Source organism: Cetorhinus maximus, chromosome 11, assembly GCF_964194155.1.
Source record: "Cetorhinus maximus chromosome 11, sCetMax3.hap1.1, whole genome shotgun sequence".
Lineage (NCBI taxonomy): Eukaryota > Metazoa > Chordata > Chondrichthyes > Lamniformes > Cetorhinidae > Cetorhinus > Cetorhinus maximus.
Window position 1 is genome coordinate 121,560,120 of NC_135889.1, and position 144,179 is coordinate 121,704,298.

General features: G+C 46.2%; 2 protein-coding genes across 3 annotated transcripts; both read left to right on the forward strand.

Moving 5' to 3' along the window:
* Nucleotides 1–2,210: 2,210 nt before the first annotated feature.
* tmem198ab (transmembrane protein 198ab) lies at nucleotides 2,211–80,682 on the forward strand. Its single transcript, XM_078551403.1, has 6 exons — nucleotides 2,211–2,364; nucleotides 30,962–31,044; nucleotides 63,982–64,217; nucleotides 65,198–65,773; nucleotides 69,920–70,077; nucleotides 80,392–80,682. Exons 3-6 carry the CDS (start codon nucleotides 64,055–64,057, stop codon nucleotides 80,539–80,541), a joined length of 1,047 nt encoding a protein of 348 aa, XP_078407529.1. The 5' UTR covers nucleotides 2,211–2,364; nucleotides 30,962–31,044; nucleotides 63,982–64,054; the 3' UTR covers nucleotides 80,542–80,682.
* A 30,796-nt stretch (nucleotides 80,683–111,478) lies between these two features.
* On the forward strand, nucleotides 111,479–140,994 carry pnkd (PNKD metallo-beta-lactamase domain containing). Of its 2 annotated transcripts, XM_078552669.1 has the most exons (10): nucleotides 111,479–111,653; nucleotides 118,655–118,770; nucleotides 121,420–121,532; nucleotides 122,678–122,736; nucleotides 124,873–124,965; nucleotides 129,858–130,021; nucleotides 135,813–135,899; nucleotides 138,286–138,401; nucleotides 139,360–139,497; nucleotides 140,120–140,994. In XM_078552669.1, the coding sequence occupies exons 1-10, from the start codon at nucleotides 111,499–111,501 to the stop codon at nucleotides 140,180–140,182; spliced, it is 1,104 nt and encodes a 367-aa protein (XP_078408795.1). In that variant the 5' UTR covers nucleotides 111,479–111,498; the 3' UTR covers nucleotides 140,183–140,994. The 2 variants fall into 2 exon arrangements, with proteins under 2 accessions (XP_078408795.1, XP_078408797.1); XM_078552671.1 differs by lacking the exon at nucleotides 140,120–140,994 and having other exon boundaries at nucleotides 139,360–139,682.
* The last annotated feature ends 3,185 nt before the right edge of the window (nucleotides 140,995–144,179 follow it).

The window sequence follows — 144,179 nt, forward strand, 5'->3', positions numbered from 1 at the left end:
CTTTCTTCCTCAACTTCAATCCTTTATCTAGTCTTCCCTTAAAAGTCATAATGGTCTCTGCCTCAACCACTCTCCGTGATGATGCATTCCATTCTCCCAACCACTCTCTGTGTAAAGAAATCCCTCTTAACCCATCTCCTCATTCTGTTCGTCATCATTTTAGATCGTTTGCCCCTTTGTGACCTAACCAAAGGCAATAGTAGGGGGAGATGCTGGTGTAGTGGTAATGTTACTGGGCTAGTAACTTAATGGCCTGGGGGTAGGGGTTCAAATCCCACCACCACAGCAGCTGGTGAAATTTAAATTCAATTAATAAATCTGGAATATAAAGCTTGTCTCAGTAATGGTGACCATGAAACTAATATTGATCATTGTAAAAATCCATCTGGCTCACTAACGTCCTTTAGGGAAGGAAATCTGCTCTCCTTACCCGGTCTGGCCTACATGTGACTCCAGATCCACAGCAATGTGGTTGCTTCTGAAATGGCCTAGCAAGCCACTCAGTTCAAGGGCAATTGGGGATGGGCAATAAATGCTGAGCCCTGCCTGTAACACACACATATCCTGTGAAAGAATAAAAAATTCCCTATTTTTGCTGTCAAAACACTTCATGATTTTTGTTTTTAAATCTATTAAACCTCCTCTTGGCCTCTCCCTGCTCCAGTGAAAACAGTCCGACTATTTCAAGTATCTCCTCATAATTATAGCTTCCTAAACCTGGCAACATGCTGGTGAATCTGCACTCTACGCTCCCTAAAGGTTTAATGTTCTTTCTATATTGCGGCACTAATAACTGAAATCAATGGAGATGGAGAAATGAAGCCAGTGCATTAATTTCAGTTTAAAAGAACGAGAGAGAGAGGGAGTTGAGACACTGGGACTGTGAGAAATTGTGCCACTTGGGTGAAAGGAGCAATGAGGTTTGGAAGGGCAGTTACAATATGCCAACACCAGCTCAAATCAGTCAAAATAGAATCATAGAATGGTTATGCACAGAAGGAGGCCTTTCAGCCCATCATGTTTGTGCTGGCTCTCTGAGTCACTCACCTAGCGCTACTTCCCCTGCCTTCTCCTCATAACCCTGCACATTTTTCCTCCTTGGATAATGATCCAACTCCCTCTTGAATGCCTCGAGTGAATCTTCCTCCACCGCACTCTTGGGGCAGTGTATTCCAGGCCCTAACCGCTCGCTGGGTGAAAAAGCTTTTCCTCATGTCACCTCTGCTTCATAAATCTGTACTCGCTTCTCGATCCTTCCACCCCTGGGATAGGGTTTCTCCCTATCTATTCTGTCCAGGCCCCTCGTGATTTTGAAAGCGTCTATCAGATCTCCTCTCAACCTTCTCTTCTCCAAGGAGAACAGCCCCAGCTTCTCCAACCTATCTTCGTAACCAAGAAACCAGTTTAAAATACCATGATCGACACTCTTCAGTTGTTTCCACAGGTATTCTCATCGGTCTCCTTCATTCTGCCCTTGTTTCACAAGACAATAGGACTGTAAACTGGAATGGTGGCAGTGATGGGGGTTCATGTGGGGAGGGTTAGAGGAGCTAGGGTTGTTCTCCTTAGAACAGCAAACGTTAAGTGGGAGATTCAAGAGAGGCGTTCAAAAATCATGAGGGGTTTTGATCAAGTTAAAAGGGGGAAACTGCTACCAGCAGGAGGGCCGGCAACCATAGGACATACATTTAAGATAATTGGCAAAAGAAACAGAGGGGGAGGTGAAGAGAATTTATTATTTTTTTCCCAGTGAGTTGTGATCTGGAATGCGCTGCCTGAAAGGGCGGTGGAAGCAGATTCAATAGAAACCTTCAAAAGGGAACTGTTTAAAAACTTGGAAAGGAAAAATGTACAGGGCTATGGGGGAAAGAGCAGGGGAGTGGAACTAACTGAATAGCTCTTTCTAAGAAGCCGGCACAGACACGATGGGCTGAATGGCCTCCTCCTGTGTAGTATCAGCCGATTCGTTATCATTCGCATCACGCTGTTGCGCAAGGTCAAATTGTCCCCAGGTGCCGCTTCATATTGGTGTAGCGGCCTGGTCATTGCTGCCTAGTAGGTAAATACTGATCAATATTGGTCCTGATCATTCACTGTCGTCTGGGCTGAGCGATGGTCTTAGGCACACTTAGTAAGGACAAATCTACAGCATGCGCATGATGAGAAAGAGAAATATCCATTCATTATGTTTTGTTTTGCAGAAGTTTAACAGATAAAACAAGCATTATGGATGTCTGTAGCCAGCATGCATCGCCCTGAAGACCTGTGCAGACTTGCGATTGGTCCAAGCCAGCGATAAGCCTTCTGACGTCGACCCACCACCCCCACCCCCAGATCGCCAACACTGGCCAATGGCTATTCTCAGTAAGTTCAAAACACTTAAACCTTCAAACAAAGGGTGTCATGGTCTTGGAGCGGGTGCAGAGGAGATTTACAAGAATGAGATGAGGGGCTTACGTGGGGAGACTGGAGAAGCTGGGATTGTTCTCCTTGGAGCAGAGAAGGTTAAGGGGGAGATTTAATAGAGGCGTTCAAAATCATGAAGAGTTTGGATAGAGTAAATAGGGAGAAATTGTTTCCACTGAGTCAGTAACCAATAAACTCAGATTTAAGGTTCTTGGCAAAAGTGTCAGAGGGGCAGATGAGGAGCATTTTATTTTAATTCAACGAGTTGCTCTGATCTGGAACGCGCTGCCTGAAAGGGCAGTGGAAGCAGATTCAATGGTAAGTCTCAAAAAAATGAACTGGATGAATACTTGAAATGGAACATCTTGCTAATTGGATAGCTCTTTCAAAGAGCTAGCACAGGGAGGTTGGGCTGACTGGCCTCTTTCTGTGCAGTGAGATCCTGTGATTAACTTCTCGGTGACATATTATGAGCTGTGGTGACCTTTCTGGTGAATTAACACAGCAGTGAATGATCAGGCAAATTGCCTGACCACGCTTTTCGATTTTCCTGGAACATGTTCCTTATAGGAATACACCAGGTGCCCAGGACGTACCCTGGAACTACCGATCAATATAATGACTCCTAAACACGGCTCCATTTCCTGCTGTTTATCAGTGCTTTTGACAGCCAGGCTGATGACAGGGTCTGGTCACAGCTTGTGGAATGAATTTTCCAGTGTAGTTCCTGTCATCTGACTCGCATAAACAGTGTGAGGAGATTTATCCTCTAACTCTCACCATCAGCTGCCTATTTCCCTCCTCACCATCTAGAACAACCAGGGCAGCAAGGGATTGGTTCTCTTCCAAGTCACACACACCATCCCAACTTGGAAATATATCGCCTGCTTCTTCGCTGTTGCTGGGTCGAATCCTGGAACTCCCTAGTGGGGTGTGCCCACACTAGGTAGACCCCCACACTGGGCCAGATGGTGACATTGTGGTAATGATACTGAGCTAGCAATCCAGAGGCCCAGGCTAATGTCCAGTGGACATGGGTTCAAATCTTCACCAAGGCAGCTGGTGGAATTTAAATTCAGTTAATAAAATCTAGAGTATAAAGCTAGTCTCAGTAATGGTGACCGTCAAACTATCATCAATCGTCATAAAAACCCATTTGGTTCACTAATGTCCTTTAGGGAAGGAAACCTGCTGTCCTTACCTGGTCTGGCCTACATGTGACTCCAGACCCCAGCAATGTGGTTGATTCTTAACTGCCCTCTGAAATGGCCTAGCAAGCCACTCAGTTCAAGGGCAATTAGGGATGGGCACCAAGTGCTGGCCTTGCCAGTGATGCCTACATCCCATGAAGAATAAAAAAAACCTGCAGCGATTCAAGAAGGCAACTCACCACCACCTTCTCAAGGAGCAACTCTGATTGGGCAATAAATAATTCCCTTGCCAGTGACACCCAATTATTGTTGAGCCTATCTTAGCAAATTGTAGTTTTTTCAAAGTAGAACTGGTGCGAGTGTAAAATGTGAATCCAAAAGTATAAGCCAAAGGCTTGAAAAAATATTAATTTCTAACAAATCCTTGGCACTTTTCTGTTCAGGTGCAGTATAGAGAGAACTAGCGCATGAGAAAATCTCCTCCGGTGTAGTCTGGTTGATGAATTACCTTGGGACCATCAACATAACCAATAAATCCAATAAGGAATTTGAGAGAAACTTCTTTATCCATGGAGTGGCTGCTATGTGGAACTTGTTACCAGAGGAATGGCTGAGGCAATAGTGTACATGACAGTATGAACATCTTAAAGTGCTTTACAGCAATGAAGTGCTTTTGAAGGGATAAATATTGACCAGGGCACAGGGGATAATCCCCCTGCTCCTCTTTGAAATAGTGCCATGGGGTATTTTACATCTATCTATCTAAGCAGGCAGCTGGGGCCTCAGTTTAGTTTCTCGTCTGAAAAAATGGCACCTCCAACCGTGCAGCACTCCCTCAGTACTGCACTGGAGTGTAAACCTAGGTTTTTGCACTCCAGTCCTGGAGTGGGACTTGAACCCAGAACCCTCTGACTCAGAGGAAAGGGCTGTCAGGCCAAAAAGCAAGAATTTCTTTTTACTCTCTCCCCACACCCCACAACTCTCCTTTAGCATCTGTAACATATCTAATCTTTGGGTAATTTGAGCCAATGCAGAGTTGTCCTTGAATAGTCCCATCATTGTGACATAAAAGCAAAATACTGCGGATGCTGGAAATCTAGAACAAAAACAAAAATACCTGGAAAAACTCAGCAGGTCTGACAGCATCTGGAGAGGAACACAGTTAACGTTTCGAGTCCGAATGACTCTTCATCAGAACTAGGGCAATCTGTCCCTTGCTCGTCCTGCTTTCCACCCTTAATGTCACCTATTAGCACATTTCTTAGCTAATATCACCACTGTCAACACCTCTTTGTTCTTTTGTCTATGACATCTTTTGGCAATCTCCACCTATCACTGGCCCTCTATCCCCCCCTTTAAACCAGCTAATATTTCACCTCTCTTCTATTTTTCCTTAGTTCTGATGAAGAGTCATACGGACTCGAAACGTTAACTGTATTCCTCTCCGCAGATGCTGTCAGACCTGCTGAGTTTTTCCAGGTATTTTTGTTTTTGTTCCCATCGTTGTAACACCTCATCTATCCTTTAGTTAACAATTTGAAAAATCCTCTCTAAATACTTGCAAATTCCAAATGAACTCATTGCTGATATCAGCATGTGCATTCAGGTTAAGAGCCACTCTCTGAATTATACCCTGGATACTGAGTAAATCAGGTCTCACTCACACAGTAACCTTTTTTCTCATGGGATGTGGGCATCTCTGGTAAGGCCATCATTTGTTGACTATCCCTAATTGCCCTTGTACTGAGAGGCTTGCTAAGCCATTTCAGAGGGCACATAAGAGCAATGTGGGGTCTGGAATCACCATTACTGAGACTTGTTTTCAATTCAGGTTTATGAATTGAATTTAAATCCACCAGCTGTCGTGGTGGGATTTGAACCCATGTCCCCAGAGCATTATCCTGGGTCATTTAGATTACTAGTCTGGTGACCATGCCACAATCACCCCCTAGCTGTACCCCTGTTTGCCACAATTACCAAAATTATTAGGTTTCAAACTGTTGTAACCGATAGACAGAGAAAAATGTGCAGTGTTTTTTCACACGACACTAGATGAAGCAGATCATGACCAGCTGGGAGAACTAATGTATATTAGGAGTGGTTCATTCTAATTCTGATCATTTGATTGTCAGGGTGTTTTGCTTTACATCAAATCTATTAGCTGAGCAATGACTTTAACAGAAAGTTCATTGATCTGTGATGAGGGGATGGGGTGTGGGGAGAGAGGGGAGGGGACTGGAGGATTGTGGGTGGGTGAGGTGAACTGGTCAAAAAGTTTAGAATCACAGAATGGTTAAAACACAGAGGGAGGCCATTTGGACCCTTGTGTTTGTGCTGGTCCTCCAAAGGACTAATTTACCTAGTCCCACTCTCCTGCCTTTTCCTCGCAGCCCTGCAAAATTTTTCCTTTTCAGATAATGATCCAATTTCCTTTCAAAGCCTCAATTGAACCTGCCTCCACCTCACTCTCAGGCAGCGCATTCCCGATCCTAAACACTTGCTGCATGAAATTTCCTCATATCTCCATTACTTCTGTTCCCAATTACCTTAAATCTGTCTCCTCTGGTTCTCAATCCATTCACCAGTGGGACCAGTTTCTCCCTCTCTACTCTGTCCAGAGCCCTCATGATTTTGAACGCCTCTACCAAATCTCCTCTCAACCTTCTCTTCTCCAAGATAAACAGTCCCAACTACTCCAATCTATCTATTTAACTGAAGTTCCTCATCCATGAAATAATTCTCATGAATCTTTTCTGCACTCACTCCAATGCCTTTACATCTTTCTTACAATGTGGTGTCCAGACCTGGACACAATACTCCAGTTGAGGCTGGACCAGTGTTTTATACAAATTTAGCGTAACCTCCTTGCTCTTGTACTCTATACCGCTATTAATAAAGCTTAGGATACTGTATGCTTTATTAACTGCTCTCTCAACCTGTCCTGCCACCTTCTATCATTTATGCACCTATACACCCAGGTCTCTCTGCACCTGCACCCACTTTTGACTCGACAGGGTGGACAGGTTTCAACAAGAAACAGCTAAACTTTATTAGAGAGAGCTTTTCAGTTGCAACACGCTGGGTCAGGACTCTTGTCAGGAAGCCCTATCCCCCAGATTGCCCGTGTTTAGGACTCAATGGTCGCAGACTTAACAGAACAACAGGTGATCCCTGATAGACAGTAGGAGGGGCTATACCCTCAGTTACCACAGGATTGTAGCCTTTATATTGTCTCCGCATTCTTCCTACCAAAATGAATCATTTCAAACTTGCATTAAGTTTCATCTACCACTTGTCCGCCCATTCCACCAACTTGTCTATGTCCTTTTGAAATTCTACGCTATCTTTCTCATGGTTCACAATGTGTACCAGTTTTGCATCATCTGTAAATTTTAAAATTGTTCCCTGTACACCAAGGTCTAGGTCATTAATATGCATCAGTAAGATCAGGGGTCCTAACATCGATCTACAAAGCTTCCTCCAGTCCAAAAAACATCCATTAACCACTATTCTCTGTTCCCTGTCACTCAGCCAATTTCATATTTTTTTAAATCCATTCACGGGATGTGAGCTTTGCTGGCTGGGCCAGCATTTATTACCCATCCCTAGTTGTCCTTGAGAAGGTGGTGGTGAGCTGCCTTCTTGAACCGCTGCAGTCCAAGTGGTGTAGGTACACCCACAGTGCTGTTAGGAAGGGAGTTCCAAGATTTTGACCCAGCGACAGTGAAGGAATGGCAATATATTTCCAAGTCAGGATGGTGAGTGACTTGGTGCGGAACTTCCAGGTGGTGGTGTTCCCATCTATCTGCTGCCCTTGTCCTTCTAGATGTTGGTGGTTGTGGGTTTGGAAGGTGCTGTCTAAGAAGCCTTGGTGAGTTCTTGCAGTGTATCACGTGGATGGTACACACTGCTGTAACTGTGCATCGGTGGTGGAGGGAGAGAATGTTTGTGGATGGGGTGCCAATCAAGTGGGCTGCTTTGTTCTGGATGGTGTCGAGCTTCTTGAGTGTTGTGGGAGCTGCACTCATCCAGGCAAGTGAGAACTATTCCATCACACTCCTGGCTTGTGCCTTGTAGATGGTGGACAGACTTTGGGAAGTTAGGAGGTGAGTTACTCGTTGGAGGATTCCTAGCCTCTGATCTGCTTTTGTAGCCACAGTATTTATATTGCTCGTCCAGTTCAGTTTCCGGTCAATGGTAACCCCCAGGATGTTGATAGTGGGGGATTCAGTGATGGTAATGCCATTGAACATCAAGGGGCGATGGTTAGATTCTCTCTTGTTGGAGATGGTCATTGCCTGGCACTTGTGTGGTGTGAATGTTACTTGCCACTTATCAGCCCAAGCCTGGATATTGTTCTGGTCTTGCTGCATTTGGACATGGACTGTTTCAGTATCTGAGGAGTTGCAAATGGTGCCGAACATTGTGCAATCATCAGTGAACATCCTCACTTCTGACCTTATGATGGAAGGAAGGTCATTGATAAAGCAGCTGAAGATGGTTGGGCCGATTTCTTATCCATGTTGCTACTGTCCCATTTATTCCATGAGCTATAACTTTGCTAACAAGTCTGTTGTGCGGCATTGTATCAAGTGCCTTTTGGAAGTCCATATACATCACATCAATTGCATTACCCCCATCAACGCTCCCTGTTATCTCATCAAAAACTCAAGCGTGTTAGTTAAACATGATTTGTTCTTAACAAATCCATGCTGGCTTTCTTTAATTAACTTGCATTTGCCCATGTGACTATTAATTTTGTATGAATTTTGGTTTCTAGAAACTTCCCCACCACCGAGGTTAAACTGACTGGCCTGTAGTTGCTGGGCTTATCCTTACACCATTTTTTAACAAGTATGTAACATTTGCAATTCTCCAGTCCTCTGCCAACACCCCTGAATCTAAGGAAGACTGAAAAATTATAGCTAGTGCCTCTGTAATGTCCACTCTCACTTGTCACAGTATTCTTGGATGCATCTCATCCAGTTCTGCTGCCTTATCGACTATAAGTAACCTATCCAATACCCCCTCCTTATCAATTTTAAACCCTTCAATTGTCTGAGTTACCTCCTCTTTAACCATGTACTGCACAGCATCTGCTTCCTTGGGAAAGACACAAAGTATTCATATAATATCTCATAATATTCATATTCAAAGTATTCATATTCAAAGTATTCATATAATATTCATATAATATCTCAGCCAGGCCCCCTTCCTCCATGTGTAAATCCCCTTTTGGGTCCCTAATCATCCATATTCCTCCATTTACCACCCTTTTGCTATTTATACGCTTATAGAAGGCTTTGGGATTCCCTTTTATGTTAGCTGCCAGTCTCTTTTCATACTCCTTCTTTGCTTCTCTTAGTTGCTTTTTCACCTCCCCTCTGAGCCCTCTATATTCAGCCTGGTTCTCCATTGTATTATCCATTTGACATCTGTCATAAGCACACTTTTTTCTTCTTTATCCTAATCTCTTTCGTTATCCAGGGAGCTCTGGATTTGTTTGTCCTACCTTTCCCTTTGCGGGAATATACCTTTACCTCGAACTTTCTCCTCTTGTTCAAGCCTATTGTTCAGTTACAGTTTTGCCTGACAAAACTACGATCCCAATTTATTTGGGTCGGATCTATTTTTACCCTAATGAAGTTGCCCTTCCCCAAGTTAATTATTCTTACTCTGGATTGCTGTATGTTATTTTCCAATAGCCAACCTAAAGCTTAAAATCCAATGATCACTGTATCGTAGGTGTTGCCCTATTGACACTTGATTCAACCTGGCCCACCTCATTCACAAGAGCCCAGGTATAGCAGTGCCTCCTTTCGCATTGGACGGGAACATGCTGCTGTAGAGAATTCTGCTGAACACACCACAGGGACTTTAAATTACCCACGTGTAGCTAGGCGAAAACTAACACCAAGCCCCATTACTTCACTGATTTAAGCAAATGTCGATGTCATGAGGAGGCCATCCCAGGCCTCTCCTCACTTGATAGAATCGTTTTGTTCCCAGACAAAGCCCTCCTCACAAACCAAGTCCCATCACAAGAGTCTCATCAATGGGCTCTTTATGAGATCATTAGATGCTACTCTCACCAAAGAGTTTTCAAGCCAATTGAGCACATTTTGGGTTAGAATGAATATATATCATTCTGATCCATCATAAACCCTGGCCTTGCGGCTTGTATTGAGTAGAATGGCTGTTTAACGGTTGCCATAGCAAGGGAGCATCATGCATCTGTCAAGGCTGAGGGCTTGGTCCTGAAATAGGGTGCTTAACTTTGATCGGGAGAATGAGATTGACTGCTGTGCCATGTAACTGCTCCGCTGTGCCAAGGTACAGCAAACAATTGGGTTCAGTTCATTTTTTCCTCAATGGGCCACCGTCCCATTGTAATTCGAGGTTAAATGACTTGGCTGCTTCCCGGCCCAGGGTCATGGGAATTGCTGAGGGGTTTGTCAACGTTAACCCTTTGAGGGGAGTTACTGGATGATGAACAGCCAGTGCAGAAAGCCAACACGTCTATTCGCTGTCTTACGCTTGCCTTTTCATTCCTCCTGTATCCCTCCTGTGCTCGAACCCGCTCTCACTGCCATGTTTTTATTCTTGCACGGGGATGTAAGTCATGTTGCAATGCTTCTTTACTTTCCACTACTTTACTTTCCCACAGTGTCTGCCCCGGCTCAGTGGTGGCGCTCACACCCCAGAGTCAGGAGGTCATGGCTTTGAAGTCGCACTTGATGTGAGAACAAACTCTAAGCTGACGCTCCCAGTGCAGTACAGCGCTGTTTTTCACGTGAAAGAAAGTACTTGCGGCTTTCACAATGTCAGAGCATCCCAACCCAATGAAGTCCGGGCAGCCACGGTTGTAATGTAGGGAAATGCAAACTGGCAAAAGAAGCAAAAAGCGATGTGAGAGAGAGCTTTTTTCACACAGCGTGTGGCTAGGACCTGGAATGCACCGGCGGAGAGTGTGGCAGAGGCAGGCTCAAGCGAAGCATTTAAAAGGGAAGTAAACTGTTATCTGAAAAGGAAGAAAGCGCAGGGATACGGGGAGAAGGCAGGAGATTGGCACTAAGAGAATTGCTCGTTCGGAGAGCCGGTGCAGACACAATGGGCTGAATGGCCTCCTCCTGTGCTGTAACGGTTCTGTGGTTCTGAACACCACAGCCAATTAGTTAATGGCCCTTTAAACTGAGGCCCCACCTGCCATCTCAGGTTTGTAGATCCCCGTGCATTATTTTGAAGAAGGGCAGGGGAGTTCTCCCAGCATCCTGCTCAGTTCTTACCCCTCAACCACCACCACTAAATAGGAATACCTGGTCATTCTCACATGACTGTTTGTGGGATCTTGCTGTGTGCAAATTGTCTGCTGCATTTCCTACATTACAACAGTGACTACACTTCAAAATCCTTCATTGGCGCTTTGGGACGTCCTGAGGTCATGAAGGGTGCTATAGGAATGCAAGCCTTTCTTTTCAATACTAATTCGACTCTGCTTACCCAAATAAAAATCAAGTTGGGGTACCGCAGTGGAACTCGAGTGCGCTGGGTTAAAAATGATGCCTCTTTTTCCACCCATCCCACTCTTATTTGATCCTGGTAGGGAGCGATGGTAATTGCTTTAACCCACTGGGGCCAACAGAGCCCCAGATCTAAACCTCTCCCCCATAAGCAGAGATCACTGGGTGGAAAACAGGAACACGATTCTTGACATTCAGGCCTGGATTTTCACAGCGTCGGAAGGACTCTAGAGCCATTTAAGAATCGCTGGTGGGACCCGATTCCGGGATTCCAGCCTTCGTTCCCAGTGCCCCACTCCACCAGCCCCCACCCCCCCCCCACCCCCCCACCCACCAGTTTTCGCCAGCGTGGGTAAGGGTACAGGAAGCCCTCACCCTGCACTCCCAACCTGGCCGGCTCCATTGCGGGAGTAGGCATCTCCTAGCGCCCCCCCACAATTTTCATGTAGTCGGGCCAGTTTCTCCATGGGGCTGAATATTCCCGCCGTCGGTGGGGGAGGGGGTAGTTGATGGGTGGGCGCGCATGGGCGCATTTCTGATCGGCGCCCCCAATTGGAGGCGCAGCGCCATTTTATGTGGGTGGGCCTTAATTGGCCCGCCCAGCGTGACGTCCGCAGGGAAGAGCTATGCGCACCCTGTGCGGGTGGGGGGGAATCCTAAAATCGAGAGTGCGCTCTTTCGCGCATGCGCACAAAAGAGCGCACTCATCTCCCTGAGGCTAAGTGCAGCCTCAGGGAGATCGGCTCTACATGTGAAAAAGATTAAAGTAGAAAAATAAAATTTCCATGACAATGTCACATGAGTTGGGACATGTCCATAATTTTTACACAATCTTTATTAAAACTTTTTAAACCCTACATGAAACCCCATCCCGCCCGTGGATGAGGTTTCATGTTTTTTCTAGTTCCCACCAGGGCTCCTGGCCTGCCCGCCAACCTTAAGGCTGGACGGGCAGGTCCTTTAATTGCTTAATTGATCCTGTCAATGGCCTCAATTGGCCATTGACAGGTGGGCGGGCATGCAGCTGATTTTGCTGAGCTCCCACCTTCCTGAAAATTTAAATGGGGGCACGGTAACATTGGGAGTTCCCCCCGACGTCACCGCGCGTCATTTTATGCGTTGGCGAGCGGGCCCCATTCAGCCATGACTCATGGTTCGCGGCCCTTCAGAGGAGTCATGAACCATAGTCTGGATTCAGGAACCTATTGAGAGGTAAGTTCTTTACTCAGTTGTAAATGGGTCTTACCCATGCCCCTCCCACATGCCCCCATGGCCAGCTATGCTCTGCAAGCCCAACTCTATCCCACACACCTCCCCCCGCCAGAGCAAAGGTCTCAACACTCAGGGCCTTTCATACGAACATACAAACATACGAATTAGGAGCAGGAGCAGACCACTCGGCCCCTCGAGCCTGCTCCACCATTCAATAAGATCATGGCTGACCTGAGTGTAACCTCCTGCTTACCAGTGATAACCTTTCACCCACTTGTTTATCAAAAATCTATCTGCCTCTGCCCCTAAAATATTGAAAACCTCTGTATTTGAGGAAGATAGTCCCAAAGACTCACGACCCTTTGAGAGAAAAAAAATTTCCTCATCCCTGTCTTACATGGATGACCCCTTATTTTTAAACAGTGACCCCTGGTTCTAGATTCTCCCACAAGAGGAAACATCCTCTCCATATCCACCCTGTCAACACCCCTCAGGATCTTAAAGGTTTCAATCAAGTCACCTCTTACTCTTCTAAACACCACCAGATACAAGTCTAACCTTTCCAATCTTTCCTCACAAGACAACCCATCCAATAGTTTAGTAAGCCTTCTCTGAACCGCTTCCAAATCATTTATGTCTTTCCTTAAATAAGGAGACCAACACTGTACAGAGTACTCCAGATGTGGTCTCACCAGTGTCCTGCACAACCGAAGTATAACCTCCCTACTTTTGTATTCAATTCCCCTTGCAATAAATGATAACATTCTATTAGCTTTCCTAATTACTTGCTGTACCTGCATACTGGTCTTTTGCGATTCATGCACTAGGAGACCCAGATCCCTCCGAATCTCAGAGCTCTGCAATCTCTCGCCATTTAGATAATATGCTTCTTTTTTATTCTTCCTGCCAAAATGGACAATTTCACATTTGCCCACATTATACTCCATTTGCCAGGTTTGTGCCCACTCACCTAACCTATCTCTGTCCTTTTGTAACTTCCTTATGTCCTTTTCACAACTTACCTTCCCATCTATCTTTGTGTCATCAGCAAATTTGGCAACCATACCATTGGTCCCTTCATCCAAGTCAATTATATAAATTGTAAAAAGTTGAGGCCCCAGCACTGAAGCCTGTGGCACACCACTCATTACATCCTGCCAACCAGAAAAAGACCCATTTATGCCTACTCTCTGTTTCCTGTAAACTAACCAATCTTCTATCCACACCAATATGTTACCCCCTACACCATGAGCTTTTATTTTCTGCAACAACCTTTGATGTGGCACTTTATCAAATGCCTTCTGGAAATCCAAGTACATCCACCGGTTCCCCTTTATCCGCAGCACATGTGACTCCTTCAAAACACTCAAATAAAAAACATTTCCCTTTCACAAAACCATGTTGACTCTGCCTGGTTGCCTTGAATTTTTCTAAGTGCCCTGCTATAATATCTGTAATAATTGCTTCTAATATTTTCCCTATGACAGATGTTAGCCTAACTGGCCTGCAGGTTCCTGCTCTCTGTCTCCCTCCCTTTTTGAATAAAGGAGTTATATTTGCTATTTTCCAAACCAATGGAACCTTCTCCAAATCCAGGGAATTTTGGAAAATCTCACTATCTCACTAGCCATTTCTTTTAAGACCTTTGGGTGAAGTCCATCAGGACCTGGGGATTTGTCAGCCCGCAGCCCCAACAATTTGCTCAGTGCTACTTCCCTGGTGGTTGTAATTTTCCTGAGTTCCTCCCTCCCTTCCATTTCCTGATTTAGAGCTATTTCTGGGATGTGACTTGTATCCTCTACAGTGAAGACCAATATAAAATATCTGTTCAGTTCATTTGCCATCTCCTTATTTTCCATTATTAATTCCCCAGACCCACTTTCTATAGGAACAACACTCACTTTGTTAACTCTTTTCGTATTTAAATATCTATAGAAACTGTTACTATCTGTTTTTATATTTCTAGCTAGCTTCCTCTCATACTCTTTAGTAATCTTTTTACTATCTTTGACTTTTTTCGTTAACCACGGGTGATGAATCCGTCCCTCGGAATTTTTCTTTCTCATTGGAAAGTATATATTCTGTATATCCTGAAATATCCCTTTAAGTGTCTGCCACTGAACTTCTATTGACCTATCTCTCAACCTCATTTGCCAGTTCACTTTAGCTAGTTCTGCTGTCATGCCCTCATAATTGCCCCATTTAAGTTTAAAATACTAGTCTTAGACCCACTCTTCTCTTCAGCAAACTGAGTGTAAAATTCAATCATATTATGATCTCTGCCTTCACTGTGAGGTGGGTCCAGCAAGGTCTGGAAGTTTCCTGACGTGGACTGTCCGCCTCCGGGAAAGTCCAACCCTCAACATAGCGCCGAGGAAGTGTTGTCTTTTAAAGTGAAAACACATTTGTAATACAGGAACTGCAGCAAGCAATTTACACACAGCAACCGCCCATGGGCAGCAATGAGGTAAATGACTGGATCACCTGTTGTTTTAGTGATGTTGGTTGAGGGATTAATATTGGCCCAGGACACAGAGGAGAACTTCCCCACCTTGCTCTTCTTTGAAATAGGGGCAGCAGTGCGATTTGTCACCGACCGCCTCAGAGGGGAGGCAGGGGCCTCATTTTAACAACTCCACGTCGGACAGACTGCACTTCCAACAGTGCAGCACCCCACCACGCACCCCTCCCCCCCCCGCCTTCCCCCACCCCATTATCCCACCGGAAACGTCGACCATGGTTATGTGCTCAAGTCTCTGGAAAGAGACTTTGTGGGCAAGTCAGTCAGTCCGCGATCCAAGAAAATTGGAACTCAGGGGATAGATAGTAACGCTGCCCTAAGATGTGCTGACGAGCCCTATTATGACGAATGAAGCTATTCTTGCTCCAGAACACTTGGCAGCAGCAAGCAGAACCAGCTGTAAATATAGACATCAGTGCTTTCATACTGGAGATGATGCTTTCAAATATAGCCCTTTACAAGAACCACATCTGAGGGAGGTGAGTACTTTAATTAAAAGGCGTCTGATCCTGTAATTATTTCTAATCTCTTATGGAGGCTCTCCCCTTCTGTAAAACAGCAGCAAAGAAAATATAATTGTCGCCGATAGTTTCCCTCTTACTCCCTATGGTAATGATCTTGAGCACTGACTCTCCAACTGCATTGCGTAGTTTCCTCTCCTTCGAATCATAGATTGAGACAGCACAGAAGAGGCCACTCAGCCCATCGCGCCTGTGTCAGCTCTTTGAAAAAGCTATCCGGTGCTTTCCCCAGTGCCCCCTCACCTTATAGATTTCTCCTTTTCAAGGATTTATCCAACTCTCTTTTGAGAGTTCATCTTGAATCTGCTCCCACCGCCCGTTCGGGCAGCAAGTTCCAGGTGAGGACATTTTAAGTGGACGTTGTGATGAAGTTTGGATCAGCAGTTATCCCCTAGATGGTCAAAACTAAACGCTGCGGCCTGGGAATAACGTATGGAGTGATGATGCAATGGGCTGAGTGCAGGGATTGTGAGTGTGGAGTGTTCTCTACATTACAGCATTGACCACACTTCCAGAGGTCCATTGGCTGGAAAAGAATTTGGGACATCCTGGGGCCATGAAAGACGCGATATAAATGCAAGTCTCTCCTTTTCCTTTTCTGTTCCATGAATCCAATTGATGCGAAACCTATGTTGAGGGACCCAGACTTAGCATTGCCAACCCTCCAGGATTGGCCTGGAGTCTCCAGGGAATTGAAGATCAATCTCCAGGACACTGCTGGGTGCAATCATCGGGGCATTCAAAAGATTTTTTTGTCTTATCATTTTCTTTGAAGATTTCTCTTTACCAAATGTAAAATATTGAAAATGGTGGTGGGGGGGAAGAAAGGGCTTTTTGGCTGACAGTCAAGCGTCATTCAATTGGGTATTGAGTCTTTTTGCTTTCCAATTGGTGTAGGAAGGCAGAATGTCACAAGGATGGTTGTGTTGGCCGACTATTGGCTGGAGCATGGAGGACGGGTCATGTGATGAAACCTCCAGGAATACATTTAATCACAGTTGGCGACCCTACCTGGACTGTACTGAGGAACACCTCAAGAGTTTAATTATACAGCTTCAAGTTAGGGGTGTTGCCATTTCAGGTTCTGGCTTGGTGGGTCATGAGCACTAACAATCCCTAGGCTGACACCCCCACTGTGGTGCTGAGGGAGTGCTGCACTGTCGGAGGTGCTGTCTTTCGGCTGAGACATTACAGACCCTGCAGAGCAATTCCAAAGAAGGAAAGTTCTTCCCAATGTCTTGGCCAGAGTTTATCTCTCAACTAACATCATAGGAAAAACGGATTATCTGGCTATTATCACATTGCTGTTCATGGGAACTTGTTGTTCATGAACTGGTTGCTGTGTTACAATATTAACTGCACTTACAAGAGATGTTTCATTGGGTGTTAAGCCCTTTGGGATGCCTTGAGGATGTGAAAGGACCGACACAAAATGCTGCAAATTCAATGGCAGGATAGGCGCAAGTCAACATCTCCAGTATCGAGGCGCTGGTTATGGCTAATTGGCTACGTTGGGCGGACCACATCGTCCACATGCCTGACACAAGATTGCCAAAACAAGCCCTCTACTCCGACCTTCGTCGCGATAAGCAGTTACCAGGTAGGGCAGGGGAAACGATTCAGGGACGTCCTCGAAGCCTCCCTGAAAAAAAAAATGCAACATCCCCAACGATTGGTGGGAACGTCCTGCCCGAGACACCCAACCTGGAGAAGAAGCGTCCGCGAAGGTGCCAACCGTCCCCGACAGGCCCAGGCGGAGGCCAGGCGGAAGGAGCGGAGCAAAACCCGAGCATCCCACCCACCCGCCTCATCGAACACCACCTGCCCCGGAGCGTGGCAGAGTGCAGGGATCCGGCATCGGACTTTTCAGTCACCTCAGGGCCCACAGACCCCGGAGTGGGAGGAAGTCACCCTCAGTCCTGAGGGACTGCCTGAGAAGAAAAAGGTACAAAGGAAGGTCTTTCTTTCTATCTTGGAGGTTTTATCATATGACTCTAACTTCCTGAATTCCAGGAGATTCCAGGACCATCCCGGAGCGGTTGGCAACTCTCACACCAAGTCCGTCCTCCCTTGAGAGGGCCAGCAATCCACCAGAGAGATTGGTTTAATTTAAATTTAGTTTCCTATCGGTGTTTACTATTCAATAGGGGTTACCCGTAAATCCAGCTAGCTGCTAAGTACTGTTTAATAATTAGCTTTGATGACACCTATAATTCCTCTCCGGCAGTTTCTAATTTGACTTGATGGGACCTTTCCGCAGGCGCTTAGTGGCTGGAGGGACATGATTTGTGACTGCACCTTTTGCCTTTGGGTGATGTCACATGATCTCAGGTTCCCCCCGCACGTTTGTTGTTCAAATGACAGGATAGGTTCAGGTGAAGATGGTTAGAATCTTTCAGAAGAGAAGGAGGCCATTCAGCCCATCGTGCCTGTGCCAGCTCTTGGAAAGAAGCTATCTAATTAGTCCCACTCACGCTGCTCTGTCCCCATAGCCTTGTAAACTTCTCCATTTCAATTGTTTATCCAGTTTCCTTTTGAAAGTAGTTACTATTGAATCTGCTTCCACCAGCCTTTGAGACAGCGCTTTTCAGATTATAACAAATTTGCCACATAAATTATTTCCCCCTCATCCTCTCACTGGTCCTTTTGCCAATTATCTTAAACCCGTGTCACCGATGAGGATGACGAGCTCTGGGTGGGGTGTACAAGTAGGACTTTGCCATTGTGGGCTGTTGGCGAGACAGCTGTCTTTTATTTCATTCTTTCGTTTCTAGGCTGGGGCAGAGTGCCGGAGCACCGAGGCAGGCTTTACACCCAGCCCACCTCTGCACCGGGCAGCCCCTCTGGCTGACTACGAGCTCTTTCCGGAGCTCCCTAAGAACTCGCCCCCAACCCCACCCCCAACCTCCAGAACGAAAATCCCAACTTCCGGAGCGCAGTTTCAGGAATCAGGTTCGCGAGCCAGGAATTCTCCCGATCCACGAGCGGAAATTCAGGGGACCCTGTCCCAGGGAAGCCTGACCCCAGACATGGGACAAAGAGTCGAATTACCGACCCTCCTCCTGGTGGAAACAGTTTCTCCTTATTCAACCTATCAAACTCCGAATAATTTTGAATACCTCTGTTGAATCTTCCTTTAACCTTCTCTGCCACTAAGGAGAACAATCCCAGCTTCTCCAGTCTCTCCACATTAACTGAAGTACCCCATCCCTGGCTAGTGACCATTTTTTGATCCCATTTTCCTAGACTCCCAACCATTTCCATGTTATATCTGCCCTGGGAGTGTTTGATGGGGATAGTGTAGAGGGAGTTTTACTCTGTATCTAACCCTGTGCTGTACCTGTCCTGGGAGTGTTTGATGGGGACAGTGTAGAGGGAGCTTTACTCTGTATCTAACCCCGTGCTGTACCTGTCCTGGGAGTGTTTGATGGGGACAGTGTAGAGGGAGCTTTACTCTGTATCTAACCCCGTGCTGTACCTGTCCTGGGAGTGTTTGATGGGGACAGTGTAGAGGGAGCTTTACCCTGTATCTAACCCCGTGCTGTACCTGTCCTGGGAGTGTTTGATGGGGACAGTGTAGAGGGAGCTTTACTCTGTATCTAACCCTGTGCTGTACCTGTCCTGGGAGTGTTTGATGGGGACAGTGTAGAGGGAGCTTTACTCTGTATCTAACCCCGTGCTGTACCTGTCCTGGGAGTGTTTGATGGGGACAGTGTAGAGGGAGCTTTACTCTGTATCTAGCCCCAATCTGTACCTGTCCTGGGAGTGTTTGATGGGGACAGTGTAGAGGGAGCTTTACTCTGTATCTAACCCTGTGCTGTACCTGTCCTGGGAGTGTTTGATGGGGACAGCGTAGAGGGAGCTTTACTCTGTATCTAGCCCCATGCTGTACCTGTCCTGGGAGTGTTTGATGGGGACAGTGTAGAGGGAGCTTTACTCTGTATCTAACCTTGTGCTGTACCTGTCCTAGGAGTGTTTGATGGGGATAGTGTAGAGGGAGTACCCCGTGCTGTACCTGTCCTGGGAGTGTTTGACGGTGACAGTGTAGAGGGAGCTTTACTCTGTATCTAACCCTGTGCATTACCTGTCCTGGGAGTGTTTGATGGGGACAGTGTAGAGGGAGCTTTACTCTGTATCTAGCCCCATGCTGTACCTGTCCTGGGAGTGTTTGATGGGGACAGTGTAGAGGGAGTTTTACTCTGTATCTAACCCCGTGCTGTACCTGTCCTGGGAGTGTTTGATGGGGACAGTGTAGAGGGAGCTTTACTCTGTATCTAACCCCGTGCTGTACCTGTCCTGGGAGTGTTTGATGGGGACAGTATAGAGGGAGCTTTACTCTGTATCTAACCCCGTGCTGTACCTGTCCTGGGAGTGTTTGATGGGGACAGTGTAGAGGGAGCTTTACTCTGTATCTAACCCCGTGCTGTACCTGTCCTGGGAGTGTTTGATGGGGACAGTGTAGAGGGAGCTTTACTCTGTATCTAGCCCCATGCTGTACCTGTCCTGGGAGTGTTTGATGGGGACAGTGTAGAGGGAGCTTTAATCTGTATCTAACCCTGTGCTGTACCTGTCCTGGGAGTGTTTGATGGGGACAGCGTAGAGGGAGCTTTACTCTGTATCTAGCCCCATGCTGTACCTGTCCTGGGAGTGTTTGATGGGGACAGTGTAGAGGGAGCTTTACTCTGTATCTAACCTTGTGCTGTACCTGTCCTGGGAGTGTTTGACGGTGACAGTGTAGAGGGAGCTTTACTCTGTATCTAACCCCGTTCTGTACCTGTCCTGGGAGTGTTTGATGGGGACAGTGTAGAGGGAGCTTTACTCTGTATCTAACCCCGTGCTGTACCTGTCCTGGGAGTGTTTGATGGGGACCGTGTAGAGGGAGATTTACTCTGTATCTAACCCCGTGCTGTACCTGTCCTGGGAGTGTTTGATGGGGACAGCGTAGAGGGAGCTTTACTCTGTATCTAACCCCGTGCTGTAGCTGCCCTGGGAGTGTTTGATGGGGACAGTGTAGAGGGAGCTTTACTCTGTATCTAGCCCCATGCTGTACCTGTCCTGGGAGTGTTTGATGGGGACAGTGTAGAGGGAGCTTTAATCTGTATCTAACCCTGTGCTGTACCTGTCCTGGGAGTGTTTGATGGGGACAGCGTAGAGGGAGCTTTACTCTGTATCTAGCCCCGTGCTGTACCTGTCCTGGGAGTGTTTGATGGGGACCGTGTAGAGGGAGATTTACTCTGTATCTAACCCCGTGCTGTACCTGTCCTGGGAGTGTTTGATGGGGACAGCGTAGAGGGAGCTTTACTCTGTATCTAACCCCGTGCTGTAGCTGCCCTGGGAGTGTTTGATGGGGACAGTGTAGAGGGAGCTTTACTCTGTATCTAACCCCATGCTGTACCCGTCCTGGGAGTATTTAATGGGGACAGTGTAGAGGGAGCTTTACTCTGTGTCTAACCCCGTGCTGTACCCGTCCTGGGAGTGTTTAATGGGGACAGTGTAGAGGGAGCTTTACTCTGTGTCTAACCCTGTGCTGTAGCTGTGTGTAATTGTAAATTGTTATTTCGGTGTGGCACTGAGGGAGTGCTGCTCCGTCTTTTGGGTGACATTTGAAACCAATTCAGGTGAACATAAAACATCTGCCTGAGGAAGAACGGGGACGTTTTCCAAGTATCCTGACCAACATTCTTCCCTCCTGCAGCGCATCATTCAAATCATATTTCCCTGTTAGCAGCAGCTGTTTCCAATGCAAAAACAGCTACAGTAATTCGCTCGGTATGAAACGCCCTTGAGATGTGATGAGCTGTATGAATGTTTACAGTCTGTCGCGCTAGTTTCTATTAAATCAATCCGTATCAGAGGCAACAGCAGATGTGGCATGTTTTGGACTGGGGGGTGTCAGAGTATTTGGTTCAAGGGCACAGTCTCTTGCCATCGACTGTTTACTTTCATTAGTGTCACTGCATTAATGCCATCATGTGATCCCTGTATTTCACCGCTGAGGTACTAGGAGGTGAATAAATCCACACAAGATGCATTCAGTCTGCCGGATTGAAATGTACCAGGGCAGGTTATCAATTTCCAGTGGGATTTGGGTCACTGCGTGCAGTGTCCTCATATTAGAAATTGACAGTTTTTATGTCAATGTCACTCAGTCAGGTTAAAGATGCAATGGTTTTGCTAAGCAGCTGTGGGACTCACCATCTACTATAATTGGATATTTAATGTAGATTCTGGTTTTCCAACTTTTCATAACATTTTTTTTTATTATCTATTCTCTCCCGGGGTGTGGGTGTCGATGGCAAGACCCACGTTTGCTGCCCATGAACTGAGTGGCTTGCTAGGCATTTCAGAGGGCGGTTAAAAGTCAGCCTCATTGCTGTGGACCTGGAGTCATGTGTAGGCTAAACCAGGTAAAGACGGCAGGTTCTCTTCCCTGAAGGCCGTTAGTGAACCAGATGGGTTTTTATGACAATTGATGATAGTTTCAGGTGCCCACTGTAAACTTCAGTTCATCCAAAACTCTGCTGCTTATTCTATTCAAGAGAGCCAGTTGGTGAAAGGTGGAACTTTAAGCTTTGCTCCGTCTAACATTTATTTACTCAGCGAAACATTACAAGCATACACCTCCAAACTCAACTACCGCCCAGTTTCAGTAAGGCATCTCTTTATATGAGCTCAAGTGAAATCCCGATTAATATCCTTCACCTGCATATAATTAAGCACAATTAATATACAATTAACAATTGCGCCACATCTGTTCACCCATCACTCCCTGTGAGGTGTCAGCTGTGGCTCAGTTCATAGTACCCTTGCCTTTGAATCAGAGGGTTGTGGGTTCATGTCCCACTCCTGGAAACCAAGAACTGTGATTGTACTCAAAAGAGTTGCAATCTGTGACTGTTGATAACTCGAAAGAGTATCACTCCCTGTGCTCCTGGTCCGGCAAGTGGGAATAATTAGACATTTCTTTCAGACGCACGGACACGGATAAGTGGTCTCCTTATGTGCTGTATCATTCTTTGATTTTATTTTAATCTTTCTTTCCCAGATCTCAACTGCCTGCCAGACTTTGTCCCAGAAAGTTAGGGATTTCTCCCTTCCCTTAGATCCCTGTTCCTCTCCCAACATCTCTTTCAACTGTAGAGCGAATGTATGGACCCCAGTCCTTCTTTTCTGAGGAATACATGGCACATTTCGCAGGCCAGACCCACTCACGTTTGGTGACAGATGGCTTCAGCCGGGTGATTGCCGGGGGGTGGGGATAGGATGTGAGTGGGGAGCATACAGCTGAGGGAGGCGGTGAAATTTCTGTCCTGCTTAACGATGGACATTCAACTCCAGGTCGAAACAAACTATTTCTCAGCTTCGAAGTGTAGTGACTGTTGTAATGTAGGAAGCGCCGCAGCTGATTTGCGCACAGCAAGATCCCACAAAACCGCTCTGCGATAATGACCAGGTGATGTGTTCTTTCTGATGTCGATTGCGGGATAAATGTCGGCCCAGGGACTCTTGAGACAGTGGCCGTGGGGTCTTTCCTGTCCACCCAAGAGGGCAAACGGGTCCGGGCGATGACAAAAGACCAGGTAGCCGTCCACACAAACCACCAAGACCATTTGTTTCCAAGACAGCGTCTCAACAATCTTTCTCGGCAGGAACAATCACATGGACTGCAGCGGCTCGGTGAGGCAGCTCACCACCACCTCCTCAAGGGCAACTGGGGATGGGCAATAAACGCTGGCCCAGCCAGCGAAGCCCCACATCCTGTGAAAGAATAAAAAAAAATGTTGGCGGAGTAGGAGCGTTCGTCTGTAATGCCAACACAACTAAAGCAGGGATTTAACTTCCCATCTGAAAGGCGGCAGCTTTAAAAGTTTTTGATGTCCCTGTGGTTTTCCTCCTGTGTGTGTGTGATTTTTGTTGCGCACAGCCAGAGTTCCGGTAGACGCATCGTGAACTCCCAGAGGCTCCAGGGCAACCCCGGAGGGGTTGGCGACCCAGCCGCTCGCCCAGTCTCCGCTTGGCGGGCAGGTTAAAATCAGGTTAAAGTCGGAGCGCAATTTACAAAGAAAGGGGCTGGATAAATACCTGGCTTGGAAGGGGATTGTGGATGAGAGGGATAATGTTCGAGGTAATGAGATTGATGGTTTCTTAGCTGCTGGGACCTGACAGTATCAGGTCAAGTTAGACAGCTGGCTGGGGATGAATAATGTACAACGCAAGGTTCCATAAACTGGATAGCGTTATCCTTGAACTGCTTCCCTCTGGGGATTAATTTAGTCGGGTAGAGTCCATGATGGGACAGATTGCATAGGCTCAGTGAGCTGAATGTTGTCTTTGTGATTGACATCTCTTCCTTTATCATTAGGCTTTTGCACCAAACCCAGCAGTGGCTCAGTGAGTAGCACTCTTGACTTGGGAGTTGGAGAGTTAGATATTTGCTCTGTTCCTATTTGCACAGTCCCACAGCCCTGACATGTCCAACTCTCACAGCCCAGACCGGCCTCACCTCCTCACTCTCACAGCAGCACCCCCCCCGACCCCTGCTCTCACAACCCTGGCAGCACCCCTCACCGCCACCCTCATAGACCTGGCACCCCCTGCTCTCACAGCCCAAGCCTCAGCAACGCCCCCCCACCTGCCCCTCCACCCAGCTCCCACAGCCCTGGCTCCCCCAACTCTCACAGCTCAGGTGTCACCCCCCACCGCCCACCCCCCCTCTAGTCTCACAGCCCTGCCCCTCCCACCCTGCCCACAGCCCTGGCACCATCTGCTCTCACAGCCCAGGCCTCATACCACCCCACCCCCCGCCGTCCTCTTCCTCCACTCTCACAGTCCTGGCAGCATCCCCCACCCCTGCTCTTACAGCCCCGGCAAGCCCCACCCTACTGTAACGGGCTCCCAAGCCACAATGTCTCTTAATCTTCTCCACTTGAGTTGGCCACCCAGGCTTGAGCACAAAATCCAGGCTGATACCCGCAATCCAACACTGTGGGAGTGCTGCACTGTCAGAGGCGCTGCCTTTCAGGTGACATGTTAAAACATGGCCCTGTCTGCCCACTTGGGGGAGTGTTCCCACAGCAACTATTTTGATGGAGAGCTGGAGAATGATCTCCGGTGTTGCAGCCAATGTTTGTCCCTCACTCAGCATGACAAAGAAACAGGTTATCTGTCATCATTATGTTGCTGTTTGTAGGAATAGCAGAAATTGGCTAAGCTGTGCCTCCTACATTGTGACACTTCAGAAGTACTTCATTGGCTGTAAAGCACTTTGGAACATCTTGGGGTTGTGAAAAGTGCCATATAAATGTATATCTAATGTAGGTCTTCCTTTTGTTAAATGGGGGAGGGGATGTGTGCAACAGATGGGAGTCTGCTTCCTTGCAATTACTTCACGTGTGAGTGGCCCATTGTGGTTCGTGTGTGTTATACAAGAACACCAGCATTGACCGTGTTCACATGATATTGTACTTTGCACACCAGCTTAAAAGATTGTTCCATTTAGCTAAGTCTCTGTACGTTGAAACCACACAGTGCCACTGCCAAGGTACAAATAGATTAACATCTGCAGTGTCAGTGGACTCTTCAAGGTCTCTTAGTAATGTTAATGTATCTGATGCCCTGTTAAGTAGAGCAGTAATTGAAACCCTCGAGTGTCATTTACAGAGGCTCTGATGACAGGACTCGCTCTGGGTGTTTCAGGGACTCCAGCTCTGTCTGCTTTCATTTAATCTCATATTTAACAATTGGTAACAGACTCTTTCTGACACGACATCGGAAATTCTTCAGTCTGTGACATTTCAATTCCCGGGGGAGGTGATGGCGTCGTGGTATTGTTGCTGGACTAGTAATCCAGAGACCCAGGGTAATACTCTGGGGAACCTGGTTCCAATCCTGCCACAGCAGATGGTGGAATATGAATTCAATCAATAAAAAACTGGGTATGTCCTGTCCCACCAGCAGGACAGACCCAACAGAGATGGGTTACAAACAAAAAACTACTGCGGATGCTGGAAATCCAAAACAAAAACAGAATTACCTGGAAAAACTCAACAGGTCTGGCAGCATCGGCAGAGAAGAAAAGAGTTGACATTTCGAGTCCTCATGACCCTTCTGCTGATGGGTCATGAGGACTCAAAACATCAACTCTTTTCTTCTCCGCCGATGCTGCCAGACCTGCTGAGTTTTTCCAGGTAATTCTGTTTTTGTTTTAGAGATGGGTTACAGTTGGGAGGGAGTTGCCCTGGGAGTCCTCAACATTGACACTGGATCCCCAGAAAGTCTCATGGCATTGGCCCAAACATGGGCAAGAAAACCTCTTGCTGGTTACCATGCAATGCTCCCACATTCCCCACTGGCCTTTGACCACTTGAGGAAGTATTGAGGATGGCAAGGGCAGCGAATGTACTCTGGGTGGGGGACTTTAATGTCCAACACCAAGAGTGGCTCAGTAGCATCACTGCTGGCTGAGTCCCATAGCTGCTAGACTGGGTCTGCGTGCAGGTGGTGAGGGAACCAACTTGACCTCATCCTTACCAACTCACCTGCTGCTGGTGCATCTGTCCATGACAGTATTGGTAGGCGTGACCACTGCACAGTCCTTGTAGAGACGAAGTCCCGTCCTCACTTTGAGGATGCTCTCCATCGTGTTGTGTGTCACTACCACTGTGCTAAATGAGATAGATTTCGAACAGATGTAGCAACTCAAGACTGGGCATCCATGAGGCGCTGTGGGGCAACAGCAGAGTTGTACACAAACTGTAACTTCATTGCCTAGCATATCTCCCATCAAGCCAGGGGATCGACCCTGGTTCAATGAAGAGTGCAGGAGGGCATGGCAGGAACAGAACCAGGCATACCTAAAAATGAGGTGTCAACCCGGTGAAGCTACAACACTGGACTACTTGTGTGCCAAGCAGCATAAGCAGCAAGTGATAGACAGAGCTAAGCGATTCCACAACCAATGCACAGATCTAAGCTCTGCAGTCCTGCCACATCCAGTCATTGGGTGGTGGTGGTGGACAATTAAACAACTCACTGGAGGAGGAGGATTTACTACCATCTAGAAGGACAAAAGGGCAGCAGACACATGGGGGGGCGGATTTTCACCTCATCGGCCGGGAGTGGCTGCGCGATGGTCCGCTGCCCGTGATAGGGCCCCAGCCGTGAATCTGTGCTGAAACGCTCAGCGCTGCCTGGGTGGTGGGAACGAGGGCGCGTGCGGAAGTCAGTGCATGTGTGCGGGTGTGCTCACTGAAGGCACAGAGCTGAAGATTTCTTACATTAAAAATAAAGGTTTTAAAATTAAGGTAAACATGTCCCCTTATGTGACTCTGTCACGTGAGGAGGGACAGGTTAAAAAGGAGATATAAAAATTTTTATTTTATTTTTAATTAACGTCGGGACCCTCATCCTGTCCGTGGATGAGGTTTCCTGAAAAATCCAAAGGCCGCTTGGCCTATTCGTCCACCCGCCCACCGTAGGGAAAAATTCACTTTCATTAATTCACTAATGGGCTTAACAGCCTCTTAATTGTCGGTGGGCGTGATGCCGACTCCCGTGCACATCTGGTGGCTGGAATATCGCACGGGCATGCGGTGACGTTGGGACGCTCGCCCGATGTCTTTGCGCACTATTTCACACTCGTGCCTGTCGGGCGTGCAGCCTGCAAGCTGAGCTGAAAATCCAGCCCATGGCAACACTACCCACCCGGACGTTCCCCTCCGAGTCACTCACCAATCTGACACCGTTCCTTCACTGTCGCTGGGTCACAATCCTGGAACTCCCTCCCTAACAGCACTGTGGGTGTACCTACACCACATGGACTGCAGCGGTTCAAGCAGGCAGCTCACCACCACCTTCTCAAGGGCAACTAGGGATGGGCAACAAATGCTGGCCCAGCCAGTGAAGCCCACATCCCATGGATGAATTCAAAAAATCTTCAAATTTATATACATATAAAAATATATATTTATATACATTAATGAAAAAGATCTTGGTGTACAGGCCACAATTTCAAAGTTTACAGATGATACAAAACTTGGAGGCATTGTGAACTGTGAGGAGGGTAGTGTAGGGCTTCAAAAGGACATAGACAGGTTGCTGGAATGGGCGGACAGGCGGCAGATGAAGTTCAATGCAAAGAAGTGTGAAGTGATTCATTTTAGTAGGAAGAACATGGAGAGACAATATAAACTAAAGGATACAACTCCAAAAGGGGGCGCAGGAGCAGAGGAACCTGGGTGTATATGTGCATAAATCATTGAAGGTGGCAGGACAGGTTGATAGATCGATTAATAAAGCATACAGTACCCTCGGCATTATTAATAGGGGCATAGAGTACAAGAGTAAGGGGTTCATGTTTATATGGCTAGTCCAGTTCAGTTTCTGGTCAATGTTAACCCCTGGGATGTTGACAGTGGGGGATACAATGATGGTAATGCCATTGAATGTCATGGGGAGATGGTTAGATTCTCTCTTGTTGGAGGTGGTCATTGCCTGACACTTGTGTGACACGAACGTTACTTTCTACTTAGCAGCCCAAGCCTGGATATTGACCAGGTCTTGCTGCACATGGTGTCATGAAACTAACATATTTTTTTCATTAAGTTTTTCTGGCTTATTTTGGAGTAGGTTTATGGGGGTAAGTATAGTTGGGTCTGTGTGTGATTTAATTACATTTTGTAGTCAAGTAGACTGCAAGCTTGAAATCATCAAAAGAAGCTAGGTGCTTGACATGCTAATGAGTAAATATGGATGCTGGATTAGCATGTAAGGTGTGGGAGGTTTGCATCTTTAGATAAATGAAGGGAGATTCAGATTTCAAAGGGATCTCAGTCTGTATACAATTAGCCAGATGAGCAAGGCTAAGGAATGTGTTTATTTTTCCCATATGTTACTGACAATATATATTGGCAACATGAATATTTTTATATTATGAGGAAGACACAGATCCAAAGACATGTGGAACAATAGAATTTACATATTAAAAAGAGAGAAACATATATGAAGGAGAATGAAAGGCTATGGTGTCAGAAGGTCATGTAAGATCCAACGGGAGTGTCTGAAATAGCCTTAAGGAAGCCTCCAGCACTTGTGAATAAGTCAGCTGTCTAACAAATCTGAAGTTGGAGAAAGGCCATTTGGAATTCCACTGTCCAGGGTATTGAGTTAACTAGCTGAGTTTGTTTTAAATCAAAAATCTATTTTGGACCATTGCCTTAAAGGGAATATAACTAGGGGTCAGGTTAATTAGGAATTTTAGGAGTTATTACAGTAGTAGCTAAAAGAGGTGCAGATAGTGGCAAAGGTGAGAGATCAGAATGTGATCACAGCAGAACAAGGGTGAGAACAAGAGTAATTTCAGTAATGGCTATTATCACATTCTGCTTTCTCACCTTTGCCACTATCTGCACCTCCTTTAGCCCTTACCACTACCATTAACACTCCCTTTGTCCTTTTGTTCATGACATCTTTGTCAATCTCTCCTTTGCCCCTGCCTATCGCTGACCCTCTATCCAGCTTCACCTGCTCCGCCACCCCTTAAACAGTATATATTTCATCACATTTCTACTTCTCTTTAGCTCTGAAGAAGTCATATGGACTCGAAACGTTAACTCTGTTTCTCTCTCCACAGATGCTGTCAGACCTGCTGAGTTTTTCCAGCATTTTCTATTTTTGTTTCAGATTTCCAGCATCTGCAGTATTTTGCTTTTACCTAAGTATATGGCTTCTTGACTTCCCCGATTACATCTGGAGCTGCTGCATGGGAATGAGCAGAGTTTTGTGAGTAATTCATTGGATTAAAATTCTCCTGATCATTTGAATCATAGCGGACAGATATTGCAAAGGTTAGACTCAGACTCAGGTCAAAGCACAACGCTGTGGTTGCTGGAAATCTGAAATAAAGACAGGAAGTTTTGGAAATACTCAGCAGGTCTGGCAGCATCTGAGGAGAGAGAGGGAGGCAGAGTTAACCAGGTGCAGGCTATTAGGCCCTTCAAGATTTTCTCTGTCTTTTTTCTTCAATGGGATGTGGGTGTCACTGGCAAGTCCAGCATTGGTTGCCCATCCTTAATTGCCCCTGAACTGACCTTGCTAGGCCATTTCACGGGGCAGTTAAGAGTTGCTGTGGGTCTGGAGTCACGTGTAGGCCAGACTGGGTAAGGACGGCAGATTTCCTTCCCTTAAGGGCATTAGTGAATCGGATGGGTTTTTACAACAATCAATGATGTTTCATGGTCACCATTACTGAGACTAGCTTTATATTCCAGAGCTATTAATTGAATTTAAATTCCACCAGCTGCCGGGGTGGGATTTGAGCCCGTGTCCCCAGGGCATTAGCCTGGGCCGCCGTGTTACTGGTCCAGTGACATCACCCCTATGCCACCATCCCCCACCCTGCTCCACCATTCAATGAGATCATGGCTGATCGACGACCTGAACTCCACTCTCTCGCTCTATCCCCATGTCCCTTGTTTCAGACCCAAGCCATTAACCTTTCATTAGAACTGGCAAAGGTTGGAGATGTTTTAAGGTTAGGGGTTTGAAGCAAGTACTGTGGGCGGGGCAGGCAGGACCAAAAGAAAGAAACAACCCTATTTCTGTAGTGCCTTTGACAACCTCAGGATGGCCCAAAGCACTTTACAGGAAGGATGTGATTGCACTGGAGGGGGTGCAGAGGAGATTCGCCAGGATGTTGCCTGGGATGAAACATTTAAGTTATGAAGAGAGCTTGGATAGACTTGGGTTGTTTTCGTTGGAGCAGAGAAGACTGAGGGGCGACTTAATCGAGGTGTACAAGATTATGAGGGGCATGGACAGGGTGGATAAGGAGCAGCTGTTCCCCTTAGTTGAAGGGTCAGTCATGAGGGGACATAAGTTCAAGGTGATGGGCAGGAGGTTTAGGGGGGGATGTGAGGAAAAACCTTTTTACCCAGAGGGTGGTGACAGTCTGGAATGCGCTGCCTGGGAGGGTGGTGGAGGTGGGTTGCCTCACATCCTTTAAAAAGTACCTGGATGAGCACTTGGCACATCATAACATTCAAGGCTATGGGCCAAGTGCTGGTAAATGGGATTAGGTAGGTAGGTCAGGTGGTTCTCACGTGTCGGTGCAGACTCGATGGGCCGAAGAGCCTCTTATGCACTGTGATTCTGTGAAGTACTTTTTTAATCAAGTGTAGTCACTGTTGTAATGTAGAAAACACAGCAGAGAATTTATGCACAGCAAGATCCCACAAACAGCAATGTGACAATGAGCGGCTTTTGATCCTGCCGATGGAGGGATAAGTATTGGCCCAGCACACCAGGGAGGCCTTCTCTGCTCTTCTTCAAAACAGTGGCTGTAGGATCTTTTATATCTACCTAAGACGGCAGGCAGGACATCTCCATCCAAGAGATAGCACCTGTGGCAGTGCAGCACTCCCTCAGTACCGGCACTGAGAATGTCAGTCCACATTTTTTGGGCTCACATCTCTGGAGTGGAACTTGAACTCACAACCTTCCACCTCAGAGCAAGGAGTGCGACCCACTGAGCCACAGCTGACACAACCTAGCGAGCGGCAAGTTTAGGACTGAGCTGGGCGACGTGCAGGGTGACGTTGTGTTTTTACTGTTCGACCCTCTTCTCTTCAACAGGAACGGTTTCCTACGCCAGGCACCAATGGGAGATAGAGCCTTGGAGGCTGACGATCTAAGTGGAGACAGAAGACAAGTTGTCGGTGAGTTGTTCCTTTGTTTTCTGCCAGAGTCCCAGTGCCGGAATTTTAGAACCGGGCTGCGTGTCCTCGAATCACCTCAGGGATTGGGCCGTCTGACGGGGGAATAAGGGAAAGGAGGAAAAACTGCTGAGTGAGCTTAGCCCTGGCGGGCGGCCGCGCGCCAGGGAATGGGAGGCAGAGCTGGTCGTCTTTGCTGCCGGGTCATTCTTTCGCGGCAACGCGTTTAGATAGTCGCCGGGTTTCCCAAAGAGAGCGTGTGCCGAAATCCCAGGTGATGGGGTGGCCCGGGTGAACAACGTTCAAACCGGCTCACACGCTTTGCCGAACGCTCCGGAAGATCCTCGGCAGATCTAGATCGAGCCGCTCAGCAAAAAGGGGCCCGATGGTTTTTTTTTTGTACAATACGTGACAAAGAATCATAGGGCAGAATTTGACGTCCCGTGGGTGGGTGGGTGGGCCTCGCCCCCCGAACCGATCGGGCGTAAAATAGCGCGCGATGATGTCGGGCGAGCGTCCCGGCGCCGTCGCACACTCACGCGATATTTCGGTCGGCGGGCTAGCGCCAGAGTCGGCAGCGCTCCCGCCAACAATGAGGAGGCCATATTAAGGCCCGTTAAAGCGTTAACTGAGAGAGATTTTTCGCTGCCCGTCCAACCTTACGGTTGGCGGGCGGGCGAATCGGTCGGGCGGCCTTTGCGTTTTTGAGGAAACCTCATCCACGGGGCATCTCTCGGCCTTCAGGAAGCTTCCATCGCACGGCTCCCCCACCGCGGGCCAAGCTGACTTCAGAGCTCGCCCTCCTCCACCCAACCCCGCCCCCCCTCCCCACCACTCCCCCCCCCACCCCTCCCCAACCACCCCGACAGCGCTGGGCCTTTCAGCGCGCGTTTCACGCTGGGTGGCCGTTAATTGGCCAGCCAGCCAGCATGAGATCCCGGTCAAGGGGGGCCGATCCCTGGCAGGCGATGGACCCTTTCCCAGCCTCTCCCGGGCCCGCCCACCGTGCCCACCCGATGCCCCGAAAATCCTGCCCATAGAATCTTCGCAGAAAAGGACCATTCGGCCCTTTGTGCTTTTGCCGGCCCTCTTGAAAAAGCCCCGACCTCTCTCCCCATCGCTGTGCAAATTTTTCTCCTTCAAGCATTTATCCAATTCCCTTCTGAGAATTACTAATGAACCTCATTCCACCATCCTTTCAGGCAACGCGTTCCAGATCATTATAGCTGACATCCAAAATTAATTTATGACTCGCCAATAAACCGTTCTCTCAGCTTGAATTATTACTTCAGGGAGGCGTTTTGCATAATCATATTTGTTTTACTGATTTATTTGCCGTCCAGATGTGAGAGACGCTGGCAAGAGCAGCATTTGTTGCCCTGCCCTAGTCGTCTTGAGGGCATTAGGGGGTCACCGTGTGGTAAGAGACTTGTGTCCCGCAGGTAGAGATGGCAGGTTTCTCTCTCCCTGAAGGACTGTGATGAAACAGTTGGGATTTTAGCACAATTGTTAACGTAGAAACAATGGTGGAGAGCTAAAAGATCCAACCATTCTATCCCACACCTGCACTGTGATGGCTTGCGTTTTTTTTATACTCTTTACACGGGATGTGGGCGTTGCTGGCTAGCATTTATTGCCCATCCCTAATTGCCCCTTGAGAAGGTGGTGGTGAGCTGCCTTCTTGAACCGCTGCAGTCTATGTGGTGTAGGTACACCCAGAGTGCTGTTAGGGAGGGGGATTCCAGGATTTTGACCCAGCGACAGTGAAGGAACGGCGATATATTTCCAAGTCAGGATGGTAAGTGACTTGGAGGGGAACTTGCAGGTGGTGGTGTTCCCATCTATCTGCTGCCCTTGTCCTTATAGATGGTAGTGGTCATGGGTTTGGAAGGTGCTGTCGAAGGAGCTTTGATGAGTGCTGCAGTGTACCTTTAGATGGTACACACTGTTGCTACTGTGCATCGGTAGCGGAGGGAGTGAATGTTTGTGGGTGTGGTGCCAATCAAGTGGGGCTGCTTTGTCCTGGATGGTGTCGAGCTTCTTGAGTGTTGTGGGAGCTGCACTCACGCAGGCAAGTGGAGAGTATTCCACCACACTCCTGACTTGTGCCTTGTAGATGGTGGATAGGTTGTGTGTCACAATATATACATGGTCTCCACTCAACCTAGGACCATGTGTACTCCTGAGAGAGATGAAAAGACTTATTAAAAGCCCAGGCCAATTTTGAGGAACAGAAGAGCTGGGAAGCTCCTCTCTGACTCCTCCCATCCCTCAGGTGATCAAGGCCACTCTGGAGTTGCTTCTACGCTCAGTACTTACTATGTTACTCGCCCACAACTCTCCAATTAATCCATTTTCCCAATTTGTTATGAACTCAATTCCTCTATGTTACAAGACTTTGTACCATGGCTATTAGGTTACTATATCCAAGTTCAAAGAAGGGGAGAGGGAGGGTGAGGAATATGTGGTCTCTAAGCTCTGGAAATCCCCCCCTAAACCTCTCCATCTTTCTTGCCTCCTAAGATTTTCCTTAAAACATCCTTCTTTGACCAACCTTTAGTCATCTGTCCTCCCTCAGTACTGCACTGGCACTAGTCTTGACCTTTGTCCTCAAGTCTCTGGGGCGAGGATTTGAAACCACAACCTTCTGGCTGGGAGATGAGAGAGCTACGCAATGCAAGTTTGTTCTCTGTCTATAGATAAAAGCAAAATACTGCGGATGCTGGAAATTAAAACAAAAATACCTGGAAAAACTCAGCAGGTCTGACAGCATCTGCGGAGAGGAATACAGTTAATGTTTCGATGCGAATGACTCTTCATCAGAACTAAGGAAAAATAGAAAAGAGGTGAAATATAAGCTGGTTTAAGGGGGGTGGGACAGGTATAGCTGGATAGAGGACCAGTGATAGGCGGAGATTGCCAAAAGATGTCACAGGCAAAAGGACAAAGAGGTGGTGACGGTGGTGATATTAGCTAAGGAATGTGCTAATGGGGACATTAAGGGTAGAAAGCAGGATGAGCAAGGTACAGATAGCCCTAGTGGGGGTGGGGTGGAGGGGAATTGAAATAGGCTAAAAGGTAGAGACAAAACAATGGATGGAAATACATTTAAAAATAATGGAAATAGGTGGGAAAAGAAAAATCTATATAAATTATTGGAAAAAGGAGGATCGGAAAAGGGGGTGGGGATGGAGGAGAGAGTTCATGATGTAAAGTTGTTGAAATCAATAGTCAGTCCAGAAGGCTCATCTTCTGACTAGGTACTTTACAGCCTTCAGAACTGAATATTGAGTTCAACAACTTTAGATCATGAACTCTTTCACCCCACCCCCACTAGGGCTATCTGTACCTTGCTCGTCCTGCTTTCTACCCTTAATGTCACCATTAGCACATTCCTTAGCTAATATCACCACCGTCAACACCTCTTTGGCCTTTTGTCTATGACATCTTTTGGCAATCTCCACCTATCCCTGGCCCTCTATCCAGCTCTACCTGTCCCATCCTCCCTTAAACCAGTTTACATTTCACCTCTTTTCCATTTTTCCTTAGTTCTGATGAAGAGTCATTCGGACTCGAAACGTTAACTGTGTTCCTCTCCGCAGACGCTGTCAGACCCGTTGAGTTTTTCCAGGTATTTTTGTTTTTGTTTCTGTCTTTCTGTGTTTCTGTCTTTCTTGCAATTGCAACTCTGCAGAATGAGAGTAAATGCGGACATACAGTGAACTGGGGAGATGGTGGTATAGCGGTCATGTCACTGGACTAGCGATTCAGGTTAATGCTCTGGGGACATGGGTTCATAATCCCACTGCAGCTGGTGGAACTTAAATTCAATAAATCTGAAATTTGTAAACAAACTCGTCTGGGAGGAAAATCTTACATCCTGATGTGATCCCAGACCAGCAATGTGACTCTTAATAGCCTAGCAAGTCACTTAGTTCAAGGGCAATTAGGGGTAAGCAAAAAATGTTGGCCTTGCCAGCAACACCCAACATCCCATCTTGAACAAAAACAGAATTACCTGGAAAAACTCAGCAAGTCTGGCAGCATCGGTGGAGAAGAAATCAGGTAATTCTGTTTTTGTTTTGGATTTCCAGCATCCGCAGTAGCTTTTAGCTTTTTGTTTTTATCCCATCTTAAAAATGTCTGTGGGTTTACCTACAATTGTTTCAACACTTATTTTCCTGGTCGGATGTCCTACCCGGCCCATACATGTAACAGAGTCAGGGCAGTGTTGCTTTAAGTGGCTCTGAGGCTGTTTAAAAATGAATTAGCGCATGATTTCAGGGTAGGTATTTGAGTGTTGAGGGGCTCCCAATCTCACCACATCTGCAAAACAAAACATTAATTACACTGAGACTATTGAAGTGCTAATTGTAACCTACTGTGTTTTGAGCTGGAAGAGGAAAGACATTCTGACAGTCGTGTGGGAGGTGTTGTGAGGGGATTTGTGTGATCGGGGCTGTGTGTGTTGTAGGGTGTGATGAGTTTTACGAGTTCTGTGTGAATCCAGCTCAGGAAGAGGAGACTAATTCACCAGTGTTCTGGCCAGTTATTGGCAGGATAACTCATTTTTCAGGGAGAACAGACCGTGGCACTGGCCACACACCTACTCTGGCACTTTGTCCCTCTCGCCCATCGCCTGCTGTACTTGGTGACCTACACTGACTCCTGATCCCTGAATATCTCTTATTTTAAAATTCCCTTGTTAAAAAATCCCTCCATGGCCTTGCTGTTCCCTATCTCTGTAAACTCCTACAAAATTCCAAAATCTCTGTGCTCCTCAAATTCTGAGCTATTGCAGATCCCCGATTTTCATCGCATCATCATTAGTGGCTGTGCCTTCAGCTGTCTGGGTCCTAAGCGTTGGAATTCCCTCCCTAAATCTCTCTGCCTCTCTCTCTCTCTCTCTCGCTCTCACTCCTCCTTTTAAGACAGTCCTTAAAAACCTACCTGTTTGACCAAACGATTGGTCACCTAGTCCTAATGTCCTCATCTTGGGAAGGTCTCTTGCAAATCTCTACCGCATCCTCCAACTCAAAGGCAAGAGAGGTCCACTCATAAATCATTATAAATTCTTACTCTTTCCTTACCCAGTCAAAGAGCTTTTGCAACACAAGGAGGTATAATCACCTCACGGGAGCACCAACGCATGATAACTGGAGCCTTTTAAGGGGAAGGTTCACTTCTATAGGGGTGGGTAAAGAATGCAGACTTGCAAGGATAGCTCACATCCCAAAAACAAAGATGTACAATAAACCCTCAAAGAGTCATTAGCACAATTACAAAAATAACTTCAATTAAAAAATGTAGTGACTCAGTACAAAGAAGAAAGACTTGCATTTCTATAGCACCTTTCACACTCTCAGGACATCCCAAAGCATTTTACAGCCAATGCGAACATACAGAAATGTGAAAAGGAGCAAAAGTAGGCCATTCGGCCCCTCGAGCCTGCTCCGACATTCAATAAGATCATGGCTGATCTGTTTGTGTTTCAATTTCCACGTTTCCGTATACCCACAATAACCTTTGATTCCCTTGCCTAACAAGAATCCATCCACCTCTGCCTTCAAAATATTCAATGACCCCACCTCCACCGCCTTCTGAGGCAGAGAGTTCCAAAGTCACACAACCCTCTGAGAGAAAAAATTTCTCCTCATCTCTGTCTTATAAGGGCGACCCCTAATTTTAAAACAGTGCCCCCTAGTTCAGGACTCACCTTTCCACATCCACCTTGTCAAGGCCATTCTGGATCTTGTATACTTCAATCAAATCACCCCTCACTCTTCTAAACTCCAGTGGAAACAAGCCCAGTCTGTCCAACCTTTCCTCATAAGACAACCCGCTCATTCCAGGTATCAACCTAGTAAACCTCCTCTGAACCGCCTCCAAAGCATTTACATCCTTCCTTAAATAAGGCGACCAAAACTGCACACAGTATTCAAGAACAAAAACAAAAATACCTGGAAAAACTCAGCAGGTCTGACAGCATCTGCAGAGAGGAACACAGTTGGCATTTCGAGTCCGTATGACTCTTCATCAGAACTAAGGAAGAGTCATACGGACCCGAAACGTCAACTGTGTTCCTCTCCGCAGATGCTGTCAGACCTGCTGAGCTTTTCCAGGTATTTTTGTTTTTGTTTCAGATTTCCAGCACCCGCAGTATTTTGCTTTTATCACAGCATTCAAGATGTGGTCTCACCGATGCCCTGTACAACTGAAGCATAACATCCCTACTTTTATGTTCAGTCCCTCTCATAATAAAGGATAGCGTTCAATTAGCCTTCTTAATTATTTGCTGTACCTGCACACTAACTGAATTATTTTTTTGAAATGCAGTCACTGTTGTAATGTAGGGAATACAGCAGCCAATTTGTGCACAGCAAGCTCCCACAGACAGCAATGTGTTAATGACCAGATAACCAGTTTTAGTGATGTGTGTTGAGGGATTGGCCAAGACACTGGGGCGAACTCCCCTGCTGTTCTTCAGAATGGTGGCATGGGGTCTTTTATGTCCATCTGGAGGCAGTTGGAGACTTGGTTCAAAATTTCATCTGAAAGACAGCACCTCCGACAGTGCAGCACTCCCCCAATACCACACTGGGAGTGCCAGCCCAGGTTTCTGTGCTCAACTCTCCGGAATGGGACAAGAGCCTGAAAGACTGATATTTTTACACAGGGAGCTGTTGTGACCTAGAATGCACTGCCTGAAAGGGCATTGGAAGCAGATTCAACAGGAACTTTCAAAAGGGAATTGGGAAATATACTTGAAAAATAAATATTTGCAGGGTTATGGGAAAAGAGTGGGGGTGAGAGAGAGGCTAATTGCAAAGCTCTTTCAGGGATTGTAATAACCTCCATCTGCTCAGAAGTCTCTATGAACGGGATTTCATGTACAAGCTCATCTTGGCTGAGAGTCAGGTGTAAAACAGGAACATACGGAGACTGCACAGAAATCCTACAGTTCCCACTCCTGGGCACTTGTAAGGGAGGTTCATGGGAGGCACACAGTGCAATGCAATTAGTTACATCAGCCTAACTACACTTTTAACTCAAGAAATGTCTCGAGCTGTCATTCACTTTATACCTAATCATAGTTGTCACTGTTAATGTGTCATCCTTAAGATTTAAGCCAGCAGCAATGTCCCTATCCATTGTGACTGTCTCATTCACTGAATGCAATGACTCTTCATTCACAGGGTGACAACCCCTTAACGCACAGCTGCTCCAAGAGGGTTATGTCAAATTTATAGCACAGAAACAGGCCATTCAGCCCTGCATGCTGGTGTTAATGCTCCACATGAGCCTCCCCCCCACCCCTCTTCATCTCCTCCTATCAGCATACCCTTCAATTCCCTTCTCCCTCATGGACACATCTATCTCCCCCTTAAATGTGTTGATGCCGTTCGCCACAACCATTCCCTGCGGTAGCGAGTCCCCCATGTCACACAGCTCTCTGGGTGAAGAAGTTTCTCCTGAATTCCCTAATGAGTTTATAAGTGACTATTTTATTTTTATTATCTCTGGTTTCAGTCTCCCCCAGAAGTGGAGAGCACATTCTCTGCATCTGTTCCATCAAACTGCTTTTAAGAGTTTTAAAGAACTTATCAGGTCACCCCCTCAGTCTTCTCTTGGGGCATTTATAGAATCATGGAGTTATACAGCACAGAAACAGGACCTTCGGCCCATCGTGTCTGTGCCGGCCATCAAGCACCTATCTATTCTAATCCCATTTTCCAGCACTTGGCCCGAGGCCCTGTATGCTAAGGCATTTCAAACGCTCATCTAAATACTTGTGAGAGGGTTCCTGCCTCTACCACCCCCTCAGGCAGTGTGTTCCAGATTCTGACCACCCTCTGGGTGAAAAGATTTTTTTCTCAAATCCTCTCTAAACCTCCTGCCCCTTTCCTTAAATGCCCCCTGGTTATTGACCCCCTCCGCTAAGGGGAAAGGATTCTTCCTATCTACCCCATCTATGCCCCTTGTAATTTTGGAAACCTCTGTCAGGTCCCCCTTCAGCCTTCTCTGCTATAAGGAAAACGACCCCAGCCTATCCATTCAGTGCTAAGAGAGAAATAACTTGTATTTCCACAGCACCGTTCACACTCTCAGGATGTCCAAAAGCATTTTACAGCCAGTGAAGTACTTTTTGAAGTTGTAGCGTGCCTGTCAACTTGTGCACAGCAAGATCCCACAAACAGCAATGCGATAATGCCCAGATGATCAGTTTTTTTCATGATGCTGATTGAGAGATAAATGTTGATCCACACACACACAGTGGGGAGAACTCCTGTTCTCTTTCAAAATATTGGCCATCAGATCTTTTACATTCACCTGCGACAGCACATGAGACCCTGGTTTAGCATCTCACCTGAAAAGCAGCACCTCTGGCAGTGTAACACTCCCTCAATACTGCACTGGGAGCACCAGTCTGGGTTGTGCGCTCAGGTCTCTGGAGTTGGAATTAAACACACAGCCTTCCTGACTCAAAGGCAAGAGTGAAACCCACTGAGCTAAGGAGGAGCGACTGGTTCAAGCTGTCTCTCGGATAAGGTGTTAAACCCCGAGACCCCGTCTCCTCTCTCTCGAGCGGACGTAAAAGGTTCCCAATGCCACAATTCAAAGAATAGCAGGGGAGTTGTCTCCAGTGTTTTGTGCAATGTTTATTAGGTCATTCCCATTTGTGGGAGATTGCTTTTGGGCTTCAGCCAGCACTTATCGTCCATCCCTGATTACCCTTGAGCTGAGTGGCTTACTAGACCATTTCAGAGGGCAGTTAGGAGTCAATTACATTGTTGTGTAGGGATGGCAGATTTCCTTTTAGTGAACCAACAATCAGTGATAGCTTCCTAGTCACCATTACTGATGGGTAGCTTTACATTCCAGATTTTATTAATTGAATTTAAATCCTACCTGTTGCTATGGTGGTGGGATTGAAGCCATGTCCCTAGGGTATTAGCCTAGAACTCTGGATTACTAGCCCAGTGACATTACCATTGCACTACCGTGTCCCCTAATTTGCTACAGACTAATTGGCTGCTGTGTTTTCCAACATAACAGTAGCAACATTTCAAAAGTATTTCAGTGGCTGTGACACACTTTGCCCAAGTCCTGAAGCTGCTGTATAATTACAAGCTAAGAGCTGCCGGATGTGAAACAGAACATCTGCAAATTCTGTGCCTGCGGAACTTTGTCTCTTAATTTGCAAGGACAGACTGGCTTGCAATGTTCAAATACACTTCAGCGTCTTAATGAACACAGCCCATTCTGACCAAGAGTTTGAAGGTGGGGTATTGTGTGTCCACAGTCATGGGTCAATCAGAAGTAGCCCTGAAAGGATTCTGGGGCTAAAAGGTTTAAACTCTGAAGGCAGCTTGTGTAAACGAGGCTGGCGCTCCCTTGAGTTTAGGGTTGAAGATAATTGGCAAAAGAACTGGAGGCTACACGATGAAAAACAATCCAGGCAGCTCGCGGCTGGCGTCCTGGAAACACTGCGTGAACTTTCAGGAGGAAACGGGACAAATAGTTGGAAAGGAAAAACTTGCTGCACCTTGTGGAAAGAGCAGGGAGGCGGAGTGAGAATAATTGGACCTCATTACCAAAGGCAGGTCAGGCCTGGGTCTCCCTCCCTGCTATATGGCTCTGTGCCTGTAGGAGATTGGGGGGGCGATATCATCGAGGTGTTTAAGATGATTCATCGGGTAGATCCAGGTCGAGTATCCTTTACCCGTAATTCCGAAAGGCGTACTTTTTTTTTGAACCTCATCGACATTTATCGTGGGAGGTCTAGATGTTTATCTGCCCCGTTGACGTTGCAATTTTTGTGATGATGGTGTCAAAAAGGAACTTATTACAGGTACCTCTGTATTTACTATTCAGTGATACATCTTACTTTTCTAGTCAATTTATTTACTTTAGACTATAGTTAGCCTAGGCTCAGGCTATTGTAATGTAAGTTTATATGCGGTATCTGAAAGCCAAATTGGAATCCAAAGTGCAATTGATCCCGAGGGTTTCGAATAAAGGATACTCTACCTTCTGCTGGGGGGGTGGCGGGGGGCAGAATATCCAGAATCTTAAAATTCGAGGCAGGCCATTCAGAGGTGACGTCAGGAAGCACTTCTTCACACAAAAAGGGGAACGGGAACCTGGAACTCACTCCCCCAAAAAGCTGCTGATGCTGAAAATCTCAACCTGAGATTGAGCGATTTTTGTTGGATAAGGGTATAAAGGGTTGCGGAACCAAGTTGGGTAGACGCAGTTATGATGCAGATCAGCCATGATCTCACTGAGGGTCAAAAGAGGCTCGAGAGGCCTAATGGCCTCTTCCTGCTCCTATGTTCTCTCCCTGGTCTCCATGTTGTTCAATGCATTCAGCTTCCTCATAAGCACAGCCCATTCAGGTGAAGGGGTTTGAAGGTGGGAGATTCAGGCAAGGGCAGGCACAAACTGGAAAGCAGCTGAGGATCTCACTGCCTTTATCCCCGTCCGGTACAATGGGAGCTGTCACGTTATTATAATGATACAATACCTCACCACAGGGACTGCAGCGGTTCAGGAAGGCAGCTCACCACCAGCTTCTCAAGGACAATTAGGGATGTGCAATAAATGCTGGCCTAGCCAGCGACACCCACATCCCATGAATGAATATAAAAAAATACCTTGGGCTTATTTACTCTATAAGACACAAGGTACCAATCACTCATAGGGGATTGGGGTAAACGCGTTGTGGGTTCCTTTATTAAGGCTAGGTACGCAAGAATGGTTTTACACTAGTAGAAAGCTTGAAGGCATCAGAGCTGTGTGTGTGTGCTCTTCTCAAAGCAAAAGTGAAACTAAGACAGGACCACGTGACACATTTCCCTTCTAGTGATGTCGTGCTGATACCCCTTAAAGGCATATTACAACAGGAGCGTAGCCAAAATTCCACCCAGTGTGTTAATCATAGAATCATCAAATGGTTATAGCACAGAAGGAGGCCATTCAGCCCATTGTGTCCATGCTGAGTCTCTGCAACAGCAACTCAGCTAATGCCACTCCCCCACCTTTTCGGTAGTAGCCCTGCAATGTTTTGCTTTTTAGATAATGATCCAATTCCCTTTTGAAAGCCTCAGTTGAACCTGCCTCCACCACACTCTCAGGCAGTGCATACCTGACCCTAAGCACTCGCTGCACAAATAAAAATTCCCCATGTTGCCATTGTTTCTTTTGCCAATCACCTTAACCAGTCTGCATTGAGACTGCAATGTTCTCTGGACAATGTTCTTAATGCCTTTCAACTTGTGCTCCATGACAGAACACAAAGATGGCCGTTTAGCAACAATAGCGACTACAGAGGCTCCCACTACCTTCTTTCAGGGTGAGATGCTAAACTGAAGCCCCAACACTCATGGGATGTGAGCATCAATGGCAAGGCCAACATTTGTTGTTCATCCCTAATTACCCTTGAGAAGGTGGATGTAAAAGATTCCATAGCAGGATTTTAAAGTGCAAGGGAGCTATCCCCGTGTCCCGGTCAATATTTCGCTCTCAGCCAACGCTAACGGATTGTCATAGAGTCGTTATGGCATAGAGGAGGCCATTCAGCCCATCGGTTCCATGCCAGCTCTCTGTAGAGCAATCCAGTCAGTCCCATTGCCCCGCTCTGTCCCTGTAAGTTTATTTCCCTCATGTGCCCATCCAATTCCCTTTTGAAATCATGAATGGTCTCCACTTCCACCACCCTCATTGGCACCCCATTCCAGGCCCAACCCTAATTTCCTTCACTCCGCCTTTGGCAGTTGTGCCTTCAGCCGTCTAGGCCATGAATTCTGGAATTCCCCCTCTAAACCTCCCCTCCTTTAAAATTCTCCTTAAAGAATGTCTCCAAATCAAAAGCCTTCTGCGACTGAGCATCAGGGAACGTCTCCAAATCAATACCCCTCTGTGACTGAGCATCAGGGAACGTCTCCAAATCAATACTGCTGAAGGGCCATGAGGGCTCGAAGCGTTGACTGATTTCTTCTCCGCCGATGCTGCCAGACTTGCTGAGTTTTTCCAGGTAATTCTGTTTTTATTTTGTCTCCAAATCAATACCTCACTGTGACTGAGCATCAGGGAACATCACCAAATCAATACCCCACTGCAACTGAGCATCAGGGAATGTCTCTAAATAATACGCCATGTGCCTGAGCATCAGGAAACATCTCCAAATCAATACCCCACTGTAACTGAGCATCAGGGAACATCTCCAAATCAATACCCCACTGTAACTGAGCATCAGGGAACATCTCCAAATCAATACCCCACTGTAACTGAGCATCAGGGAACATCTCCAAATCGTTAACCCTATTGCTAACTGAGGGAAAGTTTATTTGACGAAGCACCACCTAGCCCTGGCATTGTCTGGTCCCTTATCACATTTCTGTTTCTGGGAGCTTGCTGTGCGCTGACTAACTGCTAAATTTCTTATGTTATAACAGTGACTACCCTTCCCAGAGACATCCCTGTGAATACCGACAGACTTTCAGAGAGTCCCGGCATGTACAGAAACACTCTCAGGGACTTCTCCAGAACTTTTGACAGGATTTCATGGGGAAACGTGGCAAATACCACTGAGTGTTTATCACGCCAGAATGAGGATCTGTTATTGTTAGAACATTTGTTGAGAGGAAAGCTCATTACTAATTAATTGTTTCATTACCATCTGCATAAATTTGGTTGCAAATGTTTAATTAAACATGAATCAGACACTGAGCAGTAACAGTTTAAGCAGCTGTTAGAACTTTAGATTTGCCACAAAATCTGCTATTTCCAGGGTTTTTAATCTTCATAGCACAGAATAAATACCCCATTGTGACTGAGCATCAGGGAATGTCTCCAAATCAATACCCTATTGTGACTGAGCATTAGGGAATGTCTCCAAATCAATACCCTATTGGGACTGAGCATCAGGGAATGTCTCCAAACCAATACCCTATTGGGACTGAGCATCAGGGAGTGTCTCCAAATCGTTAACCTTGCTGCTAACTGAGGGAAAGTCTCTAAATTAGCAAACCACCTTGTAACTGAGATCTAGGGAATATCTCTCAATCAATACTCTGCCCTATAACTGAGCTCCAGGGACCATCTCCTAATAAATATTGCACTTTCCACTCCAATTTCTCCGACTCCTTGTCTCTTTCCGTCCCCTCTTCTAGGCTCCCTGCACCTTTTAATTGACCTAGATAAGAAAACTGAAAATACATTTTAAAATGGCATCAGTAAAAGTGACGATGAAGCGGCCAGACTGTTGTTAAAATCCCAACTCGCTCACCAGTGTCCTTCAGGGAGGGAATTAGCTCCTTACTGTGTTTACTGTCTATCGCTAATTGCCCTCGAGAAGGTGGTGGTGAGCCGCCTCTTGAATAGCTAGGTCATTTCAGTGCACAGTCAACCTGTGGGTCTGGAGCCACATAGAGGGCAGAACAGGGAAGGAGGGCAGATTTCCTTCCCTAAAGAGCATTGGTGATTTTGGGGTTTTTACGACAATCCAGTAGTTTCATGGTCACCATTATTGATAGTAACTTTTTTTTATTCCAGATTCATTTAATTAATGGGATTTAAAATCTTCAGAGGCTGTGATGGGCTTTGAACTCATGTCTCTGGATCATTAGTCCAGACGTCTGGTTTAACTAGTCCAATAACATAGCCGTTGTGCTACAGTTAAATGGCAGCGCCACACTGGCAACGTTCACTCTGCACTCTCCTCTGAAGTGGCCAATCGAGCCTGTTAGTCAGCGGAAGGAGCAGTGACTGCCCAGTGATACCAATATCCCGCGAATAAATAAAACAAGAAATAGGGATGTGGGGAGAAAATCAGGGGTTTAAGGTCAAAGGATGTGCATTTATATAGCACCTTTCACAATCTCAATGTCCCAAAGCAGTTTTGAAGTGCTGACTTAGCCCCTAACTGTTGCACTGCAGGAAACACAGCAGCCAATTTGCACATAGCAAGATCCCACAAACATCAATGTAATAATGACCAGATCCTCTGTCCTTGATGGAGGGATAAATATTGGTCCAGGACACCGGGGAGAGCTCCCCATGCGCCTCTTCGAAATAGCGTCACGGGATCTTTTACATCCACTTGAGAGGGCGAAAACTGGCACCTCCGACAAATAGCACTCCCTCGGTACTGCACAAGGCAGTATCGGCATCGATAATGTTTTTTTTTGAAAAATATACTTTATTCATAAAATATCTGGCAGAATTTTCCAAACCATTTCAAAATCACCATCACAAAAGTACAATCAGACTCAACTTTTACACATGGATCACGAGGGGCATCAATACAATCAAATGAATATTACAATCATTTCAATATGGTCAATGCAGACAGTCAGACAAAGGTATTGGAGTTATCGACATACATCATGTTGCACTCTGAGGTGTTTCAATACATTTATAATACACAGTATCGGCATCGATAACATGCTCGACCTCCTGGAGTGGGTTTTGAACACGAAACCTTCTGATTCAGAAGCGAGGGTGCTACCCATGGGGTTGACACTGGAGAGTCAGCCTAGCCCAACTCAAACTGCTGTTCCTACAATGTCCCACGTCTCCCTGATCACATACGCAGCTGCAGGGAGGTGGTTGTTCAGCACTCAGACATTTAAACAAGCTAAGGTAATCCATCTGGCTTGGCAACTCAAACCCGATCGCTGGAAGCTAATGGTTCATTTGAGCTTCCTGTTTGGATTGGTTAAGAAGCTGTTGCTAGGGGGATGGTCACAGCCTTCTGATTGGCGAAATGAGCACCCAGAAACTCAACACTTTGCATTAGACTCAGCGGCATTCCCAGAGTGAGGCTACTTTTCCAGGCTGAGGCAATGCTCTCAGACCGAGATAGAATTCCCAGACTGACACAGCATTCCCAGAGTGAATCAGAATTCCTGTACTGAGACAGAATTCCACGACTTAATCAGCATTCCCAGACTGAGACAGAATTCCCAGACTTTTTAAAAATTCATTCACGGGATGTGGGCTTCGCTGGCTGGGTCAGCATTTGTTGCCCATCCCCAGTTGCCCTTGAGAAGGTGGTGGTGAGCTGCCTTCTTGAACCGCTGCAGTCCATGTGGTGTAGGTACACTCACAGTGCTGTTAGGGAGGGAGTTCCAGGATCTTGACCCAGCAACAGTGAAGGAACAGTGATATATTTCCAAGTCAGGATGGTAAGTGACTTGGAGGGGAACTTCCAGGTGGTGGTATTCCCATGTGTCTGCTGCCCTTGTCCTTCTAGATGGTAGTGGTCGTGGGTTTGCAAGGTGCTGTCTAAGGAGGCTTGGTGAGTTCCTGCAGTGCATCTTGTAGATGGTATGCACTGCTGCTACTGTGTGTCGGTGGTGGAGGGAATGGATGTTTGTGGATGTGGTGCCAATCAAGCAGGCCTGCTTTGTCCTGGACTTTGTCAAGCTTCTTGAGTGTTGTTGGAGCTGCACTCATCCAGGCAAGTGGGGAGTATTCCATCACACTCCGGACTTGTGCCTTGTAGATGGTGGACAGGCTTTGGGAAGTCAGGAGGTGAGTTACTCATCGCACGATTTCTAGCCCCTGACCTGCTCTTGTAGCCACAGTATTTATATGGCTAGTCCAGTTCAGTTTCTGGTCAATGGTAACCCCCAGGATGTTGATAATGGGGGTTTCAGAGATGGTAATGCCATTGAACATCAAGGGGCGATTGTTAGATTCTCTCGTGTTGGAGATGGTCATTGCCTGGCACTTGTGTGGTGCGAATGTTTCTTGCCACTTGTCAGCCCAAGCCTGGGTGTTGTCCAGGTCTTGCTGCATTTGGACATGGACTGCTTCAGTATCTGAGGAGTCGCGAATGGTGCTGAACATTGTGCAATCATCAGCGAACATTCCCACTTCTGACCTTATGATAGAAGCAGCACAGCATTCCCAGACTGAGACCGAATTCCCAGACTGAGACTGAGTTGCCAGGTGCAGACAGAATTCCTTGACTGACACAGAATCCCACAACTTCATCAGCATTTCCAGACTGAGACTTCCCAAACTGAGACAGAGTCCCCAAACTGAGATAGCATTCCCAGACTTAACCAGAGTTTCCAGAATGAGCCAACATTCCCAGACTGAGACAGAATTTCCAGATTGAGGGAGCATTCCCAGACCTAACCAGAGTTTCCAGAACGAACCAGCGTTCCCAGACTGAGACAGAATTCCCAGATTGAGGGAGCATTCCCAGACTTAACCAGAGTTTCCAGAATGAACCAGCATTCCCAGACTGAGACAGAATTCCCAGATTGAGGGAGCATTCCCAGACTTAACCAGAGTTTCCAGAATGAGCCAGCGTTCCCAGACTGAGACAGAATTCCCAGATTGAGGGAGCATTCCCAGACTGAGGTATCATTCCCAAACTTAACCAGAGTTTCCAGAATGAACCAGTGTTCCCAGACTGAGACAGAATTCCCAGATTGAGGGAGCATTCCCAGACTTAACCAGAGTTTCCAGAATGAACCAGCGTTGCCAGACTGAGACAGGTCCCAGGGGCAGACAGGAATCATTCAGTCCCTTTCCGTACTACACAGGTCAGACCCACCTCAGGTCTTTCAAGCACAGATCGGATGGGCAGAGTGGTGGTACGATTCTATGAATGTGGGGACATATAAATGCTTCCTTACTGTCGCAGGTGTTTCTTACCATTCTTCACCATGTTTACACAGTGCCAAGTGAAAAGGGCTCCTAACTGAATGAGGTTTTGTCCTGTGTTTGGAATATAAACCATTTGTAGAGAGGAATAACTGGTTTGAAAATCTGTCTCCCACAACTCATTCAACCTCTCATACACAGTACAATCCAGACTAGAACTGCAATTGATGAGTAATGATTCCATTGACTGAACAGTGATTAGAGTTGGCAGATATATACTCGTTTCTCCGCAAAATCAAATTGAATCAGAAACATTCCCAACTACAGGAGCAATGCCTGAGCTGTAAGGAACGGGACACCAAAGTGTAGGAATATCCAGCTCCATTCAAAACCCACTGCTCAACATTATTTTTCAACTATTGGAATATCATTGGGATACTTCATCTGAGTATCAGCATTTAATTATAATGCTTCAACCAGAGATCCGAATGGAAGTGAATGGGAAGGGGTTTGAATCCATTGGGATTTTGTACACTGGGAGTGAATATGGGGAGGGGTTTGGGTCTATTGGAATGCTGTACAAAGGGTGCGAATGGGAGAGGTTTGGGTCCACTGGGATTGTGTACAGTGGGAGTTAATGGGAAGGGGGTTGGGTCCATTGGGATTGTGTACAGTGGGAGTGAATGGGAAGGGGTTTGGGTCTATTTGGATTGTGTACAGTGGGAGTGAATGGGAAGGGGTTTGGGTCTATTGGGATTGTGTACAGTGGGAGTGAATGGGGAGGGGTTTGGGTCCATTGGGATTGTGTACAGTGGGAGTGAATGGGGAGGGGTTTGGGTCTATTGGGATTGTGTACAAAGGGGGTGAATGGGAAGGGGGTTGGGTCCATTGGGATTGTGTACAGTGGGAGTGAATGGGAAGGGGTTTGGGTCTATTGGGATTGTGTACAGTGGGAGTGAATGGGAAGGGGGTTGGGTCCATTGGGATTGTGTACAGTGGGAGTGAATGGGAAGGGGTTTGGGTCTATTGGGATTGTGTACAGTGGGAGTGAATGGGGAGGGGTTTGGGTCCATTGGGATTGTGTACAGTGGGAGTGAATGGGGAGGGGTTTGGGTCTATTGGGATTGTGTACAGTGGGAGTGAATGGGGAGGGGTTTGGGTCCATTGGGATTGTGTACAGTGGGAGTGAATGGGAAGGGGTTTGGGTCTGTTGGGATTGTGTACAGTGGGAGTGAATGGGGAGGGGTTTGGGTCCATTGGGATTGTGTACAGTGGGAGTGAATGGGAAGGGGTTTGGGTCTATTGGGATTGTGTACAGTGGGAGTGAATGGGGAGGGGTTTGGGTCCATTGGGATTGTGTACAGTGGGAGTGAATGGGGAGGGGTTTGGGTCCATTAGGATTGTGTACAGTGGGAGTGAATGGGGAGGGGTTTGGGTCCATTGGGATTGTGTACAGTGGGAGTGAATGGGGAGGGGTTTGGGTCCATTGGGATTGTGTACAGTGGGAGTGAATGGGGAGGGGTTTGGGTCTATTGGAATTCTGTACAAAGGGGGTGAATGGGGAGGGGTTTGGGTCCATTGGGATTGTGTACAGTGGGAGTGAATGGGGAGGGGTTTGGGTCCATTGGGATTGTGTACAGTGGGAGTGAATGGGGAGGGGTTTGGGTCCATTGGGATTGTGTACAGTGGGAGTGAATGGGGAGGGGTTTGGGTCTATTGGAATTCTGTACAAAGGGGGTGAATGGGAAGGGGGTTGGGTCTATTGGGATTGTGTACAGTGGGAGTGAATGGGAAGGGGTTTGGGTCTATTGGGATTGTGTACAGTGGGAGTGAATGGGGAGGGGTTTGGGTCTATTGGAATTCTGTACAAAGGGGGTGAATGGGCAGGGGTTTTACAGATTTTTTTTGTCACAGGAAATTCTAATTTTAGATACGTTTAATTCTGTTTGTGTGAAGGTTATATTTGTGTATGTCTCCGTTACATTACAAACTCTCCTTCCATTTGTGAATCCTCGTCTAGGGGAAGAAAGTAAAAGAGGATGTTCAAGAGTATTTAGTATTTTGCCTTTGTCTTTGAGGGCTCTAGGGGAGAGTAGTGGGGGAAGTAGGATTAATTAGTTATAGTTGGTACAGGCACAATGGGCTGAATTACCTCCTTCTGTGCTGTATCATTCTATGATATAGTGTCCTTCACAACCTCAGGAGCTCCCAAAGCACTTTCCTGCCAATTAAGTATATGTTGAAGTATGGTCACTGTCGTAATGTTGGAGAGATAGGTCGACAATGATTAAATCACGATGCACTTTCAACTATGACATTTTGAGGGGTGATATTTTGAGCCGCGATTAAATTATTTTGTTAGAATAACAGTAACTGTTGATAAAACACCCTTAGGTTGAACAGATGTATTTACTTCTCCTGTGGTTTCCGTGCAATTGTGACACTCCCCTAGCACACAGCTCATGGAGGAATGGGGGAGGGGAACCTCTCACACCCTAGGCACTCACACGGACATCTTAACAAATGGAGCATCACCTATAAATGTCAGCTCCCTTTCAAAGTGCTTTATTGCTTCAGTGAAAACGCCTGTCTCCTAACACGGAAAGCGAGAGGGAGACTGGATGTGTTTTGACTGGTGTAAAAAATCAATGGCACACACACACAAAAAAAGATCCGATCTGTCCCCCAGGGCCTGTCAAGCTTTCTGTAAAAACTTTAGCTGTGAGAAGGAAGGCCATTGACTAACAGTTGATCCAACAGCGAGGATCAGGCCAGTTGACACGGTCACTACATTCATTAGAGTTCACCTGAGTTCCCACTGGTGAGTTGGACCAGGACATTTACACTCCAGATTATCATTAGTAATAATTAATTGCATTCGAAAGCAGCACGCTCCAAGTGTATTTAAAGCCCTTATAATTCAGTAATTACCGTAACCTCATTAAAATCCGTTCTTTGAATCAAAATTCAGGCATGTAAGTCACAAGATATAATATTGATACGGGTGAAGGAGGTGGTTTGGCTCATCAGAGCCTAGGCATCCATGGAGGAATAGTAATTCTCCTTCTCTTGGAATGACACAACACAGAAGGAGGCCAGAAGGTGGTGGTGAGCTGCCTTCTTGAACCGCTGCTGTCCCTGTGGTGTAGGTACACCCACAGTGCTGTTAGGGAGGGAGTTCCAGGATTTTGACCCAGCGACAGTGAAGGCGATATATTTCCAAATCAGGATGGTCTGAGACAAGGCGCTGAAGGTTATGAGGGGTTTGGAGAGTAAATTGAAAGAAACTGAGGCTCGGTAACCAGAGAAGACAAATTTGAGGTAACTGGCAAACAAATCAGAGGGGGAGAGGAGGGGAGCACTTTGTTTACGCAGTGAGTTGTTCTGGCTGGAATGCATTGCTTGAAAGGGTGGCGGAGGTCGATTTGACAACGAATTCCAAAAGGGAATTTGTATAAATGGCTTGTAGTGGGGAAATGGCAGGGCTCTGGGGAAGGAGCAGTGGAATTGGGCTAACTGAGGAGCTCAAAGAGCTGGCACAGGCACAAAGGACCGAATGGCCTCCTTCTGTGTTGTCATTCCAAGAGAAGGAAAATTACTATTCCTCCATGGATGCCTAGACTATGTTGAGCCAAACTACCTCCTTCACCCGTATCAGTATTGTACCTTGTGACTTACGTGCCAGAATTTTGATTCAAAGAACGGATTTTAATGAGGTTACGGTAATTACTGAATTATAAGAGCTTTAAATACACTTGGAGCGTGCTGCTTTCGAATGCAATTAATTATTACTAATGATAATCTGGAGTGTAAATGTCCTGGTCCAACTCACCAGTGGGAACTCAGGTGAACTCTAATGAATGAAGCGATCATGTCAACTGGCCTGGTTCTCACCCTCCCCCTCGCTGTTGGATCAACTGTTAGCCAACGGCCTTCCTTCTCACAGCTAAAGGTAACTTCTCCAAACACTAAGGCCCTGTTTGCCCTCTCAGCTGCAAAATCCCATGCTGAACAGCACAGTGGGTTACCCCTTCCCCTGTGTCCTGTATAATATTTATCCCTTGGCCAACATCACCAGGACGGATTATCCATCACATTGCCGTTGTTGGGAATCCTGCCCTATGATAATTAGCTGCTGTGTTACAGCGACTACACCTCAAACAGTGCTTCTTTAGTTGTTAGCACGTTGGGACTGCTGAGGTTATGAAACTCATAAGATGCCACATTCTGTCCAGGTTCCTGGATGCCTCAGAAACGTGGACAGTCGGTAAAGACAGGTTGAAGAAAAGAGATCAGGCCTTTGAAATCTGGATGCTGAGAGGCACGCTAAAAATTCCATATACAGACTATAAGAGAAACGAAGAGGTGTGTGAAATTGCAAAGGCAAAAAGAGCTCTAAAGAGTAACATCCAGAAAAGGCGTAAGGACATATGAATTAGGAGCAGGAGAAGGCCATTCGGCCCCTCGAGCCTGCTCCACCATTCAATAAGATCATGGCTGGTCTGATTGTGGCCTCAGCTCCAACTTCCTGCCTTCTCCCATAACCCTTCACTCCCTTGTCAATCAATAATCTGACTGACTCGGCCTTGGATATATTCAATGACCCAGCCTCCGATGCTCTCTGTGGAAGAGAATTCCAAATACTAACAACCCTCAGGGAAGAAATTCCTCCTCACCTCCATCTAAACGGGAGGCCCCTTATTTTGAAGCGGTGCCCACTAGCTCTAGATGCCCCCACGAGGGGAAACGTTCTCTCAGCATCTACCCTTCAAGCCCCCTCAGGATCTTATATGATTCAATAAGATCACCTGTCATTCTCCTAAGCTCCAATAAGTACAGGCCCAGCCTGTTCACCTCATAACACTGGCAGTATTTCACCCCATATGATCGGAGCTGAAAAGCTGCAGAGGTCTCTGCCCGAGGGCAAAGCGGAGGGGCAGCAGAAAGAGGGGTTGACCTCCCCATTGTTGGATGACAGATGTCACAGAGCAGTTGCAGACGAGCTACAGTGGATGTGGAAGGATGGCACAAGACACTCAGCTGTATCAAACTGCTGCAAAGTCTAAGGCAGCTCACCACCACCTTCCCCAGGGCAATTAGGGATGGGCAATAAGAATGCTGGCCTACAGCCAGTGATGCCCACGTCCAGTGAAAGACTTTTTAAAAAGGGGGGAGTAGCTACAAGCAGCGGCAGCAATGGTTGTGAAAAGCGGTCCTAACAGCAAGGGAGACCTCCCTCGTGTCTTCTCATCTTTGAAATGATGCCACAGGGATCTTGTAAATCAACCTGAGACTTCAGTTTAAAATCTCATGTGAACGATGGGGTCTCCAACAGTGTAGCACATCCTCAGTACTACACCGGCAGTGTTAGCCAGAAGTCAAAATGGAGGGATCATCAGTCTGAAACGTTAAGTCTGTTTCTTTGCACAGACAGTGCCTGACCGGCTGAGTGTTTCCAGCACTTCCTGTTTTGATTTCAAATTTCCAGCATCTGCAGTATTTTGGCTTTTGGTTGAGCGCTCAGGTCTCCCGAGTGGGGTTCGAACCTGCAACCTGTTTGACACAACGATGAGAATGCCACCCACCAAACTACAGCTGACCGCTAAATGTTCACCGACTTAAAAAAAAAGAGATAATTTGGATTTGTAAAGGATTTTTATGTGGCCTTGCTGGTTTAACAAACAATCACCAGCCTCTGCACTGCAGGAAACTACTACCGACAAATATTTATTTCTAATTAAAGCTGCAACATAAATGGTACAAAACTTGCACTAATTACCGGACCGTCAATTAAAAAAACATAATTTAGTTGAAAGCTCGTTCTATATCTGGGCAACCCTTTCAGTTCAGAACCTCGTGGCTGCTTTGTTGAGTCTAATTGCTTCTTGATTCAGGGTTCTCCAGTCTCCCTGTTTCTTAGACAAAGAGCAGGGGGGAGTGGGAGCAATTCAAAGAGCACATTCAAAGAGCTGGCACAGGCACAATGGGCCAAATGACCTACTTTGGCGCTGTATCATTTTATGATTCTATTTTTTTGGAATCTCCCTTTAACTCTAAAGGTTCTTCCTCCGTGCTTCCCTCTTCTGTGATGTGGGTTTGGATTTTTTTCCACGTGATGGGGTTTCTGTTTTACCAACCTGATATGTAATATACCTTTAAGACAAGTGTTGTAACGTAAGATCACATGATCTTAATACCTAATAGCAGAGTAATGAGGGCTACCTCTGTGAGAGAGTCTTGAGTTAGACTGAAGAATGAAGACTGAGCACAAGTGGTAGCTGCTGAGTTTAGTTTGTAAATAAACAGCGTGTGTTTATTTTAACAACGGTCTCCGGATGTTCTCTGTCTATGCACTAACTCAGTCACCCCAAATCAAGCGTGCAACCCAGGTCCTTTAGGTTCAACAAACCAAAGGGCACTGGATCCCACAAACTGGCGACAAGAGTAAAAGCATGAAAAGCCATGGAAGAAACAAGGTAAAAAAGCGAGGAACAATGAAGGAAATCAGAAGAACTGAAAGTACCTCACACAGTAATTTTAAGTACAAGAAAAATTCCTCCTTGATTGTCGAGGTAATCCCCTCAGAGCATGGCGCAATTTGGAAGAGTGGAGCTTTTTGACCCAACCTCGGACGACTGGTCTCACTAAGCGGAACACCTTGCGTTCTTCTTCCAGGCGAACGACATTGTGGGGGAGGAGAAGAGGCATGCGATCCTTCTGTCCACGTGTGGGAGTAAGACATACTGACTAATTTGAAATCTGTTGGCGCCCAGTGCCCCAGACTCCAAAAGTTTTGATGGCTCAGTGAACCTCGTAAAGAATCATTACCAGCCCAAGCCATTGGTGATGATGCAACTGTTTAAATTTAACTCAAGAAACAGAGCTGCGGGGGAGACCGTTGCTTGTTATGTGGCAAGTCTGAAGCAGTTAACTGAATATTGCGAGTTTGGCACATCTATCAATGATATGCATTTGGTGTGCGGTATAAGTGAAAACGTGAATCAGCAGAGGTTACTGTCTGAAACAAATTTAGATTTTCAGAAGACATTGGAAATCGCTCTGGCAATGGAAGGTGCAGCGCGAGACTCAGACGCCATACGAGGGGCGCAAAATGGCGCCGTCCTCCATGTTGGGCAGGGAGCCTCAACTAAAAAGAGCACGAAAGTGCAGAGCGTTACTCAGAAGTGGGAAGCGGTCACCGCTAGCAGACAAATTAAAAGGGATAACTTAGCAGCAAAAACATGGCATAATAGTAACAGGGATGGAAGCAGACAACCTTGTAATGAATCACAGTTTAAAAAGATCGAATGTTTCTTCTGCTATTGATATAGACACCTCATGAGACATTGTAAAGATGGAATCAGGCAGACTGTCAGACAAGAGCAAAAACCCAATGAGATAAACGGTGTTAAAAAGCCTGTGGTAATAGATCCTGATATCCATTTATTATATGGTTTAAAGGTAGGAAGAACAGAGCCTATCTATGTAACCATGACAGTGAACGAGAAGCCTATCAGAATGGAGGTGGGTACTGGTGCAGCCACCACGGTGATCGGAGAGCATACTTTTCAATACCTGAATCATGGAGAACGTAAACTGAATTTAGAGGAAACTGATGACAAATTGAAAACTTACACAGGGAAGACATATAAGTTAAGGGCATATGTAAAGTCACAGTAAACTATGAAGGTCAAACAGTGAAATTACCCTCGATGGTAGTCACAAGTGAGGGACCTAGTTTCCGCGGACAAAACTGGCTGAAAGAAATTAAATTTGGATGGACTGAAATCTTCCACCAGAGAACTAATGGGTTATCACAGCTACTACAAAACTATGCCTCAGTTTTCAAGGAAGAACTTGGAAAGATTGAGGGGCTACAAGCAAAAATCCATGTAGATTCAGAGGCAACACCAAGATTCATGAAGGCAAGACCAGTACCTTATGCAATGTGGGATAAGGTAGACTCCGAAATGGACAGATTAGAAAAACTGAGAGTGATACAACCTGTACAATTTTCAGAGTGGGCAGTACCAATTATACCTGTTCTCAAACCTGACCGAAGTATTTGAATATGTGGGGACTACAAATTAACAGTCAATCAAGTTGCAAAATTGGATAGACACCCCGTACCTAAAATTGAAGACTTATATGCTAAACCGGCAGGTGGAAAGGCCTACACAAAATTAGATATGAGTCACGCCTACTAACAATTGGAATTAGAGAAGGCATCCTGGATGTTCGTCACTGTAAATACACGCGAGGGATTGTACCAATACACCCATTTACCTTTTGGTGTATCTTTAGCTTGCGCCATATTCCAAAGAACCATGGAAAGTTTATTACAGGGGCTGCCCCACGTTGTAGTTTATTTGGATGACATTCTCGTGACTCGACTCATTGAAAAGAAACATTTAATGAACTTGGAAGAAGTTTTAAAATGTTTTTCACAGGTTGGAGTGAGATTGATAAAGGAAAGGTGCACATTCCAGGCGAAAGAGGTAATTTCCCTAGGTCACAAGGTCTACATCCAGTTGAAGAAAAAGTGAAAGCCATTAGAGAAGCCCCAGAGCCAAAGAATACATCCAAATTAAAATCATTCTTGGGGTGACCATGACAACTATCATCGATTGTTGTAAAAACCCATCTGGTTCACTAATACCCTTTAGGGAAGGAAGGAAATCTGCCATCCTTACCTGGTCTGGCCTACATGTGACTCCAGATTCACAGCAGTGTGGTTGGCCTTTAAAACTACCCTCTGAAATGGCCTAGCAAGCCACTCAGTTCAAGGGCAATTAGAGATGGGCAACAAATGCTGGCCCAGCCAGTGACGCCCACATCCCATGAAAGAATTTTTTTAAAAATCCCCTTTTCACTATTGCAAAGTTACCAAGTTAATGTCACTGTTTAAAGACCAGAGGGCCAATAATCTGAGAACTGTGATAATGATTTATCCATTAGGGGATTATAAAACTGGATCAGACAATTGAGCTCATTAATCTGCTTCCTATATATCCGACTGACCCACCTTTTCCTCATTTTTTTATTCAATCCTGGGATGTGGGTGTCACTGACAAGGCCATATGTATTATCCATCTCTCGTTGCCCTTGAGAAGGTGGATGCTGTCCTGTAAATAGATGGGAAGACAGAAGATATAGGAATGAAAAAGCAATTAGCAAATAGAATAAGACTCCACAAAGAAGCCACAAAGTTCTGAATTAAAAGGATTGCCCAGATATAGAAAAAAATTGCAGACTAAATGATGTCTTTTTACATTAACATCCCTGTAATTAGTGCAGGTTCTGTATCATTTATGATGCAGATTTAATTGCCCTTGAGAAGGTGGTGGTGAGCTGCCTTCTTCAACCGCTGCAGTCCCTGTGGTGTAGGTATACCCACAGTGCTGTTAGGAAAGGAGTTCCAGGATTTTGACCCAGCGACAGTGAAGGAACGGCGATATATTTCCAAGTCAGGATGGTGTGTGGCTTAGAGGGGAACTTGCAGGTGGTGGTGCTCCCATGTATCTGCTGCCCTTGTCCTCCTAGGTGGTAGAAATTGCGAGTTTGGAAGGTACGGTCGAAGGACACTTGGTGAGTTTCTGCAGTGCCTCTTGTGTACAGTACACAGTGCTGCTACTGTGCATTGTTGGTAGAGGTTTTGAATGTTTAAGGTGGTGGATGGGCCGTAAATATCCTTCAATCCTCCCCATAACTTCTAACCCCACATACCCATTTTCTCCTCCTAATACTGAATTCCACCTACCCTCTTCTCCCCATATCCCTCAAATCCCACCTACCCCCTTTCAGCCTGTATCCCTCAGTCCCACGTATCCCACTTCTCCCCATATCCCTCAATCCCACCTAACCATCTTCCCTTATCCTTCAACCCTTAGGATTGTTTTCTTTAGAGCAGAGAAGGCTGAGGGGGGGACTGATAGAGGTATACAAAATTATGAGGGGCATAAATAGGGTAGACAGGAAGAAACTTTTCCCCTTAGTGGAGGTGTCAATAACCAGGGGCATCGATTTAAGGTAGGGGCAGAAGGTTTAGAAGTGATTTGATGAAAACTTTTTTCACCCAGAGGGTGGTTGGAATCTGCCTGAGGGGGTGGTAGAGGCAGGAACCCTCACAACATTTAATATGTATTTAGATGAGCACTTGAAACACCACAGCATACAGGGCTACGGGCCAAGTGCTGGAAAATGGGACTAGAATAGATAGGTGCTTGATGGTCAGCATGGACACAATGGGCCAAAGGGCCTGTTTCTGTGCTGTATAACTCTATGACACTGTGACTGTATGACTCAATCCCAGCTACCCCCTTCTCCTCATATTCCTCAATCTCACCTACCCACCATCTTCCCATATCCCTCAATCCCACTTATCCACCTTCTTCCTTGATCCTTCAATCTCACCTATCTACCTTCTCCCCATATCCCTCAATCCCACCTCCCCCTCTCTCCCCATATCCCTCAATCCCACCTATCCACCTTCTACCCTGATCCTTCAATCTCACCTACTCACCTTCTCCCCACATCCCTCAATCCCACCTACCTGCCATTTCCTTAACCCCCCTGATGACGAAAGAGCCTTGGTGAGTTCCTGCAGTGCATCTCGAGCTGGTACACACTGCTGCTACTGTGCGTTGGTGGTGGGGGGAGTGAATGTTTAAGGTGGTGGATGGGGTGCCAATCAGGCGGGGCTGCTTTGTCCTGGACGGTGTCAAGCTTCTTGAGTGTTGTGGGAGCTGCACTCATCCAGGCAAGTGGAGAATATTCCATCACACTCCTGACTTGTGCCTTGTAGATGGTGGACAGGCTTTGGGGAGGCAGGAGGAGAGATTCTAGTGGCAGCTAATGTAGAACACAAGGTTAACCTCTCATAAAGACCCAGAGGATATCAGTTTCCATGGCAACCTCCAGACATTGACTTTTCCCCAAGTAGGTGTGTTACAGGGTCAATTGCTTATTTAAGAGAAAGGGAAAAAAAGAAAGGTTTGCATTTTTGTAGCGTTTTTAATAACCATTGGATGTCTCAAAGTGCTCTACAGCCAGTGAAGAACTTTTGAACTGTTTTCACTGTTTTAATGCAGGAAACAAATGGATAATGGACAACATGGGGAGGAGATTTAAAATAGGGCCAGGGATGAGGGGCTTCAGTCATGTGGAGAGACTGGAGAAGCTGGGATTGTTCTCTTTAGAGCAGAGAAGGTTAAGGGGAGATTTGATCGAGGCGTTCAAAATCCAGATAGAGTAGATAATGAGCTACTGCTTCCAGTGGGAGAAGGAGTGATAAACAGAGGACACAGATTGATAGTAACCAAAGGTGATACCATGAAATAAAATCAGAAAATGGTGGAAATACTCAACAGGTCAGACAGCATCGGTGGAGAGAGAAACAGAGTTAACATTTCGGGTCATGACGACCCTTCATCAGAGTTGAAAGTCATCCTGAAGGATTCACTAATGTCGCTTGGGGAAGGAAATTTGCTGTCCTTAACCGGTCTGGCCTGCCTGTAATGCAGTGTGGTTGACTCTTAACTGCCCTCTGAAATGGCCTAGCAATCCAGTTCAAGGGCAATTAGAGATGTCCCCACCTGTTCCTTTGGCAGTGTTAAAGGCAACGGGACAGTATTCGAAGAAGGCCATTTTATTTCATGATATCACCTTTGGTTAAGGTACCAATTACTATCAATCTGTGTCCTCTGTTTATCACTCCTTCTCCCACTGGAAGCAGTAGCTCATTATCTACTCTATCTGGATTTTGAACGCCTCGATCAAATCTCCCCTTAACCTTCTCTGCTTTAAAGAGAACAACCCCAGCTTCTCCAGTCTCTCGACATGACTGAAGCCCCTCATCCCTGGCCCCATTGTAAATCTCCTCTCCATGTCGTCCATTATCCATTTGTTTCTTGCATTGAGACAGTGAAAACAGTTCCCAACATCAGACCACTGGCCAGCCAGATGATTATTCTTCACTCGATCTTGCCGTGTGCAAAATGGCCGCCACATTCATCTGTTCAATGACAGTGATTGCAAGGAGCTTTGAGAGGCCCATGCAATGCAAATGCAAATCACTTCCTCTTCAAAGATGGGAGGCATTAAATAGTTACTTTTTTTAACGACAGAATTCCGAGAGATTTTCCCGAGGGGAAGCAACATGGCTCCAACGGAAAGGAACAAATCTCCTCTCATTTCATCATAATGCCCTCATTTGATAAATATCATGCCTAATTAACCTACGCAAATATATGCAAATTTTTACAAATTGATGATTTCCCAAGTGTTGGGTTCTTACACTTTGCGGACTGAATTAATTACAGAGCGGGAACAGATCTAATCAGTGGGAACCTGCGATCTCACATCATTTGCCAGAAAATAGTCAATGTTGGCTTTTTAAAAAGGAGTTCCAGAATTGGTAATTGCTGCTTTTGAAGTTGGAAGTTTAAACGTGTGAGGGTCCTTGAGGCCGTGTTTCACAAACTTCACTGGGCAGGTGAGCGCCACATTGAGATGGCCCTGTGCTCATCCAAAGGTGGGAATGGGGTAGTAACACACCTTAGAACACCTAGGTTTAACACCCAGAACATATGATGGGCAAGGTGCAGCATAAAGCTCCCACTACACAGCCCCAATCAAACTCTTCCAGGGCAGCTACAGCATGGAGTTAGATTTTTTTTAATTCATTCTCCTGGGATGTGGGCTTCGCTGGCTGGGCCAGCATTTATTGCCCATCCCTAGTTTCCCTTGAGAAGGTGGTGGTGAGCTGCCTTCTTGAACTGCTGCAGTCCATGTGGTGTGGGTATACCCACAGTGCTGTTAGGGAGGGGGTTCCGGGATATTGACCCAGCGACAGTGAAGGAACGGCGATATATTTCCAGGTCAGGATGGTGAGTGACTTGGAGGGAAACTTCCAGGTGGTGGTGTTCCCATCTATCTGCTGCCCTTGTCCTCCTAGATGGTAGTGGTCTTGGGTTTGGAAGGTGCTGTCTAAGGAGCCTTGGTGAATTCCTGCAGTGCATCTTGTAGATGGTACACACTGCTGCTACTGTGTGTCGGTGGTGGAGGGAGTGAATGTTTGTGGATAGGGTGCCAATCAAGCGGGCTGCTTTGTCCTGGACGGTGTCAAGCTTTTTGAGTGTTGTGGGAGCTGCACACATCCAGGCAAGTGGGGAGTATTCCATCACACTCCTGACTTGTGCCTTGTAGATGGTGGACAGGCTTTGGGGAGTCAGAAGGTGAGTTACTTACTGCAGGATTCCCAGCCACTGACCTGCTCTTGTAGCCACAGTATTTATATGGCTGGTCCAGTTCAGTTTCTGGTCAATGGTAAACCCAGGATGTTGATAGTGGGGGATTCAGTGATGGTAATGCCATTGAATTTCAAGGAGCGATGGTTAGATTCTCTCTTGTCGAAGATGGTCATTGCCTGGCACTTGTGTGGTGTAAATGTTACTTACCACTTGTCAGCCCAAGCCTGGATATTGTCCAGGTCTTGCTGCATTTGAACATGGATCTGAGGAGTCGCGAATGGTGCTGAACATTGTGCAATCATCAGCGAACATCCCCACTTCTGACCTTATGATGGAAGGAAGCTCATTGATGAAGCAGCTGAAGATGGTTGGGCCTAGGACACTACCCTGAGGAACTCCTGCAGAGATTTCCTGGAGCTGAGGTGACTGACCTCCAACAAACACAACCATCTTCCTTTGTGCTAGGTATGACTCCAACCAGTGAAGAGTTTCCCCCCTCATTCACATTGACTCCAGTTTTTCTAGGGCTCCTTGGTGCCACACTCAGTCAAATGCAGCCTTGATGTTAAGGGCAGTCACTCTCACCTCACCTCAGGAGTTCAGCTCTTTTGTCCATGTATGAACCAAGGCTGTATTGAGGTCAGGAGCTGAGTGGCCCTGGCGGAACCCAAACTGAGCATCAGTGAGCAGGTTATTGCTAAGCAAGTGCTGCTTGATAGTGCTGTTGATGACCCCTTCCATTACTTTACTGATGATCAAGTGTAGACTGATTGGCCGGGTTGGATTTGTCCTGCTTTTTGTGTACAGGATATACATGGGCAATTTTCCATGTACCCGGGTAGATGCCAGTGTTGTAGCTGCACTGGATACAGATACAGATACAGCGTAAAGCTCCCTTTACCCTGTCCCCACCAAACTCTCCCAGGACAGGTACAGCACGGGGTTAGATACAGAGTCCAAGTCACAGCAAATTGCAGGTGTAACAAGCACGTGAGAGGTTAAGGGAGAATCCTACAAGCTGGTGATGGAGTCAGATATTGTGGCACAACACATGGCACAGGCTGGTAAAATTACTACCTGCTCACTTGAAACCACCCCCCCCATCTCTCATTCTCCCACCACCCCACCCCACCCCACACACTGCTCCCCATTCTCCCCCCCACCAGCGTTTAGCAAAGTTTGAAGAAATCACATTTGCCGGTTTCTGCTGTGTACTAAAGACGTGATTTTATTTTCTAGGGGATATTGTTTCCGAGCCGTCTCGGACAGGTCAGCAGGATTTGATCTTCACACGTGCAAGTCAACTGTCCATGCCACTGACTTTCAAATGAGAAAACTGAGAGTGGGGAGGGCAGGGACGTCTCCTGGACACACCTCAGTGCAGGCCCTGCCAGTAGAATGTTCAGAGCCGACATCGTCCACGCAATAACACGGGGAAGGCTGCCAACCAGCTTACACATCGAGCAGGTGAGTGCTTACTCCTAGTGACCTCAAGCAGGTGAGTGCTCACTCCTAGTGACCTTGAGCAGGTGAGTGCTCACTCCTAGTGACCTCCCCTATCCTCATCCTGGCCAAAGCCATTGAGGAAACTGAGTTATAAAATCCTACACCACAGAAGGCGACCATTCAGCCCATCATGCCTGTGCCGGCTCTTTGGAAGAGCTTTCCAATTAGTCCCACTCTCCTGCTCTTTCCCCATAGCCCAGCAGATTTCTCCCCTACAGGTACTTATCCAATTCCCTTTTGACAGTTCCTATTGAATCTGCTTCCATCGCCCTTTCAGACAGCGCCTTCCAGATCACAACAACTCGCTCTGTTCAAAAGATTTCTCCTCATGTGGCCTCTACTTCCTCTTCCAATTACCTTAAATCTGTGTCCTCTGGTTACCAACCCTTCTGACATGGGAAAGGGTTTCCCCTAATCTAGCAAAAGCCCTCATCATTTTATACATTCATTCCCATAGCAGCATCTTTAATGTAGAAGCAATATTTGAAAATGAGCCATGTAAGGAGGTCTCAGGACAGGTGACCCGAGGGTCAGTCAAAGAGGTCATCTTTAAGGACTATCATGAAGGATGAGAGAGAGATAGAGAGGAGGAGAGGCTTAGGGAGGGAATTCCAGAACTTGGGACCCAGGCAGCTGAAGGCACAGCTGCCAATGGCAGAGCAAAGGATATTGGGGATGCTCAAGTGGCCAGAATTGGACATAGTTATCGTCCCCTCGTGAGACATCATCCGTTTCTCTGTATTGTCCATCGGTGAATACACAGCAACAGCAATTTTTATCTATATAGCGTCATTAACGTACTAAATCACCCCAAGATGCCTCACAGGAGCATTATCAAACAAAATTTGAGATTGAACCACAAAAGGAGATATTAGGACAGGTGACCAAATGCTCAGACAAAGAGGGAGATTTTAAGGAGCGTCGTAAAGGAGGAGAGGGAGTTAGAGAGGTGGGGAGGTTTAGGGAGGGAATTCCTGAGTTTAGGGCCCAGGCAGCTGAAGGCACGGCCGCCAAAGGTGGAGTGATTAAAATTGGAGATGCGCAAGGGGCTAGATTTGGAGGAGTGCCGAGATGCCAAAGGGGTCCAGCTTGTTTCTCTATCTCTCCATGCTTTTCTTTTTATTCTTTCCCGGGACGTGGGTGTCACTGGCAAGGCCAGCATTTGTTGCCCATCTTTAATTGCCCTTGAGCTGAGTGGCTTGCTCGGCCATTTCAGAGGGGCAGTTAAGGGTCAACCACATTTGCTGTGGGTCTGGAGTCACATGTAGGCCATACCAGCTAAGGATGGCAGATTTCCTTCCCTAAAAGAACATTAGTGAACCAGATGGGATTTTACAACAATCAATGATAGTTTCACGGTCACCATTACTGAGACTAGTTTTATTTCCAGATTTATTAATTGAATTTAAATTCCACCAGCGGCCATGGTGGGAATTGAATCCATATCCCCAGAGTGCTTGCCTGGGCCGCTGGATTACTAGCTCAAAGACATTACCACCATTTCCTCTGACTATATGTGTCAATATTCCTTGTGTGACATCTTCTGTTTTTTTCTCAGCTTCTCTGACGTTGAATGGAAGCTGCCCTTTGACCTCTACTCTGACTGGCTGCTGCTACGGACTCACAAAGCCATGACCTCGACACTTCGAACTTTGCACTTTAAACTCTTGACTCATGGCACGGGTCAAGATGCAGTCCACAACTGCGAACAGGCGATCGATCGGAAGTATGACATTGTACCCTCTGTGGTCTGTGCCATGTGTTGCCTCTTTGGGATCATTTACTGCTTCTTTGGTAAGTGAATGGCATCGGGGTTGGGGGGGAGTGGGTAGTGACTTGAGGATTATTTCATTGGTACCTGTTCCACCTCCCTGGAATGAGCGGAGTGACCATTGGAAGGTTATTTATTTAATGGGATGTGAGCGTTGCTGGCAGGGCCAGCGTTTGTTGCCCATCTCTAATTGTGCTTGAGAAGGTGGCGATGAGCCATACCTTGAACCAGACATTGGTGTCCTCTGTGGCCTGGTGGCCATGTTGGTGTATAGCGTCATGGTGGGTTTGCTTCATGGTTGCTATGGCAACCCTGGTGTTTCCCAAAGCTGTTCCACCACATGTTGAAAATTACGATGGGCTTTGGTAAACCTGAGAAAGTTGATCCCAATAGTCGGAAAGTCCACAATTATAGTAAGACCATCACCAAGAATGAGGGGACAATTCATGACGTGGAATTCTCTCAGACAAAAAGAAAAACTTGCATTTCTATAGCACCTTTCATGACCTCAGGACGTGCCAAAGCTCTTCACAACCAAAGGAGTGCTTTTTTTGAAGTGTAGCCACTATTGTAATGCAGGCAATGCAGCCGCCAATTTGCGCACAGCAAGCTCCCACAAATAGCAAAGTGATTCCGTCCAAATCAGCTGTCTTTTCAATGATGTTGATTGGTGGTGACACCAGGGAGAACTCTTTGTCATTTAGTGACCATGGGATCTTTTGCATTCACCTGAGTGGGCAGGTGGGGCCTCAGTTTAACGTCTCATCTGAACAACGGCACCTCAGGCAGTGCAGCACTCCCTCAGCACTGTAAAGGCGAGCGTCAACCTAGATTTTGTGCTCAAGTCTCTAGAGCGGGGCTTGAACCCCACCACCTTCTGTCTCTGAGGTGACGAGCGTAGGCGCTACCTACATAAACGTCACCACAGAGAAAGTGGTTAGCACGCTGTCTTATTAACACAGAAAGAATTGGCTGATTGTTATTATCTCTCCTTACGTTTCAGGCTACCGCTGTTTCAAAGCCATCATGTTCCTGACAGGCCTGATGTTTGGTTCTATCGTCATCTTCATGTTGTGCTACAAGGAGAGGGTCCTGGACACACAGCTGAGCATGGAGGCCAGTGTGGGAATCGGACTGGGCATTGGTATCCTCTGCGGCCTGGTCACCATGCTGGTGCGCAGCGTCGGGCTCTTCATGGTGGGCCTACTGCTCGGCCTCCTGGCCGCCGTGGCCACCCTGGTGGTGCTGGAGCAGTTCTACCACCCCCGCACCGTCTGGGTCCCCATCGGCCTGCTGCTGGGCGCCGGAATGTTCTTTGCAGTACTGACCCTGCAGTGGCAGCGCTTCTTCACCGTGCTGTCCACCGCCGTCTTTGGGAGCGCTGTCATCACCGTGACGGTGGATTACTTCATCGAGCTCTTCTTGTTGGTGCAGTACATCTATGAGAGGATCAAGGTGGCTCCCATGCAGCCCGTGTGCTGGTACAGCTGGGTCATCTTAGGTGTCTGGCCCGTGCTCACTGCCCTTGGTGTCCTGGTACAGTTCAAAGTCACAGCGGAAGGTTACTCACACACAGAAGGTAGGTCCATAACCAGGGAGGGTAACGGGCCTATAGAAACTGGCTGAGCTAGGCAGCGAAGAAATTGTGACGGTGGTGCTGGGCGAGGAGTTTTAAGAAGTATTCCTTGATGTACTGACACACAATAACCTTATTAATGCAAGGATTTAATGAGCAAAAATAAGCATCTTTAATAATGGTGCTCAATCTGCCTGTAACCTGATTTTAAAATCACTGAAAATGACCAAGAAACTATACTGAACAATGTAATAAAAACATTACAAATACGAACAGGAATGCTTTCAGGGAACCGTGGTGAGTTGCTGCAGTGCATCTTGTAGATAGTACACTCTGCTGCCACTGTACGCTGGTGGTGGAGGGATGACTGTTTAAGAGAGTGGATGGGGTGCCAATCAAGCGACCTGCTTTATCCTGGATGGTGTCGAGCTTCTTGAGAGTTAAGAACATAAGAAATAGAAGCAGGAGTAGACCATATGGCCCATCGAGTCTGATCCACCGTTCAATATGATCATGGCTGATCTTTTGACTTCAACTCCACTTTCCTGCCTGCTCCCCTTATCTCTTGATTTCCTGATAGACCAAAAGTCTATCTCAGGCTTAAATGTATTCAGCGATGGAGCATCTGCAACCCTCTGGGGTAGAGAATTCCAAAGATTCACAACCCTTTGAGTGAAGAAGTTTCTCCTCATCCCAGTCCTAAGTGATCGGCCCCTTATCCTGAGACTGTGCCCCCGTGTTCTAGATTCCCCAGCCAGGGGAAACAACCTCTCAGCGTCTACCCTATCAAACCCCCTTCAGAACCTTGTATGTTTCAATTCGATCATTCTTCGAAACTCCAGAGAATATAGACCCAATTTATTCAGCATCTCATTCACAGGTCAACCCCCTCTGATCCCAGAGACCAATTTAGTGAACCTTTGCTGTACTGCCTCCAGTGCAAGTGTATCCTTCCTAAAATATGGAGATCAGGGTTGCACACAGTAGCGCAGGTGTGGTCACACCAAAGTCCTATGCAATTGTGGAAAGACTTCTATGTTCTTGTACTCCACCTCAGCTACAATAAAGGCCAACATGCCTTTTGCTTGCTGTTCCTGCATTGCTAACTTCATGTGTTCCTTGTCTGAGCACACCCGAGTGCCTCTTAGCATCAACATTTACAATTTTTATACCTTTAAAAAAAACTATCCTGCTTTTGTACCCTCTTATGAGCAAAGTATTGTGGGAGCTGCACTCATCCAGGCAAGTGGGGCGTGTTCCATCACACTCCTGACCTCTCCCTTGTGGATGGTGCTCAGGCTTTGGGGAGCCAGGAAGTGAGTTACTCACCGCAGAATTCCCAGCCTCTGATCTCAGAATTCCCAGCCTCTGATCTCAGAATTCCCAGCCTCAGACATGCTCTTGTAGCCACAGCATTTATATGTCTGGTCCAGTTCAGTTTCAGGTCAGTGGTGGTGTTGATGGTGGGAGATTCAACGATGGTGATCCCGTTGAATGTTAATGTTGAACTGGGGCCGTGGGGAGGCTTTAGTGTCAAGAGCCTGATCTGGAAGATGTGAATCTTGAATCTGTGAAAGATTGGGGAAAAATGTGAGTGCAAGTGATTTCTGGACAGAGCAAATGTCCTGGCATCCAGACATTTTGCAGTGGTTCAGCCCTTTCCCCTTCAGATCGAGCTGATATATTACATAGTAACACAAACCCTACACCTTAGCTGACACTGGATAATAAAACAGAAGAATTCACTTCAGCTGTCACTTCCTTGCAGAAAAAACTCTCCCTGATACATGAAACAAGGGAATATAAATCATAAAATATCTATAATACATTAAAATTATTACCAACTATGCATTTGACGTCTGCAGAAGTTTAATCGCTGTCGTCACACACACCCTGGCAATTTTTTGCCATTTTAAATTGCAACGTCCACACGTCCAGAGTGGATGACGTGCATTTCAATAGCACCTTTCACGGCCCCAGGCTGTCACAATGAGCTTTACGGCCAATGAAGTACTTTCAAAGCGCAGTCAGTATTGTAATGTAGGAAAGGCGCACAGCAAGATCCCACAAACAGCAATGTTGCTGAAAGAAGAGATATTTTTTGTTGAAGCTTTTTTGTCTTTCACTCATCAGGACGGTTGGCAAGAAAACACCAATGTCGGGCTGTGGGACAGGGTTCAAATCCCAGCCCTGCAACTGATGGGACTTAACTTTGATGAATAACTTTAAAAAAAAATATTGAGTTGAAAGCTAGTCTCAGTGATTGGTGACCATGACAACTATCTTCGAGTGTCATAAAAACCCATCTGGTTCACTAGTGCCCTTCAGGGAAGGAAATCTGCCGTCCTTACCTGGTCTGGCCTGACCTGACATGTGACTCCAGACCCACAGCCATGTGGCTGTCTCTTCACTGCCCCTCTGAAATGGTCTAGCAAGACACGCAGTTGAAGGGAATTTTTGCCAGCGACACCCACATCCCATGGGAGAATAAAAAATAAGAACCCACCCCCCTCTGACTCAGAGGTGAGAATGCTACCCACTCAGCACAGCTGTCAGCATAAACTCACTCTAGGGAAATGCTTCATGGTAGAATGATGGGACACATGTGACACCTTTGATTGGCCACAGAGCACGCACTGACACTGTCGAATGTGACACCTTTTGGGTGAGACTTTAAACCAAGGTCTGCCCAGGGTGACCAATTCTTGTGAAATAAAATAAGGGACATTTGGTGGAGGGTGTGGGGGGGGGGTGGTGCGGGGAAGGGGGTGCGAGGGGCTGGTGACCATGAAAATGGCAGGGGGGTGGGTTTCACCGTGAGAGGTGGTTTGGGGAGGATGGGCTTTAAAATCATCCAAAATTTACAACTTATCTCGTTGAGTCACAACCACACCATCTCTCTCTGTTGGCCAGCTCACTCAATTCCAGTCCCCCTCGAGTCACTCAAACTCACCCTGAAGACTCCCAGGGTCAGTCTCCCGCATGCTGTCCTAAGAAATAAGTGTCAAAAGGCACCCCCCCTTCATCAAAATTCGGGACAATCCTTAAAAATAGGGTGCAGTTGGTTACCCAGTGTCTGCCCTCTTCGGGTGGATGTAAAACAGATTCAGTCGCAGGAGGGCAGGGCAGCCCACCCAGGGGTCCCTCGATCAATATCGCTGAGAAACAGGTCATCTGCTCATTGTGACGGGTGCTACTTGTGTGATCTTGCTGTGCACAAATGATCCCTCTCTCTTCTGCCATTACAACAGCTGAAAACCAGCTGATTGGCCGTGAAGCACTTGGGGACATATTGAGGTTGTGGACTTAAAAAAGTAAACCTTCTGTTTCTGTGGCATCCCACAACCGTGCCCTGCCCCGCCCTCCTTCCCCACCCCCCCACCCCCGCAGCTGAGGGGAGTCACCTCGGTACAGACTGAAGGGGTCTAATGAGGGGCCTTTGATGGTTTGGTTTGGTTCAGTCAACATCACTGAGAAATAGATTAACTGACCGTTATCACGTTGGGCGAGAGTGGTGAAGTGGCAATATCTGAAGGCTAACGCTGTGTGGACATGGGTTCAAATCCCACCATGACAGTTGGTGGAACTTAAGTTCAATTTTAGGTCAAATAAAATCTGGAATATAAAGCTGGTCTCAGTAATAGTCACCATGACAACTATCATTGATTGTTTAAACCTATCTGGTTCACTAATGTCCTTCAGGGAAGGAAACCTGCCATCCTTACCTGGTCTGGCCTACATGTGAGTCCAGACCCACAGCAAATGTGGTTGACTCTTATCTGCCCCCTGAAATGGCCTAGCAAGGGCAATTAGGGATGGGCAACAAATGCTGGCCTTGCCAGTGATGCCCACATCCTGTAAAAGAATTAAAAGAAAGTTGCACACATTGTCAATCAAAAAAAATGAAAAGTTCCAGAAACTCAATGTCCAATCGCCATCCTTTAACCATTCTCATAGGGAGAGGGTTGGGGGTGGGGGGAAAATCCTTGTGAAAAATTTAGACTCTGGTCCATCCTGATGTGTGTAGTGTGGGACGAAATGGTGGCCTCAGCAAATGCCTAAGTGTGTCGGCAAGAAAGCAAGTCTGATTGACCCCCATTTGTGTGTTTCCCCCTCCCCTACCCTCTACCCCACCCCGGCACCCCCCAGTAATTATCAGCAGGAGACAGAGGCGGGTTCAGCTGATGCGAATACGACAGAAGGAGACCAAGAAGAAGAGGAGGAAGCATCACAAGAAATACCAGGAGCCTGCGTACCGGAGAAAGCCCAACCCAGTACGGCGCTATGATGGAGACGTGCTCTCTCCGGTGAGTCACCATTCCTGATCTATCGCCACAAAGTCCTGTTCATCCATCACCCCCTGTGCTTGCTGACTACATTGGGGCTCCATCTTGATTTTAAAATTCTTCTCCTTGTTTTCAAGTTCCTCCATGGCCTTGCCCATCCCTATCTCCTTAACCTCCTCCAGCCTCACATTGCTCCGAGATCTCTGCACTCCTTTAATTCCGGCCTCTTGACCATCCCTGATTTTAATCGCTCCACCATAGGCGGCTGTGCCTTCAGCTGCCTGGACCCTGAAGCTCTGCAATTCCCTCCTTAAAACTCTTTGCCTCTCTACCTCCTTTAAGACACTCCTTAAAACCGACCTCTTTGACCAAGCTTTCGATCATTTGACCTAAAAATCTCTTTATGTGGCTCAGTGTCATACTTCATCTTCCCCTGTGAAGCGTCTTGTGACATTTTGTTAAGTTAAAGTCGCCATATAAATATAAGTTGTTGTTGTAGCTTGTTGATTCAACTCGCTAAAAGTAACCAAGGGTAACAGTATACCCTGTCCGAGCTGTCCTCCTTCATCTGTCATTAGCCATCACTTTAGGGCCCAGATTTTCACCCTCAAGGCGGTAAATTTGAAGGCTCACTGTGCCCCCCTTAAGGAGAAACTCCCCAGAATGAGAGTGTCTTCATTCCATGGGGGCAGGTATCACCGCCCCCAGATACAGATTGCGGGTAGCCTCAGGGGCAGCTACTCCCTATGGCACCCTATCCCCGTGCACTCCCTGTGCCCCATCCAAGCCAACTCATGTCCTCCACCGACCCCGATGGCCCCTCAAGCCATCCAAGCCAACTCATGCCCCCTTCCCCACTTCCATGTCCCCTTATAGCTCCCAATGTCACTTTAATGCCAATTCATACAAACCCACCCACCATCCTTTTCCCTTACACTCTCCACACCAACTTGCCCCCAGTCTCCACCTTGGGCAGACCTCAGGAGCCATGCTGCGATGAATCAAAATAAAGTTCTAAATATCTATTTCAGCCTTCATTATGATAAAAAAAGCACACCCATTCATGAAAGCCCATTCAAATTTTTAACTCCCCTCAAGTACTTGATCCCTGAAAAAACAGAGTTGTATACATAATCCCACATCAAAGGCAGCTAACCCTTTGATAACCCCTTTGAGTTTTCAATCAAACTGCACTTAGGACCTTCTGCTGGGATAATTATTGGTTGTGGAAAGCAGGCAAGCATTAATAATGACATAATGATAGCCCTTGGGGTATTGTCAACAACTGTAACTTATAGCCAAGATTTTTGTTATCTCTCACTAGCACAGGCAGCTGACTTTGTTCTTTTCTAAAGGGCTGAGGATTTCAATAACATTACCGCTTGATTTCTTGTAACCCCTCGCTAGACACAGGTTGCCTATTTTTAATAATTAAAGTGCTGGGAATTTAACTAACTTCACATCATGACTCTTATACAGACCTTATCCCCCCCTTTGAAAGTATTTACATTTACTCTAAAGATTCATGCCACCCACACTGTGGGTTAAGGCTCCTGCTATTGTGGAAATGTGGTCTGTTGGAAATCAGCACTGAATTCAGCTGGTCTTCTTAGTTCGAGATTCCCTCTTGTGTGAGTCCTGCCCCGCCCCCTTTCCCCTACCTGAGAAACTCAGCTCTGTTGAGAATGGGGGCAGGACACCTGGATGTGGGGTCCACCTGCCATTTTGGAAGTGCTGCCGAGTCTCCACGACTTCATGAAAATCCTGGCAAGGATTTCCACTTCTTCATTTATCTCTCCCCTCCCTTCCTGGGATGGATGTGCGACAGGTTTTGTGTTCATCATTTTGAGATGTTACAGGAACACACTGTCCCCATCAAACACTCCCAGGACAGGTACAGCATGGGGTTAGATACAGAGTAAAGCTCCCTCTACACTGTCCCCATCAAACAATCCCAGGACAGGTACAGCACGGGGTTAGATACAGAGTAAACTCCCTCTACACTGTCCCCATTAAACACTCCCAGGACAGGTACAGCACGGGGTTAGATACAGAGTAAAGCTCCCTCTACACTGTCCCCATTAAACACTCCCAGGACAGGTACAGCATGGGGTTAGATACAGAGTAAAGCTCCCTCTACACTGTCCCCATTAAACACTCCCAGGACAGGTACAGCACGGGGTTAGATACAGAGTAAAGCTCCCTCTACACTGTCCCCATTAAACACTCCCAGGACAGGTACAGCACGGGGTTAGATACAGAGTAAACTCCCTCTGCACTGTCCCCATCAAACACTCCCAGGACAGGTACAGCATGGGGTTAGATACAGCGTAAAGCTCCCTCTACACTGTCCCCATCAAACACTCCCAGGACAGGTACAGCACGGGGTTAGCTACAGAGTAAAGCTCCCTCTACACTGTCCCCATCAAACTCTCCCGGGACAGGTACAGCACGGGGTTAGCTACAGAGTAAAGCTCCCTCTACACTGTCCCCATCAAACACTCCCAGGACAGGCACAGCACGGGGTTAAATACAGAGTAAAGCTCCCTCTACACTGTCCCCATCAAACACTGCCAGGGCAGGTACAGCACGGGGTTAGATACAGAGTAAAGCTCCCTCTACACTGGCCCCATCAAACACTCCCAGGACAGGTACAGCACGGGGTTAGATACAGAGTAAAGCTCCCTCTACACTGTCCCCATCAAACACTCCCAGGAAAGGTACAACATGGTTAGGTAAAGAGTAGATGCAATGTCACTGGGCTAGAAATCCAGAGGACCTGGTTGATCCTCTGGGGGCCTGGGTTTCAATCCCACTGTGACAGTTAGAATTCAATTGATAACATTTGGAATTGAAAGCTAATCACAGTAATGGTGACCATGAAACTATCATCGATTGTTTTAAAGACTTATCCCATTCACCAATTTAGGGAAGGAAATCTGCCATCCTTACCTGGTCTGGCCTACATCTGACTCCAGACCCACAGCAACGTGGTTGACTCTTAACTGCCCCCTGAAATGGCTTAGCAAGCCACTCAGTTCAAGGGCAATTAGGGATGGGCAACAAATGCTGGCCTTGCCAATGACACCCACATCCCATGAAAGAATAAAAAACCAAGCTCCCTCAACACTGTCCCATCAAACACTTTCAGGGCTGTTTTTGACTTTTCCAGTTCTGTGACTTTAGATCGTGGCTGTATTCAGGGAGCTCCTGACCGAATGGGAGGATATTTGAACCACCAAAGGGGAAATTAATCTTTTTTTTTAAGGTTTAAATGATTTAAGAAGCAGAGGGGGAGCTGAGAGTTCTTTTACCATGCAGCCAGTTGGTGCGAGTTGCAGATTAACTGATAACTTTCAAAAGTGAACTGGATAATACCTGTAAAGGAAAGATTTGCAGGGCTGTGGGGAAAGAGCAGGAGAGTGGGACTAATTGAATAGTCCTTTCAAAGAGGCAGCACAGACACGATGGGTCAAATAGCCTCCTTCCAATCTGTATCATTCTCAGATGTTTTGAGTTAAAGAGTAAAATACCTTCTGTTGACTTATTAACATCTAAACCCTGCTCTTGCCTGATTATTTATGTTTAAAGCACTTACTCAGGGGTTAGGTAGCTATTATTCCACATGAGGTTAGTCTTGCCCCAAGAGGCTAGGGGTTCCTAACTCTAGTTGGGATGTATTCCTGGAGGCCTCATCCCATATCCTGCTGCCGCGATCTGCCCTCCCTCACACGCTTGCCATTCGTCCGTTCTCCAGACGCATCACCATTCCCACAGCCAACTGGAAATGGGCGCAGCCTCCTCCTTACCCAATCAGATAAATCTTGACTGTTAGTTACCCGGCCATTTCTTTCCCCACCTCCAACATTTTTCCTTAACTCGTAAAGAAAGTGTTCAAAGAAAATGATAATTGCACCATTTGGTTTTAACTCCCCTCCCTCTCAATACTGCAGAAAAAATTAAAGCCCCCCCAACAACCTCTTCAGTAAACCGGCTGGGACCTCAGGGGGATCACAGGCCAAGCCCCTAAGGACCTCTGCTCTACCCACCAGGCACTCAACTGGAGAATACTGCACCCCAGTAGGGTACCAAATAGCCCACCCCAAACTTGTCGATGGACAACTCAACTCAACAATGTGCATCATCACGGGTACTCTTCAGCCAACTCACCGCCCCTGGCTCCCAATCCTGAGCAACACTGCACCCCACCCACCCCCTCCCAACCCCTACATCAGGGGGGGGTAACTGAAACAGGCGCGTTACTGGAGAAGGTCTACTCCAACCCAAGCCTGCCCCTTATTCAAGGACCTCCTCAGCCCACCAGCAGTAAGCCTCCCCTCACGCCACCTCATGCGGTTAAACCGGTCACACTGAGGAGTGACAGCTGAGGCCCGACAGCAGGAAAAAAACACCCACCAAAAACCGCTCCCTGACGGTAGGCCCCACTGCACGTCCACCAGCTTTGATCTCCTAAAGCGACAGTGGAGCCTTTTAAACTGTTCCCAGCCTAGCCAAGGCCTCCGTGCAGCCACCCAACATCAGTGGGGTTGCCAAGGCCACCCAGGCTGCAGCTGTGGTGCAGTCCAAACAATGACTCACATTGTCGAGGAGTATCCACTGACTAAAGTTGAAAGCAGACGTAAAGAACTCCATCTGGCCGCTGACAAGGCTACTGATTAGGTCCATGACGATGCACATGCTAAATATATCTATAAACCCCACCTTGTGAAATTTCCCTCAGCTTCTATCCTGGGAGTTACTCTATAATTCCCTGAGATCCCAGGTTAATGGTGAAGGGTTACTAACCTCTGTCTTGGGCCCTCAGATACAGCATTTGACAGTAGGCCGCACTGGGACACTTCCCAACAAACTAACAGTAAATGAGAAGGATTTAAAGTCAAAACATTTACACGCGGGTCCCCGGGAAGTATGTCAGTATTTACAGGGGAGTCCTAGGGAGTGTGTCAATATTAACAGGGGTGTCCCCGAGTGTGTGTCAGTATTTACAGGGGGTCCCGGGTAGTGTGTCAGTATTTACAGGGGCGTCCCCAGGAAGTGTGTCAGTATTTACAGGGGTGTCCCCGAGTGTGTGTCAGTATTTACAGGGGGTCCCGGGTAGTGTGTCAGTATTTACAGGGGCGTCCCCAGGAAGTGTGTCAGTATTTACAGGGGAGTCCCCAGGGAGTGTGTCAGTATTTACAGGGGGTCCCGGGTAGTGTGTCAGTATTTACAGGGGAGTCCCCAGGGAGTGTGTCAGTATTTACAGCGGTGTCCCCGGGGAGTGTGTCAGTATTTACAGGGGGTCCCCAGGGAGTGTGTCAGTATTTACAGGGGGCTCCCCGGGGAGTGTGTCAGTATTTACAGGGGAGTCCCCAGGGAGTGTGTCAGTATTTACAGGGGGGCCCCCTGGGGAGTGTGTCAGTATTTACAGGGGTGTCCCCGGGGAGTGTGTCAGTATTTACAGGGGGTCCCCAAGTGTGTGTCAGTATTAACAGGGGGTCCCCGGGGAGTGTGTCAGTCTTTACAGGGATGTCCCCGAGTGTGTGTCAGTATTTACAGGGGGTCCCCGAGTGTGTGTCAGTATTAACAGGGGGTCCCCGGGGAGTGTGTCAGTCTTTACAGGGGTGTCCCCGAGTGTGTGTCAGTATTTACAGGGGTGTCCCCAAGTGTGTATCAGTATTTACAGGGGGTCCCCGGGGAGTGTGTCAGTCTTTACAGGGGTGTCCCCGAGTGTGTGTCAGTATTTACAGGGGGTCCCCGAGTGTGTGTCAGTATTTACAGGGGGGTCCCCGAGTGTGAGTCAATATTTACAGGGGGGTCCCCGGGGAGTGTGTGAGTATTTACAAGGGTGTCCCCGAGTGTGTGTCAGTATTTACAGGGGTTCCCCGGGACTGAGGCAGCATTTACTTCGGAACATAGGAGCAGGAGTGGGCTATTCGGCCCCTCAAGCCTGCTCTGCCATTTTACTGGATCATGGCTGATCTCCTACCTCAACACCATCTTCCCGCACTATCCATATTCCTTGCTGTCATTGGTATCTGGAAACCTATTGACCTCTGACTTGAACATACTCATTGACAGAGCCCCCACATCCCTCTGGGGTAGAGAATTCCAAAGATTTACCACCCTCTGCCTGAAGAAATTCCTGCTCAGCTCAGCTCTAAATAGCCTTCCTTTTATTCTGAGATCATGTCCGCTGGTCCTAGGCCCAGCTCTATCCCAGCCAAGGGAAACATCCTTCCTGCATCCACCCTGTTGAGCCCTGTAAGAATTTTGTATGTTTCATTGAGATCACCGCTCATTCTTCTAAACTCTAGAGAATACAGGCCCAGTCTCCTTAATCTCTGCTCATGCAACAATCCCACCATCCCAGGGATCGGCCTGGTAAGCTTTCATTGCCCTCCCTCTATGTCAACTATATCCTTCCTTAGGTAAGGAGATCAAAACTGCACACACTACTACAGGTATGGTCTCACCAACACTCTTTACAGCTGCAGCAAGACTTCCTTACTCCTGTACTCAAATCCTCTTGAAATAAAGGCTAACACACTATTTGCCTTCCTAATTGCTTGCTGTACCTGCATGTTAACTCTCAGTGACTAATGAACAAGAACTCCACATCTCTTTGGGCATCAATATTTCCGAATCGCTCCCCATTTAAGAAATACTCTGCATTTCTATTTCTCCTACCAAAATGGATAACTTCACATTTTTCTACATTATATTCCATCTGCCATGTTTTTGCCCACTCACTTGTTTGTCTAAGTCTCCTTGAAGCCCCTTATCATCCTCCTCACAGCTCACATTCCCACCTAGTTTTGTGTCATCTGCAAACTTGGAAATATTACATTTGGTCCCCACATCCAAATCATTGATATAGATTGTGAATAGCTGGGGCTGAAGCACTGATCCTTGTGGTACCCCACCACTAGTCACCGCCTGCCAACCTGAGATTGACCCATTTGTTCCTACTCCCTGTTTTCTGTCCATTAACCAATTCTCAATCCATGCCAGTATATTTCTCCCAATCCCATGAGCTCTAGTTTTGTTTACTATAACCTCCTGTTCTGGACCTTATCAAAAGCCTTCTGAAAATTCAAATACAGCACACTGGTTCCCCCTTATCTATCCTGCTAGTAATATCCTCAAAGAAACTCCAACAGGTTTGCCAAACATGATTTCCCTTTCATAAATCCGTGTTGACTCTGCCCAGTCCTACCATTATTTTCTAAGTGCCCAGTTATCACATCCTTTAAAATATATTCAAGCATTTTCCCCAATACTGATGTCAGGCTAACAGGTCTGTTGTTCCCTGTTTCCTCTCTCCCTCCTTTCTTAAATATTGGGTATACATCTGCTATCTTCCAATCTGCAGGAACCATTCCAGAGTCTATAGAATTTTGGAAGATGATCACCAATGCATCCACCATCTCTACAGCCACCTCTTTCAACCCTCTGGGATGTAGATCATCAGGTCAGGGGATTTCAGCCCCACTAAATTCTCCAGTACTACTTCTTTGCTAATACTAATTTCTTTCAGGTCCTCAACCCCACTAGTCCCTTGCCACCCCAATATTTCAGGGGGTTTCTTTGTATCTTTCACTGAAGACAGACACAAAGTATTTGTTTAGTTTCTCTACCATTTGCTTATTCCCCAATATGAATTCTCCATTCTCTGCCTGTAATGGGCCTACATTTGTCTTTACTAACCTTTTCCTTTTTACATACCTATAGAAGCTTTTACAGTCTGTTTTTATGTTCATTGCTAGTTTACTTTAGTATTCTGTTTTCCCTTTCTTTATCAATTTCTTGGTTGAATTTGAAAATGCTGCCAATCCTCAGGCTTACTGCTTTTTTTGGGCAACTTTATATGCCTCTTCCTTTGATCTAATAGGATCCTTAACTTCTCTTGTTAGCCATGGTTGGATCACTTTTCCTACTGGTTCTTAAAGGAATGTAAATTTGTTGCAAAGCATGTACTAATTCTTTAAATGCTAGACATTGCCTGTCTACCATCATACCTTTTAATGTAGTTCCCCAATCTACCTCAGCCAACTTGCCCCTCGTACCTTCATAGTTTCCTTTGTTTAGATTAAAGACCCTAGTTTTGGATTGAACTACATCACTTTCAAACTTCATGTAAAATTCTGTCATATTATGGTCACTCTTCCCTACAGGCTCCTTTACAATGATTAAAGACCCTAGTTTTGGATTGAACTACATCACTTTCAAACTTCATGTAAGATTCCGTCATATTATGGTCACTCTTCCCTAAAGGCTCCTTTACAACAAGATTATTAATTAGCCCTTTCACATTGCTCAGTATTAGATGATTGTTGAAAAAAAGAGACGTATTTTGTTGAAGCTTTATGTCTTGCACTCATCAGGACAATTCGCAAGAACACCAAATGTAACGGGATCATGTAACAATTCATACTGTTTGAGAAGAGAGCGAAGATTTGGTTGCCAAGTAAACTCTGATTGGTAGAGCCGTCTACCAATTTACATTTGGTATTCTTGTGAATTGTCCTGATGAGTGCAAGATGAAAAGCTTCCACAAAAAATATTCTCTTTCAGCAATGTCCAAGTTCTGTACTACCAAACAACTATTTACAACGCTAGACCTAAATTAGCCCGTTCTCTTGTTGGTTTCTCAACATCGTGTTCTAGAAAACTAATCTATGCTATTTTATCAGATATTTCTGATAAAAGATTTCCTTTAAAGAATCTGTTTGAATTTAGACAGGGAATGCTCAGGGGTCTCCAGGGATTAAAGATAAATGTGGAAAAAAAAAACCTCAGCTGAATTTTTCCACTTTCCTTGAATATTTCTAAGTATTGGTTAGTAAAAATGTTGAGAATGATGGAAAAATGGCTGTTTGACTGGGCGAACCGATAACTCATTGAATGCTACAGCACAGATGGTGGCCATTCGGCCCTTCATGCCTATGGTAGAGGTCTTGTAATGGAAACCTCTGGGAATTTGCCCCAACTACATTTGGCTACCCTGACGCGAGCAGCTGACACATCCTAAAACCACGTCACCTTGGAGAACGTGTGCAGATATTCCTCATTTGATTAATATATAAAACAGTGTGATAACACCAATGTGTGTGTATGTGTGTCAGCTGTGGCTCAATGGGCGGTACTCTTACCTCTGAGTCAGACGGTTCTGGGGTCAAGTCCCACTCGAGAAATTTGAGCACAAAACTTGAAGCTGATGCTCCAAGCGCAATACTGAGGGAGTGCTGCAATGTGGGAGGTGCTGACATTTGTGTGCGATGTTATACTGAGGCCCTGTCTGCCCTCTCAAGTGGATATAAAAGATCCCATGGTCACTGTTTTGAAGAAGAGCAGAGTTCTCCCTGGCGTCCTGGGCAATCACTCAACTAGAATCACAGAAATAGATGATCCTCTCTTTATCACATTTTTCATTCGTTCACGGGATGTGGGTGTCACTGGTAAGGCCAGCATTTGTTGCCCATCCCTAATTGCCTGTGAACTGAGTGGCTTGCTAGGCAATTTCAGAGGGGCAGTTAAGAGTCAGCCACATTGATGTGGATCTGGAGTCACATGTAGGCCAGACCAGGTAAGGATGGCAGATTTCCTTCCCTAAAGGGACACTAGTGAATCTTTACAACAATTGGTGATAATTTCATGGTCACCATTACTAAGACAAAATTTCAATTCCAGATTTATTAACTGAATTTAAATTCCACCAGCTGCCATGGTGGGGATTCGAACCCATGTCCCCAGAGCATTAGCCCGGGCCTCTGGATTACTGGTCCACACTACACCACCATAAGCCATATTGCTGTTTGTGGGAATGCAGTGTCACAAATTGTTGTGTTTCCTATGTTACAACAGTGATTACACTTCCAAACAAAAAGTACTTCTTTGGCCGTAAAGTGCTTTGAAATGTTCTTTGGCGATGAAAGGTGCTACAAAAATGCAAGATCCTCCTCTTTCTAACGCTGAGGGTTTGGTCTCCCTGTCTGGAGAATCAGTTTCAGGATAAGAGACCGATCAAGGACTTGAGGTGAGGAGAAATTTCTTCCCTCAAAGACTTGTGAACCTTTGGAATTCTCTACCCCAGGGGGTTGTGGAGGCTCCATCGTTGAATATATTGAAGGCTTGGGGTGGACAGATTTTTGGTCTCTCAGGGATATGGGGAGCAGGCGGGAAACGAGTTGAAGCCCAAGGTCAGCTATGATGGTATTGAATGGGGGAGCAGACTCGATGGGCCGAGTGGTCCACTCCTGCTCCTATTTCCTGTGCTCTTGCGTTTGTCTGTTTGATTTTTTTTGGTCACTTCTCTTGTTTATTTTCCCTCAGAGCTACATTCAGAACTTTCGAGAACGTCAGACAGGGGGAGGATCCACTTCTGCCGGGTTCAGCACCAGCGGGCACACCATGGTCGACGTAGACTACGATTGCGGTTCTACCGTGCCCCTCACGGCCTCTGCTCCCGCCGTCCGCGTGTGAGGCAAGACGGAAGAGAAGGAGGAGAAAAATTAAGGAGGATCCTCACCGTCGGTGCCAGATGAAAGGAGAGAGTGCAGTGTGGGGGAAAACATAACACATTACTCTTGGCTGTGAAAACACAATTGATGTGGACCTTTTATTAACAAAAAAATAATATATATATATATATATATATATCTGACATGACTCAAGGAGGACTGTGATTTTGTCTCTTCCCCTGTCGACATTCTCTTTGGACTTTTCTGAAAAGGAGATGCAAATTTACGCAGGCTTTTTGAGGCCTACTAATGCTCCCTTTTCCAGTTCCTGGGCTAAACACATCCTGAGCTGAGAAGAACAGCGATTGGTCTCACAGCTGAATAAATTCCTCTGTTTTTTTTTCTTGATGAGGTCGGAGTTCTAATCCAGTGCGGATGGGGAATGTTTTACAGAACAAAGCAAGAAGTGAAGTGACATTGAGTGTAAAACACTTGCACACAGAGAGAGAGAGAGAGAGAGAGAGAGACAAAGCGAGGGAGTGAGTCCGGAGTGTGGGGTGTGTGGTCGCTTTCTCTCTCTCCTCCGTACTCCGTTGTTAACCACCCCCCCACCACCACCCTGCCCTATTCCTCGCTCCGCACCCTGGAAGGGAAAGGACGACAAGCACTCGGCAAGGAAACTGCGAGAGAGAGGAGGGTGATGGCTTGCGACGGGAATGGACGCTCGATTCAGTCTGAGGTTCGCCTCTGACACCCAGCGCCACCTTCCCCGACGCTGGCTAACTCAAAAGGGAAACTCTTTCGAGTTACCAACAGTCACAGATTGCAACTCTTTCGAGTACAATCACAGTTCTTGGTTTTTCCGGGAGTGGGACGTGAACCCACAACCCTCTGATTCAAAGGCGAGGGTGCTATGAACTCAAAAGAGGATGAGAAGCTTCAGTGGGACATTCCCAGCAACTGTCACCGGGCAGATCTTGGTTTTTTTTTTTGCATGTCAACAAGCCGTGTGTGTGTGCGCGTGTATGGAGAGAAATGTACCTGTACATATAAGATATTGTATGTGGGATTCTTTTTCATGTGAAATTTTAAGGAAGGAAGGTATTTGGTCTGGCATTAGGAGAGAAGGTGCTTCTTTCGTTGCTGTGTTCAGTCCCTGTAGACACCTGAAGGCAGCGTCTGCATCTCTCCTGTTATTGCGTCCAGCGAGGACCGAAGATTTTGCCCACCCTCCAGAATTACCCTGGCGTCTCTAGAAATTAAAGATTAATTTCCAGGGCGGCTTTCCTATAAAAACTAAACCCACGAGAGAGAGAGAGAGAGAGAGAGAAAAATCATTAGGCTGATTATTTTTTTTTTTAAATGTTGGGTGTTTTTTTTCTCTCTGTTTGATTTAGTGAATTAACGAAAATATTGGAAATTGGGCTGGGGTGGGTGGTGGGTGGTGGGGGAGGGGGCGTTGAAGATGTTTGACGGACAGTCCAGAATTGTCCAATCAGTTTAAGGTTAGTCCATTCAGTCCTCCAATCGGTTGTGAGGATTGATCAATAGCGGGGAGCGTGTGGGGAGCCGGGAGGTCAGACTTGGAAGGTCAGGCCACGGTCCCCTCGTCCAAAACATCCGTCCAGGATTAGCATCGCCTGACCCCGCTCCCACGTCACCTCTTTAAACCTGAATTTCAGCCTGGTCACTAAACGCAGCAATTCCTCAGAGGTGAGATCGCCGATTAAAATAGGGAGGGGCCTGGTGCTCATTTTATTGAAATCATTTTTGTACAAGCTTTACACAAAGACATCTTAGAAAAATTACCAAGAGCAAGAACCCCGACACCTTTGGAACATCATCCCCCACTATCTACTCGAGACTGGCAATGGGTTGGGGAACATAACTTTTCAGACTCAGGAGGTGAGGCAGCTATCATTCAGCTAAACTGACACATTGACACATATAGGGGTCAGGAAGAAGGAATTGGCATTAGTTTCAGGATTGATGTAGGTTTAACTTCTTTAATTCCTTTAATTCCGAGGCCCAGCCATCTTCGGCTGCTTAGTTATTGACCTTCCCTCCATCCCCAAGTGAGAATTCTCGCTGATAACCGCGCAATGTTCAGCAACCTTCACGACTCCTCAGTTACTAAACGATCCACAGCAAGACCTGGACAATGTCCAGGGGCTGATAAGTGGCAAGGAACCTTCACACCCACACAAGTGCCCAGGCAATGACCAGTTCCAATATGAGAGAATTCAACCATCTCCCCCTGACAATCAATGGCATTACCATCACTGAATCCTCTATCATCAACATCCTGGGGGTTACCATTGATCAGAAACTGAACTTGACCAGCCAAAATATTGTGATTACAAGGGCAGGTCAGAGGCTGGGAATCCTGTGGCAAGTAACTCACCTCCTGACTCCCCAAAGCCTGTCCACCATCTACAAGGCACAAGTCAGGAGTGTGATGGAATACTCCCCACTTACCTGTTGTAGCTCCAACAACACTCAAGATGCTTGACACCATCCAGGACAAAGCAGTCTACTTGATTGACACCTCATCCACCACCTTAAACATTAATTCCCTCCACCACCGACGCACAGTAGCAGCAGTGTGTGTACCATCTACAAGATGCACTGCAGAAATTCACCAAGCCTCCTTAGACAGCACCTCCCAAACCCACGACCGCTACCACCTAGAAAGACAAGGGCAGTAGATTCATGGGAGCACCACCAGCTGGAAGTCCCCCTCTACACCACTCACCATCCTGACTTGGAAATATATCGCCGTTCCTTCACTGTCGCTGGGTTAAAATCCTGGAACTCCCTCCCTAACAGCATTGTGGGTGTACCTACACCACATGGACTGCAGCGGTTCAAGAAGGCAGCTCACCACCACCTTCTCAAGGGGCAATTAGGGATGGGCAACAAATGCTGGTGATGTCCACGAAATAATAAAAAATCTTCTTAAAAGAAAATGTTCATTAACGATCCCCAGCTTGGAAATGTTTGGTGTAAATTAAATATTGGCTCGTCCCAACGTGAGTGCGGGCTTGCACTCTCAGGCAAGCTAAGAATGTATTCAGATATCCCAATACACAAGGACACAGGGGTAGGATCAGCAAGTTAAATATTCCAGGATTTACAGAGGCACTCCAAGAACTGAGAGGTTATGACTATCAAGAGGATGAGGGGCAATGTGATGGAGACCATCAATATTATGAAGGATTTGATAGGGTGGATGGAGAGGAGATGTTTCCACTTGTGAATAAGACCATGAAGGGTGGAGTAACATAAAGTAGTCACTAATAATGACATGAGGGAATTCAGGAGAAACTTCTTTACCCAGAGGGTGGTGAGAATGTGGAACTCGCTCCCACAGGCAGTGGTTGAGGTGAATGGTATACTTATATTTAAAGGGAAGCTGGATAAACACATCAGGTAGAAAAGAACAGGGGGGATATGTTGATGGGGTGAGATGAGGAGGGGGTGGGAGGAGGCTCATGTGGAGCATAAACATCAGCGTGGACCACTTGGGACAAATGCCCTGTTTCTTTGCTGTAAATTCTATGCAATACTTCACTACACACAAGAGATTTTTCTTATTCATTCATGGGATGTGGGCGTCGTCGGCTAGGCCCAGCATTGTTATTGCCCATCCCTAATTGCCCTTGAGAAGGTGGGGGTGAGCTGTCTTCTTGAACCGCTGCAGTCCATGTGGTGTAGGTACACCCACGGTGCTGTTAGAGAGGGAGTTCCAGGATTTTGACCCAGCGACAGTGAAGGAACGGCGATATATTTCCAAGTCAGGATGATGAGTGGCTGGGAGGGGGAACTTCCAGGTGGTGGTGTTCCCACCTGTCTGCTGCCCTTGTCCTTCTAGATGGTAGCGGTCGTGGGTTTGGAAGGTGGTGTCTAAGGAGCCTTGGTGAGTGCAGGGACTGTTGGAATATGGTGTAACGTAGGAGTGCATGATCCTGGACTCGGTAACCGTGGTGCTAGCATCACCTGCCACCCACATTCCTTCTGCCGCACACCAGCCCCCTGAGTCGGAAGGTCATGGGTTCAAGTCTCACCAGCAGAGACTTGAGCACGTTTCCCAAGCTTACACCCCCAGTGCAGTACTGAGGGAGTGCTGCACTGTTAGAGGTGCCATAGTTTGAATGAGACATTAAGCCGTGGTCCCATCCGCCCTCTTAGGCTGGGTTTAAAAGATTCTATGGCACTATTTTGAAGAAGAGCAGGGAAGTTTCCCCGGTGTCCTGCCCAATATTTATCACTCAACCAACATCACAAAAACAGATTACCTGGTCATTATCCCATTGCTGCTTGTGAGATCTTGCTGTGCGCAAATTGGCTGCTGCGTTTCCTATGTTGCAACAGTGACTACACTTTAAAAAAAGCAATTCATTGGCTGTAAAACGCTTTTGGATACCCTGAGACCGTGAAAGGTGCTATAGAAATGCAAGTCCCTTTCTTTCTGACCGGCTCTTTCTCCAGTGACCCGGGCTCTGGTCAGAGCGCTGTGTGCAGGCGAAAGGGTAGGTCACATTGCTGGCATCAGATTAAAGGGTCATGGTGTCTCATTGAGGGGGAGGGTTCAGCACCGCTCAGTGTCCAATGGCTGACTGTGTTGGAAGGCATCATAGTGCATGACATCGTCGCGGTGTGCAGGGATTGGTGCGAGGATTTTCTCCCCGCCCCTTGCTCTATTACTTTTTTTTAGCCAAACACTTTGTCTTGAAGGGTGTGGCACGTGAAGGGTCGGGAGTGAGGCTGGGCACTGAAGGAATTGGAATTTAAGGAGAAGGCATCTGGAACCTTCTGAGAACCAGTCTACAAGCCGAATAGTGAGCTGTACGTGTGTGTGCACATGCTGTGTGTATAATGTACACACGTGGGGGTACAGTGCTCACATGTTGACGTGTCACACTCAGAAGGCCCATTCTCTCAGGCTGAGTGTGTGGGAGGACATTGCTGGCACCTTGTCCTGTCCTGCTCCAGTCTACTTTCTCTTTGTAGGGAGAGCGTGGGTCCCGTCACCATCTCCCTGTGACTCTGATTGTACATGCAGCATGTTCCATGTCAAAGGCACCTTGTTCTGGGGGTTTTTTTTTTCCACACTGACCTGCCCTTCCGTCAAACGTGTTTGCAAGTTCTGTTTCCTTTCAGATGTGCCAAAATGTTGGAATTAGTGAGAAGATGTTAGCTAAGTGTTCATTAAAAAAAAATATTTATTTGAACTCTGCTACGTGTCCCGATTGATGACATCCAGTTGTCCATGTTGACACGAAGAAATAGAGAAGCAGAATATTATTCAAATGGACAGAGGCTGCAGGATGCTGCGGTATGGAGGGACCTGGGTGACCTTGTACATGAATCACATAAAGTTAGCTTGCAGGTACAGCAAGTAATTAGGAAGGAAAATGGGATGTTTCATTCAAAGAGGGGTGGAATATAAAAAGTAGGGATGTTTTGCTACAACTATACAGGGCATTGATGAGACCGCGCCTGGAGTACTGAGTACAGTTTTGGTCACCTACTTAAGGAGGGATATACTTGCACTGGGAGGAACTCAGAGAAGGTTCACTGGGCTGATTCCTGGGATGAAGGGGTTATCTTTTGAAGAAATGTTGAGCAGGTTGGGCCTGTACTCACTGGAGTTTAGTAGAAATGAAAGGCGATCTTATTGATCTGAGGGGGCTTGACAGGGTGGATGCTGAGAGGATGTTTCCCCTCGTGGGGGAATCTAGAACTGAGGGGCACAGTTTCAGGATCAAGGGTCTCCCATTTAAGACAGAGACGAGGAGGAATTTCTTCTCTCAGAGAGCCGTTAGTCTGTGGAATTCTCTTCCCAGCGGGCAGTGGAGGCTGGGTTAGAATCAGAATCACAGAATTTCACAGGGCAGAAGAGGCCCTTTGGCCCATCGAGTCTGCACTGACATGTGAGAAACACCTGACCTACCTACCTAATCCCATTTACCAGCACTTGGCCCATAGCCTTGACAGATGTTTGATAGGCAAGGGAGTTGAGGGTTATTGAGTGGGGGGGGGAGCGGACAGGAAAGTGGAGTTAAGGCCAAAATCAGATCAGCCATGATCTTATTGAATGGAGGAGCAGGCTCGAGGGGCCAAATGGCCCACTCCTACTTCTTATGATCTTACGTTTTTTAACTTGCACTCCTAGGGTAAGTGCCTGGGAGGGTTCGAGCCATGAGCATGGCAGGCTGAGGCTGGACTGGGAGCCCTGCAGAAGAATATTAAATCCCTGCCCTTCCTCACCTTCTCCCAGGTGAGTCTCCCGTCCGATCCCAACAGGAATCCATACATGGTCAGCTACGGGGGTGGAATTTCAATGGTGGGGTGTGACGGGTGTTGGGAGACTGCCACTGGGGGCTCATGAGACTGGCCAAAGCTGGTTACACTTCAGAAAGCCAGGCGATAAAGGATAGAACTGGAGCCAATCTTTACACATTTGATAAGTTTTTATTTGTGGAGTTAGACACGACAAACATGCAGCTCCAAACCCAACACAGTTTCAGCCTGCTCCTATATACTCTTTTAAGCCTAAAATGAAACATAATTAACAAAGTGACAGCCCCTTAAAGGGACACTGTAACAAAAGATAAAACTTTAAAGGAAACTTATCTAATTAAAATGTTGTTTCCTGGGCTGAGGAAGCACTCCAGCCCCCGTGGTACCCACTGGTCACGGGAGCCCTCAAGCATGTCAGTGGGCATCTCCTGCCCCCTCTCCAGGAACACCCAGGTGCAGACACAGCTGCGGGGGAGGGGCAGACAGTCGGGCCAGATGACCCTCTCAGCTGCCTGCTGCCTGGACCTGTTAAACGGCCACCTTGGCCAGGGCCAAGAGCAGATTCACAAGGAGGTCCTCCTCCCTGCCCACCCCTCTCTCCGCACTGGGTGGCCAAAGACCAGGAGCGTGGGGCTGGAGTGTAACCAACACTTGAGCCGGAAGGATTTTTTAGTTCAAGACCCGCTTCAGAGACACAAGCACAGAATGAGGCTGACACTCCCAGTGCCAGTACTGACCAGGGCCAGGGAGAAGAAATCATGTACCCCGGTACTTTTCCTGTTTCCAGATCCCTTGTACCCCTCAGAGGAAGGGTCATATGGACTCAAAACGTTAACCCTGTTTCTCTCTCTCCACAGATGCTGCCGGACCTGCTGAGTTTTTCCAGCATTTTCTGTTTTTGTTTCAGATTTCCAGCATCTGCAGTATTTTGCTTTGACCCCTTATTCCCCTGCCTGTTACCACCCCCACCCCCCACAATCATCCATGTTAATTTTACCCCCCTACAAGATTGACAAATCACAGAAAGGACCAGATAAAATGATAACGCCCATTGTTGGCACCTGGTTACAAACATTATCCAATTATACATGCAGCATGGGTCGTTAATATTAAGAGCAGCAACGATATAATGTTGTGTCAGTTTGTGTGTGCCCTAGAGGTGATCCCATTGCAAGTATTAAACAAAGCAGAGAGTACAAATTTTATTTTAACTGCGTCGTGCAATATTGTTAATTTGACAGGAGAATATCCCATTAGTTATTTATAACACTGTGCAGATGGTAGCATCGATTTCTGTGATTGCCTCATTAACAATTTCTGCACATTGCATCATGTGGACACGGTGATAGTAAATTTATATTTCAGGGAAAGATTCAAGACTTGCAACCCAGGTTGCAAGAAACCATTTCATGTTTTGTTTTATATATTTTGATTCCCCTGTTCTGTATAGAGAAGGCAGACCAGTTCCACACCATAGCTCATATTGTTTCATTGTTGGGGGGTAGTAGAAGGGAAAGAGGGAGGGGGAAGGGGGAAGAGGGAGGAGGGGGCATAATCCTATTCACTTGCTGCTGCCTAAGCTCCCTCCTCCCTCCTCAGGCACACTGACACACCACTCACTCCTCACCTCACACAAGATAACTCAGTGTTAGTACAAGCAAAGCTCCAGTTCCCTGGGAGTTGCTTGGATTGCAAACACAGACAACAGCCTGGTGGGGCCTGCTCCCCCAAGCCCACCACCCCAGGGCCTGCAGCTCCCCGCCCCCCCAACAAGGGCTGGGACTTATCCCCTAGGGCCTGCTCTCATGCTCCTGCTCCTGCAAGCCTGCTCCAGCCTTGTTACTGTCAGAGACCCCCCTGTTTCCTTGGCCTCCCAGAAGATGCCATCACAAATCATTCAACACAGCTGAAGGACTCCTGCATGTCAACCAGCAGGAAGAGGCAGAATAAGTGCTTCAGTTCCTCCAATCACAAGTTCCCTTTTTCCTACCCTTGCTTCTCCTCCAATCATAGATAGTGTCTCTGGAGGAGTGGCAAATGCAGGGGGGATGGAACACCTGATTGGAGGAGCTGGAGCACTGAATGCACAGTCTTGTCTTGTCCTATTGGTTTCCCCAGTAGATTGCATTCAATGGGTCTTAGCAACCTCCAGGGAAGATAACATGAGAGAGCCCTCAGCAAGATACTCACACCTGCTGATCTGTTCATTTTGTTCTCAAGTCATAAAATGAAATGCATTGCTAGACAAATTTTAAAGATCAATGGGCAAATCAAAAGCAAGGTCAGCAGTTAGCAAATAACCAATGACAATCTACCAATTTATTTTATTCATTCATGGGATGTGGGCTTCGCTGGCTAGGCCAGCATTTATTGCCCATCCATAGTTGCCCTTGAGAAAGTGGTGGTGAGCTGCCTTCTTGAACCACTGCAGTCCATGTGGTGTAGGTACACCCATAGTGCTGTTAGGGAGGGAGTTCCTGGATTTTGACCCAGCGACAGTGAAGGAACGGCGTTATATTTCCAAGTCAGGATGGTGAGTGACTTGGAGGGGAACTTCCAGGTGGTGGTGTTCCCTTCTATCTGCTGCCCTTGTCCTTCTAGATGGTAGTGGTTGTGGATTTGGAAGGTGCTGTCTAAGGAGCCTTGGTGAGTTCCTGCAGTGCATCTTGTAGATGGTACACATTGCTGCCATTTTCCTCGGTGGTGGAGGGAGTGAATGTTTGTGGATGTGGTGCCGATCAAGTGGGCTGCTTTGTCCTGGATGGTGTCAAGCTTCTTGAGTGTTGTTGGAGCTGCACTCATCCAGGCAAGTGGAGAGTACTCCATCACACTCCTGACTTGTGCCTTGTAGATAGTGGACAAGCTTTGTGGAGTCAGGTGGTGAGTTACTTGCCGCAGGATTCCTAGCCTCTGACCTTTTCTTGTAGCCACAGTATTTATATGGCTAGTCCAGTTCAGCTTCTGATCAATGGTAACCCCCAGGGTGTTGATAGTGGGGGATTCAGTGATGATAATGCCATTGAATGTCAAGGGGGCGATGGTTGGATTCTCTCTTGTTGGAGATGGTCATTGCCTGACAGTTGTGTGGTGTGAATGTTACTTGCCACTTGTCAGCCCAAGCCTGGATATTGTCCAGATCTTGCTGCATTTGGACATGGACTGCTTCAGTATCTGAGGAGTTACGAATGGTGCTGAACATTGTGCAATCATCAGTGAACATCCCCACTTCTAACCTTATGATGGAAGCGAGGTCATACTTAGGAAAAACAGCCAATCCTGAACTGCCAGCCAAGAGAACCTGCCAATAATAAAAGGCAAATAAAGATGAACCAATTGAATCAGGGGGAGTTAGTGATATAATGGTAATGTCATGGGTCATGTAGGTTCAAATCCCACCATGGCAGCGGGTCGAATTTGAATTCAAGTAATAAACCTGGAATTGAAAGCTAGTCTCAGTAATGGTGTCCATAAAACTACCATCGATTGGTCTAAAAACTCATCTGGTTCACTAATGTCCTTTAGGGAAGGAAATCTGCCATCCTTACCTGGTCTGGCCTACATGTGACTCCAAACTTACAGCAATGTGGTTGACTCTTAACTGCCCCTCTGAAATGGCCGAGCAAGGCACTCAGTTCGAGGGCAATTAGGGATGGGCAACGAATGCTGACATTGCCGGCAACGCCCACATCCCAGGGTAGAATAAAAGAAATTGAATTGCTCAAGCATTATTTGTTAGTAACTGAAATTTCTGAGGCCCAAAAGAAGGTTTTGAACAAAATAAAACTATTTAAAATGCCATATTTCAGGATAAAATGGTTAAATCTCATCTGATTTAATATGTATTGGGTCAAATTGCCACAGCTGATAGCGCAGACCCCCCCCCCGAGTCAGAAGGTTATGGATTTGTGGCCAACTTCAGCGTAACAGCAGAGAAGATTTACTAGGATGTTGCCGGGTCTTCAGGAGTTGAGTTACAGGGAAAGATTAAACAGGTTAGGACTTTATTCCTTGGAGCGTAGAAGAATGAGGGGAGATTTGATAGAAGTTTACAAAATTATGAGGGGTATAGACAGAGTAAATGCGAATAGGCTCTTTCCACTTAGATTAGGAGAGATAAACATGAGAGGACATGGCTTTAGGGTGAAAGGGGAAAGGTTTAGGGGGAACATTAGGGGGAACTTCTTCACTCAGAGAGTGGTGAGTGTGTGGAACGAGCTAACATCTGACGTGGTAAATGCAGGCTCACTCTTAAGTTTTAAGAATAAATTGGATAGATACATGGATGGGAGAGGTCTGGAGGGTTATGGACTGGGTGCAGGTCAATGGGACTAGCGGAATAATATTTCGGCACAGACTAGAAGGGCCGAATGGCCTGTTTTTCTGTGCTGTAGTGTTCTATGGTTCTATGGTTCTAACACTGAGGGAGTGCTGCATTATCAGGAATGCCATACTTTGGATGAGATGTTAAATGGGACATAGGAGCAGGAGTAGGCCATTCGGCCCATCGAGCCTGCTCCGCCATTCAGATTAGATCTTGGCTGATCATCTACCTCAACACCGCTTTCCTGTGGTTTGCCCATATCCCACAATGTCATTAGTGAACACTGTTTGTCTGCTCGTGTGGACATGAAAGGTTCAACCATACAGTTTCCAGTCTTCTGCGAAATAATTCTCCCTCAACCAGCGCTACCGAAAGCGGACCTCCTGACCAATCACTCATTTCCTGTTTATGCCATTTATAATCGTCTGCCTCCAGCTCACTTGCCCAACAACAGAGACCCCTTCAAAAGTAATTTGCTGGTTATGACATTTTTGGGATATTGTGAGCAAATGCCAGTTATTTTTACTTTGTTCCTGTAACTCTTCACTTGATGGCCTCAGTCTTGCTGAAAGCCCATCCTTAATGTAACGTTTTTTTTTGCCTAGAGTTGGAGCTCTGTTAGCTGAAGGCAGATCTGACAGACTGAGCAGGAACGATCATAATCGCCCCGGATGAGTCATTTCGCGAGGTCAACAGATGCTTCCCTATGGTTTCTTCCTATCTTTTTTGGCTAGTTTTCAAATTATTTGAAGAAAATCCGAACGGCCGATCACAAAAATTTTATTCAGCTAATGTTTGTACCCTCCTCCTCCTCCAGGTACCAGGCCCTAAGGGAGAGTTGGCGACCATGGACTCCCATTGGATTGGCCCGTGGTTATGCTTGGTGAAGTACCGCAGTTCTGATGAAGAGTCACACGCACTCGAAACGTTAACTCTGTCTTCCTCTCCGCAGACGCTGTCAGACCTGCTGAGTTTTTCCAGCATTTTTTGTTTTTGTTTCAGATTTCCAGCACCCGCAGCGTTTTGCTTGTATATTACCGCAGGGGTTTGCCGTTGCCTTCTGCAGTCTGGCTGACCGGGAAACTCTCCCACTCTTACCACCCGCCATCAGGTGGATTGGAAGGATTTACAGGCTGATAACTGTATTATAAGGGTGTTCAAGCAGAGCAAGGGTTAATGTGGGACTGGAGAACAGTACTGGCCATGGAATGATGTAGAGCAGGGGTTGTCGACCTTTTCTTTACTGAGAGATACTTACTAATGAATGAAAAATATCCCGAGCTGCTAAAAGTTATATTGAAAATATATGGGTACTTATTTCGGCCAGAGGTCTCTAACCCTGCGGAGAGGAATACAGTTAACGTTTCGAGTCCGTATGACCCTTCATCAGAACAGTCAGACCTGCTGAGTTTTTCCAGCTGTTTTTGTTTTTGTTTCCAGGTTTCCAGCACCCGCAGTATTTCGCTTTTACCTCTCACCCTACACCTGGAGAGCCCTGGCCCAGCCAGGATTTACAGGTCACCGTGAAATCACCAATTTAAGACTTGGATCAATTCCGTTGTGATCCATTAAGCAGACGATTTGTTAAATTAAGTCATTTAAAGATTATTTGGGAATGAAATCTGACTGGGAACACCTGTAAATTTAGCCATCAAGGGCCTGCATCCTCTGAATCGAACAGATTACTTGCCTCTCGTGACCCCAGGCTGCTCCCTGTGGGAAAGTACCTCGCAAAATGCTTGTGCACTGTTGCTTCTCAACGTTACTTTTTTTTTTCCCCACTCCAACTCTGGCACCGTAGATTAAACAGACACAATAATGCTTGAAAACAAAAAAAAAATCGTTCTCCCACTCCCACTGGGAATAATACGTCTTTTGCTTTTTTTTTGATGGACCTGCCTCTGTATCGATGATGTCAACAAGGGTGGATTACTTTTCCTGCTGCACACTAGCTAGCGGAGCGGTACTAGTACAGATGGTCCTCGACTTATGTTGATCCTTACGGCAGGTCGCAATTGACACCCATGTTATTATTTACAGCGATCGGACCCGCACTTACTGCGCGGCACCGACTCAGGCACCGGTATCGTTTACAAAAGTTGGCAAACTAGTTAGCTTCCAGCACAGAAATAATTATATGACTTGAATCCTGTAATGTGCAAATCTTAATGCCAGCTACTCATTGGCAGAGGGTGAGCTACCAGTCGCTCACAATCGATGTGTCGGTGACCCCTGGTGTAGAGTCACCTGAAGGTAGTAGAGTCTAGCAGAAGCTGGTATGGAGTCTGCACCCTACAGGGTTGTACCTGGGAAATGTATTTAGAAACATAGGAACATAGAAGAGGTTGCTGACGACACAAAACTTGGTAAGGGTGTGAGCGATGAGGATGGTGTGAAGAGGCGTCAAGGTGATTTGGACAGGTTGAGTGCAACATAGGAGTAGGCCATTCGGCCCTTCGAGCCTGCTCCGCCATTCAATATGATCATGGCTGATTCTCTATCTCAACGCCATACTCCCACACTCTCTCCATACCCCTTGGCACCTTTAGAGTCCAGAAATCTATCTATTTCCTCCTTAAGTACATTCAGTGACTTGGCCTCCACAGCCTCCTGTGGTAGAGAATTCCACAGGTTCACCATGGGTTCACCACCCTCTGAATGAAGAAGTTTCTCCTCATCTTGACACTTATCCATGTTATACTGCATCTGCCATGTATTTGCCCACTCACTCAACCTGTCCAAATCACCCTGAAACCTCTTTACACCATCCTCATCGCTCACACTCTCACCAAGTTTAGTGTCATCGGCAAACTTGGAAATATTACATTTGGTTCCCTCATCCAAATCATTGATATATATTGTGAATAACTGGGGCCCAAGCACTGATCCCTGCAGTACCTCACTAGTTATCACCTGCCACTCCGAAAAAGACCCATTTATTCCTAATTGCTCTTTCCTGTCTGTTAACCAAGTCACAATCCGTACCAATATATTACCCCCAATCCCATGTGCTTTAATTTTGCACACTAACCTCTTATGTGGGACTTTATCAAAAGCTTTCTGAAAATCCAAATACACCACATCCACTGGTTCTCCCTTACCTATTCTGCTAGTTACATCCTCAAAAAACTCCAGCAGGTTTGTCAAACATGATTTCCCTTTCATAAATCCATGTTGAATTTGTCTAATCCCGTTGATATTTTCTAAGTGTCCTGTTATCACATCCTTTATAATAGAGTCTAGCATTTTCCCTACCACTGAGGTTAGGCTAACCGGTCTGTAATTCGTTATTTTCTCTCTCCCTCCTTTTTTAACTAGTGGGGTTACATTTGCCATATTGTTCTGGGTTACCAATAAATGGTTTATGTTCAACCATAAAAGCCTCCAGACCTCTTACTGAGGGGTCAAACAACCTTACAGTAATCAACCTGTTTGGCCACATTATGAACACACCCTCCATCAAATCCCAAAGTGGGACTTGAACCCAGAGTTGGGGACTCCGCACTGCACCACAAGACCTCCTGCATGTTTGCATCAAGTTTCTATTAAAAAGAGAGAGGCTGTTGGTGTGTGAGTGAGTGGAATCCGTTTCAGACATATGACAGGCTTATACATATCGGACAGCTAAAAACAAAATGCTGGACATCTGAAATAAAAACAGAAAAAGCTCAGCAGGTCTGGCAGCATCTGTGGAGAGAGAAGCAGGGTTAATGTTTCCAGTCCAATACGCCTCTTCTCCGGAACCACAGCTGAGTCACACGGACTCGAAACGTTAACTCTGCCTCTCTCTCTCTCTCCTCAGGTGGTGCCAGGTGTGCTGACCTTTTCGGGCATTTTCTAGTTTTTATTATTAATTACCGGCGGTAGTTGGTGTTCAAATTATAAACAATCTGCAAACTTCAAGCTAAGAGTAACGGAGACGGCGACTTTATCCTAATGCGCCCGGTAGAGGCAGTTGGTTGTTGGTTTTACCCCCTCGCTGAATTTACTCCCCAGCGAGGTTATTGACCTCTGTAATCAACGCTCCCAGTGTCCAGGGCCACCACCCATTTCTCCTGACGCCTGTGAGGTCCTATTTCAGGCCGCGAGTGGCCTTCGGGCTGCCCGGTGATTTTTCTGGCGGGCTTTTAGAAAAAAAATAGGAACCACGAAGCTGCCCAAAGGTTAGAAGCAGCAGAGCAGCAGCTGTCCGCAAAACTGAGCCGACGGTTCTGAATTTTATTTTATTATTATTAAAGCCGATCTTTCAGGTCCACAGCTCTGGCCGCTCAGGTTGGACAACGATGGGGACTCCATTTACGACAACGAGACTTAGCCTCCAGGCCCCAGTGTTTTGCACCTTGTACACGCCCACCGCCCCCCTCCCCACTCTCCCTAGCCCTGCTGCCTTTCAGGTGGGAAGTTAAACGTAGGACTTGAGAGCAGGAGTAGGCCATTCAGCCCCTCGAGTCTGCTCCACCATTCAATAAGATCACAGCTGATCTGGTTCTGGTGTCATCTCCTCTTTGCCCTCTGCCCCCCCCGTAACCTTTGACTCCCTTAAAAATCCATCAAAAATCTACCAAACTCAACCTGGAATAAATTCAATGACCCAGCGTCCACTGCTTTCCGGGGAAGGGAATTCCACATGAATCGAAGATCTGCCTGTCCTCTCAGGTGGATGTATAAGGTCCCGCTGTCCCCACTATTTCAAAAAAAAGGTTTTCGGGGAATTTGCTCCAGTGTCCTGAGCGTTATTTATCCCTCAATCAACAGCACTAAAAAAAAAATCAGATCATTGGGTCATTATCACTTTGCGGTTTGCGGGAGCTTGCTGTGTGCAAATTGGTTCCTGCGATACCTGTTTTACAACCGTGTCCACACTCCCAGAAAAACTCTCTGGCTACAATGTGCTTTGGGATGAGCCGAGACTAAGGAAGCTGGTGTAGGAATGGGGACCTTCCTTTTGACTTGCCTCTCTCCTTTAACGAGTGCTCACTAGTTTACTGGACCTTTCAAAGCACTTTGAGGTAACTCCCTACATGCAGAGAGCACTCTAGACACAACACTTTGCAGTGCAGGTGAAGGTATGTTCCAGGTGTGTACATTCCCGATGGATGTCCTGGATTGATATTCCCGCATGTTGGAAGCTCAATAAAGGGGAGTGATGTTGGGGTTGGGATGAAGATAATTCTCAGCCTAGGATTTTCTAATATTGCTCAGTTAACAGATCACATTAAATACATTTAATTATCATTTGGAAGCATCGAACTTGAGTATTGCTGAAAAAAGACATTTTGTCAAAGCTTTTCATCTTGCACTCATCAGGACAATCGCAAGAATACCAATGTCGGGGAAGCCACATCTTTATACGTTATGAGAAGAGAGTGCTGATTGGTTGGCAAGCTGGACTCTGATTGGTAGAGGCATTGCCATGGAGAATGCACCAGTTAATGGTGACTGACAGTTAACTGCCAAGCATTGTTTGAAATTTAAACCAGGCAGCTCGATTCTGATTGGTCAAGGCATTGCCCTGAGGAATGAACCAGTGAATGGCTGTCGCTTATTTTGTTCTCATGCAGTATAAAGTTGTTGCTTCCCCGACATCGGTAATCTTGTGATTGTCCTGATGAGAGTGAGACGAAAAGCTTCAACAAAATGTCTTTTTACAGAAATACTCAAATACTTTTAAATTGTTACAGCGCGGAAGGAGGCTATTCGGCCCATTGTGTCTGCGCCAGCTCTCCAAATGAGCAGTTCACCTAGTTCCATTCCCCCCTTTCGACTCTACACGTTATTTAATTTTCAGATAACAATGTGATAAATAATTCTTCTTTGACTTCCCATGTTTCGAGACAGATGTTTACATCTGTTTCCCATAGCTTGCTATTCCTGGAATAGGCAGGAAACTTGAAGTTATAGTTTCACAGGCACCGTTCTACATCAAGCATGGCTGACCAGGAGTCTCTCTGACTGGTACTGACTGCGTGTTGGGAGGATTAACAGGTTTATAAAATCAAGATAGGAACACATCCTCCACGGCCATCAAGTCCTGGAGTGGGACTCGAACCTAAATCTTCTGGCTCAGAGGCAGGGAACACTAACCACTGTGCCACAAGATCGCCGTTCAAATAATCTGCTCGCAAACTGACCTGAATCTTCTCCTAAATGAGCTCCACTATTTCACAAACTGCTTTATTTTGGCCCACAGAATGAAAGGGCCAGGTTTTCCAGTCAGTCTGAGCACCACTTACTGCCAAGATGGCTGTCACCCTGCCACTTACAGCCCTGGCATCCTGGTCTTCCTATCGGCAGCCAACCATGCAGAGCAATGGTAAAGGAGCAGTGCTGAGGCCAGATCCCCTTTTCAACACACCTGACAGGTACAGCACGGGGTTAGATACAGAGTAAAGCTCCCCCTACACTGTCCTCATCAAACACTCCCAGGACAGGTACAGCATGGGGTTAGATACAGAGTAAAGCTCCCTTTACACTGTCCCCATCAAACACTCCCAGGGCAGGTACAGCACGGGGTTAGATACAGAGTAAAGCTCCCTCTACACTGTCCCCATCAAACACTCCCAGGACAGGTACAGCATGGGGTTAGATACAGAGTAAAGCTCCCTTTACACTGTCCCCATCAAACACTCCCAGGACAGGTACAGCACGGGGTTAGATACAGAGTAAAGCTCCCTCTACACTGTCCCCATCAAACACTCCCAGGACAGGTACAGCACGGGGTTAGATACAGAGTAAAGCTCCCTTTACACTGTCCCCATCAAACACTCCCAGGACAGGTACAGCACGGGGTTAGATATAGAGTAAAGCTCCCTCTACACTGTCTCCAACAAACACTCCCAGGACAGGTGCAGCACGGGGTTAGATATAGAGTAAAGCTCCCTCTACACAGTCCCCATCAAACACTCCCAGGACAGGTACAGCACGGGGTTAGATACAGAGTAAATCTCCCTCTACACTGTCCCCATCAAACACTCCCAGACAGGTGCAGCACGGGGTTAGATATAGAGTAAAGCTCCCTCTACACAGTCCCCATCAAACACTCCCAGGACAGGTACAGCACGGGGTTAGATACAGAGTAAAGCTCCCTCTACACTGTCCCCATCAAACTCTCCCAGGACAGGTACAGCACGGGGTTAGATACAGAGTAAAGCTCCCTCTACACTGTCCCCATCAAACACTCCCAGCACAGGTACAGCACGGGGTTAGATATAGAGTAAAGCTCCCTCTACACTGTCCCCATCAAACACCCCCAGCACAGACACAGCACGGGGTTAGATACAGAGTAAAGCTCCCTCTAACGTTTTATTTCATGTTGTTGCTTCAATAACAACTTTATTTCCACAATAATTTCCATATTTGTGATAAATCCAAGATGTCATGACCTGTAAATACATAAACAGTGAGAGGGGAAGAAATCATTTTCCTTGATCAAGCCTGGAGTTCTGGTAATATTGATTTTTGAGGTAGCACTGCCATCGTGTGGACGGACAGGGAATGGCAGGTATCACCATGGCCAGTGTCAATTACCCAAATCTCAGTAGGGTGTATTTAGATTCTGGGGAGGGATTGGTAGGTCAGTGCCACCTGACAGGACAGACCACAACTTCCTCCCACTCACTGTCACATAGCTTTACCTGGTAAATTTAGGCCAATTAGATTATGGTTGAGTTGCATTACAACTCTATCTACCCATTCTGCTTCCTTAAGCCTTGCCTGATACAAATCTATCAACCTCGGCTTCAGCCTTTCCCATTGGACACTGATTGGAAAACACAGTTATAACGAGACAAAAGTGAAATACTGCAGTTCCTGGGAATCTGAAAAAGAAACAGAAAAATGGTGGCAATACTCGGTTCAGGTCCGCCTCCCTAAGTCCCTCCACCTCTTCAGCGTTAACACCCAGCCAGATCTGGCAGCTGCTACCTGTACCCCGGAATGCTGAGGTACGCTGACAGACATCTCCCCGACTGTCAACAACACCAGTTGCAAGTGCAGGCCGTGGGGGTAGAGTCAATGGCTGGTGTGTGAGGTGAGAGGGTCTGCTGCAGAGTTCAATGCAGTGCATTAAGAGTGAGCTGTGGCTCAGTGGGTAGCGCTGTCTCAGCTCTGAGTCAGAAGTTCGGGTATTCAAGTTCCACTTGAGACTGATGATCCAGGCTGACACACCAGTGCGGCACTGAAGGGGTGTTGCACTGTCAGGGCTACTGCCTTTCGAATCAGACATTAAACTGAGGCACTGCCCAACATCCCAAGTGGACGTCTTGCATTCATCTTTAGAGTCTGCATGTAGATATATTGTCCGTCAAAAATCCTATTCTGCTGATGTCCACAAGAACGTACCCTTCTCCGCGGCCTCTGCTTTGAATTTACACATCCTCATCCATCCCCACTCCCTTTGAAAGGAAGGTTGAACAACTTGCATTTATAGAAAAGATTGCGGCGAGAGAGGCCATAATCTTCCAGTCCCCGTTAGATACAGGAGTGGTGCCAGGGGACTGGAGAATTGGAATGTCACACCTATGTTCCAAAAAGGATAAGTCCAGCAACTACAGGCCAGTCTGTTTGGCCTTGGTCATGGGGGAACTTTTAGAAATGATAACCCAGGACAAAATTAACAGTCACTTGGACAAATGTGGATTAATTAAGGAAAGTTAGTGCAGAATATTTAAAAAGGAAAATCATGTTTAACTAATTCGCTTGAGTTTTTTGATGGAGTAACAGACAGAGTTGATGGGGGTGATGCAGTGGATGTGCTGCACATGGACTTCCAAAAGACTTTTGGTGAAATGTCACACAGCAGACGTGTCAGCAAAGTTAAAGCCCATGTGTCGTGACAGCAGGGAACTATGACTGCGTGAAATGTACTTACAACTTCACCAGCTAACCACAGATATACCGGACTGTTTAAAGAAGACCAGTTTATAAAAAAAAATACAAGAAAATACACTGATCAAAAAGTGGTTGCCACAAGTCACCTGATGTCTGATGCTGTAAGTTGATCACTTCTCTGTAAAGTTTCTATATGAATTGCACTGCAGTCCTGTTGCATGGAATTTCACACCTGGGAGGGTGTCAACATATGAAATAGGAGCAGAAGTAGGCCACTTGGCCCCTCAAGCCTGCTCCGCCATTCAATAAGATCGTGCCTGATCTGTTTGTGTTCTGAGTTCTACATTCCCATCTACCTTTGATTCCCTTGCCTAACAAGAATCTATCTACCTCTGCCTTAAAAATATTCAGTGACCCTGCTTCCAATGCCTTCTGGGGCAGAGAGTTCCAAAGTCGCACAACCCTCTGGGAGAAAAGGTTTCTCCTCATCTCTACCCTATAAGGGTGACCCCTAATTTTAACACATTGCCCCCATACTTCTGGACTCACCTACAAGAGGAAACATCCTTTCCACATCCACCTTGTCAAGACCATTCAGGATCTTATATATTTCAATCAAGTCACCCCTCACTCTTCTAAACTCCAGTGGAAACAAGCCCAGTCTGTCCAACCTTTCCTCATAAGACAACCCGCTCATTCCAGGTATCAATCTAGTAAATCTCCTCTGAACCGCCTCCAATGCATTTACATCCTTCCTTAAATAAGGAGACCAAAACTGCACACAGTATTCGAGATGTGGTCTCACCAATGCCCTGTATAACTGAAGCATAACATCCTTACTTTTACACTAACACCTGGAAGTTCCCCTCCAAGTCACTTACCATGCTGACTTGGAAATATATCGCCGTCCCTTCATTGTCGCTGGGTCAAAATCCTGGAACTCCCTCCCTAACAGCACTGTGGGTGTACCTACACCACATGGACCGCAGCGGTTCAAGAAGGCAGTTCATCACCACCTTCTCAAGGGCAATTAGGGATGGGCAATAAATGCTGGCCCAGCCAGCAACACCAACACCACATACATAAATAAATAAATAAATGTTCAATTACTCTCGGAATAAAGAATAGTATTCCATTAGCATTCTGTGTCTACATACTAACTTTCTGTGACTCATGCACTGGAACACCTAGATCCCTCTGCACCTTAGAGTTCTGCAGTTGTTCTTCATTTAAATAATATTCTGCTTTTTTATTTTTCCTGCCAAAGTGACCCAACTGCACATTTTCCCACAAGTTACCCCATCTGCCATATTTATGCCCCCTCACTCAGCTTATCTACAGCCGTCTGCTAACTCTGTAAGTCCTCTTCACCACATACTTTCCTGCCTATCGTGTGTCATCTGCAAATTTAGCTACCATGCCTTCACTCCCCTCATCTAAGCTATTAATGTAAATTGTAAAAAGTTGAGGGCCCAGTACAGACCCCTGTGGGACTCCACTCATCACATCCTGCCAATCAGGAAAAGACCCATTTATGCATACTCTCTGCTTTCTGCCAGGCACCCACTCTTCTATCCATGTTAATATGTTACCTCCTACACCAGGAGCTTTTATTTTCTGCAGTAACCTTTGATGTGGTACCTTATCAAATGCCTTCTGGAAATCTAAGTACAGCACATCTACAGGCTCCCCTTTATCCATTGCACATGTTACTCCCTCAAAAAACTCCAATAGATTGGTTAAACATGGTTTGCCTTTCACAAAACCATGCTGACTCTTCCCAATTACCTTGAGTTTCTCTAAGTGCCCAGCTATAACCTCCTTAATGATCATCTCCAACACCCTCCCCACAACAGTCGACAAGCTAAGTGACCTATAGTTTCCTGTTTTCTGCCTCCCTCCCTTCTTGAATAGAGGGGGTATATTTGCTACTTTCCAATCTTATGGAACCTTTCCAGAATGGAGCAAATTTTGGAAAATTAGCACCAACGCATTCACTACCCCATTGACCACCTTTTTAAAGACCCTAGGATGAAGTCCATCTGGACCCAGAGACTTGTCAGCCCACAGCTCCATCAGTTTGCTCAGTACTGCTTCCCTAGTGATTGTAATTTCATTAAGCTCCCTTCTCACTTCCACCTCCTGATTTACAGCTATTACTGGAATGGTTTTTGTATCCTCTATAGTGAAGACAGAAGCAAAATATTTGTTCACTTCAACTGCAATTTCCTTATTATCCACTATTAAATCCCCACTGTCACTCTCTAGAGGACCAACACTCACTTTACTTACTCTTCTCCAGTTTAAATACCTGTAGAAACTCTTTCTATCCATTTTTACATTTCTAGTATCTTCCTCTCATACTCTAATTTCTTTCTCCTGATTAACCTTTTAGTCATTCTCTGCTGTTCTTTATATTCTGGCCAATCATCTGACCTGCCACTCACCTTTGCGCAGTTATTTGCTTTTTCCTTAAGTCTGATGCTTTCCCAAACTTCTTCAGTTAAACATGGATGGTGGGTACTCCCTTTAGAATTTTCCTTTACAGTAGGAATATACCTATTCTGAACATTCTGAAATATCCCTTAAATATCTGCCACTGCTTCTCTATTCATCTATCCCCTTCCCTGGTATCACTGTTCACTTCAGCTAGCTCAGCTTTCATGCCCACATAGTTGCCCTGATTTAAGTTTAAAATACTAGTCTCAGACCCACTCTTCTTCCTTTCAAACTGGATGTAAAATTCAATCATATTGTGGCCGCTGCTACCTAGTGGTGCCTTTACCCTGAGGTCATTAATTAATCCTGTCACATTACACAGTACCAAGTCTAATATAACCTGCTCTCTGGTTGGTTCCAGGACATGCTGCTCTAAAAAAACTATCTCGAAAGTATTCTATGAACTCCTCATCCAGGCTACTACTGCCAATCTGATTTTTTCTAGTTTATATGTAAATTAAAATCATCCATGATTATTGATGTCCCTTGATCACAAGCACCAATATTTCTCCTTGTATACTTTGTCCTACATTGTGGTTACTGTTAGGGGGCCTGTAGACCACTCCCACTAGTGACTTCTTTCCCCTGATATTCCTCATCTCCACCCAAAGTGATACTACATCCTGATCTGAACCTAGGTCATCTCTAACTATTGCACCAATGCCCTCTTTGATTCACAGTGCTACCCCTCCACCTTTACCTAGCTTCCTATTCTTCTTGGAGGTCATATACCCTTCAATATTCAGGACACAATCCTTGTCATCCTGCAGCCACGTCTCCGTAATGGCTGCCAGATCAGATATATTGACTTCAATGCGCGCTTTCAATTTGTTCAGGTAGTTACGAATGCTAGGCGCGTTCAGTTACAGAGCCTTTAGTTATCCTTATGACATCTAGTCTTGATTCTTTGTGCATTCTTAGGTTCTGTTTTCTCTCTTTCCCTTCCTGCCATTCTCTGACCCTCATTTCCCACGTTCCTATTTTCCTCAGCAGGTCTAATAGCATCTGTGGAGAGAAAACCAGAGTTAATGTTTCGAGTCCATATGACTCTGATTCAGAGTTCTGAAGAGCTATCTCTTTAAGAGTGAAGAGTTAACTCTGTCTTTCTCTCCACGGACGCTGTCAGACCTGCTGAGTTTTTCCAGCATTTTCTGTTTTTGTTTCAGATTTCCAGCTTCCGCAGTATTTTGCTTTTATCTTACTATTTTCCTCCCTTACCTTGTCCCTACTCTTTGATGTACCACATCTTTCTACATTGGGTCCCCTGCCCCTGCTACTTAGTTCACAGAATCACAGAACTTTAATGGCACAGAAGGAGGCCATTCGGCCCATCATGTCTGTACCGGCTCTCCAAATAACCTAGTGCCATTGCCCTGTCTTTTCCCCCGTACCCCTGCACATTGTTTCTATTCAAACAATCATCTAATGCCCTCTTGAATGCCTCGATTGAACCTGCCTCCACCACACTTCCAGGCCGTGCATTCCAGACCCGAACCACTCGCTGTGTGAAAAAGTTTTTTCCTCACATCACATTTGCTTCTTTTGCAAATCACTTTAAATCTGTGCCCTCTCGTTCTTGATCCTTTACAGCTTCTCCCTATCTACTCTGTCTAGCCCCCTCATGATTTTGAAAATATCTATCAAACCTCCTCTTAGCCTTCTCTCCAAGGAGAACACTCCCAACCTCTCCAATCTATCCTCATAGTTTAAGATTCTCATCCCTGGAATCTTCTGCACTCTCTCCAATGTGTTCACATCCTTCCTATAATGTGGCGCCAGAACTGTACACAATATTCCAGCTGAGGTCTAACCAGTGTCTTATATAAATTCAGCATAACCTCCCTGCTCTTGTACTCTATGCCCCTATTAATAAAGTCCAGGATACTATACACTTTATTAACTGCTCTCACCTGTCCTGCCACTTTCAATGATCTATGCACATATACACCCAGGACTTTCTGCTCCTGCACCCCCTTCAAAATTTCACCCTTTATTTTATATTGTCTGTCCATGTTCTTCCTACCAAAATGCATCACCTCACACTTCTCCATATTGAACTTCATCTGCCACCTATCTGCCCACTCCACCAACTTGTCTATGTCCTTTTGAAGTTCTGCACTGTCCTTCTCGCAGTTTACAACACTCCCAAGCTTCGTATCATCCAGAAACTTTGAAATTGTCCCCTGCACACCAAAATCTAGATCATTAATATATGTCAGGAAGAGCAAGGGTCCCAATACCAACCCCTGGGGAACTCCACTACAAACCTTCCTCCAGCCTGAAAAATACCCATTGACCATTACTCTCTGCTTCCTATTTTTCAGCTAATTTTGTATCCATGTTGCTACTGTCCCTTTTATTCCATGAGCAATAACTTTTCTCATAAGTCTGTTGTGTGGGACTGTATCAAATGCCTTTTGAAAGTCCATGTACACCACATCAACAGCATTACCCTCATTGACCTTTTCTGTTACCTCTTCAAAAAACTCCAGCAAGTTATTTAAACACGATTTCCCCTTTAGAAATCCATGTTGGCTCTTCCTTATCAACCCATATTTTTCCATGTGACAACTAATTCTATCCCGAATAATTGTTTCTGAAATTTTGTTCACCACTGAAGTTAAACTGACTAGACTATAATTGCTGGGCTTATCCTTACAACTTTTTTTGAACAAGAGCGTAATGTTCGCAATTCTCCAGTCCTCTGGCACATCCCCTGAGTCTAGGGAACACTGAAAACTTAGGGCCAGTGTCCCTGCAATTTCTACTCTCACTTCCTTCAATATCCTTGGATGCATTTCACCCGGTCCTGGTGCCTTGTCAACCTCAAGTACCAACAAGCCTGGCCTATTCAACGCTAACAACTTGTCAATTTTGAACCCTTCTAGTGACAGAGTTTCCTCATCTGTCACCATAGCCTGGGTAGCATCTACCTCCTTGGTAAAGACGGATGCAAAGTATTCATTTAATACCTCAGCCATGGCCCCTTCGTCCATGTGTAAATTCCCTTTTAGGTCCCTAATCGGCCCTACTCCTCCTTTTACCACCCTTTTACTATTTATATGCCTATAGAAGACGTTGGGATTCCCCTTTATGTTAGCTGCCAGTCTTTTCTCATAATCCCTCTTCACTTCCCTAATATGCTTTTTCACCTCCCCTCTGACCCTTCTGTATCCTCTTGGTTCTCAATTGTATTTTCTACATGACACCTGTCATAAGTGCATTTTCTCTTCTTTATCTTAATTTCTATCTCCTTTTCCATCCAGGGAGTTCTGGATTTGTTTGCCCTACCTTTCCCTTTCGATAGAATATACCTTGACTGTGTCCAAACCAATTATTTTTTGAAGGTAGCCCATTGTTCAGCTACAGTTTTTCCCGCCAATCTTTCGTTCCAGTCTATCTGGCCCAGCTCCGTTCTTGCCCCATCGAAGTCGGCTCTCATCCAGTTAATTATTCTTACTCTGGAGTGTCTATCGTCCTTTCCTATCATCACCCTAAAACATACAATACAATGATCACTGTCTCCTAAATGTTCCCCCACTGACACTTGACCTACTTGGCCCACCTCAGTTCCAAGACCCAGGCCCAACAGTGCGTCTTGTCTTGTTGGATTAGACACAAAGTGCTGTAGAAAATTCTCCTGAACACAATCTAGGAATTTTTTTCCCTCTCCCCCCTTTACAATCCCACTGCCCCAGTCTACATTCAGGTAATTAAAGTCCCCCATTATAACTACTCTATAATGCCTGCATCTCTCTGTAATTTCCCTGCAGATTTATTCCTCTATGTCCTTCTCACTATTTGGTGGTCTATAGATCACACCAAGCAATGTAATTGCCCCTTTTTTGGTCCTTAGCTCTGGCCAAATAGATTCTGTCCTTGAAGCCTCTGGGACATCCTCTTTCTCCAGCACTGAAATGCTTTCCTTAACCAATACCACCACCCCTCCTCCTTTCCCTCCCTTCCTATCTCTTCTGAACATCTTGTACTCGGGAATATTAAACACCCAGTTCTGCCCTTCCTTGAGCCAGGTCTCTGTTATATTTCCACATCTGCGCCCGTAACTCCCCAATCTTTTTTACTATACTCCGTGCATTCACGTAAATGTATACATTCTCCCTTACCCTGACTTCACCAATTAACTTACTATTCTCTATACTAGTGCTATCTGTCTCTCCCAGTATTTTGTACACCCTGGTATTCATCTCTAATATTTTCTCTCAGTTCCCACACCACTGCCGAGTTAATTTAAAGCCCTCCCAACAGAACTAGCAAAAAAGGAACTCAGTCCCAGCTCTGTTCAGGTGTAACCCGTCCGGCTTGTACAGGTACCATCTCCCCCAGAGCTAGTCCCAGTGTCCAAGGAATCTAAAGCCCTCCCTCCTGCACCATCTTTCCAGCCACAAATTCATCTGCCTTATCCTCCTATTTCTGTACTCACTGGCACGTGGCACTGGGAGTAATCCGGAGATTACTACATTTGAGGTCCTGCTTGCTAATTTTCTACCTAGCTCCCTAAATTCTGATCGCAGGACCACATCCCCCTTCCTATCTAAGTCATTGGTACCAACGTGGACCACGGCCCCTGGCTGTTCACCCTCCCCCAGAAGAATGTCCTGCAGCTGCTCTGTGACATCCTTGACCCTGGCACCAGGGAGGCAATATACCATCCTGGAGTCACATCTATGGCCACAGAAACACCTGTCTGCTCCCCTAACCAATGAATCCCCTATCACTATTGATCCTCCTTTCTTCTTCCTCCCTCCTGTTAGCCGAGCCGCTCGTGGTGCCACAAACTTGGCTCTGACTGCACTCCTCTGAAGAACCAGCGCCCTCACCAGCTTCCAAAATGGAAAACCGACCTGTGAGCAGGACCCCAGGGGACTCCTGCGCTACCTGCCTACTTCTCTTTTGGACTGCCTGGTGGTCACCCATTCCCTCTCTGTCTCCAGACCCTGAAGCTGCGGTGTGACCCACCTCTCTGAATGTGCTATCCACGTAGCTCTCAGCCTCATGGATGCGCCACAGAGACTCCAGCCGCTGTTGAGCTCTGAAACCCGGAGCTCAGGTTTCTGCAGCTGGCAGCACTTCCTGCGCACGTGGTTGTCTAGGACACCGGTAGCGTCCATGACTTCCCACATATTACAGGACACGCATTCCACTCAACTGAGCTGCCCTGCCATATCTTAACTCTACTTCCCTTACGTTAACTTTGTTCTACTTTGGATTATTTATACTACTTTATCATATTGACCCTAAATTTCTCTTAGTCCTAGTGCTTCTCACCAAGTCTAGCTACTTGTTTAAAAAATTACGCTTTTCTGATTGACTCACCAGCACCTACTTACCAAGGCCACTGCTCTTCTTTCTGAAGAAAGACAGTGAAGGAAAGGAACACCTCCTCCCTCCTCACCAAACTCCCTCAGTCACCTCCGCTCTCCCAGCTCCTTTATTCAGGAACCCTCTCTACTTCCCTAGTTATGTGATTCACAAGAACACTGGTCCCAGCTCAGTTCAGGTGTAGACCGTCCCAAAGGCACAGCCCCCATTTTCACCAGTGCTGGTGCCAGTGCCCCACAAACTGGAACCCACTTCTCCCACACCAGTCAGTGAGACACATATTCATCTCTCTCATTTTCTGTACTCTAGGCCAATTTGCACACGGCTCAGGCTCAGGTAATTATAACCTTTAAGGTTCTGTTTTTCAATTTAGTACCTAGCTCCTCATACTCCCTATGCAGAACCTATTTCCTTGTTCCACCCTTTGTCGTTGGTACCTACACGGATCACGACCACTGGACCCTGCCCCTCCCACTGCAAGTTCCTCTCCTGCCCTGAGCAGATGTCCTGAACCCTGGCACCGGGGGGGCAACAAAGCCATCTGGACTCTCGCTGTTTGCTACAGAGAACAGTGTCAATCCCCCTCACTACACTATCCCCACTACATTCCTTTATGCTCCCCCCACTTGGATGGCTTCCAGTACCACGGTGCCGTGGTCAGTTTGCTCATCCATCCCGCAGCCCCCACTCTTATCCAAAACAAGCTGACAGAACCACAAACCTATTGGACAATTGCAGAGTCACACACTCCTGCCCTCCGGGTCCCCTTGCCTGCCTCGCTCGTGGTCACACCCTCCTGTCCCTGACCAATGACCAAATCAGAAGAGCCTATCCTGAGGGGTGTGACTGCCTCCTGGTATAAAGCATCCAGGTAACTTTCCCCCTCCCTGATGTGTCGCAGTGTCTGCAGCTCAGCCTCCAGCTCAATGACTCTGAGCTGAAGTTCCTCAAGCCGCAAACATCGGATAATCACCCAACAGTTAGCTCCTTTCCCTGTAGTAGAGCAAGAACCAATTCCTACAAGGTGAAAAAGATAGAAAAAGGAAACAAACACCTTATTCCCCTTCATCACCAGACTCCTCCACTCACCAAACTCCTCCACTCACCAAACTCCTCCACTCACCAAACTCCAAGTCTGCACTCACTCTCCTTAGCTGCACTAAAGAACACCTATATTTATAGCCAACTGAACTGGGGCTAGAGTAACCAGATTCAACCAGTTAGCTAATTAATTTCTCAGCTCTCACAGCAGAGAGTGAGTTTACCCTATCTAAGCTGCAAGAAAGAAAGAGCTTAGCCTGCTTACACAGTACTTTCCAGTTACAGACTAGATTAGATTTTAAGAGCAAAATTTAAGAACAAAATTAACTCTAAACTCTCTCACTCACCAAACTCCAAGTCTGCACTCAGTTTCCTCGGTTGCACTCCATTCAAGGTCCACTTCAAACAATGACTCTCTCTAAAGGAAGGGATTAAAAATGCAAAGTGCTGCACTTTAACCAACTGTCATTCTATCAAGACAATGGGAACTGCTAACCAGCCAGATACTTATCAGACATCCAAAGCCCCTGGTCAAGGGTGAAGTAACTCTATCTCCTATTGATTTCTATCTTGAAACATGTCAAAGGTTTTGGAGATGAAAAGATCATAAATGGGATTACTTGGTCTGCAACAATGACTGCAAGGCATGCTAATTGAATTCCTTTCCTGGAATATGCATATAGGAGTTTTAAAAACTGGTTCTGCCAAGCAGAAGCAGGAGGAGGAGGAAAAAGAAACATTGCAGTCATCTATAAACATGGCTGGAAGAGAGCAGTAAAAATATTTCTCTCTCCCTGAATCTAAAACAGTGTCTTCAACAAAGTGCAGACCTGAACCAAGTCAACTCCAGAATTCTACAGGAAACCAACAAGCTTCAAATAGCCTCAATGTTCAACAGTCTATACCTTAAAGAAAAGCAAAGGACTGAATCATGTATTCTTTTAACTTTTTATTGGACTTTAACTGTCTTACTTCTGATATCTGTGTGTGTGTGTTGCCACATTTTTTGGGTATAGTAACTAATCAACTTACTCTTTCTTTGACTCATGAAAACCTGGTTTGATTGGCTCCTTATTAACAAATAAATACACTTGGAATGGAAAAGGCTTTCATGGGGAAAATAAATTTTAAAACATTTGTTGCGACCAACTGAGGGGCTGAATAGAAAGGAGCCAGCTCATTCCTCCTCACCTGGTTGTAACACATGGAATAAGATGGACAGTAGCAGCATGGATACTAAGTTGGCTAAGTGACAGGTAAGAGAGAGTAGTTAGTCGTGATAGATTGTTTTGCAGACTGGAGAATGGTGTTCCCCAAGGGTCAGTATTAGGTCCCCAGCTTTTCTTGATATGTATTAACGACCTGGGCTTAGGTGTACAAAGCTTGGAAGTATTACGAACTGCGAGGAAGATAATGATAAACTTCAAAAGGACATAGACAAGTTGATGGAATGGGCAGACATGTGTCAGGTGAAATTTAATGCAGAGAAGTGTGAAGTGATATATTTTGATAGAATGCATGAAGATAGGCAATATAAAACAAAGGGTACAATTCTAAAGGGAGTGCAGAAGGAGGGGGACATGGGGGTATAAGAGCACAAATCATTGAAGGTGGGAGGACAGGTTGAGAAAGCGGTTAATAAAGTATACATGATCCTGGGCTTTATAAATAGAGGCATAGAGTACAAAAGTAAGGAAGTTACGGTGAAACTTTACAAAACACTGGTTCGACCTTAACTGGAACATTCCATCCAGCTCTGGGCACCACACTTTCGGAAGGATGTGAAGGCATTAGAGAGAGTGCAGAAAAGATTTACGAGAATGGTTGAGGAATGGGGAACTTCAGTTACGTAGAAAAATTGGAGAAGATGGGTCTGTTCTCCTTGGAGAACAGAACATTGATAAGAGGTTTGATAGAAGTGTTAAAGTTATGAGGGATCTGGGCAGAGTAAAAAGGGAGAAACTGTTTCCATTGGTAGAAGGATTGAGAACCAGAGATCACAGATTTAAGGGAATTAGCAAATGAAGTAATGGTGAAATGAGAAGAAACTTTTTCACGCAGCGAGTAGCTAGGATTTGGAATGCACTGCCTGAGAGTGTGGTGGAGGAAGATTCAATCCATGCCTCCAGGAGGGAATTGGATTATTATCTAGAGTTAAAAAATTGTAGGGCTACAGGGAAAAGATGGGGGCTTGCAGAGAGACAGGACCAACATGATGGGTCTCCTTCTATGCTGGAACCATTCCATGATTCTGTGAGAGGACAGGCAGGGTCCTAGTTTAATGTTTCATCATCAGTTCCCCTGTGAATCGCCGGGTGCCACATTTCTCACCAGCATTTTCAGCTTTCCCTCTTTTCCTCCCCTATGAGGTGAGGATTTTAGCCACGGTCCCTAAATCAGCCAACCTGTCAATCATCCCCTCCAAAGGACCGCCCCCTTTCCGTCAGCCGCAAAGGGGCGCATGCTTGAGCGCTGGTGTCAATCATCATTTTCCCCGCCCCTTATTTGGCGATGAAGTGGGCGTGTTCCCACCTGTGGTTTGTTGAGTGGCGGTGTCAATCAATGGGGCCCCGCCCCCTAATCACCTTATAAGGCTTCGGAAGGGGGGGCGGAGCCCGGGCTGAAAGATGCGCGTGCGCGGTGATGGTGGGCCTGGCTCTGGTTTGTGGCCTGGCGGGGCTGGGGATCGGGGCACTGCTACTCATCGCACTGGGCAGGTCGGGCGTTGGGTTACGCCGCTGGCTGGGCTTTCGACGCTGGCTGATGGCTCGCACCGAGAAACCGCTTTTCAGGATTGCGTAAGTATACCGGCCGAGGGGCTGATGATGAAAATGATGGCGGGCGGTCCTGAGGAGGAGGGGAGGGGAGGGGAGGGGAGGGGAGCGGGCGGTAGGTAGGTGCGCGCAAGCGCGGGCCCGGGGTTAGCGAGCTGTCAATCAAGCGGGAGCTGTCAATCAATCCCTCTCGGGGACCGCGCGAGCCACAACATCTTGCAACCAATGCAGATATTGCCCCCCCCAGCCCCGAGACTGTGGCAGCTGCTGTAGAAATGGGGATCTTCCTTTTTTTTTGTTGTTTGCCTCTCTCCTTTAATTTTTTTTTTTGGAAATATATACTTTATTCACAAAATATCTGAAAGAACTTTACAAAACATTTCTAAACGGCCATCACAAAAAGTGCTGTCAGATTCAATTTTAACCATGGTTCACCAGGTGCTTCAATACCATCAGTGAATATTACAGTCGTTTCAATATGGTCATTGCAGACAGTCAAAGACAGTGCAATGGTATTCCCTTTAATGAGTGCTCACTAGTTTCCTGGAGCCTTGCAAAGCACTTTGAGGCAATCTCTTTGTGCAGAGAGCATTCTAGACAAAACACACTGCAGTGCAGGCACAGGTCTGTCCCAAGTGTGTGCATTCCGGGCAGATGGCCCTCCGTTGATTTTGCCTTATGTTGGAAGTTCAATAAGGTGGGTGATGTTGGTGTTGGCGTGGAGATAATTCCCACCCATTGATCTTCTAATATTGCTGGGGACAACAGATTACATTACATACTTCTAAATGTCACAGAATTGTTGCAGCGCAGGAGGAGGCCATTTGGCCCGTCGTGTCTGCACCAGCTCTCCCAATGAGCAAATCGCTTTGTGACATTCTCCCGCCATCTCCCCATGACCCTGCACGCTTTTCCATTTCAGATAACTCTCCCTTTTGAATGCCTTAACTAAACCTGTCTGCACCACTCCCAGGCAGTGCATTCCACATCCTAACCACTCCCTGCGTAAAGGCCATAAGACGTAGGAGCAGAAGTAGACCATTTGGCCCCTTGAGTCTGCTCTGCCATCAGTGAGACCACGGCTGATTAAAAAGTTCTTTCTCCTATTGCTTTTGCCAATTACTTTAAATCTGTATTCATTGGTTCTCGATTCTTTCACGAGTGGGAACAGTTTTTCCCTGTCTACTCTGTCCAGACCCCTCATGATTTTGGATACCTCTCTGGATTAATGCTTCCTCTCAGCCTTCTCTTCTCCAAGGAAAACAGTCCTAACTCCTCCAGTCTATCTTCATAACTGAAGTTCCTCATCCCTGGAATCATTCTCGTGTATCTTTTCTGCACTCTTTCACAAAGAGGCCTTCACATCTTTCCTAAAGTGCAGTGCCCACAACTGGACGCAATTCTCCAGCTGAGGCTGAATTAGTGTCTTATACAAGTTCTGTGTAACCTCCTTGCTCTTGCACTCCTGTGAAAGAAAGGCAAGGCTTGCATTTCTGTATCTTTTTTCCCGATCTCAGAACCTGTCCCAAAGCGCTTAGCAGCCAATGGAGTATCTATTGAAGTTCAGTCATAGTTGTAATGTCAGAAACGCAGTGGCCAGTTTGTGTGCAGAATTTGTGCAATGTGATAATGACCTTGTTTTTACCAATGTTGATTGAGGGATGGCTACTGGCCAAGGGCACTTGGGAGGGGTGGAGGGGGAACAAAATCCCTGCTCTTCCCCAAAATAGTGGCTGTAGAATCTTTTAATTGCACCCAAGAGGACCTCAGCTTAAAGTCTGGCCTGAAGATGGCACCTCTGACAGTGCAACGCTCCCTCAGTACTGGCACTGAGAATATCAGCTTGCACCATTGTATTCTGATCTCTGGAGCAGAACCTTCTGACTCTGAGGTGAGCGCACTGCCCACTGAGGCAATACTGACAGAGTGGTTTAATCTACTGTATCCCACGACAGCTACTGGGGAATTAAAATTCAGTTAATTAATACATTGGGATAAAACGCTGGTCTCATTATAATGATCAAAAAATCTGGATTCCCACATCCCAAGAATGAATTAAAAAAAAACCTTTGCCCATTTCCCGACTTGCACCCTGTCCAGTTCACCAACACCAACATGTTGAACCTGAGTTGGCTCCTGGTCCAGCAAAACCTCAATATTAAATTTTCACCCTTGTGTTCAAATCCCTCCCTATCTCTGTAACCTCCTCCAGCCCCTACAACAGTCAAAGCACTGCATTTCTTTAATTCTGGTCCCTCGTGCATTTCCCCACTTCCCTTACCTTACCATTGGAAGCTGTGTTTTCAGTTGTCTGGGCCCCAAGCTCTGGAATTCCCTCCCTAAATCTCTCCACCTTGCTTTCCTTCTCTAAGGCACTCCTTAAAACCGACCCCTGATTGAGCTTTTGGTCCTCGTCATAATGTCTGCTCAGTGACTTGGGTGTCAAAGTTTGTTTCATAGCGCTCCTGTGAAACGACTTGAGACATAGAGGTGCTATATAAATGCAGATTGTTGTTATATCACAAAGACTGTCTCTTCCACCTTTGTAACAATGCACATGTCCCTACCTCAGTATTTCACCAATAAAAGTTGTCATTCCTGACTCAATTACTCCAGTGCTTTCTTGTCCTGTCTGTGATCCTTCACCCTCCTATATTCGTCTCATCCATAATTCATTTCCCACCAAATTCTGTTTGACTATTACCTCACCCTCCCCATCTTCACTGATCTACATTGCCTCCCTGTCCTTGTGTTTAAATGTTTATATGACCGTGGCCCTCCCTATCTCTGGAAGCTGTTCCAAATTTATGACCCCCCCACCCCCCTCTCTCTCTCCCCTGAACCCTCCATTCCTCTGACCCTGGCCTGTTGTGCATTTCCTGCTCCTGTGTTTCTTCCCTTCTCAGTTCCCTGCCCGAAGGTCAGTCAGACCCATGGTGCCATGTCGTCCACTTCGGGCAGGGTGAGGAGGCAGGTCTCCAAAGCACCACAGCCAGAACAGAGATGGAACCCCAGTACTGCAGGCATCAGCCTGATTCACACTGGCCGCCCAACCACCTACGGCTGTGTATAAGTTAGACATAAGTGTAAGTTATGGTAATAGTTGTTAATGTGATATTAAACTGAAGCAATGGTAGACTTCACTCGTCGGTTTTAGTAGGTAACCCAGTGAATGTCACAATGGCCTCCTGGTTCTCAGAAGTAATAGATACTGTTTGCTGGTTTTCTGTGATTGGAAGATTCTAGGTGAGACTGGAAGCTCAAGGCCGCTGTCCTACTTATCAAACCCATTTGTTACTTGGTGAACATAACTTCAGCAAGAATCGTAATTGTTGGTTACACTTCAGCAGCACATCCCAAACCCACAACCATCTAGAAGGACAAGGGCAGCAGATAGATGGGAACACCACTGCCTGGAAATTCCCCTCCAAGCCACTCACCATCCTGACTTGGAAATAGATCGGCCGTTCCTTCACTGTCGCTGGGTCAAAATCCTGGAAATCCCTCCCTAACAGCACCGTGGGTGTATCATTCGATTAGATGCAGTGCACACCAACACTCTCTCTGGACAATACAATGGAAAGTTTAATAAAATCTACAAATGTTGGAAATTGAAATTAAAAGCTGGAAATACTCAGCTGTTCAGACAGATTAGCATTTCAGTTCTTCATCTGGTCTCATTCGGATGTGTTTCTGAGGTTGGAGTTGAGCTGTGATGTAGGGTTAGAGAAGTCCTGTCCGTGCCGCATGCTGACCCTGACCTGGAACACTTGATGCTTCTTGTTATTCAGTTGCAGATGTTCACATCGTAGGCAAGGCCAGAATTTATTGCCTATCCCTGATTGTCCTTGAGAAGATGGTGGAGAGACACGTTCTTAAATACCATGGAATGGCTTGCAAGGTCACTTTAGACGGCAGTCAACCAACGTTGGAGTGGGTCTGGGGTCACATATAGGCCAGGCGGGGTAAGGAGGGCATATTTCCTTCCCTTAACGAGCACTACAGAACCAGATGAGTTTTACAATGTTATAGTGGTCGCATGATCATTAATAATGAGACTATCACAGAATCACGGTGCAGAAGAGGCCCTTCGGCCCATCGAGTCTGCACCGACATGTGAGAAACACCTGACCTACCTACCTGATCCCATTTACCAGCACTTGGCCCATAGCCTTGAATGTTATGACGTGCCAAGTGCTCATCCAGGTACTTTTTAAAGGATGTGAGGCAACCCGCCTCCACCACCCTCCCAGGCAGTGCATTCCAGACCGTCATCACCCTCTGGGTAAAAAGGTTTTTCCTCACATCCCCCCTAAACCCCCTGCCCCTCACCTTGAACTTATGCCCCCTTGTGACTGACCCTTCAACTAAGGGGAACAGCTGTTCCCTATCCACCCTGTCCATGCCCCTCATAATCTTGTACACCTCGATCAGGTCGCCCCTCAGTCTTCTCTGCTCCAACAAAAACAACCCAAGTCTATCCAAATTCTCTTCATAACTTAAATGTTTCATCCCAGGTAACGTCCTGGTGAATCTCCTCTGCACCCCCTCCAGTGCAATCACATCCTTCCTATAATGTGGCGACCAGAACTGCACACAGTACTCCAGCTGTGGCCTCACCAAAGTTCTATACAACTCCAACATGACCTCCCTATTTTTGTAATCTATGCCTCGATTGATGAAGGCAAGTGTCCCATATGCCTTTTTCACCACTCCACTAACATGCTCCTCTGCCTTCAGAGATCTATGGACACACATGCCAAGGTCCCTTTGTTCCTCAGAACTTCCTAGTGTCATGCCGTTCATTGAATACTTCCTTGTCAAATTACTCCTTCCAAAGTGTATCACTAGGATTTTGTTGCAGATTTTATTTGATTATTTAAATAATCTCCTCTCTGGGTCATTAGTCTTAGGCCTCTGGATTACTAATCCAGTAACATTGCTGCTATGTTACCATACTCTGCATGCTGGCAAATAGCCATTCATAGATTGGTTACATCACAGAAGGAGGCCATTTGACCTATTGCGTCAGAGCTTGTTCTCTGAAGCAGCAATTCATCTGGTGCCATCCCCCTGCCTTTTCCCTATAGCCTGGCCGAATTTTCCTCATTAGTTAATGATCCAATTCCCTTTTGAAAGCCTCAGTTGACCTTGCCTCCACCATGCTATCAGGCTGTGTATTCAAGATCCTAACCACTTGTTGCGTGAAAAAGTTTTTCCTCATGTTGCTACCGCTTCTCTTGGTCCTGTGGTTCTTGATCCTTACACCAATGGGAAGCTTTTTTTAATTCTTTCATGGAATGTGAGTGTCGCTGGCTGGGCCAGCATTTGCTGCCCATCCCCAATTGCCATTGAGAAGGTGCTGATGAACTGCCTTCTTGAACTGCTGCAGTCCATGTGGTGTAGGTACACCCATAGTGCTGTTAGGGAGGGGGTTCCAGGATTTTGACCCAGCGACAGTGGAAGAATGGCTATATATTTTGAAGCCAGGTTGGGGGGTGGTTTGGAGGGGAAATTGCAGGTGGTGGTGTTCCCACCTATCTGCTGCCCTTGTCCTTTTAGATGGTAGTGGTCATCAGTTTGGAAGGTGGTGTCAAAGGAGGCTTGGTGAGTTTCTGCAGTGCATATTGTAGATGGTACACACTGCTGCCACTGTGTGTCGGTAGTGGAGGGAGTGAATGTTTTGAGGTGGTGGATTAGGTGCCAATCAAGCAGGCTGCTTTATCCTGGACGGTTTTGAGCTTCTGGAGTGTTGTTGGAGTTGCATTCATCCAGGCAAGTGTAGGGAATTCCTTCACACTCCTGACTTGTGCCTTGTAGAGGATGGATAGGCTTTGGGAAGTCAGGAGGTGAATTACTCTCTGCAGGATTCCCAGCCTCTGACCTGCTCTTGCAGCCACAGTATTTGTATGGCTGGTACAGTCCAGTTTCTGGTCAGTGGTAACCCCCAGGATGTGGACAATGGGGGATTCAGTGATGGTAATGCCATTGAATATCAAGGGGCGATGGTTGGATTCTCTCTTGTTGGAGATGGTCATTGCCTGGCACTTGTGTGGCATGAATGTTACTTGCCACTTGTCAGCTGAAGCTTGGATATTGTCCAGGTCTTGTTGCATTTGGACATGGACTGCTTCAGTATCTGAGGAGTTGCGAATGGTGCTGAACATTGTGCAATCATCAGTGAACATCCCCACTTCTGACCTTATAATGGAAGGAAGATCATTGATGAAGCAGCTCAAGGTGGTTGGATCTAATTTCTCCCTATCTACTTTGTCCAAACACCTCATGATTTTGAATGCCTCTATCAATCTTCTTTTCTCCAAGGAGAAAAGTCCCAACTTCTCCACTCTTTCTTAGTGACTGAAGTTTCTCACCCCAGGAATGATACTCACCCTCTCTAATGCCTTCATATCCTTGCTAAAATATGAGGCTGATCCAGTGTTTTATACAGGTTTAACATAACTTCCATGTATTTATGCTCTATGCCACTATTAATGAAGCCCCAGATGTTGTATGCTTTATTAACCTCTTTCAACTTGTCCTGCCACCTTCAATCGTTTGTGTGCGTATACACCCAGGTTCCTCTGCTCCTGCACAATATTGTCTCTCCCTGATTTTCCTACCAAAATGAGCCACTTCAGACTGCTCTCTAGTAGACTTCTCCTGCCACTTGTCCGCCCATTCCACTGATCAGCCTAAGCCCTTTTGAAGTTCTACACTATCCTCCTCATGGTTCACAATACTTCCAAGTTTCCTATCATCCAAACATTTTGAAACTGTGCCCTGTACGCCAAGGTCTGGATCACTAATATATATAAGGAAGGCCTGCAGTCCTAACATCGATCCCTGGGGAATTCCACTACAGACCCTCCCCCAGTCCAAGACCATCCATTCACTGTCATGTAGAGATGACTCATTGGTACATAGTTAGTGCAAAGATAAACTTTTAATGTCACTCAAGTGTGACACTCCCTGTTTCTCTTTGCCATTTCCCCACCTACTAATATGCAATGCTCTGTTTTCAGGTACACCCTGTATACAAGGACCAGGCTAGGGTACATCTTTCACAAGAAGCAATTGAAGAAGACCCGAGATTATTATCCCAGCGGCCATTCCGTTGTCTGCCCCAAGGTTATTAACGGTAAGTTCTCTGATCGATCAAAGGAAGATTCCCATCCCACCCCAAACCTCCCCTGTCAACAGCTTTCTGAAAACCTCGCCAATCGGGTTTGGGGAAGTGTGCAAGATGGAGGTTTGGGGATCAACGGAAGTACACGTTTAACCTGCTAATGGATCTGGTTTTATTACCATTGAGCCAAAGACAGAAGGCGGTGGGTTTAAGCGCCATTCCAAAGACCTGAGCACGTGATCTAGTCCAGCACTTGCGTGCAGTACTGGTGGAGCACTGTGCTGCCTGAGGTGTCTCGCTGACCCCATCTGCCTGCCCAGCTGAGTGTAAAGAGATGGCATGTCTTCAGGGAAAGAACAGGTGAGTTGTCATGGCTGAGCAACTGAAACAGATGAACTGGTCACTCACCTTGTGTGCAAATTGGCTGCTGCGATTAGCTACAAAACAACAGTGACTACACTCCTGCAGTAACTTTTGACATTGTGAAGCTCTTTAGGGCAAGCTGAAGGATAGAAAAGTGCTCTGTAAATGTAAATTCTTTTTTTTGTTATTCCAGCCTGAGAATTTTGAGAAGCTGCAGCACTCTAGGAGAGTGCAGATTGGCTGGAACCTCCTGAAAAATCTTTAGGTTCTGTTGCGCTTGTGTTTGAAGGCACAGTCATTCCTGAAATAACCCACCCCTGACACTTGTTTTTATAGTCGTGTGTGTATACAAAAAGAACCAGTTTACAGATGGGTGTTTCCACCCACTGAGAACAATGACCAACCTGACAGGACCTCTGGGTGAGGAAGGGCTAAACCAACCAGTTATCTTCCCCCCGCCACCCCCACCAACCCTGTCATGGCAGCTGCTTCTCCTCTGAGTGTGGGTTTAAGGCACACTCCAAAGACTTGAGCAGAGAATCTCGACTGACACGCCAGTGCAGTCCTGAAGGAGTGTCACTCCATCACAGCTGCTGCTTTTCAGCTGAGGCGTTAAACTGAAGTTCTGTCGGGTGGATGTAAAAGATTCCATGGCCACTATTTCAAAAACAAATAGGAGAGTTCACACATGTGCCCTGTCCCTTATTTATCCATTAATCAATATCGTTAAAAGCAGATTATCTGGCCATATCATATTGGGTTGCTTTGGCTTCTGCATTTTGTACATTACAACACACTTCAAATGTACCAAAGCGTACCTAAATGTACCCAAGTAGAAATTCTGATCCTGACCCCTGCTGAAAGCTGTGCACGTGTGAAGAGTGGGATGAGGACTGTATTTGAGATGGCTCTTGTCAGAACAGCGTGCTGTCAAATCTCATTGAGAGCAGCTGGAACCTGTGGATCTATATTTCAGGCCCACGACAGCACCTACAGGAGGCGATGGGAGAAAATCTGCAATTATCTTAGAATCCCTGGTAATGGAGAGTCCAGTGTGTGTTTGCCACTCCCACCACCTCACTCACCCTTTCTCAGAAGGCACAATGAGAATTAAGATAGAAAATAGGGATTGGAAGTGACTCACTTCTGACTAGATGCTACTGTTCTGTTGATGAATATGAAAACCAAGTTCATCGCAGAGACAAAAGAATATCCTGGTACCCTGCCCAATGTTATACCGTGACAGACCTGTCCCCACCAGTACTGTACCCCAGTATTATACAGTGATAGACCTGTCCCCACAAGTACTGTACCCCAGTGTTATACAGTGATAGACCTGTCCCCACAAGTACTGTACCCCAGTATTATACAGTGATAGACCTGTCCCCACAAGTACTGTACCCCAGTATTATACAGTGACAGACCTGTCCTCACCAGTACTGTACCCCAGTGTTATACAGTGATAGACCTGTCCCCACAAGTACTGTACCCCAGTGCTATACAGTGACAGACCCGTCCCCACCAGTATTGTACCCCAATATTATACAGTGATAGACCTGTCCCCACCAGTACTGTACCCGTGTCATAAAGTGACAGACCTGTCCACACCAGTACTGTACCCCAGTATTGTATGGTGACAGACCTGTCCCCACCAGTCCAGTATCCGTGTATTATACAGTGACAGACCTGTCCCCACCAGTACAGTACCCCAGTGTTATACAGTGACAACCTGTCCCCACCAGTACTGTACCCATGTTATAAGTGATAGACCTGTCCCCACCAGTACTGTACCCGTGTCATAAAGTGACAGACCTGTCCACACCAGTACTGTACCCCAGTGTTATACAGTGACAGACCTGCTCCCACCAGTACTGTACCCCAGTGTTATACAGTGACAGACCTGCTCCCACCATTATTGTACCCCAGTGTTATACAATGACAGACCCTTCCCCACCAGTATTGTACCCCAGTGTTATACAGTGACAGACCCGTCCCCACCAGTATTGTACCCCAGTATTATACAGTGACAGACCTGTCCCCACCAGTACTGTGCCCCAGTGTTATACAGTGACAGACCTGTCCCCACCAGTACTGTACCTGTGTATTATACCAGGACTGGCCTGTTCCTACCAATACTGTACCCCACTGTTTGAATTGACAAAGCAGGTAAAGTTGGGCTGTAGAGAGTGAGGAACAGTAGTGATGGATGGCGGGGGTGGTCGTTGGGTGCGGATTGGGGAGTATGTGCTCAGCGGCTTCACCGTTTTTGCCCATGTGATCTGTCCATTTTGCCTTCAGGTGTGAAAATTCTTCCAGTCCCCATACTGACAGACAATTATGGGTACTTGATCATTGACTTAGACACAAACATTGCCGTCGCTGTTGACCCTTCTGATCCACTGATTGTCCAGGTAAGCTGCTCGTGTTCCCTGTATAAATGGATGTTGCCTCCTGTCCGGCTTCCTTAACCAGGCAACACACCCTCCCTGGTACAGCATACAGGGTTAAAATCTGCCAGCAGGCTCTGGCCCATGGTGCCATGCTGGGAGGTGTGTGGTATTAGGGACTAGAGTGAGTTCTTTCCCAGGCCCTGGGGAAGTAACTGGCTGCCTGCTCACTGTACATGAAATAGGTTGTGTGAAGTTGATTCTGGATATAGGGTTGCATTAGGTTAGACCCTCTCTTTTAATCATGGGTAATGGATATTTGAATCCAGGCTAAAGCAGTTGGGTGGTTCCTCAGTATCTGCTGACTAAAGATCCTGTGTGAAGTGTTTTGGGGAGGATCATCCAATCCCAGCTTTACTCTGTATCTAACCCCGTGCTGTACCTGTCCTGGGAGTGTTTGATGGGGACAGTGTAGAGGGGGCTTTACTCTGTATCTAATCCCGTCCTGTACCTGCCCTGGGAGTGTTTGATGGGGACAGTGTAGAGGGGGCTTTACTCTGTATCTAACCCCGTGCTGTACCTGCCCTGGGAGTGTTTGATGGGGACAGTGTAGAGGGGGCTTTACTCTGTATCTAACCCCGTGCTGTACCTGTCCTGGGAGTGTTTGATGGGGACAGTGTAGAGGGAGCTTTACTCTGTATCTAACCCTGTGCTGTACCTGTCCTGGGAGTGTTTGATGGGGATAGTGTAGAGGGAGCTTTACTCTGTATCTAACCCTGTGCTGTACCTGCCCTGGGAGTGTTTGATGGGGCAGTGTAGAGGGAGCTTTACTCTCTATCTAACCCCATGCTGTACCTGTCCTGGGAGTGATTGATGGGGACAGTGTAGAGGGAGCTTTACTCTGTATCTAACCCCGTGCTGTACCTGCCCTGGGAGTGTTTGATGGGGACAATGTAGAGGGAGTTTTACTCTGTATCTAACCCCGTGCTGTACCTGTCCTGGGAGTGTTTGATGGGGACAATGTAGAGTGCAGAAGAAACTATTATTTAATTAGTTTCATGCTGATACGGGATTGGAAAAATGGACAAGTTGCTGGCACACATTTCATTGAGCCTACTAAGGCCTCAAAAGAAATAGACAATATAATGTGTTTTACTTTGACTCTTCAGGCATATCTTGAACAGGAGGGTGCGACTCTGGAAGCTATTCTTACAACACACAAACACTGGTGAGTTACGAGTTTCTCTCTAATTTTTATAGTCAGTTCTATATTCTGTGATTTTATTTCTCCATCCTGTCTTGAAACAGTGATTTGTGTTGAGCTGCAGTCTGATAATCACAGTGGCTTTATTCATTGTCATGACTGATGCAGTTGGTGAAGCGGAATTATTTAAAAATCCCAGAGGGAAACTTTAAACAACTGTCATAACCTATAATTTTAAGTGTTTGAGATGCAACCCTAAATTTAGGAACCAGACCGCCAGCTCTCGCGGTTTTACATTGAACTAAATGAAACGTTTTATTAATTTACACAAATTAAAATATATATACACATGGTTACAAATTACTATCATAACTTTTAACAAATTCCCAAACTAATCTCCATTAAGTCAGTAGCAACCCATAGACTTAACCAAATACCAGGCAAAGCATTTTCACTTTAGGAATTCAAAATGAGGTTCTTTTCACTTTGGTTCCTGTGGAGCCAGTGGGAGGCTTACAGCTGCCTTTTGATCTCGCATTGCCTCTGCCCTGCACACCCGAAAACTGCTGAAGTTATACCTACCACTACTGATTGAATGTTAATTCTCATGGTTATCAAAAATCTCTGAACTGAACCTCTCTAACAATAAAACCCCTTTCATAGTACCAATTTTATTAGCAATATAAACATATGGCTTGGTATCTGCTAGATAGGTATCATTTTTCACCCCATTTCTTGAATGTCCTATTCAAAAAATGCAAATGCACACCATCTCTCTTACGTATCAAAACTAGTACACGTCAAAGCACCCAGACTAACTGGCTTTAATCTGATTTAGGCACACCCACAGACTAAACCTCTATTTTAAAAGAAAAATATTTTCCAATAATACATACATTAATAGCTTCTCGACAGCTATTGGACTGAAGAGGCATCACAACTGAGCCTGAGCTGTCGCCCACACAGGTCTGTTTTCCAGTAAAGGATTGCAGTGTGGAGATCAGAGTTAGATCCCCTCCTGACCCCCTCACCCACGGGTACTGAGGACAGTGCTGATCCGGTTTAAGTCAGGTAATCTGTGACACACTGGGGATAAACACAGGACCATGTGGGCTGTTTGGGTTCGCACAGCAGCCTTTTCCCATTGGGAGAAGTGGGACACTCTTACTAATGAACCCTGGAATCTAATAGTTTTCTTAAAAATTGTAGTGCAATGGGTTCCCAAGCCATGGGTCGTGATGACTGATGGGGTCACGGGATGAGCAGTATGAGTTGTGAACTTCGAAATGACAATGGTGACTGTGGTGGGACAGTCCTGGCATCCATTCAGTGGCCCTTTGATATGCACATACAGGTTTTTATCTCTTTCTGTGAATCGAACAGCACCTCCTGAAAGACCTTATTCCAAAGACGTCATCAGTACCTGCAAAACAATCATTTAAAAAACCTTTGCCCCCTAGCTCTCTCCACCACCCCCCCCCCCCCCCCCAAACAACAGAATAGCTACAGTCCCTGCAGCTCTCAAGCCCCTATCCCTATCCCACCCCCACCCCCAAACCGGGTAGCTCCCAACCACATCCCCCAACTCAAACTGGGACAGCTCCCAATCCCCACTCCTCCTCCCTCCCCCCCAACTGGGACAGCTCACAACACCCTATCCCCCCCCCATCTCTTCCTCCACACCCCCCCCCCCCCCCCCCCCCCAAAAACTGGGACAGCTCCCAAACCCCGCTCCTCCCTCAATTGGGACAGCTCCCGACCCTGCTCCCTTCACTGGGACAGCTCACAACCCCCTATCCCCCCCATCTCTTCCTCTCTCTTTCCCCCCCCCCCCCCCCCCCCCAAAATTCAAACTGGGACAGCTCCCAATCCCCGCTCCTCCCCCCACTGGGACAGCTCCCTTCCACCCAATGGCCCAATAGAATCGGATGTATTTTAGGTTATTTCTTTTTCTCTCCTTTCTCTTTCTCTCTCTGCTGCTCTGCCTGCCATTCGCAAAGGAACAAGAGTAGGCTGCGTAGTCCCTCAAGTGAGATCATGGCTAATCTGCAACCATATACCCGTCATTGTCCCATATTCCTTAATACCTTCTGTTAACAAACATTACCATACTTAGTTTAAACCTAGCTTGCTCCCTCGTTCTCTCTTTTGTTTCTGTAGGGATCACAGTGGTGGAAACAAGGTACTGAAGAAAATCTACAAATCTTGTAGAGTGTATGGTACCTCCAGAGATAACATTCCTGGACTCACAAAGTAAGTACTGTGTGGGTGTGTGTCTTCTGTGATCAGGAAGAGCACTGGGTGATGGCATCATTTGGGGAGTATAAAAGAAGCTTATTTTCTGTACAAGAGCAAAATATTGCGAATGCTGAAAATCTGAAACATGAAACAAAAAAATTGCTGGAATAACTCAGCAGATCAGGCACCATCTCTGGAGAGGGAAACAGAGTTAAGGTTTCAGGTCAGTGATCATTCATTGGTCATCTTGACCCGAAATGTCAGTTCTGTTTCTGTCCACAGATATTACCTTATTTTTCTGCATCTGAAACAAGAATGGTCCTGTTCAAGCCCCTGCGATGATATTGAAACCCTGTATATCCTATCCATTTGTAAAGTCCAGTTATTATGACCTTCACAACATCACCTGGCGTTACCTGAAGAATAATAATTTGCAGGGTTACAGGGAAAGGGCAGGGGTATGGGACTAGCTGAGTTGCTCTTGCAGAGAGCTGGCATGGAGGTCACAGGCCGAATGGCCTCCCTTTGTGCTGTAACCAACCCCCCCAGTACTGTCGCCTTTCATTCCCTCCGTGCTCCACTTAACCCGTCCCCAACTTGTCTAAAACTTGGCCAGTCTAGTCAGTGTCACGTGTTATGTCCATCCCGCCCAGCCTTTGTTGACCTTTTCTTCTCCTCCCCAAACACTGAAATGAAATCCTTGGTTGACAGATCTCTTTGTGACTTCAAACTTCCCTCAGCCATTGGTCAGCGACTGTCGGGGAACCTCCCACTTCCCTTCCACTCCTCTGTCAGTCTCAATCTGGCTTTTCCCCATAATGAAGAACTCCATCAAACCATTTCTCTGTGAAATGCCTTCCAGTGTTTTGTTACATGATCAGTAACTGCGCCATAGAAATGCGCACGCTCTCTCTCTCTCTGTGAAGTCAATAAAATCAGGCATCCTGTTTGTTTTCGTTTCCTCCTCTGAGGAGAAAGCAGTGACATGATTTATATAGCACATTCCATGTCCTTGGGCTATTCCAAAGCGCTTCACAGCTAATGAATTATTTTTGATGTGTAGCCGTCGATTTTTGGATGAATAGGAAAACCAATTTACTGGCCATGACCCACTTAATAGCGATGAGATGTGCAGCCAATTCATCTGTATTCGTTGATGTTGGTTGAGGGGGTAGATGCTTTCCAGGAAGCAGAGGGACTTGCCTGCTCTTCTTCAGATGGTAACGTTGGAACAGAAGGAGGCCATTCGGCCCCTCAAGTCTGTTCCATCATTCAATTAGATTACGGGTAATTTGGAACTCTACTCTATTTTTCCACATTTGATTACAAGGATGTCGAGGATTATGGGGGACGGACAGGAAAGAGGAGTTGAGGCCACAATCAGAATGATTGAATGGTGAAGCAGGCTCAAGAGGCCGAATGGCCTACTCCTGCTCCTAATTCTTGTGCATTCTTATGATTGGATTCTTTAATGCCTGCCTTAACAGACTGCTGGCACTTAGGTCCTGATCTGAAAGATGCCGTTTTCACCCGTGGGCGTTGCGCTGAAGTGTTGGCTCAGGTTGTTTACTTGTGAAGGGGTGAGAGTAGCTGCCCTTGATACTGAGGTAGGAATGAGTCGAGTGTGGCACCCAGGAGCCCTGGTAAACATCGATCAGGATCAAGGGGAAAAGTCTCCAGAGGTTGGACTCATTCTTGATGCATATAATTTGGGCATGGTTGTTAGAGGTCTAGGATATACTTGGGGCTTTCTCAGATGTATCCTCAATCTAACCATCTCCAGCTGCTTCATCGGTGACGATTGTCTTTAACTCAGAGCGGGGTGAAGATGCCACAATGTTAAGCTATGTCTGCACTTCCTCCAAGAATGAAACAACCCATGCCAGCCTACAGCAGGAACTGGGCAAGCCCCGATATCTCTTCCGGCCTTTAACAGAACCATTATCATCAAATCCTCAGGTGTCACCATTGACCAACAGTGTAACTGGGCAGCCATGTCAGTACCGTGCCCGCGAGCAGGACAGAAGCTGGTGACATGTCACATCACCCACTCCCCGACTCCTAAAAGGCTCTGCATCATTGAGAAGGCTTAGGCCACCAGTGTCATAGGAAACTTGCAATCTGTCTCTCCTGGCTGGCCTCTCGTCTTCCATGCTTCCTAATCTTGAGCTCATCCAAAACTCTGCTGCCTGTATCCTAACACTGACCAAGTCCCATTCATCCATCATCCCTTGTGCACACAAAGCTACATTGGCTCCCAGCACAGCAACATTTCAGTTTTAAAATTCACACCCATGTTTTCAAATCCTTCCATGGCATCGCTTCTCCCTATCTCTGTTACCCCCTCCAGCCTTACACCACCATCCCCCCGACCTCTTCCCCGAGATCTCTGCCTATGATTCTGGCCTCTTGAGCATTCCCAGTTTTTCTCGCTCCACCATCGACGTCCATGCCTAGTTCCTAAGCTCTGAGCCCTGGCTTCCCTCCCTAAGCATCTCCTTTACAACACTCCATAAAACCTTTTTACATGCTTTTAATCATTCTGCCCATGGGTCAGTGTCTAATTTTGCTCCTGTGAAGTGCCTTGGAACCATTTGTTATCTTAAAGGTGCTATATAAACATAAGTTGTTATTGTTGAGATCTAAGGTGAAAGAACAAGGGAGAGTAGCACTAATTGAATGGCCCTTTCAAAGAGCTGGCACAGGCAGGATGGGCCAAATGGCCGCCTCCTGTGCTGTGTGAATCTATGAATGAGCCCGAGTCCTACAGACATGTGAATCGGGGATGAAAACACCATTGCTGAGTCGGCTGTTCACCAAGCTGCATAAATAAAAGCTGCATACGCTAGAACTCCCTTTGTTTATAGAGGAAAGAATAAACAGGGTTACCTCAGCGGCCCAGTTCCAGAACAGCTGATCTGCTGACCTTTGGCAGGGTCGGTACGTGAATGGGACCCATGTTTCGAGAGGCTCTGGCACCAGCGCAGTTTAAAAGCTCCCTGCGTTCTGATGAAAAGTTAGAAAAAAAAAACCTGGATTTCTACAGCACCTCAGAACATCTCAAAGCGGCTTTACAGGCAGTGGAGTACTTTTGAAGTATAATCACGGTTGTAATGTAGGGAAACACCGCGTCTAATCTGCACACAGCAAGCTCCCACAAAACGGTAATGAAATAAATGACCAAATAATCCTTTGTAGATGTTGGTTGAGGGATACATGTTATCCTAGAACACAGAGGGGAACCCCCCCCGCCACCACCCCTTACTTGCCTAGTCTTTGTTGGATCCTTTATGCCCACCTAAGAGTGCAAAGAGTGTCTTGGTTTAACGACTCATACCAGAGGTAGCATCTCTGACGTTGCAGCACTCCCTCAGTATCGGCACTGGGGGGATGTCAGCCTAGGTTACGTGCTCAAATCTCGAGTGTGGGTCTTGAATCCATGACCTTCCAACTCGCTGAAGCCATATCTGATCTCCCGCCCTAAACATGGGCTTTCTGTTTTGGGCTCTGACAGGATGTGTGTTTTTTGGTGTTTGCTGGTTTAGACAACGTGCCTGACCTTAACTGGGGCTGGTGTTCTGGCTTGGGCATTTCCATTCCTCTCTATAATTGATCTGTTTGTTCTAGGCTGACTGCCCTGAGGCTGGGAAGGTTATACACGGAGCGCCCTTTTGTAACTAAACATTACATTCTAATGTGGGGAGAGGGAGAATTAAATCTTTCCCTTCCCCCATGCCCCTGCGAAAACTTCCCCCCCCCACCCCCACTCCAAAATTGACTGCACTGGGCACCATTAAGCAACTCGCTTTCAATCTGGCATTTTGAAGGTACCGGCGGGAGGGAGCTGTAATCTGTCCAAAAATGTGTTTTATCATCAGCTCTTGTATTTTTTTGTTGCCAAAGTTTCAGCCCATGTATTGTCCTGCCAGCATTGTTGTAAATTGGGTGTTTCATTCTCCTGATCATTTTAAAAACTGACTCTCCCACATGACTTATTGAACCTGCCTCTCTGGTTTCTTTCAGTCAGAGTTTCCACACACATTCTTTTATTAATTAATTGCTTTTGTACTGAGAAACCAAGGCCTACAGTGCAAACACTATGCTCAGAAACAGGATAGAACACACAGTTAATTCAAGCTAGATGTCGTCATAAGATGTCTTGGGCTTTGTTACGAGTGAGACTGGGGGAAGTTTTGGGGGTTGTGGTGGGGGGCGGGGGTATGTTATGTTGGGGCAGGGGGTAGTTTTACTTGTTTAAAGGAAGGTTTGTATCAGTAATAGTGACCGTGAAACAACCAGACTGGCATAAAACCCATCTGGCTCATCAATGTCCTTTAGAGAAGGAAATCTGCCGTCCTTATCCAGTCTGGCCTATACATGACCCCAGACTGACAACAACTGCCCTCTGAAATGGCCCAGCAAGCCACTCAGTTGTATTCAAGAAGGTAGCTCACCGCTGCCTTGATTGAATTGAGGGCAATGAGGGATGGGCAATAAATACTGGTCTCGCCGTGAATGGCTAAAGAAGATCTCCAGCATCCTCACCCCCCCAAGCCCCTGCTTTTGGCCGCCAGACATGTCAATCCACCTTCCCATCTCTGCTGTTAGATGTATACACACACCATGCTATTTCTCCTGGGCAATGGGGGGAGAAAATTCCAGAGTTCTGCTACCTTTTGTGTGCAGAAGTGCTTGCTGACATGACCCCTGAACGGCCTGGCTCTAACCCTAACCTTTGTTTTGGACCCTCACCCCCGCCCCAGTCAGAGGAAACAGGAACAACTAGATTGGTTTTGAATGAGTCGAGTGGCTTGTGTCTCCTGGGGTCAGCAGCGTAAGTGGTGGGGGTGATTGTGTTGTACTGCAGGTTGAGATTAACACCGGATGCTTTTCCTCCTGCTGTTCAGCCCCATTCTGGATAAAGAGACAATCGAAGTGGGAAACCTGAGGTTTCAGGTGTTCTTAACCCCGGGCCACACGGTGGGTCATGTGATCTATGTCCTGGCAGGGAACCCTCCTGACAGTCCCGCTTGCCTCTTCTCCGGAGACTTGATCTTCCTCTCCGGCTGCGGTAAGTACCAGTTCCATGAGGCACCACACTTTCTGCAGTCGAGCTCGCAAGGTCTGCACCAGAGTTCTTTTTGTTTAAAATAAATTGAAATTAATTACATAGTATTTTACAGCACAGAAACAGACAATTCGCCCCACCGGGTCCATACTGGACTTAATGCTCCATCCACCCCTCTTCACCTCACCCGATTAACAGATCCTTCTATTCCTTTCTCCCTCATGCGTTTATCCAGCTTCCCCTTAAATCTATCTACACTATTCACCTCAACTACTCCCTGTGGTAGTGAGTTCCACATTCTTGCCACTCTCTGGATAAGGAAGTGTCTCCTGAATTCTCTTTTGGATTTATTAGTGATTATCTTACTTATGGCCTTTACTTTTGGATAATCCCTGAGTGGAAACATCCTTCGCATCCACTGTGTCAAACCCGTTCACAACCTTAAGACTTCTATCAAGTCACCCCTGGCCCTGTCTGGTTATAAAATCTTGATTCTGGTTTCATCCTTTGTCAATCTGTCAGTGGTCACATTCTTCTGACTCCATCCATTGGCTACATGTTTGAAGGCACATCTGATGAAGTGTTGCTGCAGGGAGTCCCAGCTTTGATCTCTAGACCATGCTGAGTTAACTGATTCTCTGGTAGGCTGACAGTTAGAAGGTTAACTGGGATGGGGATGTGGTGGGGGTGGGAGGGTAGTCAGGGGAATTGACCAGAGTCCCTGCTTCTTATTGCTGCCCAGTGTTGCTGCAAGTTAAGTCAGGCTCACACAACCAGCAACACCCCACCACACCCCATCTCTTCTCCACACCCACCCACCCCCCCAAAATCGAACAGCCAGACTCTCTCTGAGACATTACTCAGTTTGACAGGGTGATGGGGGTGGAACAGGAGAGATCAGTACATCCAGCATCCATGAAGCCACAGGACCGACTGGTGCCATTGAGGTGTGATGGGGGAGAACAAGAAGTGTTGGACGGGCAAAAGGTCAACTGATCCATCTGGCCTGTCCCGTTTACAGTTGTGTAACCAAGATCACCTGTACCCATTGGGTGCCATCGGGAGAGGTGGACAGCAAATCCCAAGGCGAGTTCATCTCCAATCCCTGTAGGTGGATAATTGGCAAAAGTGTAGGGTTTTACTCTATTTTGTGCTTGAAAGAATTGGTAAGCTTGGGTGAACACAGGAGTGTGATGCAAGTCACCCCCAGGTGGCTGAACATTGCATTGCAAATACGGCCATTTGGTGAAGCAAGCGTTTCGTTTTAAAATTTGATTAATCCTCTGAACAGCAGTTTGCAGGCATGAGGCTGAACAGGTTTAGTTGTTCCCTTTTTTGGACTGGAGAGGTTGAGTGGCATTGTAGGAACAGAAATCCCATCGTTAACAGGTTCCTGGCTTTGTTGAGTATTAGCCCTACGGGTTTAATGGGCATTGGATGTGCAACCTCCTGGCGAGGTTGAAGACGAGCTGCTGATTTTGCCAAGCTTAACGGTGGAGCTGGGCAACTCATCCGGTAACTTGTGGCAATTCGCAACTGGCAGGGCGTCTCTCCCTTGCCATAAGCTGCAGGGAGATGGTGGCCCGATGGTAACGTCACTGGACTAGGAATCGAGAGCCCCGGGCTAATTATCTGGGGTAAAGGCAAAATACTGCAGATGCTGGAAATCTGAAACAAAAACAAAAAATGCTGGAAAAACTCAGCAGGTCTGACAGCATCTGTGGAGAGAGAGACAGAGTTAACGTTTCGAGTGCGTGCGACTCTTCTTCAGAGCTGGGAGGTGTGGGTTAGCTCGGGGTGTGGGTTCAGATCCCACCACAGCAGCTGGTGGAATTTAAGTTCAATTAATGAGTCTGGAATTGAAAGCTGGTCTTAGTAAATGTGACTACAGCAACTATCATTGAGTGTTGTAAAAACCCATCTGGTTCACTAGTGTCCTTTGGGAAAGGAAATCTGCCGTCCTTACCCGGCCTGGCCGACATTTGACTGCAGACCCACAACAATGAGTTTAACTACCCTCTGAAATGTTAAGTTCAATGGCAATCAGGGATGGGCAACAAATGCTGGCTTTACCAGCGACACCCACAACCTGCTAGGCAATGTACAGATTAATGATGGTGAGCCGTTAAGTGTATTGGTTTGGCAGCAAAATCTGGGCTTTGGATACCAACAATGACTAACAGAAAAGACCCCCTAGTCCACCCAGCCTGTCCCACACAATGATGATATCTTGTGCGTCATAATATATACACTCTCCACCTAACCCAAAACCATGTGATCTGCTGGATGTTCTATTCCAAGTAGACAGCTCTATCCTACATCACCTGTCAAAGGTGCCTTGATACACTGCAGGAATTCACCAAGGCTCCTTTGACAACACCTTTCAAACCCACGACCACTACCATCTAGAGGGACAAGGGCAGCAGATAGATGCGAACACCACCACCTGGAAGTTCTCCTCCAAGTTGCTCACCATCTGACTTGGAAATATATTGCTGTTCCTTCACTGTCGCTGGGTCAAAATCCTGGAACTCCCTCCCTAACAGCACTGTGGGTGTACCTATACCGCATGGACTGCAGGGGTTCAAGAAGGCAGCTCACCACCACCTTCTCAAAGGCAACTAGGGAAGGGCAATAAATGCTGCCCCGGCCAGCAAAGCTCATAACCCATGAATGAGTTTTTAAAAAAGGACAAGACGATGAAGGATAGGACTGGAGCCAATCTTTACACATTTTTATAAGCTTTTATTTACAAACATGCACCTCCAAACCCAACCACCAGTTTCAGTCTGCTCCTATATACTCTTTCGAGTTATCAACAGTCACAGATTGCAACTCTTTGAGTACAATCACAGTTCTTGGTTTTCCGGGAGTGGGACATGAACCCACAACCCTCTGATTCAAAGGCGAGGGTGCTATGAACTGAGCCACAGCTGATATCAGAGCACAAGTGAATCCCCAGTTAATGCCAACCACCTGAATCCAATTACAAACTCAGTTAATATACAAATACTGGGAGAGCAAAAAAACTAGATGAAAATCCAGGCTGACTGAGGGGAGCAGGGAGATGGAAATCTGGAAAATTCTTCTTTAATCCCACCAGGCAATCCAAACTAGTCCAAGAAAGAGCTGTAGACCTGATGATTTCTTGCAGTACCTATATTTTGTAAGAGGGAATCTCCACCTCAGCAGAAACCGGCATGGTACAAATTAAATTTGCGCCCTCGCTAATTAATTGGAACCAACTACTATCTCAAACATGATCTGAGTTGATTCTGAGACTAGGGTCTTGAATCTTAATAAAGGAAACTACAATGGTATGAGACGCGAGTTGGCTATGATGGAATGGGAAACGTTACTTAAAGGGATGACGGTGGATAGGCAATGGCAAACGTTCAAAGAGCGCATGGGTGAACTACAACAATTGTTTATTCCTGTCTGGCGCAAAAGTAAAACAGGAAAGGTGGACAAACCATGGCTTACAAGGGAAATTAGAGATAGTATTAGATCCAAGGAAGAGGCATACAAATTGGCCAGAAAAAACAACAGACCTGAGGAGTGGGAGCACTTTAGAATTCAGCAAAGGAGGACCAAGGGATTGATTAAGAAGGGGAAAATAGAGTACGAGAGTAAGCTTGCAGGGAACATAAAAACTGAGTGTAAAAGTTTCTATCCATACGTGAAGAGAAAAGGATTGGTGAAGACAAATGTAGGTCCCTTACAGTCTGAAACAGGGGAATTTATAATGGGGAACAAAGAAATGGCTGACCAACTAAATACATACTTTGGTTCTGTCTTCACAAAGGAGGACACTAATAACATACCAGAAATGTTGGGGAACACAGGGTTTAGTGAGAGGGAGGAACTGAAAGAAATCAGTATTAGTAGGGAAGTGGTGTTGGAGAAATTGATGGAATGAAGGCCGATAAATCCCCAGGGCCTGATAATCTACATCCCAGAGTACTTAAGGAAGCGGCCCTCGAAATAGTGGATACATTGATGGTCATCTTCCGATATTCTATAGACTCTGGAACAGTTCCTACAGATTGGCGGGTAGCTAATGTAACCCCACTATTTAAAAAGGGAGGTAGAGAGAAAACGGAATTATAGACCAGTCAGCCTGATGTCGGTAGTGGGGAAAATTCTAGAGTCCATTATAAACGATTTAATAGCTGAGCACTTGGAAAACAGTGGTAGAATCGGACAGAGTCAGCATGGATTTACGAAAGGGAAATCACGCTTGACAGATCTTCTGGAATTTTTCGAGGATGTAACTAGTAGAGTTGATATGGGGGAGCCAGTGGATTTGGTTTATTTGGACTTTCAGAAGGCTTTCGACAAAGTCCCACATAAGAGATTAGCATGTAAAATTAAAGTGCATGGGATTGGGGGTAGTGTATTGAGATGGATAGAAAACTAGTTGGCAGACAGGAAATAAAGAGTAGGAATAAATGGGTCTTTTTCCGAATGGCAGGCAATGACTAGTGGGGTACCGCAGGGATCGATGCTGGGACCCCCAGCTATTCACAATATGTATTAATGATTTAGATGAGGGAACTAAATGTAATATCTCCACATTTGCAGATGACACAAAGCTGGGTGGGAGGGTGAGCTGTGAGGAGGATGCAGAGATGCTTCACTGTGATTTGGACAAGCTGAGTGAGTGGGCAAATGCATGGCAGATGCAATATAATGTGGATAAATGTGAGGTTATCCACTTTGGTAGCAAAGACAGGAAGGTAGATTATTATCTGAATGGCTATAAATTGAGAGCGGGGAATGTGCAACAAGACCTGGGTGTCCTCGTACACCAGTCGCTGAAGGTAAACATGCAGCTGCAGCAGGCGGTAAAGAAGACAAATGGTATGTTAGCCTTCATAGCGAGAGGATTCGAGTACAGGAGCAGGGATTATATGCTGCAATTATACAGGGCCTTGGTGAGACCACACTTGGAACATTGTGTGCAGTTTTGGTCTCCTTATCTGAGGAAGGATGTTCTTGCTATAGAGGGAGTGCAGCGAAGGTTTACCAGACTGATTCCTGGGATGGCGGGACTGACATATGAGGAGAGATTGAGTCGGTTAGGATTATATTCGCTGGAGTTCAGAAGAATGAGGGGTATCTCACAGAAACCTATAAAGTTCCAACAGGACAGATGCAGGAAGGATGTTCCCGATGGTGGGGGTGTCCAGAACCAGGGGTCATAGTCTGAGGATACAGGGTAGACCATTTAGGACTGAGATGAGGAGAAATTTCTTCACCCAGAGAGTGGTGACCCTGTGGAATTCATTACCACAGAAAGTAGTTGACGCCAAAACATTGTATGTTTTCAAGAAGGAGTTAGATATAGCTCTTGGGGTGAAAGGGACCAAAGGATGTGGGGAGAAAGCGGGAGCAGGCTATTGAGTTGGATGACCAACCATGATCTTAATGAAAAGCGGAGCAGGCTCGAAGGGCTGAATGGCCTACTCCTCCTATTTTCTATGATCTATTCCCTTTATAACCTGTTAAAACTACATCAAATCACTCCCTAAGTGTACGCTTCTCTAAAGTGTATTGAGTCCCAGCTCTTTAAGCCTATCTTGATAATCATGATGGTTTATGCTGGGAAATAGTTTAGTGCTAGTCAGCACTGCTCCCAGATCCTTAATATCACCCACAATGTGACGAGGCCAACAGTTGGACACTGCTTTCCAACTAGGGCTGACCAAGGTCTTGTATAGGTGTCGTCTTCATCTCTGCTGCTGTTGTCTTGTGAAGCTCACTTGCTGTTGTGTGCTTTCTTTAAACATAGGTCGGATTTTCGAGGGGAGCTCCTCATTGATGCTGTCCTCGCTGGACATTGTGGCCTCGCTCAGCGATGAGACTTTGCTATGGCCAGGTAAATAGAACTAAAAGCGCTGGACCCGATGGAACTGCACTGGGTTCACTGGTTTCAACCGAGGACGGTGTTGCTGTTGGGGGTAAGGTTGGCCTACGATAACGATAACTTGCATTTATGTAGCGCCTTTAATGTATGTTATGACACAGCGGACGGTAAATGCTGAGCTGCTCAAATCGTAGAGGGAAACTTGAAACAGCTGCCACAACTGTTTTGCAATTTGTATTTTTATTTCGAGACGCATGTCTTGAATTCAAGAGTAATAAGCCCACCGATTCTTAGAGGTTTTTTTACAAAACTAAATTAAACATTTATTAATAAAAGAAATTATTTTAAGCACATACATAGGTCTACAAATCACTACTATGATAAGTTCTAGCTCCCCTAAATAATCTGACTCCCAGTTACACCTCCGTTAAGGCAATAGTAAAACAACATAGGTTTCAAAAGTCCCAGGCAAAGCACACAATACCCTGGACGGTGATATTTAAAATTAATTCTCTTAGCTTCAGTTCCTGGAGACAGGAGCTTGATACATAGAGGCTGGGGCTTCCCACACTGTTAGATCTTAGAATGCCTTCTCCTTACAAATAACCTCATCACCTTTATACAGGTTTCTCTCTTTTTAATGTAAATGCCATTGTTCCAGTATGTCTGTGCAACTTTACTTTCTCCATGATATAAATCTTTCACAGCACTCATACTACCAGTAATCTTTGGGGAAAAATAAGCACACTGTTTGGCTTAGCCTCTGTTAGCTAGGTGTAACACCTTATCATCTCTTTGACATTCATGATTCTGGTTTATCTCAAAATGCTCCTCACATTCTAAAACTTCGGCCGTGTTTATGTAATTAGCATTTCTAACCTGGTTTCCCTTCTGATATGTCAAAGCACCCTGACCAGCTGCCTGTAATTCAATTAAAACCCCCACACACACACACACACCTACACACAGGGAAACTAATCCAAACCCCACTATTAACCTATCTTTACAATTAGTCACAATAATATTATAAAAATTATTATATTTTCATGACAGATAGTAAAGCTTCAGAGGAGCATTATCGGCCAAAATTGGACACCTAGCAAGTATGGCCCAACACAAATCACAAGTGTATGCTTAATAGAAGTTTTGGTTTTTAATAGTCGTTTGGGAGTACAGAACTTGACTATTGCTGGAAAAAAAGGGATGTTGAAGCTTTTTGTCTTGCACTCATCAGGACACTCTGCAGGAATACCAATATAAGGGGAAAAGAACATTTATACTGTATGGGAAGAGAGCGCTGATTGGTTTTTAAGTCTGGTTGTCTTTGAATTGTGCACATCATTGTGGGTTTTCATTTAACACAAGTGTTACTTTTTCTATATTTGTAACACTCGCTTGTTTTTAACAATGTCCTTGATTAAAACTGATGTTGCTCGATTAATCTGGGCTTTCTGGTGATCCAGGTTTTTTTTTCCCTGCCACCTCCCCCCCCTAACTTCACACCGTTTTGTTTTTGGAAACCCTCCTGTGAAAATGCTGGCTTTTAATGTGGACAGTAGAATGTCAGGAGGCTGTACAGACCACCAGTCTATAAAGGGGGGGAAAAAGCTGCCGTTTACCATCCATATCAATGCTGCAAGATGGCAGGCGTAAAGACAGAATTATCCTCCGCTATACTCGGCGGGACAAACTCCATCAAATTCAATGGCATTCGCCCCTGCACTCCCCCACTGCTTGCACTCCTGCCATTAGTATCTGCTGCACCATTACGCGCTTAGACCTTTCAGCTCGGCCAGCACAGGGAAGGAGCAAGGTTTATATGTTCAAACTTGAGGATTACTGAGCAGAATTCTGGGCACTTGTTAATGCCACATTTAAGAGAGAATTTTTTTTTCTCCTTTGATCTGTTGACCCACAACCCGTGAATTTAGGGGTTAGATAACAGAGTAAAGCTCCCTCTACACTGTCCCCATCAAATGCTCCAAGGGCAGGTACAGCACGGGGTAAAGCTCCCTCTGCACCTTCCCCCATCAAACACACTGTGGTGGAAATTAGTACATAACTGGCTTCAATTATTTTTGAATACAACAGAGGAAAAATACTTGTGCAGTCATGTCTCTCTTGTTTCCTTGGCTCATGTAGGAGCCCTTGGTGTCTTGTGTCATTAATTAGCAAAAGTCTTGTGGGTGGCGATCATTCTCAGTATTCAAAGGTAGGATTTATCCGCTGGTGAGTTAACAGCTCCTTCTAAGATGTCCGTCCTTTGCAGTGCAACCAGAGCGAGCCATTTGTAAATGTAATCTGAGAGATGGTTTTGCTGTGTCAAAAGGATGTAGTTTGTCTGCAAGAGTGCTTACTTTCCCACGTGATTAAGAATTGTTCGCTCTTCCATCTGCAGGTCACGAATATGCACAAGATAACTTGATGTTTGCTGCTTCTGTAGAACCGAACAATCTTGCGATCTTCAACAAACTCGACTGGGTACTGCACCAGAGGCATGAGAAGCATTGCACAGTGAGTAAAACACCTTTGCATTGGCCTGTTTCTGTACTGTGGATTCACTCAGCCCAGCTGCTCTGTGTCGGTGTGTATGTTGCATTCAAGCCGCCTCCTCCCAGCCTATCCTTCTATTCCTCTCTCCCTCGTGTTTATGTAGCTTCCCCTTAAATGCGTCTCTGCTATTCCCTTCAACCACTCCGTGATAGCGAGTTCCACATTCTCCCCACTCTCTGGGCAAACATATTTGGAGCCGGGGTTGGGGAGGGGGCGGGGTGGTGGTGCTGGAGGGAGGTGGTGGATTGCCTTCCATAGCCACAGGGTTTGTGTATCCCGCTGAAATGTGAAGCCAGAATTCAGAGCCGGATCCCTGGTTCCTGCTCCCCGCACAGGATTGAGCTCTGCAGCTTCTGATTCAAATGCGAGAAGCTAATGGATAAGCCAAAAGTTGACGTTAAAGCTGCCTTTTCTTTTCCAGCTGCTGACTGACTTCCCTATCGCTGTAACCTCCTGAAGACCTACACCCATCCAAGATCCCTGCGCTCCTCTAACTCTGGCCTCTAGTGCATCCCCAATTTTAATTTCTCCACTATTGGCAACTAGCTGTCTGGGCCCCAAGCTCTGGAATTCTCTCTCTGACTCTACCTCTCTATCCTCCTTTTAAGATGCTTCACCTCATTTGGTCACCTCTTTGTTTATGCCTTCCCTGCCCTGTACCCAACCATGCTCTACACTGGTGCTGGAAATGCTACCTCTGTTGTTCCATCGTCACCCTCCAATATGACATTTATGTGTCAATACTAAATGCATGAGACTGAAAATTGTGGAGATGTTCGACCAGAGAAGACATTGCACTTTGGCCCAATTCTGTCCTTGGTGTTTGTACTTGTGTTTTTTACTTAATGATTGTCACGGGAATATGAAAAGGAACGAGAAACCATTTCATTCTTTGAACTCACTCTTTGTCTTGCTGTAGTGCCCGTCGACAATAGGGGAAGAGAAGGAGTACAATCCATTTTTGCGAACTCACTCCAGCGATTTGCATGACGCCCTTGCGATCGAGCGGAAACTTAACGAAGACTTGACTTCTTTCAGATCCAGGGTCCTGGAGGAGGTCCGCAGGCGTAAAGATATTTTCAATTATAGATAGCATTTGGAAGAGATTCCTATTTTCCTTCTGCAATCTCTTTCCTCTTCAAAATGTATGTCCTCCCTTTCTGTTTCCTTCCCTTCCTCTCCCCCTCTTTCTCTCAATCACCCCTCTTGCGTTCTCTCCCTCCACCCCCCCCCATCCCTCTCTCCCACTCACCCACCCTTTGCTTGTTCTGTTGACGCTCGCTCTCTCTCTCTCTTTCTCTCTCGCTTCCTCTTTGTCTTCCACACCCTCTATTCCTCTTGGTACAGAAAACTTTAACAACATGCAACTAAGAATCAAATGGAAACTTGAGCGAAGACCAATCCAGATGATTGCATGAAACCCAAAACCACTCATCCATCAGCACTGTTCTAGTACTTTTGTGATCGATTAACCTTGTTGATTGATCAGTCAGGGAACTTTTGCTGCCACATTAGTCCCTCTATAGTGTAAATATGAATTCTATCGAATTTTTATGTGATGTACTGTAAGATCAGATGCGTGTGTATAAGTTGTCTTTATCATGGTAGCTAATCAGAACTTTAACCCCCAAAAATAATGAGTCATGCTAATGTAAAAGTCGTTCTTCCTTTATTTATAGATCACCAAAAGCAAACAAACTTCCACGATGGTACGAGGAATGTCCAAAATATGTTTTACATGAAGCCTTTAGCACTAGAAATGCAAATACAGGATTTACTTGCCACTGTTTGCTGTGTTTTTTTTTTAGCCAAGTCAGGATGGGTATAGAGGCAACACCAAGCAAAGTCAATTTTTAAAAATCTCATCTGTTTGCTGTAAGGATCGAACTAACATGAATTTCTAGTTTCCACAGATCGGAAGTTGCTGCTTGTTTGGCACTGAATTGATGTTTGGAGCAGAATAGAGGAAGCTTTACTCTGTATCTAACCTGTGCTGTACCTCCCTCAGGAGCTTGGGGCAATGTAAAGGGAGCTTTAGAAAGCTGTACCTACTTTGGGAGTGTTCGGGACACTGGATGCCTGAAATGGAAATGGCTCCAGCCCCAACACTAACACCCCCTCGCTCACCTGCACGAACATAAAAAGCAAAATGTAGCATGCGTTGGATCGCATTTTGTTCAAGAGAATGGGACTTCTCCCAGTATAGGTACTTAGTTTCAAATTTCACTTGAACTTCAGAGGCAGGAAGGCAATGCTTCATGTCATGTCATGCCCTCTGCATCAGGATGGTTCTCTCTCGACTTACCCTGGAATAGCGAGGCATTAACAGGGCGCGTTCTCCCACGCAGCAGCAATTTGGTTTTGGAATCGCAGTAGAGGCCTCTGGGTATAAATAAGTTTTACTTACTTCACTGGAACTGAACATGACATCACTGCTGCAAATTCAGGTGTAAAGTTTTTGAATATTACTTTGTTTGCATGTCAGATCTTTAATGTACTCCAGTGATCATGTACTGTCAAATTTCTATTAAAAATAAATATCATCTTATATTTAGCCATCCTCTGTAACATTTCATTGTATCAAGTGCATTGAGAGAAAGAAAGTCAAATTATTCCACAATGACATAGAAGGGGAAATTTTACTAGCCTCTGCCAAGCAGCAACAGAAATTGATCTTTAATGTTGTTGAAAAGAGAGACATATTGCCAAAGACTTGCATCTTGCACTCCAAGACAAATGCAAGAATGCCAAATTTGAAATAATTGCAACAGTTTATACTACGGGGGAAACGGATGCTGATTGGTTGGCAAGTTGACTTTGGCTGAGACGGTGCCATGGAGAAAGGAACAGGGAAATACAGGCTCCCCAAGCTCCTGGGTAATTCAAAAAAGATGTAAGGCTTGAACATAATCCTTTTGTTTGCAGAGAAAGGGCCGCTGCACATGGATGTATATCTCTGCTAGCAAGTGAAAATGAGCCACATTACAAGCTTGACGGATTATCTTAAATTTGTTGTTGGTGTAGCTATTGGTGCACTCGGGATTGTTCAGCAAGTGCTGCCCAATTGCGGAATCACATCTAACAGTAGCCATTTTGTTTTGGGAGTCTACTGTTGCGATCATTTGAAATTTGTCATTTTGGTGTTTGTCCTGATGAGTGCAAGACGAAAAGCTTCAGGAACATGTCTCTCTTTTCAGCAATATTCAAGTTCTGTACTGCCAACAAATTGATCTGCCTTTAATTGACTCTGGGAGTTCCACTACTTGACTGAGACAAACCATGTTATGCACAATCACATCTTGGCAAAGAAAGAAGAACTTGCATTTATACAGTACCATGTATAACCTCAGGACATCCCAAAGCACTTTACAACCAATGAAGCACTTTTAAAGGATGGTTACTGTTGTGATTAGGGAAACGAAACAACCAATTTGATCACAGCAAGCTCCTACAAACAACAAATGTGATAATCTGTTTTAATGTCCATTGAGGGAGAAATATTGACCTGATAAATATTGACTTCTTTATTCTTGTGGCGGTGAGCTGCCTTCTTGAGCCATTACAAGGTGTTCCCACAGTGCTGAGAGCAAGGTATTACCTGGATTTTGTCCATACCATGATAAAGGAATGATGATAAAGGCCCAAGTTGATTCACTTCATTTGCTGTTGGCAGGATTTTGCTGTGTGCAAAGTGGCTGATGTCGTTACCTACACAGCATGGCCGACTGCACCGCACTGTAAATTCAATGTATTCCATGGCAGTTTGCAGACTTGGAGGGAGCTATTGGAGGAACCAGGCTCAATAATAAAATAGTGTATTGTCACTTGGTAGTACAGAACTTGAGTATTGCTGAAAAAGGTACCTGTCAAAGATTTCCATCTTGCATTCGTCAGGACAGATGCAAGAAGGCCAAATTACAAAGGGAGCAACAATTTAGGACTGTATGAGAAAAGGATATTGGCTGGTATGTTGGCTCTGATTGGTTGAGGCGTTGCGATGGAGAATGCAGCAGAGATCTTTATTTCAAAAATGGCACAATGTCTGGACATGTTTCTTTTGCCTGCAGGGTACAGGTCACTGTGTGTAAATATATGTAGCTCCTAGCAAGCGTAAGTGACTTATCAGTTGGGCATTGTAAGTCCAACTGATAGAAAAGGATGCGTTGAGAAAAAGCTATCTGACTTTAATTCTCCTACAGAATAGCATGTTTAACTATGTAGAAACTTGGTTAAACTACAGTGTGAGTGGTTCTGGTCATCTTATTTCAAAAATGGTGATAGAGGCAGTGGAGAAAATGCAAATAAGATTTACTCTGATGATACCAGAAGTGAGGGTTCTAACAATCAGGAAGGATTGAATAGACAAGGCTCTCTTCTTTAGGAAAGAGAAGACTGAAGGGTAGCCTGATGGAAGTAATGAAAGGATTTGAAAGGGCAGATGTAGAGATGATTTCATTTTCTGAGGAGATCACAACTAAATATACAACAACTTGTATTTATGTAACAGCTTTAATAAAAAGTGGGAGATGGTGGTGTACTGGCAATGTCACTGGGATGGTAATCCAGAGGCCCAGGCTAATTCTTTGAGGACATGGGTTCAAATCCCACCACGGTAGTTGGTGGAATTTAAATGTGTTTAATAAATCTGGATTACAAAGCTATTCTCAGTAATGGTGACCATGGCAACTATCATAGATTGTTGTAAAAACCTATCTGGTTCACTAATGTCCTTCAGGGCAGTAAATCTGCCGACCTTATCTGGACTGGCCTGGCCTCCATGTGACTCTAGACTCACAGCAATGTGGTTGACTCTTAACTGCCCTCTGAAATGGCCTAGCAAGCCACTGAGTTCAAGGGCAATTAGGGATGGGCAACAAATGCTGGCCTTGTAGCAAAGTGGATAAGTTCACATTTTCTCACATTATACTCCATCTGCCAATTTTTTGCCCAATCACTTAACCTATCCATGTCCCTTTTCAGATTCCTTATGTCCTCTTCACAAGTTACTCTCCTACCTATCTTTGTGTCACCAGAAAATTGAGCAAACATACATTCAGTCCTGTCATCCAAGTCATTAATATAGGTTGTAAATAGTTGGAGCCCGAGCACTGATCCCTCTGGCACTTCACTAGTTACAGCTTGCCACACAAAAATGACCCATTTATCCCTACATTCTGCTTCCTGTTAGTTAACCAATCCTCTATCCATGTTAATATGTTACCTTCTACACTGAGCTCATATTTCATATAGTAATCTTTAATGTGGCACCTTACCAAATGCCTTTTGAAAATTCAAATACACCACATCTACAGGTTCCCCTTTATCTATGTTGCTTGTTACTTCCTCAAAGAATTCTAATAAATTAGTCAAACCTGATTTCCCCATCACAAAACCATGTTGACTGTCTGATTGCATTCAGATTTTCCAAGTGCCCAAGGAATATAAACTTAATAATAGCTTGTAGAATTTTCCCTAACAGATGTTAAGCCTGTAGTTTCCTGCTTTCTGTCTCCCTCCTTTCTTGAATAGAGGAGTTACTTTCACTATTTTCCAGTCTGATGTGGCCTTAGGGAATTTTGGAAAATTATAACCAATGCACAGCCACTTCTTTTAAGATCCTGAGATGCAGGCCACCAGGTCCTGGGCACTTGTCAGCCTTTAAGTCTAATATTTTTCTCAGTACCCTTTCCCTCGTGATTGTAATTGTTTTCAGTTCCTCCCTTAAGTTTCAGCTCGAGT

Excerpts from the sequence above, each read along its gene's own strand:
- tmem198ab (XM_078551403.1), top strand. The coding sequence starts at position 64,055 with ATGACCTCGACACTTCGAACTTTGCACTTTAAACTCTTGACTCATGGC. Across the intron at positions 64,218-65,197 it reads GATCATTTACTGCTTCTTTG|GCTACCGCTGTTTCAAAGCC; the intron begins GTAAGTGAATGG and ends CTTACGTTTCAG. Across the intron at positions 65,774-69,919 it reads AGGTTACTCACACACAGAAG|TAATTATCAGCAGGAGACAG; the intron begins GTAGGTCCATAA and ends GGCACCCCCCAG.
- pnkd (XM_078552669.1), top strand. The coding sequence starts at position 111,499 with ATGGTGGGCCTGGCTCTGGTTTGTGGCCTGGCGGGGCTGGGGATCGGG. Across the intron at positions 138,402-139,359 it reads GGCATGAGAAGCATTGCACA|TGCCCGTCGACAATAGGGGA; the intron begins GTGAGTAAAACA and ends GTCTTGCTGTAG. Across the intron at positions 139,498-140,119 it reads GATCCAGGGTCCTGGAGGAG|ATCACCAAAAGCAAACAAAC; the intron begins GTCCGCAGGCGT and ends CTTTATTTATAG.